Source organism: Scyliorhinus torazame, chromosome 5 (assembly GCF_047496885.1).
Source record: "Scyliorhinus torazame isolate Kashiwa2021f chromosome 5, sScyTor2.1, whole genome shotgun sequence".
Taxonomy (NCBI): Eukaryota; Metazoa; Chordata; class Chondrichthyes; order Carcharhiniformes; family Scyliorhinidae; genus Scyliorhinus; species Scyliorhinus torazame.
The window spans coordinates 174,068,868-174,183,414 of record NC_092711.1 but is presented as its reverse complement, the minus strand read 5'-3'; the positions used below and the strand labels follow the sequence as shown (position 1 = coordinate 174,183,414).

The following is a 114,547-nucleotide window of genomic DNA, read 5'->3' as shown; positions in this document are numbered from 1 at the left end:
ACAAGGGGAGGATACCGCAGCTTCAGCGCAAGGGGTGGGGGGGGATACCGCAGGTTCAGCGCCGGCAGCCACACGAGGTGGCACGGAACCGAGAAGGACCAACTCCACAGAGTTCTCAGCGCAGTCCCAAGCTGATGGACAAACTTACGGGTTTCATCACCTCCAAGCCCCATAGCCACAGGGAGGAGCTGCAGACCACTTGGCAGCCGTCGAGACAGCAGTGGAGGCGGCAACGGCCCCCATGAGGGAGGCTATGTCCAAAATGGAGCGGCGGCTTGAGGCCCAAAGATCGATGGCGAGAGCCCTCGAGAAGGCTGCCATGAAGCAAGGGAATGGGATCGTGGTAAGATTAATCAGGGCCCAGAAGGGCTTAAAAAAAAATAGACGACCGGGAGAACAGGTCTCAATGCCAAAACCTAAGAATTGTGGGGTACCAGAAGGTATGGAGGGGCGGAACCCCACGGATTATGTATCGGTGAAGCTCAGGAAACCGGTTGGTGAGGAGGGCTTCGCCAAACACCCGAAGGTGGACCACGCCCACAGGTCGCTTCGGCAGTGGCCCAGAGTCAGGAGACCTCCGCAGCCGATAATTGTAAAGTTCCACAAGTATCAGGACAAAGAATGGATCCTGAGGTGGGCGAAAGGTGCGAGAGGGTGAAGTGGGAAGGACATTTCATCTGCTTGTATCAAGACATTGGGGCAGACCCGGCCAAGTGCCAGGCCGAATTTAACAGCCCTAAAACCACCCTATACAAAAGCAAGGTGCGGTTTGGCATGTTTTATCCTGCCAAGTTATGGGTCACATGCCAGGGGAAAGAGTACTATTTCGACACCCTGGAGGAGGCCAACAAATACATCCAGAAGAATGGTCTGGACAGGCAGTGCGAGTGCACATGGGCTAGAATGCGAGAGCTGAGAGGCAGGAACGAATGTGGACAGAGATGACAGGGGCAAGGGAGCGGGGAAGAGGCAGACGGGGTTAAATAGGGAACCTGTCCAAGAGAGGAGCCACTACACCAGCGAATAAGCTGGTGCATGGAAGTACAATGAAGCAGGAGGCTGCGGCGCATCTCCTGGGAGGGAAGGCACGCCTGGCAGGCGGGAGAGGCAAGACAGAAATTCAGGGAAAACAAAGGGGCAAAGAAGGCAGTGCCAGGGTTGTGGGGGGAGGGGGGGAATGGGGGGGAGAAGCACAAGGGTAAGAGGAGACGGGGGAGGGGGTAGAGCGCTGGCTGCAACAGACAACACGTGGAGATGGCGAAAAAGAGGAAGCAGTTTGTGGCCAGTTTGAACGGCCTGAGAGCGAGGGCAGGCCCGACCGGACAGGGCCGGGCCCACATGGTGAGTACAGTTAACCCCACAGGAGGGGGCAGCACACCAGCACCTCCAACCCGGTTGTTAAATAGACCGTGAGGGTATCAATGGGCTGTTGAATAGATCCGGATGCCTCGCCCATCTCAAGAGTCTGAGGATGGGCGTAGCCTTCCAACAGGAAACAAACCTGGGAGAGAGGGACCGACAGCGGGTAAGGAAGGGCTGGACAGCACAAACGTTACACTCATGTTTCGACACTCGGACAAGGGGGCATGGCCATAGTCTCATTTACAGCAACAAGCACGGTGACGGACCCAGGAGGTGGTACATAATGGTCAGCGGGACCCTGGAAGGGGCCCCTGTTGTTTTGGTAAACAAATGCCCCGAACTGGAACGACACAGAGTTCATCAGGAAAACAATGGCCGAAATCCCGGACTTGGACACACACCGACTAATGATGGGGGCCACTTTAACAGGACCTGACATTGGACAGATGAAACCCCAGGACAGGTAACATGTCAGGCATGACATGAAAATTGAACACCTTTATGGAGCAGATGGAGAGGGAGAGGGCGGGTTGGGGGTAGACCCGTGGAGGTTCCACCAGCCGAGAAAAAAATAATTCTCCTCCCACATGCATAAGGCCTACTCACGGATAGACTTTTTGTGGTAGGGAAGCGAGTACTTCCAGGAGTAACAAAGGCGGAATACTCCGTGATTGTAATCTCCGACCACTCGATGCATTACATCGACATGTGATTGGAGAAGGAATGGGTCCAACACCCTGCCATGGAGGCTGGACACAGCCCTCCCCACCAATAAGAAATTCAGTACTAAAATATCCCAAACCCTCAACCATTATGTTTCCTGCAACCAGAACAGGGAGATCTCACCCTCCACATTCTGGGAGGCACTGAAGATGGTGATCAGGGGGAAACCATAGCTTATAGGACCCTTAGGGACAGGAAGGAAAGGGAAGTCGAGCAGCGGCTGATCGACTCCATACTGGAGGTGGATCGACAGAACTCCACAGCCCCAACAGTGGAACTGCTGGCAGAAAGGAATAAGCTGCAGATGGAATTTGACCAGCTCTCCACACGGAAGGCAGCCCACCAGCTCCACCAGGCACGGTGGGCCCAGCTCTCCACACGGAAGGCAGCCCACCAGCTCCACCAGGCACGGTGGGCCTTTTACGAACATGGAGACAAAGCCAGCCGCAAGCTGATGTACCAGTTGAGAAAACAGGCGGCCAGGAAAGAGATAGCTCAACTTAGGGACAGTAATGGTCGGACGGTAGCGAACGCAAACAAGGTTAATAAATAAATCCTTTAAAATCTTTTACCGAGGGCTATACACCTCCAAGACCCCAGAAGGGGTCTCCGGGATGGAACAATTCCTTGACAGACTGGATATGCTGGTGGTGGGGGAGGACGGGAAATGGGTGCTGGAAGCACTGCTAGTGCTGGGCAAAATCGTGGAATGTATCAACACCATGCAATCAGGGAAAGAAGCAGGACCGGATGGGTTCCCGGCAGACTTTAAAAAACATCCTCAGCAGCGCTGGCCCCACACTTGCGGGAGATGTTCAATAACTCATTGTCAAAGGGGGCCCTGCCACCCATGCTAGCCCAGCCTCGATCTCTTTAATCCCCAAGAAGGACAAAGACCTAATAGAGTGTGGACCATACAGACCCATCTCTCTCTTAAATACTGATGTGAAAATCTTTGCGAAAGCACTGGCGAGGCGACTGGAGAGCTGCCTGCGGAAGATCAGACCGGGTTTGTTCAGGGCAGACAACTTGCTACAAACATCAGACACCTGCTGAACATTATAATGACCCCATCAGTGGAGAGGACACCAGAGGTGATCGTCTCCCTAGATGCTGAGAAAGCTTTTGATCGAGTAGACTGGAGGTATCTCATGGAGGTGCTTGAACAGTTTGGGTTTGGAGCAGGGTTCACCCTGTGAGTGAAGCTGCTGTGCAGCACTCTTATGGCGAGTGTTTAGACGAATGCAACCAGCTCTGAGTACTTCCGGCTGCACAGGGGAACGAGGTGGGAGTGCCCGCTATCCCCACTCCTGTTCATGCTGCCAATTGAGCCGCTGACTCTCGCCCTTAGGTCGGCACTTCCGGCCCAATGGTCCACAGCTCAGCTGGTGGACTTTTTAACAGCTCATTTCCAAAAACAGAGGTTTGAAATCTCTGACGATCTAGTAAGGGCCATTGACCCAATTAAGGCGGAAGTGGAGAGAGTTGAGCAGTGACTAGAGGCTCAGGGTGCATCTCTACAGAAAATGGAGGAGTCTGTCGCCGACCACGAGGACTGGCTGGGTGGAAGCAGAGCTCTCCTTGGTGGCTGATAGCTTCAGAAAAGTATGTGACAGGTTGACAAGTTGGAGAATCGAGAGCTTCGGCAAAATATCGGAATAGAGGGTCTGCCAGAGGGGTTAGAGGGCTAGTTATCTTTGGAGTATGTCGCACAGATGCTGCAGAAGCTGTTAGGTGAGAAAGTTTTCAGTCACCCCTGATTGGGGCACGGAACTGGCTAAATGGCAAGTCAGATTGAACAGGGTCAAGGCAGTCCTGCATAAAGAATGTGTGAGATTTGGAATGTTGTATCCGGCTCTTTTATGGATCACCTTTCGGAACCAGAAACACTTTTGAGACACTCTAGAGGAGGCAGGCAAGTTTCTGAGGGACCAGGCGATTGGGGATCTGTAAATATGTTAAAATGTGCTTGTTCTGTGCTGTTGATGATATTGTTGATAGTTCAGTTGTTGTGCATTTCTGTACATTTGTTATGTTCTCTTTATCATTCTCCTTCCAGTTTTCTTTTTATTGAGGTGTGTTTGATGTTCTGGGTTTGGGAGATGTGGGATCGTGATTATCTTTGATTCGGTTTGGGTGATATTTGATTTGATTTGATTTATTGTCACATGTACCGAAGTTCAGTGCAAAGTATTTTTCTGTGGCCAAGAGAACATACACAGTCCGTATGTGTATATATGGGGGTTCCTGCTCTGTTGTAATGCTGTAGTGTTATATGTACTGTTACTGTATTACAGCTTGTTCAATATTGTTTTGTTTTTGTCTTTTCCTGTTTTTGTATTTTCTGGATATACATTCAATGAATTATCTTTTTTTAAAAATAATAGCAGGGTGAGTAAATGCTTTGTGATTTAAAATGATGCTGGTGAAGTAAAAAAAGACAGAGCTATCATACTTAAATGTGGTCAGATACACGGGAGTCTGGTCCCCACACTTATAGGAGAAAACACAGCAGTAGTTATTCCAGGATTTTACACTGAATTCTGGGACACAAGTTCATCACATGATTTGGTCTTAACATTATGTGAGAGGTCAAAGGGTGAACAATTACTATTCATGAACTATCCTCCTTCCTCAGAATTAAAATAATCAGTTCTGTTCTCTAAATTCAAAGAAAAACAAGCATTAAAGTATTCAGCCTTTCACGGTGCTGAGGACACAGGTTCGATCCCGGCTCTGGGTCACTGTCCGTGTGGAGTTTGCACATTCTCCCCGTGTCTGCGTGGGTCTCACCCCCACAACCCAAAGATGTGTAGGGTAGGTGGATTGGCCACACTAAATTACCTCTTAACTGGAAAACAAGAATTTGGTACTCTAAATTTTAAAAATAGATTAGTGAATGAAAATCGCTTATTGTGGCAAGTAGGCTTCAAATGAAGTTACTGTGAAAAGTCCCTCGTCGCCACATTCCGGCGCTTGTTTGGGGAGGCTGGTACGGGAATTGAACCCACGCTGCTGACCTGCCTTGGTCTGCTTTAATAGCCAGCTCTTTAACCCTGTGCTAAACCAGCCCCAGTTAGTGTCGTCTAATGTGTTATTATTTTTTTTTCCAATTACGGGACAATCTAGTGTGGTTAGTCCACCTACCCTGCACATCTTTGGGTTGTGGGGGGAGGGGGGGGGGGGGGGGGTTTGGTGAGGGAAGCAATGGCCATGCAGACACGGGGAGATTGTGCATAATTTGTAATGTTTAAAAAGAGTCACTTTATTTCCCATAATGCGAGGGATAATCCCACAAAGAATTGATACCTTAGAGGGCCGGTCAAGTGGCTCGGCCCAAAACAAGGGACTATGATAAATAATATTAATAGATGACCATCATCCTGTTTTAAACCCCAGATACCAGCCAGGTCCAGCAAAATCGAGCTGGTTGACGTACATAAGGGGGAAGAAACTGTTAATAATGTCATTGGAGGGACTTCCAGTGGTGGCCATGAGCTGAGTGCTCACATGAAAGTTGGCTCTCGCATGAAATCTTTGACTACACACTTTTAATCCCAGCAAACATTCCCACAGCCTGACCCCCGTCAACCGCACTGACAAGAAGAATGGGAAAAAGTCCGTCGCCCAGTCGAAAAGCCAACAAGGACAAGGGGAGGGAAACCTCAGCCTGGGAGCCGGCAACCACATGAGGTGGGGCTGACCCCACAGAGCTCCCAGTGCAGACCCAGGCACTGATGGACCAGCTTATGGGCTTCATCACCATTTGGTGCTCCAGAGACACAGGGAGGAGTTGAGAAGAGACCTCCAGGCAGCTGTCGAAACAGCAGCAGAAGCTGCTGCGGCCCCCATGAGGGAAGCAATGGCCAAGACGGAGCGGAGGCTCGAGGTCCGGAAGACAATGCAAGAGACCTTAAGAAAGGTGCCATGGATCAAGGGACCAGGTCGTGGCACTTGAGGCCAAGGTGGCGAGCCTGATCAGGGCCCAGGAGGAGCTAAAAGGAAATGTCGATGGCCAGGAGAACAGATCGCGTCAACAGTACTTGAGAATTCTGGGGCCGCCGGAAGGAACGGAGGGGAGGAACCCAATGCAGTGCGTAGCGGTGATGCTCGGGAAGCTGGTCAGCGAGGAGGGCGTCACCAAGCCCCGGAAGTAGACCGCGCGGACAGGTCACCTCCCCATAGCGGGGGAGCCACCGCAGGTGATAACCGTGAGGCTGCACAAGTCCCAGGACAAGGAGCGGAGGTGGGCGAGAGGCGTGAGAGGGTGCAAGTGGGAAGCACATTCCATCTGCTTGTACCAAAACATTGTGCCGACCTGGCCAAGAGTCGGGCCGAATTTAACACCGCCATATCCGCCCTGTACAAAAATGAGGTGCAGTTTGGCATGCTCTACCCTGCCAAGCTATGGGTTACATATCATGGGAAGGAACATTATTTTGATGCCCCGGAGAAAGGCAACACATTTGTACAGAAGAACGGACTGGGCAAACAGCGGTAGAATGCAATGGCCAGAATACGGGCTGCAAAGGATGAGAGGGGCAGGGGCAAACACAAGCAAAGGTGCGGAGAAAGTGGGATAAGCAGACGGGGGTTAAATAGGGGAACCTGGCTAAGGGGGTTGCCACTACACTAGTGAGTAAGCTGGTGTATGGGAGCATAGTGAAGGAAGAGGCTGCCGCATGCCTCCCAGGAGGGAGGGAGCGTCTGGCAGGAGGAAGGGAAAACAGAGAAATTCAGGGAAAAAAGAGCAGTGGTCCAGGGTTGCATTGAAGAGGGAGAGCCAAGGGGGAGGGGCACCAGGAGGGGGAGCACAAGGGCGGGGGAACAGGGAGAAACAGAAGGGGGAATGGAGGCGGGTAAAGGGCTGGTTATAACAGACAACACGTGGAGATGGTGAAAAAGAGGACGTAGTCAACGGCCATCTTGAATGGCCTGTGAGCAAGGGCAGGCTCAAACGGACAAGGCCGGGACCACAAGGTGCATATGGTTGACCCCATAGCAGCGTGCTTCGGGGGGTGGGGGGCGTTGGGAGCATCCAGAGAGCACAAAGTCTCACTCGATGTTGATGACCTGCTCCTCTACATGTCGAACCCCCTAGCCAGCATTCGAAAGCTAACTGGACTCCTCAGGGAGTTTGGCGTCTTCTCAGGTTACAAACTCAACCTGGGAAAGAGCAAAACCTTCCTGGTAAACCCCCGAGGGGGAGGAACAGAGCTGGAGGAATTGCTTCTTAATAAAGTGGCCCAAACCAAGTTCAGGTACCTGGGGATCCCAGTGACCCACAACTGAAAGAGGCTCCTCAAATGGAACCTCTCCAGCATGGAGGAGGTGAAGAGGGACCTGTAAAGATGGGGCTCACTCCCTCTTTCCCTGGTGGGAAGGGTACAGACAATTAAAATGAATGTACTGCCTAGGTTCCACTTTGTGTTCAGATCACTCCCAATCTTCATCCCAAATGCTTCTTCACCAGGTCGATAAGTTAATCATGATCTTAATTTGGGGAAGGTGGGGGGGGGGGGGGAAAGAGATCCCAGGGTACGTCAGAGTATTTTACAACGGGGGCGGCATGTGGGAGGCCTGGCCCTACCAAATCTCCTATTTTACCACTGGCCGGCAAACGAGGAGAGGTGAGGGAGCTAAGGGAACTGGAGGCTGGATCCGAATGGAGGAGGCCTACTGCATGGGGACGTCTCTCCAAGCACTGGCCACCGTACCACTCTCCATCCCACCCCCCAGCCCCGCCGACCCCACCACACCCACTTCAGGTGCCCAGCGGTAGTGGCCACCCTAAGGACATGGAACCTGTTCAGGCGGCATTTCGAACTGGGCGAGGTGTCCATAGAGGCCCCCAGCTGCAACAACCACAGGTTCACACCGGCGAAGGTAGACGCCACATTTGGGTCATGGAAGGAGGACAGAGGGACACTGACAGGAGAGAACATGGACAACAGACTGGTAACCATGGGGAACTCACAGAGAGGCTCCAACTCCCTTAAGGGAATGAGCTCAGGTGCCTGCAGCTGCCTGACTTTCTCTGTAAGGACCATAAGACATAGGAGCGGAAGTAAGGACATTCGGCCCATCGAGTCCACTCCACCATTCAATCATGGCTGATTTCAACTCCATTTACCCGCTCTCTCTCCATATCCCTTAATTCCTCGAGAAATCAAGAATTTATCAACCTCTGTCTTAAAGACACTCAACGTCCCGGCCTCCACCGCCCTCTGTTGCAATGAATTCCACAGACCCACCACTCTCTGGCTGAAGAAATTTCTCCTCTTCTCTGTTCTAAAGTGACTCGCTTTTATTCTAAGGCTGTGCCCCCGGGTCCTAGTCTCCCCTGCTAATGGAAACAACTTCCCTACATCCACCCTATCTAAGCCATTCATTATCTTGTAAGTTTCTATTAGATCTCCCCTCAACCTCCTGAACTCCAATGAATATAATCCCAGGATCCTCAGACGTTCATCGTATGTTAGGCCTACCATTCCTGGGATCATCCGTGTGAATCTCCGCTGGACCCGCTCCAGTGCCAGTATGTCCTTCCTGAGGTGTGGGGCCCAAAATTGCTCACAGTATTCTAAATGGGGCCTAACTAATGCTTTATAAAGCTTCAGAAGTACATCCCTGCTTTTATATTCCAAGCCTCTTGAGATGAATGACAACATTGCGTTTGCTTTCTTAATTACGGACTCAACCTGCAAGTTTACCTTTAGAGAATCCTGGACTAGGACTCCCAAGTCCCTTTGCACTTCAGCATTATGAATTTTGTCACCGTTTAGAAAATAGTCCACGCCTCTATTCTTTTTTCCAAAGTGCAAGACCTCGCACTTGCCCACTCTCATTTTGTTGTATCAGGTGTTTACTTTAGTCATGTTTAAACATTGGGAAGTTGAGATGGAAGGGAAGATAGAAATGGAGTTGTATGTGTGAAAACATGAACGAATGAGAGATAAAACTAAAGTGTAACATGGCCTAGACTTGAATGTCTGCTTCCGCAAGGTGGGGTATGATTAGGAAACGTTTTGTGATCCAATTTACTGAGGCTTCATGGATCACAGGGGGACTGTAGCCGGACGGCGAACTGCTAAACATCTACCAAGCATGATGGGAAAAGTAGCTAATCTTACACAAGCATAGGGACTGTGAAAACAGCTGCAGTTGTTTTAAAAACCTGTGGAACTGATGTTCCACCAGCACATTCACATTGAGGAGGAGAGGCCGTTCAGCTGCTTTCACTGTGCAAACAATTTTAAAACGTCATCTACCCTGCTGATACACCAGTGAGTTCACACCTGGGAGAGGCCGTTCACTGTGCGGGAAGGGATTCACTCAGTTAATCAAATTGCAGACACACCAGCAAGTTCACACTGGGGAGAGGCCATTTACCTGCTCTGACTGTGGGAAGAGATTCACTCTATTACACAACCTGCGGAAACACCAGCGACTTCATAAGTTTTCACAGGGATTGGATTCTGCTGTTATTGCTGCCGTTAATGACATCCACACTGAACCATGTTCATTCTGACAGTAGGTGAATTGGGAGGGATGGATGGTTTCTTTCTGCTGAACTGCCCAGTCTCACCACTTTGCTCCCAGCCTCAAAGAGCATCCGTCTCCTTTAGGCATTTGAAGAATGTCATTCAAATGCTTTTTGTGTTCAAGTGACAAAGTTTGATTTTCCTGTTTGGAGCAACTGGGATCTTGGGCATCAGAAATAGAAGGATTGAGAACAAGAGCAGGGACGTTATGCTGAAGCTTTCTATAGCTTTGGTTAGGCCACAAGTGGAGTATTGAATCCAGTTCTGGGTCTTTAGGAAGGATGTGAGGCTCCTTGAGAGAGGGGAGAGGAGATTTACCAGAATGGTTCCAGGGATAAGGGATTTTAACCACCAGTTTCGTTGAAGAAGCTGGGGTTGTTCTCCTCAAACTGGCGTTGCTTAAACCAGTGTATTTCAAACTTTTTTTCCCGCGACCCACTTTTACCAAATTACTGATCTTTGGGACACACGCCGGCTGACCTTCACGATCATTATTGCTTGCCTTTAATGTGACAGGTGAGCCTGTTTGGTCCTCATGATCTGACTTGCTTTGCTATTTAATGTTACATTTTGATAAGGACGATAGCTGACGATTTAAGTTCTCGCTGCATCTTTTGAAAAAAATCAAGAGGTTTGTCCTCGAACTCGCCATGCATTTGAAGATTTGACGGTTTAATCTTTCATTTGCCAGTACTTCCCTGCATAGGGAAACCAGGGGCTGGTTTAGCACAGGGCTAAATCGCTGGCTTTGAAAGCAGACCAAGGCAGGCCAGAAGCACAGTTCAATTCCCGTAACAGCTTCCCCGAACACGCGCCGGAATGTGGCAACTAGGGGCTTTTCACAGTAACTTCATTTGAAACCTACTTGTGATAATAAGCGATTTTATTGTATTTATTTTTTATATAACACACAAGGGCTTTGCATCCTGAAGTTCATTGACACAATTAAAGCCATATCTCAAGAAATCATCTTTATGCAGCTTTGTTCCCGATTTCAGTTTCTTCTTAATGAGGCCCTGAGGCTCTGTATTTATCTCACACCAGCACTGCTTTGTCCTGCCGTGGACTCTCCTGCGAAGCTCCCTCCAGTAGATTTAGTTGTGAGATCCTGGCCTGTTTGTGTTCTGCCCTCTCTTCCTTATTGCAAAATAATCCATCTTCAGTTCTTCACACAGTCATATTGCTTGCTTGCTGGGAGCTACAAAATGGAGGAATCTCTGCTCCACGATTTCACACCCAAAGCATCAACGTACAGGGCACATGGCGTCAGTGTACGTACCGGACGCGTGACCTTCTCACCACCCTCTGGCGGAAAGACTCCATCGTTCATACTTAAAAGCCAGTCACGGTCGACATTCTTTTATTTTTTTTAACTTTAAAACTTTATTTCCAATACCTGATTTTTCCAAGTTTATGACTTTATAATTACTGAAAATTAAAACATTTTCAGTTGAACATGCGCATCCTTACATTTACACACAAACTTTGTTTTAAATATATTCCCATTTATTCAGACATTTAAACAAGTACAGAAAAAAGTACAATCTTGTTTTTACTTTGCAAATTATGACTTTAGACAAGATGAGGTAACTTGTCAAACACACACAATGTCACAATATTTCTCACTGTTTCCACTGCATTGCACTATCTAAACATCCAAGTCATCTCCTTCTTCATTTCTCACTAAAAGCACTTACTTCCTGGTTTCCAGAGAGTGGTGACACAAAGCGATGACTGTGTAAGTTTCTGTGTAAGTGATGACTGTTAATATGTGTCGGCTGTATTGACTGTATTGATCGGTATTCCTCGCCAACAAACCTGGCCTGGCTTCGCTCCCACTGTGCAGTAGCTGCATCCACCCCAGTCACAGACTGCTGACCACTGCCCGATCAGGACTTCACATTGTGGGAGTGCAAGCAGACATTGTGCCAGCTGTTGACCAGCTTGACCACAGAGCCGCAGGTCGCGTACTATCGATCGGTGGAGGGGGACGAACTGAGCAGCGCGCAGAAGACAAGCACCAGAGCGGAGCTCCAAGCTGGGTCCACCACTGTTACCATTGTGCACCCATGTGGATGTCTGTCAGCCCTTGTCCCCATCCCCTGCGTGCGGTGACCAGCACACAGTCCAGCCTCGAACCCCATGCCCCCAACACCGCAACCAATTGGAGACTGCCCGCAGCAGCATTCCTATAAGCTGGTCACGGCTGTTGGGGTCGTCTTCCTATGATCGGGAATGCAACAACTGATCGCTCCACGACCCTCCCGACACCTTCCCGTGTCCCACTCATGGGTCGCGTTGGTCGCTGAAGGAAACCAACTGGTTCTGATAGGTTAAAAAGGTTAATTAATGATCCTTTGATTGTAGATTTTTAAAAACTTAGTTCAAAAGTCATTTTAAAATGGATTCCATCATGACAGTGCAAAACTGTACAAATTTAACATCAGTTTACAAAGCACACAGCTTGCAGAAATAAGTAAAGTGAAGGCACAGCATTTGAAACAGTTTGCAAATGAGCTAAGCAAATGCCACATTTCTACTGAAGGTCAGGTTGACATTAGAGTTCATATGAGCCTTCCATTGTTGGAAAGAAGGAATTATAGGATAAAGCACATACCAGTCCATGATAAGAACAGATTTTGCATACCAATGCCCACTAAAGAATTCACAGATGCAACATGGCTGGTAATTCTAAGTTAATGTTGCATATTGAAGATTGACAACCCAATTATCGAACCAAATATATTGAAGACTCATCCAAACCAATCAGCATGTTACAGGGGCAGGAATAGATTGACTTTGGCTGATAACAAATTCCTTAAAGGTAATAGTTTTAGGCTATTATTTCATTCTAGAATCATCTTATACTTTTGCCTAGCTATTTACTATCTTTATTTCGTATTTTCATATTTTCATTCTACTTCTAATCTGCACAGCTGTTTGCTTCGAGCAAAGAAACCATTACTGTATTTTGAATTCCAAGTCGTTTGTAAATTACTAAGTACGATCATCTCAAGTAAAGCTTTCAGCAGGGGCCAGAATTGAGAACATTTTGATTTTGTAACCACAAGAAGATTACTCTCTTTATAATCAATAGATACCAATAAAATTTAATTTTGCATCCGAGAAGTCTAGTGCAAATTTCTGCCTCGTTAATTGTATAGAAGAATACAGTAACACAAAGGCACTCTTCATCAGTCGCAACCCTGAGTTTGAAAAACCCTGCCATAACTTAATGGTACAAGAAATAAGGGGACACAGATTTCAGGTTTTGCAGAAGAGTTATATCTCTATCACAGCATTGTCTCGATGGGCTGAATGGCCTCCTTCACAGCCCCATGATTGTGATGTTAAGAGAAAAATTTCAGCTGTACCACTCTCTCTAACCCCCCCCCCCCCCCCCTCCAAATGCCTCATCTCTGGTGCCATTCTCATAAATCTCCTCTGCACTCTCTCTGAGAACTTTATATTTTCTTAAAGTGTGGGGCCCACAAATAGGGTTCCATTCTAGAGGGATAGAATTGAAAAACAGGGAGATTATGTTCAATTTGTTCAGAATCAGGGTTAGACTACACTGGGAGGACTGTCAACATTTGTGATCTCCATTTAGAAAAAGGAACTAGAGGCACTGGAGAAGGTTCAACAAAAATTCACAAGAATAATACCAGAACTGAGAGCATTTCACCCTCAGGAAAGGCTGGGGCTGCTTTTCTCTAGAAAAGAGAAGACTGAAGGGTGACGTGATGGAAGTCTTTAAGATTATGAAGGGGTTCAATAATCCAATAGGGTTTTCATGAGAATCCTCTTTACCCAGCGAGTGGTGAGAATGTGGAACTCACTACCACAGTGAGTGGTTGAGGTGAACAGCATGAATACATTGAAGGGGAAGCTAGATGCATACATGGGGAGAAAGGAATAGAAGGATATGCTGATGGGGGAGATGAAGAGGGGTGGGTGGAGGCTCTTGTGGAACATAAATACTGACAGAGACCAATTGTGCTGATGCGCTCCAAGGCTCAAAGAGCATCAGACTAATGAAGATTTTGACCAATGGATGAGCGAGTTATTGACACAGAAAGAAGCCATTTTGAACTTGCTGTCTCCAAAAGAGAATCCAAAATGTTGGAGTCTGGGAAATGAACTGAAAAATGAAGCTCCGCCTACAACTGAGCCAGAAGAAGAGAGTTTAAATGTGGGATTGACCAGGACATTCCCTTTGGATTGAAACAATGGGGAAACTACACACATGGAAGAAAACAAAGTTCAAAAGATGAATTCTGAACAGACTGTATTCGAAATTGAACTTGAAAACTCACATCTGAGCAGCAATGAGGACTCTCCTCTCGCAGAAGGAACTTTGGATGATAATTATTGTAAGAAGAAAGCTTTCAGAAAATATAGCAAGCAACAATGTTTTCCATCTTAAGTGAAATGTGATTCCTAGACATGGAATTCAGCAATGTGCTGTTAGCAAGATGGACTTATGAATGTGAAGGGGACAATGGAGGGAAATATTATGTCTTTACCAGATTATCAGATATTTAAACACAGGAAAACATAGGAACAGGAGTAGGCCATTCGGCCCCTCGAGCCTGCTCCACCATTCAATAAGATCATGGCTGTTGTTAAAATATACAGAAGGGTGTAAGTTGTAATATTCTAAATGGGGTATTACGAGGGTGATACATTTTAATTTCTTCCTGGGGAAGATGTTGTGAAGATCTAGTTTCATAATTCATGTTTAAGAAATATAACTTTTAGTTTGGGAATTGAATTTTTTCAAATTTAAGATAAATGGAAAACCTGGGTTGAGAATGTTACAGAAACACCCTCAGGGAATTCGCAATCACAAGGTGTGGCCCATGTTGACTTAAGAAGTCAAAGCTGGAAGGGTAAGATCTGTAAAAGGGCAGCTGAGCTCTTTTTGCTTGAGACCTGGAGACATCGGGTCTGACAATTACTGTCCTGTCTTTGTTACAGAGGTGAATTCTTCATGCAGACCACCGGGTCGAAAGGTATGATTTTTGAAGCTGAACGCTTTAAACATCTGTTGGACATCCCAAAGAGTCTGTGTTACCATGGGGATAAGTGATTCAGGGTGGAGCCTTGGTTTGAATTCTGGGTGTTTTTCATGGAAAGCTGGCAATCTGCAGTTCGCTTGGAAGTAGTCAGCTGTGGGACCAGGAGCTGTGAGACCAGAAGTCAAGAGAGCCGTGAGGAACCAGGGGTGTTGCTAATGTTTAAGTCTTTTCGTAAGAAGGTAGTGAAGCCCACGTTGGACTGAGAGGTCCACAGTTTTGAGGTATTAAAGGAAAGTTGGAGGGTTGTTCATCCGAAAGCTAATGGAAGGACCTCCATAAAATCTTGGCTAGCAGGGGCACGATGGGAATTCCAGATATAATTGCCATCACTGTACATATTGCAGACACATATTTATTTATCTGCGATCACATAATCTCACCTCACAGAAAGAGGCAGTTCGGCCCATCGTGCCTCTGTTGGCTCTTTGAAAGAGCTACTTAATTAGTCCCATGATCCTGTCCTTTCCCCATGAACCCTGCAAACCAATCCCCTTCCAGTATTTATCCAACTCCCTTTGCTGAATCTGCTTCCACCAGCCTTTCAGACAGTGCATTCCGGATCACAACACCTCATTGTGTAAAGATTTATCTTTCTCATTTCCCCTCTGGCTTTTATGTCAATCACCTTAAATCTGTGTCCTCTGGTTAACAATCCTTTTGTCAGTGGAAACATTTGATGTAAACCATTCATGATCTTGTCCAAATTCAGTTAAAAGAAAGGTCCTGAACAGTCCCATTGTTCTGCCCATGGAACAATTTACATAAAAGCTTACATTCAATAAAATTAACCCAGTGACAGCAATGAGCAATTGTCTGCTTAAAACAAGTCTGATTCAAGATTGGGTAATGCTCATTCACGTGTTAAAAGTGGGTTTCCAGAACGGTCTTGAGCTAAGTTGGATTCTAGTCCTGGAGATACTGAATGTCTCTGGGGCAATTTTGCAAAATGACTGTTGGCTCAGGAATCGGAGGAAGATTCACAGATCCACATTGAATGGTCGCAAATTCAGGAGATGAAAATCACTTGTGTCTTTCATCAGCATACTATCTTTAAAAAATAAATACGGATAAATATTTATTATTTCAGAGTCCTGTCTTGCCTTTCTTTCAAATTGAAGCATTTTAGAGCGTCAATTTGGAACTGAGTAATTGGCACCTGTAACCAAATTAAATTGAGCCTAAATATTAATTATATACCCCTTAAAATCTGACAGAGGAACTCTGGAAAGTGCAAGAAAGATTCACGAGGATGATACCAGAACTGAGTTACAGGATAGATTGAACAGGCTGGGAATATTTTCTCTGGGAAAGAGAAGGTTGAAGACTGACCTGATAGTGATTTTAATGGGTGTGATGGGGTTGACATCATCAAGTCAAGAGTGATTACAGGATATAAATTCCAAACTGACAGTTCCCGTTGTCACAGAAAATGCTGTCCGCCACACACTCCTTTCTCCCTTTTGATTTTAAGACTAATTAATCCCACTATTCTCCTCCTGCTTTACCCCCAGTTCTCATCTCCTGAAGGTGCTGATTATCGGGTTCAGTTTCACTCCCACCTATTATCCTCCCCAATATGTTAGCCACACTGGGCTCCGTATGAATAATGGCGGGTACAGCTCCCACAATCCCTCACGCTCGGGAAACCGCTCTATCCGCCGCGCAGGCGACTCGGAATGCGCATGTCCAAGGGAGATGGAAACTGCGCATGTGTGGAAGTTGCACCTCCCCCCCCCCCCACATACACACGACAATCCGGCTGAGATGTTGACCAATGGGAAACTTGGAGGACCGGAAGGACTCTGGTCCTCCAGCCGGAGTGCGGCCTTTCTTGAGAATGAAGATTGAGTCAAAGACTAAAACGTCCTCCTGTCTCCAACATCTGTGAGTAAAACACTTTATTTTCTCCCCCTTTCCATTTATTTTCTCATTCTGACCTTCAATTAGTCACTTGCAGCAACTGAAGGGAAAGGAAGTGAATCCAGGGAGGGTGCAGACACTGGAAAGCTTGGTCTCTCTCCCTTAAAGACATTGACATCCTTTGCTCCCTCAGCTTCACACATTTATTTGTCTGGCTAAAAGGATGGTCTCTTTCCTGATGTTCACAATTAAAGGGCTGGTTTCCCCCGGAGATGGCTGACAGTAAATTAATATCAGACAGAGAAATATCCAGTATTGTTATATTATGCAGATTAGATATATTATTTATGGTTCTGTAATAAAGTACATTTATTATTTCTAGTTGTGTAACATTGTATTGTCGCTACATTTTATATTTCCAGACACAGAGTCATTGAGTCACAGAAGCAATCCATTCTGTAACTGACAGGAGAAATGTTTGTGATTTTGTGAAACCTGTTTTTGTTGTATCAGCTATTTAAAGTCGAATTTATCACGTCTATTCAAATATTGGCCATGCCAGTGATGCCGATATCTTAAGAAGGATAAATAAATTCAGAGTGTTGTGGATGTTCAGTCACTGAGTTTGTTCAAGACAGAGAATAGAGGAATTTTGGATATTTTAGGAATGAACGGACTTGGGGTGAGCGCAGGGATGTGAAGATCAGCCGTTATCTGATGAAGTGGCATAATAGACTTGAGGGGCTGAATGGCCTCCTGCTGTTCCAGTTTCTCATGTTCTAATGTTATAAGAATTATCAGGAGTAAACAATGGTGACAGAAGGAGCGGGGGAAGTGAGGGTGCATGGGGAGGATTACAGTCAAGATGGGGAAACAACTGAATCAAATATAAAATGGTCTGTTCTGAATTTCTGTCCTGTACTGACAGTGATGACTTTTGAAAACACCTTTTACAGGATGTTCAAAGAGGACGATTTACAGACAGAAATCTCAAACCAAATGTCAAGATATGGCATTCACTCAATTCATCAGGATCTGAATCTCAAGGGTGAATTTTTGTGTGACTGGAAAAGCACTGAGACGCACACACCTGAGTGGGAGTGTTCCAGTGCACTGACTGTGGAAAGAGCTTTAACCAGTTATCCAGTCTGAAAAAATCACAACGTTCCCAGCAGGGAGAGATTGCACCTTTGTTCACTGTAAAGACGAGGCTTCAATTGATCGTTCAACGTGGAGATAAACAAGGACACCCACGCCATGGGGAAACCGTGGACATGTGGGGACTGTGGGAAGGGATTTTGTACCCCATCTGCACTGGAAACTCATCGACGTGGTCACACCGGAGAGAGGCCGTTCACTTGCTCTGTTTGTGGGAAGGGATTCACTCAGTTATCTCACCTGCAGACTCATCAGCGAGTTCACACTGGAGAGAAGCCGTTCACCTGCTCAGAGTGTGGAAAGGGATTCACTAATTCATCCAACCTATTGGTGCACCAGCGGGTTCACACCAGGGAAAGGTCATTCATCTGCTCTGAATGTGGGAAGGGATTCAGTGATTCATCCACCCTGCTAACACACCAGCGAGTTCACACTGGGGAGAGACCGTTCCCCTGTCCAGAGTGTAGGAAGAGATTCACTCAGTTATCCAATCTGCGGAAGCACCGACAGGTTCACACTGGGGAGAGGCCATTCACCTGCTCCGAGTGTGGAAAGGGATTCATTCAGTTATCCAACCTGCTAACACACAAGAGAATTCACACTGGAGAGAGGCCATTCTGTTGCTCTGGGTGTGAGAAGGGATTCAGTGATCTATCCAACCTGCTGGCACATCAGCGAGTTCACACCGGGGAGAGGCCGTTCATCTGTTCTGAGTGTGGGAAGGGATTCACTCACTTATCAAGTCTGCTAAGACACCAGCGAGTTCACAAGCGATGACAGGTTGGATTCTGCTGTTATTGGTGCTGTTAATCACATCCAGGACTGAACCATGTTCATTCTGACACTTGGTGAAGTGGGAGGGTCGGAGGGTTTCTTCCTGCTGGACTGGCCGGTCTCACAACTTTGCTTCCAGTGGGCTGATGCTCTTTGAGCCTGGGAGAGAACATTTCCACTGAAATGATCCACAAAAGCTGATGACGGACATTTATTTTATCCTGGATAATAAATAGTGTTTTTCCTAACACTACAGGTAGATCTAAAATAAATATGTTCATAAGAAATGGGACTTTAAATTCATGATTCTTTTGAGCGTATGTATAGAAGTTTTACAGAATCAGGAGGAGGAGTCAGGGGGTGGGAACCTATGTCAGGATTAAGAGCAGGGGGAATCAGAAACACAAGAAAAATACAGCAAAGAGAATAAAAAAGCAGAGAAACCAAGGGCCTGTATCAGGTAACGACATTGTAATAAATAGTAGGGACCGGTCAAGGAATGTTAAAAGGACTATCCTTTTTTTCCCCATAAATTTAGGGTACCCAATTATTTTTTTCAATTAAAGGGGAATTTAGCGTGGTTAATCCACCTAACCTGCACATCTTTGGGTTGTGGGGGTGAAACCCACGTAGACAAAGGAGAATGTGCAAACTCCACACGGACGCTGACCCAGGGCTGGGATCGAACCCGGGTCCTCAGCGCCGTGAGGCAGCAGGGCTAACCACTGTGCCACCCAAGGTTTTGTACTTGAATGCTCAGAGCATTTGAAATAAAATGGATGCATTCGTTGTGCAGACGGATGTCAAGGGGTCTCACACAGCAGATTGCTAAATCAAAGGGCATAGGATTACGGGTAGTGTCTTGAGATGGATAGAAAGCCGGTTCGCTGGCAGGAAGCAAAAAGTTGGAATGAATGTTTTTTTCCGATTGGCAGGCAGTGACTAGTGAAGTGCCACAGGTACTGTGCTGGAACCCCAACTGTTCACATTATATATTAATGATTTGGACAAGGGAAATAAGTTTGCAGATGATGCAAAGTTGGGAGAAGATGATCTGTGAGGAGGATGCAGAGATTATTCAGCAGGATTTAGACAGGCTGAGTGAGTGGGCATATGAATGGTAGTTTCAGTATAACCTGGATAAATGTTAGGTTAGCCACTTTGGTAGAAAAATAGGAAGGCAGATTATTATTTCAATGGGTGTTAATTGAAAGAGGTGGAGACTCAGTGAGACTTTGGTGTCCTCATGCATCAGTCGCTGAGAGTAAACGTGCAGGTATAGGGCGGGGGGGGGGAAAGAGGCAGCACCCAAAACACTGGGGAAATATATAATACAACAGGGTGCAGGGCCCACGAGCAGCACCCCCAAAAGAAGGGCAAGTTCTCCTGGTGAGGCCTCACCACCCTCACAGCGCTGGGACTATCCACTCCCCCACAGGTGACAACGGGTGGGGGCGGTTCTCAAGCCATGAAGTTACCATGCTGGGCACGCACGGTGACACAGTGGTTAGCACTGCTGCCTCACAGCTCCAGGGACCCGGGTCCAATTCCAGCCTCGGGTGACTGGTCTGTGTGTTTTCACTTTCTCCCCGTGTCTGCGTGGGTTTCCGTTAGGTGCTCCGGTTTCCTCCACAGTCCAAAGATGTGCAGGTTAGGTGAATTAGCCATACTAAATTGCCCCTTAGTGTCCAAAGGGTTAGGTGGGTTTACTGGGTTATGAGGATAGGGTGGAGGTGTGGGCTTAAGCAGGGTGCTCTTTCCAAGGGCCGGTGCAGACTTGATGGACCAAATGGCCTCCTTCTGCACTGTAAATTCTGTGGTCTAATGATGCACTAACATAGGCCACACCGGCAAGATGTAGAGCACAAATGTACAGCCTAACCGCACTGTGTCTAGAACGATGCAAAATGTTTGTTTCTGTTACCATGGCGAATCCTGTGTTATGTTTTTGTTATTATTAATACTCCTGTGTGGTTTTTTTCTCTCTGGGCAGATACAATTGCGCAGTCGGTGTATGTGGATGATAAGTCTGTCTGTCATAAAATTAAAATCTTTCAATAAAAATAGTTTTGTTTTAAAGTGAGTGCCCAAAAGCTTGGCAGATGGAAGATGATGTAGGAAAATGTAAAGTTATGCATTTTGGTAGGAGAACTAAAGGGGCTGAGCATTATTTAAATGGAGAAAGACGGCAGAACACTGCAGCACAGAGGGATTTGGGGGTCCTCCTGCATAAATCACAAGGTTGGCATGCAAGTTCAGCAGGTAATTGCCAAGATACATTGAATGTTGGCATTTATTTCAAAGGGAATGGAATATAAAAATAGGGATGTTCTACTAAAACTATACAAGGCAGTAGTTAGACCACACCATAAATACTGCGAGCAGTTTTGGTCCCTTTATCTAAGGAAAGATATACTATCATTGAAGGCAGTCCAGAGAATGCTCACAAGGTCGATCCAGGGTTTGAAGGGATTTTCTGATGAGGAGAGGTTGGGCCTGTACTAATTGGAGTTTAGAAGGATGAGAGGCGACCGTATTGAGACAGGATTCTCAGGGGGCTCGACACGATAGATACTGAGAGGATGTTTCCTCTTGTGGGAGAGCCTAGGACCAGAGAGCATCATCTCAGAGTAAGAGATTGTTGTGTTCTTTGTTTTTGTCCTTCAGGATGGTGAAGGTTGTAGTGTTAACAAAGAACAGCAAGCAGCGTTTAACAAACAAAGCTAATTTATTACACTACACTGAATTAGATTTGAACATATTACTAAGGAATTAGACAAGTCAAGATGACACTACACTTCTACAACACTAAATTATTCTATCAGTTAAACTATCTCACACCTACTCTGTCTGGTTCCCTTCCACTCTCTCCCAGAAGTCAAGGAGGCCAGTGATATTTATATGGTTGCTCTATGGCACCATCTAGTGAGTAGAGTAGTAACATTACATTAACCCTTTATGTGCTTTATAAAATCCACATATTGTGCTAGCCCCCTTTCTTTGAAAAATTTGATTCTTGCATTCAAAGTTACATACAGGCAGTGTAATGGCAATGTACAGTAATGAACATCAGTAAAAGTTATACGAGTTAAATCAGTGTTTTATAGTTCATAAATTGAGACGATCAGGTTTCTTCCTTCATCTCGTTGATGTTCTCAATCCAACTGTCATTGAGACAGAATTTTTCTTCTTTTGATTCATATTTGCATCAGTAAGTTGAGCATCAGATGATGAAGTACTGAGTTTTAACCAATGTCCAGGAAACCTACTGTTGGAAAACAATTGTTGAGGTTGAATTGGAGTTGGAGGTTGCTTCACCTTCAACAATGCACGACGATTTCTCCTGAATATCGAACCTTCAGATGTTTTTGCAAGATAGGAATGTGGAGCTGCCTGACTTAAAACACGATCCACCTGTTGGATCTTGTACACGTCCACAATCTCCTGGAACTAGCGGAATCAGCTGTTTGGCTGACTTGTTGTAATACAAGCTTTGAGTTTGCTGCTGCTGTCTCATCTTGTTTACAATTGATTTATCATCAAGATTTGGTACAGTTAGGTTGGCAATGTTGTATGCAGCAGTCTGTTCATAAGAGGTTGCGCTGACGAAAGACCTGTTGATAAAAGAGCAGCTCTATAACTTAATAAAGCTAGCACAAAATCTAGTCTCGCCTCGTATGCTTTCTTCAACAATTTCTTCACGATACCTACACCTTTTTCAGCATTCCCATTGGACCGGGTCCATTCCCAACTGTCGAAACAAGGTCCATTGTCCCTTTCGACGATCAATGTTATCCCGTGTCTAGAAAAAACATGTTTTAGTTGACTTGATGACTGATTTTGAACTTGAGTTTGTAAGTTTAATCACTTCTGGATAATTTGAGTAATAGTCAATAATGACGAGGTAATCTTTGCCTTGAAAGTAGAAAACATCTATTCCCACTTTAGAACATTGAATTGTACAATATTCATCATTGGGAATTTTGTTAAGCAGACTAGTTTCTTTGACAAATGTCACAATCAGAAACATAATTTTAAATGTCTGAATTTATACCAGGGCAATATACGGATTGCCTCGCGCGTCATTTACATTCCTCAATACCCTGGTGTCCTTCATGGATCTGGGTAAGAATCTGTCTTCTCACCTTTGTAGGAATGACTATTCTATCCAGTTTGAGGAAAACTCAATTTACCACAGAAAGGCCATTTTTAACATTTCTGAAGCAAGAACGGCTTGCATTTGGCCATCCATCAGTCATGTGATGAATCATTCACTGCAAAACTTCATCCTTTGCAGTTTCTTCTTTAATTAATCTTAATTTGCAATCAGAAACATGTAGTGTGTCAGCTAGCATGTCAGCTTGAGCTTCTATCACCTGCACAAGATCTGGAATCTTATCTTCATTTCAGTAGCACGTGATAATGTATCTGCAAGGATCAGAACTTTTCCTGGAGTATATACTGGACAAAAATCATATCTTCTTGGTCTCATTAGGATTCTCTGTAATCTGGGCGAATACCATTAAGACTCTTGTGAATTATTTACACACGCGGCCTATGATCAGTCTCGATCACAAATGTAGGTAGACCATAAACACAGGGAAATATTTCAACACCCTTCACCAGACCCAAGACATTCTTCCTCAATCTGTGCGCAGCATTGTTCAGTGGGCATCATGGCTCGAGAAGCATATGCTACCGGTCTCCACAGATCATTTTGAAGTCTTCTGTAGAAGAACAGCTCCCATCCTGACTTGACTCGCGTCCGTCGAGATCTTTGCCTACTTTGTCGGATCGTAAAATGTGAGAAGTGGGGCTGAGGTCAGTGCGGGTTTGAGGTCGGACTTTTCCGTTTCATGTTGTGAAGTCCAAGAAAAAGAAAAATATTTCTTGATCAATTGTCGACGCGCTATTGTCCTAGACGAATGGTTCGGAACAAATTTGCCAAGAAAGTTGACAACTCCAAGCATTCTCAAGACTGATTTTTTATCTGTCGTAACAGGCATTTTGTGTATAGCTTTAACTTTAGCACTGTCCGGTTGTACACCATCCTTAGATATGGGATCTCCCAAAAACCCAGTTTGGAAATCCCAAATTGACACTTGGATTTGAGCTTCAATCCATACAAATCAATGCTTCTTAGCATTTGTAGTAGTCTGGAATTGTGCTCTTCTGGTGTTGCAGACCAGATAATATCATCGACGTACACCCGTACCCCACCAATACCTTCTGTAATGGTTTCCGTTGCTCTATGGAAATATTCTGATGCAGAGATGATTCCAAAGGGCATGCGATTGACACAATTTCTTCTGTACAGCGTATTAAAAGTACAGAGCTTTCTGCTGGACTTATCAAGTTGTAGTTGCCAAAATCCTTTTGAGGCATCTAACTTTTAAAAAACTTTTCACGTGTAATCTCTTCGCACTTAGGAATTGGATAGTGCTCTCGCCTGATATTCCAGTTCAGATCCTTTGGGTCTATACATCTTCGTAGATCTCTATTAGGCCTTCATACGCTTACCATGGAACTAACCCAACCAGTAGGTTCGATTATATGATGTTCAGTTTCTGCATACGGTCAAGTCCCTGCTTGTGACGTTCTTTGAGAGGGGCTGGTACTCTTCTCGGAGGATGTATTACTGGTGTAGCATTTTTTTTAAGCTGTATTTTATAGGTAAACGGTAACATACCCAAACCAGTGAACACATTTGGAAACGTAGCTAGGATGTCCTGTATGTTATCTTGCTGTGAACTAACAGATCGATTGGCGCTGTGAATCCTTTTCACAAGATTTGGCATTGTTAATAATAATAATAATCGCTTATTGTCACAAGCAGGCTTCAATGAAGTTACTGTGAAAAGCCCCTAGTCGCCACATTCCGGCGCCTGTTCGGGGAGGCTGGTACGGGAATTGAACCCGCGCTGCTGGGTCTTGTTCTGGATTACAAGACAGCTGTTCAGCCCACTGTGCTAAACCAGCCCCTAGCATCAACACCTTGTAGAGTTGATTGATTGGCATCAACTATTTCAAATCGCACTGGCAGGTGGATATCATTGTTACTTACTGTTAGACAACACAACCCTCTTGTGCTGATGATGTTGCCACTGCAGTCCCTCAATTGGCATTTAGTAGCTTCAATTGGAGGAAAGAGGTGTGATACAGTGATCAAATTTGCATGAGCTCCAGTATCCAACTTGAAAAATATTTTGGACCCATTTACTTTCAATGATGTGTTCCAATCTTTCTTAATATGAACAGATGATATCTGCTTTGTCATTTTTCAGCATTATCAATCTTGTTGACTGCATCAACAAAGAATGTGTCTTCTAAATCGTATTGTTGTGCTTCAACATCGAAATGAGAACATTTTGCTTTGTTTTGCATACTTTGAATTTTCATGGCCTTGTTAAAAAAGTTTTTTGTATTAATTGGAGGCTTTTTTGTACTTGAACGGCACTGTGAAGCATAATGATAAGTTTGCCAATGGCTGGGCATTTTATTCCTTGGTGGGCGTGGCCACAGCGTGCACACATCACCAAGCTGCATATGTCATTTGTAAAATGGCTGCCAGCTGCAGCGCGTCATTTTTAAAACTGCGCCACAGCTGTAATGGCGTCAGCAACGTTGTCGTCTTTCGCGCCTTTTTCCCGGGTCTGTATATCTGCAGACTGACTCGCGGCAAGCTCACTCACTCGGCACAAACATATTGCATCTTCTAACGATACATTGTGCTGCTAAGCAAATGCTCACAACGTTTTTCAATTTTAATACCAAACACGATTTGGTTACTGAGGAGGGAATCAGTCTGCGCTCTTAAACGGAGACTCCAGAGGATCCATCACCACCTCCAAAATATCCATCAGACCCTCCTCAATATCCATCGCCACCTCCACAATATCCATCGCCACCTCCTCAGTATCCATCGCCACCTCCTCAGTATCCATCGCCACCTCCACAATATCCCTCAATGAACATCACTAAAAACATTTGCTCATTATCACATTGCTGTGTGTGGGATCTTGCTGTGTTTCCTACATTACAACAGTGACTGCACTTCAAAAGTACTTCATTGGCTGTAAAGCACTTTGGGACGTTCTGTGGGTGTGGAAGGCGCTAGAGTAATGCATGTTTTTAAATTGAAGATTTGTTATCTGATCTCATTATCTGGAAATTAATTGATTTCAGCCACCCCCAACTTACCATTTAATAAATTCACTTTGATTCAGACAAGACTTTAACCAATTAAGACAAAGGCAGAATTCTCTGGATAGTAAATTTTAAAATAAGTTTATTAAATGAAAAAGGTTTTCTGAACAACTTTAAGACATTCACTTTTATAACTTCATGTGGGTGATCAGTCTGTAGAAGCGTAACCCTCTCTGGCTCCTTCTTTGATAGTAATTCTTGTGGAATTCAGCCTCGGGAGTCTGGCTCCTTCTTTGACAGTAATTTCCTTGGAACTCGGCCTCGGGAGTCTTCAGTACTTGGCCAGCAAGAAAAACGTTCGGAACCTCTACTTTTATCCCCAAAGTGACCATTATCTTACGTCAGAGTTGGGCCTGTTGTAACAGGATAATTTGGTCACATTTGGGACACATACAGCAACCGACCTACGCCACAAACCTTGGCCCGAACGCAAACCTCCTCAGGATTTCAAACAAATACCTACACCCTACCCAGTCAAAGGCCTTCTCTTAGTCCATTGGCACAGTCACCTCTGGCACTCACCCCCTCCACTTCCTCGCCACAACAGGGTCATAATTATGTTTAACAACCTCCTACTATTGCAGGAGGGAGCTGCCTCCCCTTCACAAACCCCGTCTGATCCTCGGAGACCACCTCCGGCACACACCCCTCCAACCTTCTCACCAATACCTTTGCCAGGACTTTCACATCAGTATGCAGCAGCGAGATGGGTCTATAGGACCCGCTGTCCAATGTATTCTTCCCCCTTTTCAAGATTAGTGAAAACGACGCCTGCGCCATAGCCCGAAATCCCCCCCTCTTCTCCGTCGGGAACGACTTATAAAATTCCACCGGAAAGCCATCCAGCCCCGCCGCCTTACCTGACTGCATCGTGCCAATGCATTCCATCACCTCCTTTAGTCCTAACGGCTCATCCAGTGCCTGCCTCTTCCCCTCCTCCAACTCCGGGAAGTCCAGCCCATCTAAAACTGACTGGAACACCTCATTTATACTCTCCGGATCCAACACCATGTTCCCCCCCCACTCCAGCTTCACCTGAAGAATTTCCCTGACCGCTGTCAGTCATCACAGTTGGTGGGCCAGCGTGCGACTCACCTTTTTCCCCCCCCCCCCTACTCTGCACCCCCACTCCCTCTGCAGCTGACCCACCGCCCTTCCCATTGTCAACCGATCAAACTGCCCTTGTAACCTCCTCCTTTCCGCCAACAACTCCATCGTGGGGGCCACAGAATACCTCCTATCCACCTCGACTATCTGGTCCAACAGTCGCCGATGCTCCTCCCTCCCATCTTATCCTTATGGGCCTTGGACAAAATAATTTCCTCCCGGACCACCGCCTTCAAGGCCTCCCAAAGCGTGGCTGCCAATACCTCCCCATTCTGATTAAGCGCAACATAATTCTTAATCACCATTGCTACCTTCCCACGGAACTCCCTTGTTGGTCAAAAGCTCTGAATCCCGCCTCCACCCCAACCTCTGCGCCTATCCCGAACGAACTCTCACATCTCAATAGTCGGGGCGTGGTCCGAAATCACTATTCCTGCATATTCCTCACCTCCCACCCCCATCAGCACCGCCTGCACACTGGGAGCACTGTCAACATTTGTGATCTCCATTTAGAAAAAGGAAATAGAGGCACTGGAGAAGGTGCAACAAAGATTGACAAGAATAATACCAGAACTGAGGGCATTTCACCCTCAGAAAAGGCTGGAACTGCTTTTCTCTAGAAAAGAGAAGATTGAAGGGTGACCTGATGGAAGTCTTTAAGATGATGAAGGGGTTCAATAATCCAATAGGCATTTGATGAGAAACCTCTTTACCCAGTGAGAGTGAGAATGTGGAACTCACTCCCACAGCGAGTGGTTGAGGTGAACAGAATTTTTAAAAATTCAGTCATGGGATGTGGGTGTCGCTGGCTGGGCCAACATTTATTGCCCTGGAACTGAGGCCATTTCACAAGGCCCAAGTAGACAAGGACGGCAGATTTCCAGCCCTAAAGGTGAACCACACTGGTTTATGTGACAATCAACAATGGTCTAACCTTTAGACTTTTAATTCCAGATTTTTATTTAATTGAAATTTCACCATCTGTCTTGTGGGATTTGAACCGGGCTCCTGGAACATTACACAGGGCCTCTGGAATACTAGGGACGATGCCACTACGCCACTGCCTCTCCTGAATACATTGAAGGGGAAGCGAGATATATACATGAGGGAGAAAGGAATAGAAGGATATGCTGATGGGGGAGATGAAGAGAGCTGGATGTAGGCTCATGTGGGGCATAAATACAGAGAGACAATTGAGCCGACTGGCCTGGCCCTGTGTTGTAGACTCAATGGAACAGAGACAAATGTGTTTCTTTTCGTTCTACCCGAGGCGGTAGGACTATTTACTCTGCAGGATAAAAGTCCTGTCAGCCCACTGGAAGCAAAGTTGTGAGACCGGCCAGTCCAGCAGAAAGAAACCCTTCGACCCTCCCACTTCACCAAGTGTCAGAATGAACATGATTCAGTCCTGGATGTGATTAACAACAGCAAAAACAGCAGAATCCAACCCCTGTCATCACTCGTGTCTGGGTGTCACAGCAGGTGCAATATTTTTACAGACTGCGTAACTGGTTAAAGCTCTTTCCACAGTCACTGCTCTAGAACACTCTCACTCGGGTATGTCTCTCTCTCTCTCTCGGTGCTTTTCCAGTCACACGGATGGTTAAAATCTTCTGAAGCCAACGTGATCTTTGAGATTTCTGTCTGTAATTCCTCCTCTTCTAATATCCTGTAAAAACAATTTACAAAAGACATCACTGTCAGCACAGGATAGAAACTCAGAACAGATAATTCTAGTTTCTATAGTACACTTTTCCTCTCTCATTCCCCAAAAGCTGTAAATCTCCATCCCACACACTCTCCCTCCATTCTCACTCTGCTGTATCTACTATTCACCCTCCCAATTCTCCTGAAGGTGCTGATTCAGGCTGATTGACAGATCCCTGCTCACTGCTTCCTGTCCTGGATGTAGACATTATAACAAATAGGGAAGGGATTCACTCACTTATCCAACCTGCAGTTGGCCATTGGGCCCATCGAGCCTGCTCAACCATTCAATGAGACCATTTACCGATCTACCTCAGTACCATTCCCCCACACTACCCCCATCTCACTTGATATCTTCAATATTGAGAAACCGATCATTCACTGACTTGAAAATACTTGATGACTGAGGCCCCACAATCCTCTAGAGTAGAGAATTCTAAAGCTTCACCACATCGGGGCAGCACGGTAGCATTGTGGATAGCACAATTGCTTCACAGCTCCAGGGCCCCAGGTTCGATTCCGGCTTGGGTCACTGTCTGTGCGGAGTCTGCACATCCTCCCCGTGTGTGCGTGGGTTTCCTCCGGGTGCTCCGGTTTCCTCCCACAGTCCAAAGATGTGCAGGTTAGGTGGATTGGCCATGATAAATTGCCCTTAAGTGTCCAAAATTGCCCTTAGTGTTGAGTGGGGTTGCTGGGTTATAGGGATAGGGTAGAGGTGTTGACCTTGGGTAGGGTGCCCTTTCCAAGAGCCGGTGCGGACTCGATGGGCCGAATGGCCTCCTTCTGCACTGTAAATTCTATGATAATCGAGTGAAGAAATCCCTCCTCATCTCCGCTTTCTTTCCATTTCCCTGCAGGTTTCCCATAACCCTCGACTCCCTCGTCAATCGGAAATCTGTCCTGTGGAGGGCGACATAGTGGTGCAGTGGTTAGCACTGCTGCCTCACGGTGCCGAGGACCCGGTATCGATCCCGGTCCCGGGTCACTGACTGTGTGGAGTTTTCACATTCTCTCCGTGTCTACGTGGGTCTCACCCCCACAACACAAAGATGTGAGGCTAGGTGAATTGGCCACGCTAAATTGCCCTTTAATGGGCAAATGAAATAATTTACTTTACAATTAAAAAAATAAATCTGTCCCGGGTTTGGGGGGTGGAAACCACGTGGTGCGGGCGCCGGAGTAGCTGTTTTTCTGCAGGTTATGGTGCCACTCGCCCATAATGCGTCATTTATCTTGAATGCCCGGCACTCATCTACCGAATCCTTGAATTAATATTTGTTATCACGTCCCTGGAAGACTTCGGGATTGAGTTTGCTAAGATTATGCTGAAGAACATCAAGGAATTAGTCGATAAAAGAGCACAGGCAGATTCAGCGGGGCTGGAGTCGCCTTTTCAACATGGCGGCCTGACCCTCAGGAGGCCTCCCGACCCCGCGCTCTCCGGGGCTCTCTCGGAGGCTGTGAAAATGACTGCCGACATTCTCCGTGTTATTGACCAGAGACCGAGTGTGCTGACATTGTAGTGATGTGTCGGTGGGCGTGGAGCATTTATTCTCTTCCCTGAAGCTTCCGGAGGCCTCAGAAAGCCAGTGTGACGCTCTCAATGCTCCCCTTTCCAGGGAAGAGGTGTCAAAGGCCATGAAGGAGCTGCAGCTGGGTAAAGCCCCGGGACCAGATGGCTGTGGGTGAGGTTTATCGGGGGTTTGAGGATTTGTTGTTGGATGACCCGTTGGTAGATATGTATTGTCACTCTTTTGACTCTGATGCAGCACCGACTTTTCGTGAGGCTAATATCTCTTTGATTCTGAAGGTGGGCAAGGACCCAGAGAAGTGGGTTTCTCATCACCCAATCTCTCTTTTGAACGTTGACTTGAAACCGCTATCTAAAGTTTTGGCGATAAGGCTGCAGGACATCCTTCCGACAATTGTGCGGGAGGACCAGACTGGGTTTATCAGGGGAAGATTTTCCAGTAACGGTTCGAATGTTGCTGAAGCTTGATGAAGTAAAATGGGAGGAGCCCTGTGTACAGTATAAATGACAGGGACTGAATGTCCTGGTTCTGTGCTGTACATTCTGCGTGAAGAACTTGCATCACACAAGATTCCCCATAAAATACTTTTTCTGAAGATTTGGCATTTGTGTTTTTAAACTTAGGTCGAGACAAAATGTTGTGGCATATAAACCATACAAAAGTTCAGCGTGGCAATCTTGATGTTGAAACAGCACACACTTGGCGGCATGGTGGCGCAGTGGTTAGCAGTCCTGCCTCATGGTGTTGAGGTCCCGGGTTCGATCCTGGCTCCAGGTCACTGTCCGTGTGGAGTTTGCACATTCTCCCCGTGTCTGTGTGGGTCTCATCAAAAAGATGTGCAGGGTAACTGGGTTGGCCACAATAAATTGCCCGTTAATTGGGGAAAAAATAATTGGGTACTCTAAGTTTTTGTGAAAAATCACAGACCATCCGCAGCGGTGCTCCAGAATGGTTTACGGTCGTTGAATTTTGAGCTTCAGAGAGGGACTAGACAGGGCTGCCCTCTGTCCCCCTGGTGGTTTACATTGGTCATTGAACCCTTGCCGGGAGCTATTAGATCGGAGTCTCTGATATCAGGACTGGAGGGTGGATCACTCTGTGTGCAGATGACGGGCTGCTGTTTGTGTCGATCCCCAGTGTTTCAGTCCCGGCCATTATTGGAGTAGTGGATAGATTTAGTGACTTCTCTGGTTATATGATCAATTTTACATGGGCAGCGCTGTGGTTAGCACTGCTGCCTCATGGTGCTGAGGACCTGGGTTCGATCCCGGCTCAGGTTCACTGTCCGGAATGGAGTTTGCACATTCTCCCTGTGTCTGTGTGGGTCTCACCCGCATAACCCAAAGATTGCAGGGTCGGTGAATTGGCCACGCTAAATTGCCCCTTAATTAGTGGGGCGGGGTAAGCCCCCTCCTCTTGCTAACTTCCCCTTCAGATGGCACCCCCCTTGGGATTTAAATATCTGGGAATGTCAATGACCCCCCCCCCTCTTTCAGACAGCTATATGCAGCCAACGTTCCACAGCTGATGGTGGCTATTAGGTGGGACCTTGCCCAGTGGTCGGCTCTTCCAATTTCATGTAAAATGAAATGTGTTGCCCAGACTGTTGTACCCTCTGCAGATGCTGCCTAAACTTCTGTCAACCAGTCATTAAGGAAATTGATGGAATGATTAGTACATTTATCTGGAATTTAAAAAAGCCTTGCCTCAAGTTTGTGCAGCTCCAATTACCAGGAGCTAAAGGAGGTTTGGGTCTCCTGAATATCAGGTTATATCAATTGGCCTCTCATCTAAGTTCGTAAGGGGTTGGGTTAGGATAGACACAAGATCCATCTGGCTCGATGTAGAAGCAGACCAGTCAGTTTTCCTTTTACAGGTCTTGTTGTTTTCTGGTGACATTAAGACAGGTTCTGCTAAGTGTGATAATCCTGTTATTATTAATACTCTCAGGAGCGTGGCGGTTGGTCCGCCAATTCGAAGGGAAATCTAAGTTGACTTCCACTGTCTCTCCTGTCCAAGGCAGTCCAGACTTCTCACCCGGTCCCATTGACCATGGATTTGATACCTGGATAGAGGCATTTTGAGGCTGGAAGACATGTTCAGAGATGCTTCCTAGTCATCCTTTGGGCATACTTTTGTCAACAGTTTGACATCCCTAGACTGTCCTTTTTAAGTACTTACAGCTTAGAGACGTTATCTGTAACAAGACATCTTTGCCTCTTGATTCCTCAATTTCCCCAGTGAAAAGAACCCTGAATTCTGTGGAGCCTAAACAATTGATGAGCCAGTTCTATGATGCTCAAAATTCCATAACCTGAATTTCAATGCTGAGATCTTTGTAGTCATGGGACTTAGCAGTCAATATTGATGTGGAGATCCAGGGCAACATATAGGACTATGGCTGATGAAATTTTGAACAGCAATAATAGGAAGGAGACCCAGTTGAAGATACTACACAGCCTTCATCTGACACCCAGTCTTAGACACATGTTTGATCCTAATACGTCCCCTTTCCCTTTCTCTACTGAGTAGTACTGCACTTCTGTATGCTTCACCCAATGCCTTTGTCTATGTATTTACATTGTGTATTCATCTATGCCCTATGTTTTATTTCCATGTATGGAATGATCTGTCTGGATTGTACGCAGCATAATACTTTTCACTGTACCTCGGTACACATGACAATAAATAAATCCAATCCCTGTGAGCCTAAAGTGCCTGGTAGTTGAGGGTGACTATATACATCGTCTATGGAGCTGCATCAAGATTCAATCCTATTGGTCAAATGTAGTCAGGGAATTGGAGAGAATTTTTGATCGAGCCTGATCCTGTATTCCTGATCCTGGGTCTCCCAGATGGGGAAATCACTGATTCGAATGAAAAAAGGTGATATAATACCCTGATCTTTGCTCCTGGATTAGCCACAACTTTCCCTCCATCCAAAACTGGCATGGGCTGGTTATGGAATGCACCCCGATGGAATTTTCAAAGTCTGTACTCCATTCTAAGTCTTATGTTTTCTGGAAGGTATGGGACCCCTATCTCAAATGCATCGGCTCCAATTCGCCTGACTTGCTTCTCCTGGGCTTTCCATGAGCGAATTCAATTTAACTTATTCATTTGAATACGATCATATTGTTAGTATGTTTTGCAATGCTCTGATTGTGCAACTGGCAGTTATCCTCCTGTTTAAACATGATCTTACCCTCTTTCCTCAGTCACTAGTTGTGATCCAATGGCCATGCTGCGCTGGCAGAACATCTCACCGTGGCGCAGCATGGCTGATGAAACCCGGGAGACCCCGCTCCCAGGATCTACCTGGCACGCCATGCCTCGCGAGATTCAACGCGTTCTCGCAAGACATTGTGATGTAAAATCCCAGCCATTGTTAGCAAGATCACTTTTTGGTAAATCTGCATATTAGAGCAAGGAATTAGCCCCACTCTAATGTGCATGTTGCCGAGGTACCGGAGGCTCTGGGATTCATTCCCTTCACCTCAGAGACCTTGGGCGAGCACCGTTCAGCACTAAAACGGGGACCAGATGGAGCAGCACTTATGGGGGTCGCCCAGAGGATCCAAGGCCCCCAAATGCATGCCTTTTGGACAGGTGGTACCCTGGCACTGCTGGTGCCACCTGGGTACCAGCCTGGCACTGCCAAGGTGCCTGTATGGCACTGCCAGTGGGAATGGGCACTGCCAAGGTGCCAAACTGGCATTTTCTGCATGTGCATGATCAGGCATGAGGTGCCCGGTGTGGGTCTTGAAAGAGTTACGAGGGGAGGGGATTGTTTCGGAGATCGAGGCACTCTTTAAAAATGACGTCGCGATCTCTCACTGCAAGGGGGAGATCCAGCCAGCCGAGCTCCCCAGTTTACAAAATGTGGCTATGTGTGGCCTTGGTCGCGTGTTCCCATTCAGGTCCCTTTTACAACGCGAGTTGCGTTGAATAGCCATGTGTTTCTCGGAACTGAGTGGCAGGAAACGCACAGCTAAACACGCTTGCTAGGGGACTTTGTTCCCTCTTCGGAGAATCGAGCCCATGATATTAACAAGTTATCTGGTTGTTCAATTGATCCGGCATTTCATCTGGAGGTTTTGGTCCCTCAATGGCCTAAATGAGTCAAAGATGCCAATAAGGCATTCAAAGGTCCGGGACCCTTTGGACACTGCAAAGGGGTGAGAAAGGGGCAAGCGAAACGTGCCTCCAAGCTGAGGAAGGCTACAGCGAAAGCTAGTTGTATGAGGAGGTAGAAAATGCAAGGTTACAATAGCAATTGAGTGCTGCAAAACAGGAAACCGACACATAGCGCATTAGAGCCTTAGAAACAACCGAGGAATGAAATGCAGGTGTTACAGATGAGTCAATTTCAGACGGTGTGAGGAGGAAACTAGAGAGAGAGAAAGCTTAGAGAGAGATATGCACCTAAGAAGAGGTTTGTGGGTATAGGGCAAAAGTAGCGATTTACAGGCTGCTGTGAAGTCAAACACAGACCAGAGACAGAAATCAACCAACCACACAAAGTGTCAGAAAGAGAGAGAGACGCAGATAAAGAGGATAAAGGCATGTGTTCAGACCATCTGTATTATACTGTCCCTTTATACAGACATTTGATCTTTTACCTTGTTACCTCAAGTACGATGTAAAAGCTACTAAGCCGAATTCCCCATTGCCATTTCTTCCTCGTCTGGAGAATAAGATACATTAGGTATATAATCAATATCATTTGCGTTATGACTGGGGCATGGAGATGGTGCAAATCCATAAGTGTATTTGGACATTTGAGCACCAATTCCACAAACTCTCCCACAATGTGGAGGAGTCTATTTGTTCAATATCATTTGTAAAAGCCTTGGTTCATTGTTGGAGTGGATAGTATGACGGGTACACTTGTTGGATTTGCATCTGAATTCCGATCAGGTGCTCTGGTAGTGTGGGATTGTATAAGAGAAGTGATTCAAGTATTGTGTTTATTGATTCAAATATTGTGTTGTGATTCAAGTGTTTTATCTTTTATGTTTTCCATAATTTAAATACCAACTGTTTCTCTGTTATATATTTCAACCAGTTCCACTTTGGTATCTGGGGGTATAAACAAACAGAGCGATTGAACAGGGGGTATACCCGGTTGTTGCCACTGGGGTTCTCATTGTCCTATGGTTGTACAATAAGTCCCATCAAATGTATGCAATATGATACACAGTAGCACAAATGGCTAGCACTGTGGCTTCACAGCGCCAGGGTCCCAGGATCGATTCCCCGCTAGGTCATTGTCTGTGCAGAGTCTGCGCGTTCTCCCCGTGTCTGGGTGGGTTTCCTCCGGATACTCCAGTTTCCTCCCACAGTCCAAAGACGTGTAGGCTAGGTGGACTGGCCATGATAAATTGCCCTTAGTGACCAAAAGGGTTAGGAGGGGTTATTGGGTTATGGGGATAGGGTGAAAGTGAGGGCTTAAATGGGTCCGTTCAGACTCGATGGGCCGAATGTTCTACTTCGGCGTTGTATGTTCTATGTTCTTTGCAGCCCACAGCATTTCCATTGTTAAATTATTGTAGCACTAAATCTACATCTTGCTTCTTCACGGTCATATGTTAGATGTGCAAATACTACAGAAGTGGCTTCTATCTGTACCCCATTATATTGTACTAACCATAATATCCTCTATTAAAAGAGGAGCATACGATGGAGTGTTATGATATCTGATATAACGACTTCCTCTAAGTACCCAATATTCCCCACTCTGTATAATTAGTGTTGACATTGTTACGACACCCTGGGTGAGAACACGGTCAATTCCAGCCCCACAGACCCCGGAGTCCCAACATAAGTGAATTAACCAATAGTTTGTGTATTTTCCTGAGATCTTTGACCATTGACTGCTCCAATCAATGTGACTTACAGGCACAAGATTGTAAGTAAAATATGAAAATGTGTTTATTCATAAGAAGAGATAAACATGTAATTGTAACAATGGAACAACAGTCTGCGAATCTAATTATTCCCCTCACTGTCCCATCCTCCACCCACACACACACACACATGGCAGGCACACAGTGGGGGTAAGGAAGGGTTAAAAACAACAAGGTAATTAAACTGGGAATGTGAGATGAGTATCTTTGCTGAGGTTGTGATCTTTGTAGGTAGTGCTCTTCTCAGAACATGAAGTGTTGAAAACCACCAATTGGTTTTGGATCTTTTAGTTCCTGCCTTCAATGAGACCTCGCGGGCTGCAGAAATTCCTCTGGAGAGTCGCCTTTGCCAGATTGACTCTCAGTATCACTGAGATAACATTAGAATTCTCTACCTGAGAGTTTACAGCAGTTCTCCATCCACTCTGCCTTCCAACTGCTTGTCAGGTCTTTGTGCAGGGTTTCTAGCTGTGGTATGAAGAGAGAGAGGTGGGTCTGGTCTTCAGGACCTTTTGGGGTTCTCAGGAGAGAAATATCAGACTAGGCTTTTCCCAGCCTTTCAACAGAGGATTAAGCTTTCACAGGCTTGGCTGGAGAGACCGCTTGCAGCATTGCAATCCGAAGTCACTTTCACAGGCCTGTGTTATGGGCCAGGGTTTAGTGAACCCCAAAGTGTATCATGGAGTTCACCTTACCCACAGGTTTTAATAGATTGTGGTATGGGGAGCACACGGCCACTCTACAGGTGTGATACAGCAGAAATTGAAACGTTTTTTTTTAAGCAAAACAATGTTTATTCTATTAACTCAAGTTAACCTTCTTTTTAAAACATACAGTGAACATCTTAGCAACCATCAATTCAAATACAACCCCCAAAGAATGCAACACGAAGTAATCCTTTAAGCTATCCTTTTAACATGCATAAGACTTTAAAAAAACGTTTAATACACAAAGATCAGGTTGAAATTCACTATTGAGAGCAATTATCAGTTTTAAATCACCAAAGGATCGATTTACAGTCTTTAGATTACAGAGAGCGAGACTAATACACCTTCTGGCTGTGACAGCGGCTATCTAGCTCTGAAAATGAAACTAAAACATACCCTGCAGCAAACAGCCTAAAACGAAAGTAAAAAGCTGACAGACAGCCCAGCTCCACCCACACTCTGACATCACTGATAAACACCCATTTCTTAAAGGTACATTTCTTAAACACCCATTTTTTAAATGTACTCTCACATGACGCCTGGCTAAGAATGTTTTAATCACCAGCCTTAGCTGATAGTGAGAGCCCAGAGCTGCTCACTCCAGGGTTTTAACAGAACTAAATTAAAATGGATTCTGTGCTGCTTCTTCGCAGAAATCTCGGAAGCACTCTCCCAATCAAACTTGTAAACTGAATGTGCCCTGGAATTTCAGGAGCATTGGTTAGCTGCTAGCCAAGTCCATCAAAATGATATCACTGGACTATGCCACATAGCACACTGCACTGAGGGCAGTTCTCTTGGGCCAGTTCAAGTAGCACCAGAGGGGTTTCAGTTTAAAACCAAAGCCTGCAATTTCATAGCAGCCAACAAGACAGAAATTAAAAAGGAAAACAAGGGGCAGGTAAGGATTCATAAGAGGTTCCTTACAACATGGCTATAATGGGTATCGCTAAAACAGTACCCATTAACAAATTGTTATTCATAATACATTCAACATCAATACTATATACATGTGTTAATCCCCTGAGCTGGCATCCAGGCAACCTATGGTTGTGACGGGCTAATTAGATGTTCATTTGTAACCCACAGTGGGACCATTCCCTCGCTAATCTGCCTCAGATTTTCTCACACCTGATCAAGCACCCATGATCCATTGGTGCTACAAACATCGTTCTTATTTTCATCATCCAAAATATTTTTCCCAATTAATTGATTACTTTTTTAAAAAGAAAGAAATTTAGAGTACCCAATTCATTTTTTCCAATTAAGGGGCAATTTAGCATGGCCAATCCACCTACCCTGCACATCTTTGGGTTGTGGGGGTGAAATCCACGCAAACACAGGGAGAATGTGCAAGCTCCACACGGACAGTGACCCAGAGCCGGGATTGAACCTGGGACCTCGGCGCCGTGATGCAGCAGTGCTACTCACTGCGCCACCGTGCTGCCCCCCCCCAATTAATATATTAATGGAGATTGCATGATTTCCCAATAGAGCGGCCAAGTTTTAAATTACCCAGGTCTGTACCCAGTTGAGTTCACTGAATCCCTTTCCCCTTCCCCAGAATCCTTTTTGCTGTAAGCTGAACGTTCGGACCTTCAGGTTAACAGTTGCTAGATCAATAGAATTAATCATTGTAGTTCTGGTATTAAATGCCGTAGTGGTATTCGTCAAGCTGCATTTTAACCTGTTTTGTTCCTCGGTGCAGCTATTGGCCATGTCTCGCCGTTATAATGGGCAGCTTCGGTCATTGAGGTAGGGTTATGTCTGTAATGTTTAGGACTACGGGCACCAGCTCATGGTGACATTATCATAGAAAATCTTATTCTCATTAATTAATACAACCCCATCTCTTGTCCTGGACTCGTGGTTGGATGAAGTGGGCCAGTTGGCACGGGTGGTGACGAGGTCTTGACTGCTTCTTCTGTGGTGATGTCGAGCGAGCGGGTACACCTCCCATTCCTGTGGTCATCAGTCCCACGAGAATCGATACGGCTGTTAACATTCTATAAACTTAAACAAATGCCCGCCCCAGTCGTCACCGGTTGGCTACTGCTAATGTTCTAAAAAACAAGATCAATTAGTGAGGTGCTTTGGTTGTGACCAGTGTTTCTAGCGCCCACCTCCTTGGATGTCCAGCATGTATCCCTGGTCATAGTTACTTTGCACGGTCCCACTCACTTGGGTGGAATCCGGGTTTGTCAGCTGATAACATTTTCTTTTAAAGTAGTTTTCACATTCCAGAATTGTCACTAATTCAAACAGCAGTGTGGTTGGCTTTTAGATTTCCATTACATGTATTTCATCTCCTCTTCAAAAGAAGCCGTGTCCTTGTATCCATAGAAACCATCTCAATTCCCTTTTACTTTCATCCCGCCTTGTCCAACTATCACCCATCTTGTTCTTGCTCTCCATTCACTCCGCCGTAATCCGGCGACAAACAGGGTCACATCAACCTCCTCGAACGGATCTTTACCCTATTCACTTCCTCAGCTTCCATCTGCAAATACAGACATGATCCTTTTCCTGAATGTCCAGAGATCCCACTCAATGATACTGGGATGTTTCCCTCATCCTTAACTACTGTAATTCACCCATTGAAGGAATAGACTCTTCCCTCTAGCGTCTGACACTGTTTTCAAAAACAACAATCATTTTCACAGCTGTAAATTTCAAACAGTTCATTCTCTTGTCGCTCGAGGACCTCAAAGACAGAACACTGCAAACTCCCAATCCCTCACTGCAAATTTAGACACACACAGTTATCACTTTTCATAATTCCCTAGAAATATGGGACACATATTAAACAGGCAAGGAGTAAAACTGAGACGACACACGAGCCGACGATAGGGAGTTAACAAGTCATTAGATCGCTCACACAAACATCACTTACACACACACAAGGAATCATTCACACAGGAAAGGATTTGTGTTCATTTTCTCTCTATTCTTTGTTGTCCTTTCTTAATTATCTTAACCTCACTAGTGACTGGGTGGGATTTAGGTTGTGGGAAACAGATTGTTACATTTTGTCAAAAATAAAGAAATTACCACCTGCAAAAATGCTTGTTCCTTATTTGGGGAGATGTGATAAACATGATCTATTTCTCACACTGATTCCAAATTGCCCTGAATTACACTTAAAATTTCCACTTTTAACTGGTCTTGTTGAATTCCTACAAATCCACAATTAAACTTTATTTAAATTAAAATAGACATCTACAGAATCACAGACACACAATTTTCTAGGCGATTTAAAACAAATCTGCTGTCTCCTGAAATGGTTAATTTCCCTACAGAACCTAAAGGGACAGGAAGACTTGGCACGCAATGTGTGTCCCCTTTCGCAATTTAGAACATCTTTTGGCCTATTTGCTTCAATTTCATTTCTGTTGTCTATCCTTTTCCCCTTCAATTTCCAATATTTGCTACTTAACCAAAGTTGCAAGCGATATTTTGTGAAATGAGCTGTTAACTGACTCTCAACATTTTTATCACCCAAATGTACTGGGGAGTTAAAATTGGATTGCTGCCAAACTCGTCTTATCTTTGTTTTGGAACAGACTGACTGAAACATGGGTTACTTACTTTCAAACCTATCTCATAAATCCAAGCGGTTGGAATTTTATTTAAATCAGAGTTTCACATTAGATGAAGTTTAGTTTCCTATCCAAACTAATTATAAACATTTTTTTAGAACCTCTTACTAGCATCTCAAAGGGAACAGTAAATTCATTTGTTACATTTTTAACTATAACTGTTGTTAACTCGCCAGGACGAGGGGAGAATATATGACTGTAATGTTTAGGGCAGCCTCCCCCTTGGTAATCGCAGGAGGAGCTGTACTTGTCCTTGTCAACTTGTCAACTTTGGTTTAAAGTTTGCAAAAATGCTTTTTCACAGACGGAGTTTTTCTTTGAGACACAAGCCTGTATTTCATTTCCAGCTGTCCAGCTGAATGGTTTCATTTTATCGCTCAGTTTCCTGTGTCTTCAGGCAGGTAAAGTGACACCATTGCCTTTCCTCAGCAAATTTGTGTTCCTTCAGGATTAGTCTTACCCTGTGGGTTTACTAAATGTCTCTCCTTTTCCTTCAATTCTCAATATCTATTGGTTCTGGCCACAGGGAGATGAGGCTCAGTATCCTCGGCCCAAGGGCGATTGGTGATTGTGTTTTATCCACTGGGGCGGCCCCACCCTATCTGCCCAACTGTGTTGCTGCAAACTGCAGCCACCGGCTGGACTGGATTGTCTCATTCCTTTGTCTAATTATTCACTAAATATAGGCTGCTCAAAATTATTACCCCTTTTGTTCTCTATCCTTCTTCTGACCCATCCACCAGCTTTCCTGTTCCCCAGCCGTAAGGTGTGCGTCCCAACCATCTTTCTGCATTAACTGAGATTGATGTTCCGCTGTGAACCCTGTGATGGAGCTCACGGCTCCTCAATCAGAACCCGGAACATTCTCTTTCTTTTTGTATTCGGCAATATTTATTTATTTATTTTCTGATGCGATGGAGAAAGAAATATAACAAATAGACAAAAGTAAAGAAAATGCAGTGAACTATGCGGCTTCAACTACACTCGAGTGAGCATTGGCCCACTTGCATGGCTTCAACAACCCGAAGCATGGTACATTGGCGAGACCATGCAGACGCTGCGACAACAAATGAACGGACATCGCGCAACAATCGCCAGGCAGGAATGTTCCCTTCCAGTCGGGGAACACTTCAGCAGTCAAGGGCATTTAGTCTCTGATCTCCGGGTAAGCGTTCTCCAAGGCGGCCTTCAGGACCCGCGACAACGCAGAATCGCCGAGCAGAAACTTATAGCCAAGTTCCGCACACATGAGTGCGGCCTCAACCGGGACCTGGGATTCATGTCACATTACATTCATCCCCCACCATCTGGCCTGCGAAATCCTACCAACTGTCCTGGCTTGAGACAATTCACACCTCTTTAACCTGGGGTTACCCCATCTCTGGATCTGTAAAGATTTAATCACCTGCTAATGCTCGCATTCCTAGCATTGTTTGGCATCATTGAATTTGTCTATATATGTGTTTCTGGAACAGACCTCTTCATTCACCTGAGGAAGGAGCAGCGCTCCGAAAGCTAGTGACATCGAAACAAACCTGTTGGACTTTAACCTGGTGTTGTAAGACTTCGTACTGTGCTCACCCCAGTCCAACGCCGGCATCTCCACATCATTTCAATAACCTGTGCAGCTTCAACCAGACGCTCGAGTGAGCGTTGGCCCATCTCCGCAGCTTCGAATCCGTCAGTCACGTTAGCGTGGCTTGAACCAAAATGGTCCGCCTGCGTTCATTCCCTGGTGCGCGGTTTCAGATAGACACTTGAATGAACGTCAGTCACGCCTGTACAGCTTTGTCAATGTTGGTCACAGCTAGACACAGTGTTCGAGCTGGGAGGGCCAGGCACATCGAGGATCACTGGGCGCGGGGATGGGGGAGCACCACGCCACCAGGAGTGGGATAATGTACAGCACAATAAATACCTCTTTGCACAAACATTACACTATGATGCCTCTGTCACTTTCTTCTGCAATGTGGGCTGATCCCCGGTCCCTTTGCCCATCTCTCCAGGCATCCCCCCCCCCCCCCCCCCCCCACACACCTGATGTGGCACCCACCCACCCTCTGGCCGTGGACGTCCCTGAGGCTCTGTCCCATCCCCTGGGTGTGCAGATGCTGCGTGTATGCTCTTGTCTCCTGCAGTGTTCAGGCACAGTGTCCAGGCATCAAGGTTTGATTGCAATGCTAGGCAATGACTCCCACATGCTACAAGGCCTGCCCACCCACGGGAATCCACTTGGCATCTGTGAAGGGCTCACTTTAAGGGCGCACAATTGCCAATTCCCGATCAGCAATAGCCTTCAGCCACACAGCCAGAGGCCTCAGCAGTCGGTGGGGTTATCGGTGGTCGTTGGGGCAGATGGGCAGGGACAAGGGTTGGCTCTGGAATGGGAACACATGATCCAGGGGTTGGCATGGTGGTGCCCATGTAGTTGCCACCCCCAGAGCCTCCCCTCACCCCTTGGCGACCCACCCCTGCAGAAGGTCCCCCACCCCCCGAGTACTGGGGCAGCATGCCCAGTGCCCCCGGGCTCTTTGCCTGTGAGCAAAGATGGCTACTCACCTCGGCTCACCACAGGAGTCCTTCTGCCTGGTGTTATGGGAGAAGCGTTTTCAGAACCCCAAAATGTATCATGGAGTTCAACCAACCTCCCCCTTTAATGGATTGCTGCTTTTGAAACACGTGGCTTGTTCCCCAGGTGTGATATTACAATTATGGACATGTGGTTTTTAACACAAAACAATGTTTATTCTATGAACTCAACTTAACCTTTTAAATAAACATTGGATCCCTTAACACCCCTTACTTCAAAGACAACCCCGAAAATAATACAACACTAAATAATCCCTCAAAATGTTCCTTCAAACATCCAAAAGACTTCAAACCTTCAAAACAGTAACACACCAGGTCACAGAATATATATATTTTCTGTTGGGTGGGAGAGAGAAGCAGCTTGGTTGACTTGAGCTCCAGCACCTTGCTTTTCTTCCTGCAGCACTCTGGAAACACACAGACACATCCAAGCTGCTTTCTCAAACTGAAACCAAAAGCAGAAGTGAGCTCAGCTCCTCCTTGTGACATCACTTCAGTAATATGATCAGCTTAATCTGTTAAAGGTTCATTTCTTAAAGGTACTCTAACATGACACTGGTTTCAGCTTTTCAAAAGAAATACTATTCGGCGCCAGTGTGAGCACTTGCTGAAGAGGCCGCTGAATGACGGGAGGCCATTGGATCTGGGGTAGCTCTTGTTAATTGTATAGAAATGGGGCTGAAGTGGTGATAATTGGTTTCTCACCTCGCTACGGCGAGATCCTGATTTCACCAAGGGGAATGGGCCGGTTGCATCGCAAACTGTTTGGCGCCTGGCGCGGATCTCGTTTTCGGCATTTCCCGCTGTTCAGCAGCCTCGTTCCTCTTAATCGAGAGCGCAACGAGGCCGGAGAATCGCGCCCATAGTCTATAGTGTCAGTCGTGGCTCAGTGGGCAGCTCTCTCACCTCTGAGTCAGAAGTGTGTGGGATCAAATCCCAGTCCAGAGACCTGAGGACAAAACTCCAATCCAACATTCCTGGTCCCAGCACTGAGGGAGTGCTGCACTGTCAGAACAGCCTTCTTTCAAATAAGATGTTAAACTGAGGCCCTGTCTGCCCCTCTCAGGTGGGTGTAAAAGTTCCCACAGCCACTATTTTGAAGAAGAGCAGGGGAGTTATCCCCAGTGTCCTGGTCAATATTTATCCCTCAATCAACATCACTAAAACACATCATCGGCTCATTATCATTTGCTGTTTGTGGAAACTTTGGATACTAAGGGGCAATTTAGCGTGGCCAATCCACCTAAACTTTGCGCATCTTTGGACTATGAGAGGAAGCCAGAGCACCCGGAGGAAACTCAAGCAGACACAGGGAGAACATACAAACTCCACACATCTCTCATTACTTAGACATGAATACAACAGAACTGTTTCTTACTATCCCTTTATCTGATTCTATGTAATCCCTTATTTATGGTTTCAAATGTTGAGGCTAATCAGAGCTTGAAGGTCTCTCTTGCCAGTACATTTATCCTCATTACACATTCTTTACATATTCAAAGTGAGCATTACATTTTTACAGCAATTAAAACTGTCTTTTAACGTAACAATTGATTTATTAACTAACTCAATTAAAGCTCACTACTTATTCAATCATCTGTTTCTGACAGGCAGCTAATTAATACAGTAATCTTCAATTAATACATTTGGTTAATACAGGATACAGCAGTTCAAAAAGACAGTTTTGTAGAATACAATAGCTTACTTTCTTACTAATTTTGATCAGATGGAACAATGAATCTTATTCTTGAGCCAGATTTTGGCAGTATATGATGACCCAGTAGCTTTTCAAAATTTTGGAATGAGTAGTTTAAACAATTTCCACTACTTCAGCAGTTTCTGGAAACATTTTGATTTATACAGTATTCATTTTTTAATTAGAAGTCCACTCATGTGCTAGAATTTAACACCGCTTCCTTGACCTTGTTACTTATGGATGAAGGTTATTTTTAAATTAAATTTTGTCACGAAGCATACCCATCGTTCCCCACATGACAGCAGTGACTACACTTCAAAAGCACTTCACTGGATGTAAAATGTGTGAGGAGATCCTGTGGTCATGAAAGGTGCTATAGAAATGTAATTTCATTTTAGAAATAGTCCCCAGACTTGGACATATCATCCTCGGCCCACTCACAATGATCATTAATAAAGATTGAGTCGTAGTTTTGTGTAACAACCATGCCTTTCACTCCATTTCAAATACCTTGTGAAAAACCAAACATAGGATATTGTGAAATTATTTAATTTGAAACAGAACGAGTTATTCTGATTTGAGATTCACAGCCTGACAATTGTGCAGGAAGTAAATTCAACTATAGCTTCCAAAATGGAACTGGACACACTCTGGAAAGAAGTATAAACTTTCAGGGTACTGGGATTAATTAGATAGTTCATTCAAAGAGGCAGAATGGGGACGATGGGCAGAATGGCCTTCGCTCTCTGAAACCAATTTGCATTTAAAGAAATTGGTAAACATCTGGAGCCCATTCCCTACGATGGGGGTAGAAGCAGAGATGATGGAATGTTTCCAAAAGGAAATTGGATGGGGACCTGAGGGAAATAAAACGACAGGGATAGAACAAGGCGATGGTGAGATCTACAGAGAGCCAGCATGGACTCAATGGGCCCATTGGCCCCATTCCCAACCCTAATTCCTGTTTGATCTAAAAAGAGAAAATTCAGATGCTCCAGTCTCTCCAACTCACTGAAGTCCGTCATCCCTGGTACCATTCTTGTAAATCTCCTCTGCACCCTCTCTTTTCCTCTTCACATTCCTATAGCAGCTTTTCCAGTCAGTTTTTATGTTTCTCACCAGTTTGCTCTCATATTCTATCTTCTCTTTATCAGTTTCTTGATCCTCCTTTGCTGAATTCTAAAACAAGTTCCCAATCCTCAGGCTTACTACTATTTAACTTTCCTTGTTAGCAACTGTTGTATCACTTTTCCTGTTGGATTTCTGTTCCCAAAAAGAATCTATATTTGGTGTATATATGAGAAATGAGAGGCGCCAAAGTTCCGTCAAGGGAGAGGGAGAAAGTGAAATAGAGGGAGAGAAGGCCTCTTGCGAGGGGCAATGTTGAGAAGGTGGACCCTTCATAGATAACCTCAGCCAGTACGACAGTTGAACCCCTGCTATTGGAATCACTCCACATCGTGAACCAGCCATCCAGCTAACTGACCCCCCTCCCCCTCCCCCCCCCGGCAGATATATAATAATTCCTTAAATATTAGCTATTGCCTGTCTCTCATTATACCATTTAATGTGGTTTCCCAGTCCCCCTCAGACAACTTGCCCCTCATACCCTGATGGTGTTTCTCACAGAAGAAAACTCAGATAAATTCAACAAAAACATGTAACCACCAGGGCCCATTGTCATGGCAATGTGGTATAATTTGGGACGATCCAAACAGAAATGCAAACTAAATATCGGCTCACTTCCAAACACCCCTTCACTCTGATCCTTGTGAAATTTGAAACAAGGAATTTGCAACACGGCTCAAAGAGCGTCCACCCACCGGAGGCAAAGCCGTGAGACTGCCAAGTCCATCAGAAAGAAACCCTACGGCCATCCCCATTGACCAACTCTCAAAATGAACAAAATTCAGTCCTAGATGTAATTGAAGCAGATACAATAACAGCAGAATCCAATCCCTGTAATCACTTGTGAACTTGTTGGTGTCTCAGCAGGTGCAATGGATCAAGCGTTCCCTTCCCTCATCGAGGGGTGATCGGCTTCTCCCCAGTGTGAACCCGCTGGTGTTTCTTCAGGCTGGATAACTGAGTGAATCCCTTCCCACACTGAGAGCAGGGGAATGGCCTCTCCCCAGTGTGAATTTGTTGGTGTGACTTCAGACTGGACAACTGAGTGAATGCCTTCCTACACTGAGTGCAGGTAAAAGGCTTCTCCCCAGTGTGAACTCGCTGGTGTATCCGCAGGTGGGATGAATCTCTGAATCCCTTCCCACACTGGGAGCAGGTGAACGGTTTCTCCCTGGTGTGCACTCGCTGATGTGTCCGCAGGGTAGATGAATCACTGAATCCCTTCTCACACACCATGCATATGAATGGCCTCCCTCCAGTGTGGACTCGCTGGTGTCTCCGCAGGCTGGATAACTGAGTGAATCCCTTCCCACATTGAGAGCAGGTGAACGGCCTCTCCCCAGTGTGAACCCGCCGATGTTTCTTCAGGCTGGATAACTCAGTGAATCCCTTCCCACACTGGGAGCAGGGGAATGGCCTCTCCCTGGTGTGAACTCGCTGATGTGACTGCAGGTTAGATAACTGAGTGAATCTCTGTCCACACCGAGAGCAGGTGAACGGCCTCTCCCCAGTGTGAACTCGCTGGTGTGACGTCAGACTGGAAAATTGAGTGAATCCTTTCCCACACTGAGAGCAGGTGAACGGCCTCTCCCCAGTGTGAACCCGCTGGTGTTTCTTCAGGCTGGAGAACTGAGCGAATCCCTTCTCACACTGAGAGCAGGTGAACGGCCTCTCACCAGTGTGGCTGCGTCGATGAATCTCCAGCTGAGATGGGACACTGAATCCCTTCCCACAATCCCCACATTTCCACGGTTTCTCCATGTTTTGGCTCTCCTTGTGTCTCTCCAGGTCAGAGAGACAATCGGTTGAAGCCTTGACCACACACAAACTGGTGAAGGGCTGGTTTAGCTCAGTGGCTAGACAGCTGGTTTGTGATGCAGAACAAGGCCAGCAGCGCGGGTTCAATTCCCGTACCAGCTTACCCGAACAGGCGCCGGAATGTGGCGGCGAGGGGCTTTTCACAGTAACTTCATACTTGTGACAATAAAAGATTATCATTAAACACGAGTATGGTCTCTCCCCGCTGTGAATGGTGTGATGTCTTTTTCAGGCTGTGTAACAGGTTAAAGCTCTTTCCACAGTCAGTGTTCTGGAACACTCTCACTCGGGTGTGTGTGTCTCGGTGCTTTTCCAGTCACACTGATGGTTAAAATCTTTTGAAGCCGCCAGATTGGGCAAACATTTCTCCTTCTAGATTCAAAGGCCGATGATACTCAGATCCCAAGGTATCGAGTGACTCTGTAAGACCGAGACGTGATAATTGAGATTTCTGTCTGTAATTCCTCCTCTTGTAATATCTGTAAAAGGAGTTTGCAAAAGTCAACACTCAGTACAGGATAGAAATTCAGAACAGAGAATTCTAGTTTCTATGGAACATTGCTTCCTCTCATTCCCCAACACCTCGTCTCCAATACCTATTCCCCAGACCTAGTCTCCAGGGAGCGGACTTGGAGGGACGGAGTTTCGGAGCTGTGACTGTCAGAAGGATGAGCTGGCTGACCACTGCACCCTGGTACAGGAGGCCATTCAAGCGGGGAGAGAAAGTGGTAGCTGATGGGGATTCTGTAATTAGGGAACTGATTCCCTTTGGAAGCAGGACCGAGAGTCCCACATGGTATGTTGCCTGCCTGGTGCCAGGGTGAGGGGCATCTTTAACCGGCTTGAAAGGATATTGGAGAGGGCGGGGGAGGATCCAGTTGTTGGGGTCCACATTGGGACAAACAATATCGGCAAGACTCGGAAAGAGGACCTGTTTGGGAATATCAGGAACTCGGAACAAAATTAAAGAACAGATCCTCAAGGGTTATAATCTCTGGATTATTCCCCAAGCCATGTGTAATTTGGCATAGGGACGAGAAAATTAGGGAAGTAAACACGTGGCTAAAGGAGTGGTGCAGGAAAGAAGGGTTCCATTTCATGGGGCACTGGCATCAGTATTGGGACAGGAGGGATCTGTACAGTTGGGACGGTCTCCACCTGAACCGATCTGGGACCAGTGTCCTCACGGAATGGATAAATAAGGGGGTAACAAGGACTTTAAACTAACAAATGGTGGGGGAGGGGAAGGTCTCAGGGGAACTCAATACAGTTCCAAAAACAAGTAGCAGGATGGTCTGGACTGGACAAATATACCGGTTATAGAGTTTACAGGAGGGCCAGAGAATACAGCAGAGTGGGTGGAGTAGCCTTACTGATTAGAAATACTATCACCTCAATGGTGAGGATTGGATTTGTTAATTGTCACGTGTACCGGGATACAGTGAAAAGTATTGTTCTGTGTACAGTTCAGACAGATCATTCCATACATGAGAACAATACATAGGGCAAACATAAATATACAGGGCGCCTTCTCCTCCTCAAAAATAGCCCCGTAAACCGGCAATACTACCCCTTCCCCAGTCCCCCTGTCGTCAGCACCTCCTCCAGCAATGTGGAAGCCGGCTTTACTTCGAAGCTCTGTATCTCCTTTCTGGCAAAGTCTCGAATCTGCATGTATCTAAATATTTCCCCTTGCTCCAGCCCATACTTCGCTCCCAGTTCCTTCAATCCCGCAAAACGACCCCCAAGAAATAAATCTTTTAGTGTCCTAATTCCTTTCCAATCCCATCTCCGACAATTTCCAATCCCACTTCCCTATCTCAAATCTATGGTTATCCTCTCCTTTTTTAAGGAGAAAGTCGACATAGCTTTATTACAGGAAACTCATCTGGACGATGAGGAACACTTTAAATTGGGGTGGGATTAGGTGGGGCAGGTTTTTTCATCTCCTTTTCATCTACTTGATAGCAGGGGTATTGCAATCCTTTTTAATAAAAATATCTCTTTTAAGGTTGAAACCTGCACCAAGGACAAAGGAGGTAGATATGGGATCATTAGAGGTTCGGTGCATGGAGATATTGTTTCAATAATGAATGTTTATGGATCGCCAAATTACTCCCCGGAGGCCTTTGTGGATTTGCAGAGTTAGCTTCAACTAACTCTTTTGTGGTTGGTGACTTCAACTGTCCCTTAAATCCTCTGGGCGTTGGCCTTTACTTGTGAGGAGGTGGGTTATGTGGATGTTTAGAGCACTTTGCACCTGAGGGGAGGAGATTTTACCTTCTTTCTAGTCCTAATCAATGTCATACTAGAATCAACGACATTTATATGTCAAGGACGATCCTACACCTGGTGTCCTCTTGCACCGTAGTGAACATCGATTGTGGACCATTCCCCTGTTTCTCTGGAATTCTACTCGAGGGTTCACCCCCAGGTCGAGAATGTGGAGGGTTGCTGCCTCTCTGATAAGAGATATTTCATTTACTATGCATTTTAAGAACGGGTTTGAGTTCTTCCTTTGGATTAACTTGACCCCTGGTATTCCCCCTCCATTTTATGGGAGACATGTAAAGTTTATGCTCGGATGCTGAAGAACCAGCAATGTCTGGGGGTTTGTTTCACGAAGGCCAAGCAGAATTATGAGGAGATTTTGAAAAAGCTATTGCTGAAGGAGGTGAATGCGGCAAGAGTGGCTTTGGACTCCCTGTTGATTCAGCAGGTTGAGAAAGGTTTGCTAGACAGACGTTGTACGAGTTTGGGAATAAACCGAGCAAATACTTGACCTGTTGGACAAAGAAAAAGGCCGACATTGGAACAATTCCCTCTGTGTGACGTGGGGGAGGGAACAGGGTTGTGAAGACAGAGGAGATAAACAGGGATTTGGGGAATTCTATGCAGGATTATAAAGTCTCTGAAGTCTGGTGAAGTGTTGTTGGATATGGAGCATTTATTCTCTTCCCTGAAGCTTACGGAGGCCTCAGAGAGCCTCTTAATGCTCCCCTTTCTAGGGAAGAGGTCTCAAAGGCCATGAAGGAGCTGCAGCCGGGTAAAGCCCCGGGACCGCAATGGCTGTGGGTTTGAGTACTATCGGGCGCTTGAGGGTTTGTGGTTGGACCCATTGCTGGGTATGTATTGTCACTCTTTTGACTCAGGGATGCTGCCATCGACTCTTCGGGAGGCTACTATTTCTTTGATTCTGAAGGACCCAGAGGAGTGTGTCTCTTATTGGCCAATATCTCTTTTGAATCTTGACTTCAAATTACGATCTAAAGTTTTGGCGAGAAAGCTGGAGGACATCCTTCCACCAATCCAAATGGCGGGGGGACCAGTCTGGGTTTATAAGGGGGAAGACTTTCCAGTAACAATGTTGGAAGGTTGCTGAATGTGATTCAGGCTTTTCAGAAATACAGTGGATGGGCTGGTGATCTCCTTCGATGCAGAGAAAGCTTTTGCTCGAGCCTCCATGAATGTCTTTAAGAGAGAGATAGAGAGATCTGGACCAAGCTTTCCAGAGTCTGCACCCTCCCTGGATTCACTTCCTTTCCCTTCAGTTGCTGCAAGTCACCAATTGAAGGTGAGAATGAGAAAAGAAATGGAAAGGGGGAGAAAAGAAAGTGTTTTACTCACAGATGTTGCAGACAAGAGGAGGTTTCAGTCTGTGTGAAGGTCAATCTCCATTCACACAAAGCCCGCGCGCTGATTGCCTGGAGTACCACAGGCCTACCGGTCATCCAATCTTTCCCATTGGTCAACGCTTCAGCAGGAAGGTCAGGGGTGAGCTTTCCCTCGCACATGCGCAATCTCTCCTCTCCCTCGGACATGCGCATCCCCGGGCCGGGGGGGGGGGGGAAATCACCGTGAGACTTCTCGGTCTGGCCGGAGCTGTCAGCCGGTTGCCTGGAAACCTTGTCTCGAGCAGGGGGAACAATGAGTGGGGCGGAGGAAGGTTGTTGACCAATGGGAAGAGTTGGTGAACCGGAAGGACTTTTCCACCATCCAATCAGCTCCCCCGTTGTTCGAACGTGGAAACTGGACAATGAGGAAAACTGGGGCCTCACACAGACTGAAAACCTCCTCTTGTCTCCAACATCTGTGAGTAAAACTCTTTCTTTTCTCCCCCTTTCCATTTCTTTTCTCATTCTCACCTTCAATTGGTCACTTGCAGCAACTGAAGGGAAAGGAAGTCAATCCAGGGAGGGTGCAGACTCTGGAAAGCTTGGCCCACGTCTCTCTCTCTCTCAAAGACATTGACATCCTTTGCTCCCTCAGCTTCTCACATTTATTTGTCTGGGTAAAAGGATGGTCCCTTTCCTAATGGTCACCATTAAAGGGCTGGTTTCTCCAGGTGATGGCTGACATTTAAGGGGACAGTAAATTAATACCAGACAGAGACATTTCTCGTGCTGTTATATGGTACAGATTAGATATATTATTTATGGTTCTGTAATAAAGTACAATCCAGTCATCTCTTCCCTTGGAGGGTTATTAGTCTCTGGATTTCTCTTCCACCGGGACCAGTGGGGTGTGGGGGTCATTGAATATATTCACAGATGAGTTGGACAGATTTTTAATAAATTGTTATGTTTTAAATAATTTTTAAACACTGAATGCAACAGAATAACAAAACGAATCGTGGGAAATGGGCACAGAGTGAAACAAGAGATATTACCAACATAAATCCAAGCAACACATTGCAGAATTAATTTGGAACAGGATATTTGAGAGACAAGAGCCTCAAGATGAAATACCAGATCAATTGAAGAACCAGTTAACAGGTTAAAGTAGTGAGTGGGGAAAGAGGGTAAGATTATATAACAATTCAGTTTGTAAACCCAAAAATTTCACAAACTGACTAACCGCATAATCAAATTAAAATGAATAACACAACATAGATGACATAGAACTCCTGTAGTGCAGAAGGCTATTCGCCCCTTCACATCTGCACTGAGCCTCAGAAAGAGCATTTCACTGAGGCCCACTCCCCATCCTCTCCTCGTAAGCCGGTACATTGATCATGGTCAACCCACCTAACCTACACATCTTGGACACGAAGGGGCAAATTAGTGTGACCAGGGTTACCCCATCTCTGGATCTGTAAAGATTTAATCACCTGCTAATGTTCGCATTCCAAGCATTGTTTGGCATCTTTGAATTTGTCTATATATGTGTTTCTGGAACAGACCTCTTCATTCACCTGAGGAAGGAGCAGCGCTCCGAAAGCTAGTGACATCGAAACAAACCTGTTGGACTTCAACCTGGTGTTGTAAGACTTCGTACTGTGCTCACCCCAGTCCAACGCCGGCATCTCCACATCACCTTCAAGTTAGGGTGAGCACAATGGCGTATGCAAATTTCCCCCGCAACAGCCAATCAGCATCTCCGCTCTACTGCCCTCTGCTGGATGCTTGTCTTCACTTGAACAGCTAGGGTCTCTTTCTCAGGTACACCTTCAAGTTAGGGTGAGCACAACGGCGTATGCAAATTTCCCCCACAACAGCCAATCAGCAAATCAGCCAATCAGCCAATCAGCAGCTCCGCTCTAATGATAGTTTTCAATTCATTCACATGAAGAGATCGCTTAAAGTCCGAGCCGGATATAACACATTTTAAATACAAGTGTTGTTATTAATTTATTTTTGTGCTCTGTTATTGCATATATTATTTGGGCGGCACAGTGGTTAGCACTGCTGCCTCACAGCGCCATGGCCCCAGGTTCAATTCAGCCCTGTGTGGAGGTTGTTCTCCCCGTAGTGCATGGGTTTCCTGTGGGTGCTCCGGTTTTCTCCCACAGTCCAAAGATGTGATGGTTCGGTGGACTGGCCATGCTTAAATTGTCCCTGAATCTGAAAGGTTTAGATGGGGTTACAGGATTATGGAAATAGGCCGGGGGAGTGGGCCTGGGTGCTCTTTCAGAGGGTTGGTGCAGACTCAATGAGCCGAATGGTCTTCTTCTGTACTGTAGGGATTCTATTCTGTAAAGTATAAAGTATTTAGAGATGTTGTGTAATACGTTATTGATTTTATTTTTTCTACTTGATGTGGTGCCCATTAGTTTGGTTCATGTTATTTCTGATAACCGTTATGTTCTCCGGCATGGTCTACTAGATTATTGTACATTGTTGTATCATTCACACAGTTCAGTGATAATAAAATACATTCGCGATTTTTAGCACAGAAAAGGAGTTGGTCATGTAAGCCCAATTTTGAAAAAGGGAGGGAGGGAGAAAACGGGGAATCATAGACCGGCTAGCCTGACATCAGTGGTGGAGAGAATACTGGAGTCAATTACTATGGATGAAATAACTGAACCATTTGGAAAGTGGGACAGGATCGGTCCAAGTCAAGATGGATTCACTAAAGGGAAATCATGCTTGACAAACTTTCTGGAATTTTTGAGGATGTGACCAGTAGAATGGACAATGGTGAAGCAGTGGATGTTGTGTATCTGGACTTTCCACATACGAGATTAGTGAGCAAAATTAAAACTCATGGTATGGGGCGGGAGGTTGGGGAGTGGGGGGGGGGGGGGGGGGGGTCGGTGGCAATGTATTGACATGGATAGAGAACTGGTTGGCAGACAGGAATCAGAGAGTGGGAATAAATGGGTCATTTTCAGAGTGGCAGGAAGTGACTAGTGGGGTACTGCAGGTTTCAGTGCTGGGAACCCAACTGTTCACAAAATACACTAATGATTTGGACGAAGGAATTGCATGCAATATCTCCAAATGTGCAAATGACACTAAGCTAGGTGGCAGAGTGTGCAGTGAGAAAGAAGCAAAGAGGCTGCAGGGTGACTTCGACAGGCTGGCTGAGTGGGCATATACTTGGCAAATGCAATATAAAATGGTAAATGTGAGGTTATCCACTTTGGTGGCAAACACAGGAAGGCAGATTATTATCTGAATGGTGGCAGTTTAGGAACAGGGGAAGTGTAACGAGGCCTGGGTAACATGGTGGAACAGTCGCTGAAGGTTGGCATACAGGTACGGCAGGTGGTGAGGAAAGCTAATGGCGTGCTGGCCTTCATAGCGAGAGGATTTGAGTATAGGAGTAGGGATGTCTTGCTGCAGTTATATAGGGCCTTAGTGAGGCCACACCTTGAGTATTGTGTGCAGTTTCGGTCTCTTAGTTTGAGCAAGGATATCCTTACTATTGAGGGTGTCCAGCGAAGGTTCACCAGACTAATTCACAGGATGGCAGGACTGACATATGAAGAAAGACAGGATCGACTGGGCTTGTACTCACTGGAGTTTAGAAGAATGAGAGGGGATCTCATAGAAACATATAAAATCCTGATGGGACTGGACATGCTAAATGCGGGGGAAATGTTCCCGATGTTGGGGTGTACAGAACTAGGGAGTCACAGCCTAAGAATAAGGGGTAAGCCACTCAGGACTGAGGTGAGGAAGAACGTCTTCTCTCAGAGAGTTGTGAACTTGTGGAATTCTCTACCACAAAAAGTTGTTGGGTCCAGTTCATCGGATATATTCAAGAAGGAGCTGGACGTGGCCCTTGTGGCTAAAGGGATCAAGGGTACGAGAGAGAGTGGGATACTGAATTTATATGATCAGCCATGATCATATTGAATGGTGGTACAGGCTCGAAGGGCCGAATGGCCCTATTTTCTATGTCGGGGTTGAGCATTGACAAGAAACTACCAAGAGAAAAGGTGGAGATTTCACAAATAAGGCACTAGAATTATGATTTTTATTTGGATGTAAGTGGAATTTAGCTGCTGTCGTAATCTCACCAGCACACATTCTACGCATCCATCTGTCTCTCTTTATTTCCTAATTGTTGCAGCAAACTTGGCGGCGATCGTGATCCTGTCCCGAGGAAGATGTGGCTTCTCCCGATGTATCACCTGCTACTTGGTGTCTATGGCAGTGTCAGACCTCATGGTCACTATCAGCTCTGTGATACTAAACCGGATTGCTGGCATTTATTTCCCATTCACTTTCCTGTCCATCACACACGTATGTCGTTGCCGTGCTGTCCTAAACTGCACAGTGTTTGGAGTTTCTGTATGGCTAACAGTGGCTTTCACCTTTGACAGATACGTGGCAATTTGTTGCCAAAATCTGAAAACAAAATATTGCAGAGCGAAGCCAGCGGCAGTTGCCATCGTGGCAATTTGTATATGTTGCGGTTTTGCATCTTCTTTCCTGTATTTGATTTATAAACCGTTGTACGTAATTAATGACGTGCCCTGGTTCTGCAGTGTAAAGGTCATGTTTTACACATCACCAGTATGGATCGCATATGACTGGATAATCCGCATTTCCATTTGGCTCTCATTCATTCTGATTATATTGCTCAATGCTCTGACCATCAGAAACATCCGAGTGGCCAACAGAGCCCGCAGGAGACTCAGGAGCCAGAACAATGGAGAGAATGAGAGTGACCCGGAGATGGAGAAGCGGAGAAAGTCCATTGTTTTACTGGTCGCCATCTCGGGCAGCTTCATCCTGTCCTATGTGTTAACTGTGATTGCCTTCCTCTACGTTAGGATTGCGGGAACTACTTATTTCTCTGGCTCCAACTTCGAGGAATCAAATTATATTCTGGAGGAAAGCGGAATTATCTTGCAGGTGCTCAGTTACTGCAGCAACCCGTTTATTTATGCTGGGACACAGAGTAAATTCCGAGACGAGTTAAGGAATGGGGTGAAATATCCATTCATTCTGATCCGGAAAATATTTAAATAATGCCAACAGTCCAATGCTGTAATAATTCACCGTTATCGTCCACGTATAAATATTATCCAATCCCAGTTACATTGTCATATTTTGTGTCGTTTATCCTCTGAACGATTTTAGAAATATACAAGCCTGATCACCGCACAAATCAGATTTTAACCTCTTTTCAGTTAGTTGCCAATTCTCTTCCCCATCGAATAAATATTTTGACATTCTGCGGTGTCCGTGCAAAATGCAGGAGAGAGATTCTGACCACTCAGCTGCCATTGAACAGGAAACAATTCTGTGTAATGTGGGGGCCTCGATATCTCTCTGGGTGTGGATTGAATGCTAACGTTGAGCCCTCAATGTATTCTCACAGTAACTTCACTGTAGTGTTAATGTAAGCCGACTTGTGACAGTAGGAAAGATTATTATTATAACGAGAATGTGGACTGCCCAGTGCATTGCTCTTTCCTCAAAAAACGCCCAGGCACACTTGTAACCTTGTGTAGCCAAGCTGTGTCCATATTCATAAGAGCAGAGCAATTTAGCGAAGAAAAAGATGAATTCACGTCCAATCCATTGCACACTCTGCTAGTATTCGAGGCACACCCAGACAGGCAGTCCCAGACAGGCAGACCCAGACAGGCAGAGCCAGGCAGGCAGAACCAGACAGGCAGGCCCAGACAGGCACTCCCACACACGCACACCCAGAGAGGCACACCCAGACAGGCAGTCCCAGACAGGCAGAGCCAGGCAGGCAGAACCAGACAGGCAACCCCAGACAGGCAGTCCCAGACAGGCAGACCCAGACAGGCAGGCACAGACAGGCAGACCCAGGCAGGCAGAACCAGACAGGCAGTCCCACACAGGCAGTCCCACACAGGCAGACCCAGACAGGCAGACCCAGACAGGCAATCCCAGACAGCCAGTCCGCACTGGTGATGGTGGGGAACTGGAGGGAGCTTGATTGTGCGGGGCTACATTTGTCAATTGGCTCTTTGTTGCTTCTGAGGCTCCCGCTGCCGGATCGCCGTCATGTCTTTGGCAGCGTACCGGAACACTCACTGTGTGTGGGGGACGCGCTGGGATGTCACGGGACACTCACTGTATGTGTGGAAAACTCTGGGCTGAGGCAGCGTCCCCGGAGACTCACTGTGTGTGTGGGATGCTCTGTATTGAAGTGATCCTGAATTTACACAGTTCAACCTCTGGTATGACCTTGGAACCAACTTCCACCAAACAATGGCATTTACCAAATTCAAACAAAATCTGGCCGAATACCAGCCAGATTTTCGCCTGCGTCAGCATCTCTCTCACCTTGCAGCCAATCACTGTCCGTTTCTTCCTGCCTCTGTATTTGTTCTCCACCTGGCTCCACAGTGGGTGAGAGAGGGACAAGCAGCAGGATTTTACCCGAACTCTCCATTCACTTGCTGCCAGCAGAACGCGGGGACTGCAGCTTCAATCAGCGGGTTACTGCCCATCCCGGGGACACTCCAACCAGGAGCAAAGCTCCCAATACACCGAGCACAGGCTCAGAAACATGCAGGTAGATTATACCCCGCTCACTTAACCTCCGAGCAGCATTTACGCAATCCCTCAGTCAGTGGAACATCCTTTGAGCTTCTGTAGGTATATTCAGATCCTGTGACCTCAATGGACTGAATAATTTCAGTGAGAAGTTTTCTTGTCGTCACGTTGGAGATTTGCACCGAGATCGGGGAGATATTTCTGTCTGTGAGAGCAATAACATCTGGCCCAATACCACGCAGATTTGCGATGCGTCAACATCTCTCTCACTTGCATTGCAGCCAATCACTGACCGTTCCTTCCTGCCTCTGTATTTGTTCTCGACCTGATGCACTTGTGACTTTTTAAGCTCTGATGTGAAACGACAAATATCACTTAACTGATTCTGGCAGAGCTCTTTTCTGTGAAACTGCGATTCAGCTTCGTTGAACAATAATAATTCGGTGGACAATAATAATTCATCATTCCCTGACCGGGAATTGAACCCGGGCCGCGGCGGTGAGAGCGCCGAATCCTAACCACTAGACAACCAGGGAAACTGTCAAACAGGGTTTTAACCCGTCTGACAGTATATCATTCGCCTTTCATTCTTATTTCCCAGGTTTAATTAGAAGTATACAAAATTACATGTTTAAAATGAACACAAGTGACATCTTAAGCTAATCACAACAGCAATTGTTGTTCGCTGGACCACGAAATCGACAGTGAGGTGAAATAGCCCAGCAAGCTGCTCATGTGTAACTTCCAATTTCCAAAACCCACCAACTTGATCACTGTGGCTCCTGTGAAACTTACAACGCAACATCCGGCAGACATTCATCAGTAAATAGGAATAACTCATTTCAATTGTTAAAAACATTTTTTGTCGCAATTACGTTTTGATCAAAATTTGAAGTTTCCAGTTTATGTTGATCTTTTTCTGAAGTGAAACTATCACGTTTGCTGAACATAAACAAACTCCCCTGTTTCAGACAGGGCACGAACATTAAAACTTACTCATCTGTAATTATGAGGCAAAGCTTCCTCGTTTCGATTTGTTGTTAAACATTAACACAACACGTCATCTCACAGCCTTGTGACATTTACACTTTTGGAATGTGTTTCTCTCTTCCCCTGCTCCACAGTGGGTGAGAGAGGGACAAGCAGCAGGATTTTACACTAATTCTCCATTCACCCGCTGCCAGCAGAACGCGGGGACTGCAGCTTCAATCAGCGGCTAAGTGCCCATCACGGGGACACTGTAACCAGGAGCAAAGCTCCCAATACACCGAGCACAGGCTCAGAAACATGCAGGTAGATTATACCCCGCTCACTGAACCTCCGAGCAGCATTTACACAATCCCTCAGTGAGTATCATTTCCTTTGAGCTTCTTCTGTTGGATTCAGCTCCTGTAACCTCAATGGACTGAATAATTTGAGTTCGAAGTTTTCTTGTCATCACGCCCGAGATTCGGACCCTGATCGGGCGTGGAGGGGGGGGGGGATTATTGTGTCTGTGTGAGCATCAAAATCTGGCCCAATACCACTCAAATTTTCGCTTGCTTCATAATCTCTCTCACTTTGCAGCCAATCACTGTCCGTTTCTTCCTGCCCCTGTCTTTGTTCTCCACCTGCTGCACTTGTGACTTTTTCAGCTCTGATGTGAAACAACAAGTGTCACTGAACTGATTCTGGCAGAGCTCTTTTCTGTGAAACTGCGATTCAGTTTCATTGAACATTCTGCTGGACAACAATAATTGATCATTTCCTGACCGGGAATCGAACGCGGGCCGCGGCGGTGAAAACGCCGAATCCTAACCACTAGACCACCAGGGAAACTAACGACAAAAAATGTAACCCGGGTTGACAGTATATCACTCACCTTTTATTTTGATTTCCGAGTTTTCATTAGAAGTATACAAAATTACATGTTTAAAATGAACACAAGTGACATCTTCAGCCAATCACAACACCGATTGTTGTTCCCTGGAACATGAAATCGACAGTGAGGTGAAATAGTCCCAAAAGCTGCTCATGTGTAACTTCCAATTTCCTAAACCCACCAACCTTATCACTGTGGCCCCTGTGAAACTGACAACTCGTCATCCGGCGGACATTCATTCGTCATTTCAAATAACTCATTTTAATTTTTCCTTTTCGCAATTAAGTTTTGATCAAAATTAGAATAGTTTCCAAATTTTGTTGATCTTTTTCTGAACTGAAACTATCGCACGTTTGCGGAACAAACACAAACTCTCCTGTTTCACACTGGGCAGGAATATTAAAAAGTACTCATCTGTAACTATGAGGAAAGCTTCCTGGTTCCGATATGTTGTTAAACGTTAACACAACACGTCATCTCACAGCCCTGTGACATTTACACTTCCACAAGTTTTGAATGAGATTATTTCTTGCCTGGCTCTATAGTGGGTGAGAGAGGGACAAGCAGCAGGATTTTACCCGAACGCGGGGACTGCAGCTTCAATCAGCGGGTTACTGCCCATCCCGGGGACACTCCAACCAGGAGCAAAGCTCCCAATACACCGAGCACAGGCTCAGAAACATGCAGGTAGATTATACCCCGCTCACTTAACCTCCGAGCAGCATTTACACAATCCTTCAGTGAGTATCATTTCCTTTGAGCTTCTTCTGTTGTATTCAGCTCCTGTAACCTCAATGGACTGAATAATTTGTGTTCGAAGTTTTCTTGTCATCACGCCCGAGATTCGGCCCCTGATCGGGCGTGGGGGGAGGGGGGGGAGGATTATTGTGTCTGTGTGGGCATCAAAATCTGGCCCAATACCACTCAAATTTTCGCTTGCTTCATAATCTCTCTCACTTTGCAGCCAATCACTGTCCGTTTCTTCCTGCCCTGTCTTTGTTCTCGACCTGCTGCACTTGTGACTTTTTCAGCTCTGATGTGAAACAACAAATGTCACTGAACTGATTCTGGCAGAGCTCTTTTCTGTGAAACTGCGATTCAGTTTCATTGAACATTCTGCTGGACAACAATAATTGATCATTCCCTGACCGGGAATCGAACCCGGGCCGCGGCGGTGAAAGCGCCGAATCCTAACCACTAGACCACCAGGGAAACTAACGACAAAAAATGTAACCTGGGTTGACAGTATATCACTCACCTTTTATTTTGATTTCCGAGTTTTCATTAGAAGTATACAAAATTACATGTTTAAAATGAACACAAATGACATCTTCAGCCAATCACAACACCGATTGTTGTTCGCTGGAACATGAAATCGACAGTGAGGTGAAATAGTCCCAAAAGCTGCTCATGTGTAACTTCCAATTTCCTATACCCACATACCTTATCACTGTGGCCCCTGTGAAACTGACAACTCGTCATCCGGCGGACATTCATTCGTAATTTCAAATAACTCATTTTAATTTTTGAAAACATAGTTTTTTCTTTTCGCAATTAAGTTTTGATCAAAATTAGAATAGTTTCCAATTTTTGTTGATCTTTTTCTGAACTGAAACTATCACACGTTTGCGGAACAAACACAAACTCTCCTGTTTCATACTGGGCAGGAATATTAAAAAGTACTCATCTGTAACTATGAGGAAAGCTTCCTGGTTCCGATATGTTGTTAAACGTTAACACAACACGTCATCTCACAGCCCTGTGACATTTACACTTCCACAAGTTTTGAATGAGATTATTTCTTGCCTGGCTCTACAGTGGGTGAGAGAGGGACAAGCAGCAGGATTTTACCCGAACGCGGGGACTGCAGCTTCAATCAGCGGGTTACTGCCCATCCCGGGGACACTCCAACCAGGAGCAAAGCTCCCAATACACCGAGCACAGGCTCAGAAACATGCAGGTAGATTATACCCCGCTCACTTAACCTCCGAGCAGCATTTACACAATTCCTCAGTCAGTGGAACATCCTTTGAGCTTCTTTAGGTGTATTCAGATCCTGTGACCTCAATGGACTGAATAATTTCAGTGAGAAGTTTTCTTGTCATCACGTTGGTGATTTGCACCCAGATCGGGGAGATATTTCTGTCTGTGAGAGCAATAACATCTGACCCAATACCACGCAGATTTGCGATGCGTCAACATCTCTCTCACTTGCATTGCAGCCAATCACTGACCGTTTCTTCCTGCCTCTGTATTTGTTCTCGACCTGATGCACTTGTGACTTTTTCAGCTCTGATGTGAAACGACAAATATCACTAAACTGATCCTGGCAGAGCTCTTTCCTGTGAAACTGCGATTCAGCTTCATTGAACGGTTTGGTGGACAGCAATAATTCATCATTCCCTGACCGGGAATTGAACCCGGGCCGCGGCGGTGAAAGCGCCGAATCCTAACCACTAGACCACCAGGGAAACTAACAAGCAAGGTTTTAACCCGTCTGACAGCATTCGCCTTTCATTCTTATTTCCCAGTTTTAATTAGAAATATACAAAATTACATATTTAGAATGAACAGAAGTGACATCTTTAGCTAATCTTTAGCGGCTAACTGCCCATCCCGGGGTCACTCCAACCAGGAGCAAAGCTCCCAATACACCGAGCACAGGCTCAGAAACATGCAGGTAGATTATACCCCGCTCACTTAACCTCCGAGCAGCATTTACACAATTCCTCAGTCAGTGGAACATCCTTTGAGCTTCTTTAGGTGTATTCAGATCCTGTGACCTCAATGGACTGAATAATTTCAGTGAGAAGTTTTCTTGTCATCACGTTGGTGATTTGCACCCAGATCGGGGAGATATTTCTGTCTGTGAGAGCAATAACATCTGACCCAATACCACGCAGATTTGCGATGCGTCAACATCTCTCTCACTTGCATTGCAGCCAATCACTGACCGTTTCTTCCTGCCTCTGTATTTGTTCTCGACCTGATGCACTTGTGACTTTTTCAGCTCTGATGTGAAACGACAAATATCACTAAACTGATCCTGGCAGAGCTCTTTTCTGTGAAACTGCGATTCAGCTTCGTTGAACGGTTTGGTGGACAGCAATAATTCATCATTCCCTGACCGGGAATTGAACCCGGGCCGCGGCGGTGAAAGCGCCGAATCCTAACCACTAGACCACCAGGGAAACTAACAAGCAAGGTTTTAACCCGTCTGACAGCATTCGCCTTTCATTCTTATTTCCCAGTTTTAATTAGAAATATACAAAATTACATATTTAGAATGAACAGAAGTGACATCTTTAGCTAATCTTTAGCGGCTAACTGCCCATCCCGGGGTCACTCCAACCAGGAGCAAAGCTCCCAATACACCGAGCACAGGCTCAGAAACATGCAGGTAGATTATACCCCGCTCACTTAACCTCCGAGCAGCATTTACACAATTCCTCAGTCAGTGGAACATCCTTTGAGCTTCTTTAGGTGTATTCAGATCCTGTGACCTCAATGGACTGAATAATTTCAGTGAGAAGTTTTCTTGTCATCACGTTGGTGATTTGCACCCAGATCGGGGAGATATTTCTGTCTGTGAGAGCAATAACATCTGACCCAATACCACGCAGATTTGCGATGCGTCAACATCTCTCTCACTTGCATTGCAGCCAATCACTGACCGTTTCTTCCTGCCTCTGTATTTGTTCTCGACCTGATGCACTTGTGACTTTTTCAGCTCTGATGTGAAACGACAAATATCACTAAACTGATCCTGGCAGAGCTCTTTCCTGTGAAACTGCGATTCAGCTTCATTGAACGGTTTGGTGGACAGCAATAATTCATCATTCCCTGACCGGGAATTGAACCCGGGCCGCGGCGGTGAAAGCGCCGAATCCTAACCACTAGACCACCAGGGAAACTGACAAGCAAGGTTTTAACCCGTCTGACAGCATTCGCCTTTCATTCTTATTTCCCAGTTTTAATTAGAAATATACAAAATTACATATTTAGAATGAACAGAAGTGACATCTTTAGCTAATCTTTAGCGGCTAACTGCCCATCCCGGGGTCACTCCAACCAGGAGCAAAGCTCCCAATACACCGAGCACAGGCTCAGAAGCATGCAGGTAGATTATACCCCGCTCACTTAACCTCCGAGCAGCATTTACACAATCCCTCAGTGAGTATCATTTCCTTTGAGCTTCTTCTGTTGTATTCAGCTCCTGTGACCTCAATGGACTGAATAATTTGTGTTCGAAGTTTTCTTGTTATCACGCCCGAGATTCGGACCCTGATAAGGGGGGGGGGGGGGGGGGGGGGGATTATTGTGTCTGTGTGAGCATCAAAATCCGGCCCAATACCACTCACATTTTCGCTTGCTTCATAATCTCTCTCACTTTGCAGCCAATCACTGACCGTTTCTTCCTGCCTCTGTATTTGTTCTCGATCTGATGCACTTGTGACTTTTTCAGCTCTGATGTGAAACGACAAATGTCACTGAACTGATTCTGGCAGAGCTCCTTTCTGTGAAACTGCGATTCAGCTTCATTGAACATTTTGCTGGACAACAATAATTCATCATTCCCTGACCGGGAATCGAACCCGCGGCGGTAAAAGCGCCGAATCCTAACCACTAGACCACCAGAGAAATTGACACGGAAAATTTTAACCCGGGTTTACAGTATATCATTCACCTTTTGTTTTGGTTTCCGAGTTTTCATTAGAAGTATACAAAATTACATGTTTAAAATGAACACAAGTGACATCTTCAGCCAATCACAACACCGATTGTTGTTCGCTGTAACATGAAATCGACAGTGAGGTGAAATAGTCCCAAAAGCTGCTCATGTGTAACTTCCAATTTCCTAAACCCACCAACCTTATCACTGTGGCTGCTGTGAAACCTATCCGGCGGACATTCATTAGTAATTCCAAATAACTCATTTCAATTTTTCAAAACATTGACAGTTAATCCTTTCCGCAATTAAGTTTTGATCAATATTAGAATTTTTGTTGATCTTTTTCTGACGTGAAACTCACGTTTGCTTAACATACACAAACTCCCCTGTTTCATACTGGGCATAAGCAAGAAACTTACTCATCTGTAACTATGAGGCAAAGCTTCCACGTTCCGATTTGTTGTTAAACATTAACACACGTCATCTCACAGCCTTGTGACATTTATACTTCCACAAGTTTTGAATGAGATTCTTTCTTCCCCGGCTCCACAGTGGGTGAGAGAGGGACAAGCAGCAGGATTTTACCCAAACTCTCCATTCACCCGCTGCCAGCAGAACGCGGGGACTGCAGCTTCAATTAGCGGGTTACTGCCCATCCCATGGACACTCCAACCAGGAGCAAACCTCCCAATACACCGAGCACAGGCTCAGAAACATGCAGGTAGATTATACCCCGCTCACTTAACCTCCGCGCAGCATTTACATAATCCCTAAATGACTTATGCTTCTTTCGTTGTATTCAGCTCCTGAGACCTCAATGCACTGAATAATTTGAGTGAGAAATTTTCCTGATGCCACACCCGAGATTTGCACCCAAATCTGGGAGATACTTGTGTCTGGTGAGCAATAACATCTGGCCCATTACCACCCACATTTTGGCTGACGTCAACATCTCTCCGTCTCTTCCAGCATCTGTACTTGTTCTCGACCTGCTGCACTTGGACTTTTTAAGCTCTGATGTGAAACAACAAATCTCACTTAACTGATTCTGGCAGAGCTCTTTTCTGTGAAACTGCGATTCAGCTTCGTTGTACGGTTTGCTGGACAACAATAAAGCATCATGCCCTGCCCGGGAATCGAACCCAGCTCCGCGTCAACATCTCCCTCATTTTGCTGAATTCCAGTCGATTTGTCAAGCATGATTTTCCCTTTCATAAATCCATGCTGACTGTCGTCTTTTAAAATTTTTCCTACTTCAAGACTGTGAAAAAAACAACTTTACACCTTGGTTTCGATAAAACTAACTTCGTCTTTATTGACCAAAGTCTGCATGCAGATGGCTACAGGTTAGAGAGAGAGAGAGCTGTTAAGGTAAACCTGCTCATTCTTTCTCAAGCTCGCAAAGACATGGAGAAAACGTTCAATATTTATACAAAAGCTGTATCATTTTACAAAAACAGACCTTGTTCAAAAATGTCAATACAGTCATAACTTCTTTTTTTTTTTTTATAAATGTTTTATTGAAAATTTTTTCCCAAACAACAATTTTTCCCCTCTTACAAAGCAAACGCAACAATAACAATACAGAAATTTTAAACAATACACAAGTAACAAAACCCCTTTATCTTTGACCTAAACTAACCCCCCCCCCCCTCCCCCCCCTCCCCCCGCGTTGCTGCTGCTGGTCATCTGTCTTCCCTCTAACGTTCCCCTAGGTAGTCGAGAAATGGCTGCCACCGCCTGGTGAACCCTTGAGCCGATCCTCTCAGGGCAAACTTTATCTGCTCCAGTTTAATGAACCCCGCCATATCATTTACCCAGGCCTCCAGTCCGGGGGGTTTCGCCTCCTTCCACATGAGTAGGATCCTGCGCCGGGCTACTAGGGACGCAAAGGCCACAACGTCGGCCTCTTTCGCCTCCTGCACTCCCGGCTCTTCCGCAACTCCAAATAGAGCTAACCCCCAGCCTGGTTTGACCCGGGCCTTCACCACCCGCGAAATCACTCCCGTCACTCCCTTCCAATACCCTTCCAGTGCCGGGCATGCCCAAAACATATGTGCGTGGTTTGCCGGGCTCCCGCCACACCTCCCACATTTGTCCTCCACTCCAAAGAACCTGCTCAATCTTGCTCCCGTTATGTGTGCTCTATGTAGCACCTTAAATTGAATCAGGCTAAGCCTGGCGCATGAGGAAGAGGAATTTACCCTGCTTAGGGCATCAGCCCACATACCCTCCTCTATCTCCTCCCCTAGTTCTTCTTCCCACTTTCCTTTTAGTTCGCCCACCGACTCCTCCCCCTCTTCCCTCATCTCTCGGTAAATCTCTGACACCTTGCCCTCTCCGACCCACACCCCTGAAAGCACCCTGTCCTGTATCCCCTGTGTCGGGAGCACCGGAAATTCCCTCACCTGTTGTCTAGTAAAATACAGTCATAACTTCTGATCAACCATGTTGTCATAGAAAGACCCTGACTCGGCTTATTTGCAGTATTTTGTCTTTAGAGGATTTAAGACGTGGTCCTATTTTGTTTTTCACCTCTGCCCTCATGATGCCTTGACGCAGATGGACCTAGGTCATGAGGAGGTTGTGTTATTGGGACATTCCTGGATCGTGGCTTTGTTATCAGGTTTTACTAAGGTCAGGCACTATTTTCCCTCTTCTGGCCTTGTATGATACGATTATGTGGATTCTTCGCTTTGTCTAGTTTGTCAGGGTCTGAACTTGGCACTTAGCTGACACAGCTGTCTTACACTTCGTTATAGGCCGTAAAATTCTCAGCCATTGTCATCCAGGGTACCTGGGAATTATGCGTCCATGAGCTATTTGATGTTTTATTCCACACCCTGGACCAATCAAGAACAAACATACCCTTGTTGGAGGGTTTGGTATCGGTCCCTGCCATTCGGTTGTAAGATTACACCTACTCTGCCCCATTGATGGTCCTTCTCCTGATTTACTAAAACATCGGGATCCTTGCGCAGTGCTCGATGGGATGGTAAGGGCAGGGGGATTCGAAACATGGGGATATCCAGGTTGATACCAGGCTAAAAATCTAGTCATCCCATAGCCAGCCAATCTCCAAATTTTCATATCTCCACCGAACCCCTGTGTTCGGTTTTGACGCAGTACCCACTCAACTGTTTCTGCTAAGTGGAATGGGAGTGATTGGAGAGGTAGCCCCTCCTTGGAATGGATGGGGATACGGGTACTAACCCAACAGTTACTTACATTCAATCTGTCAGCATAAATATATGACATATATAGAAAGCTATTAGCACGCAGCTCTTGGTCAGTTTGTTCGCCTACTGTCGAATGGCCATTAAGACCAATTAGTCCAAATAGTCCAAATGTGATAATGAAGATCCTCATTCTGCATCCTCGTTGGGGCTGAAACCAATCTTCTTATAATCCGATAGGTGTACCCAACTCGAACGTCCTTCGAGTTTAACGGCAGTCGGTGTAGTCAGCAATACTTGAAAAGGGCCGCTCCAGCGTTGCCCTAACTTCTCTCTGTCCCAATTCTTTATCAGCACGTAGTCTCCTGGTTTGACTACTGGATATCGAGGGATCTTTGTTCCGGCTGCTGCTGGGAGATGGGCCTGTTTTACCTGCGAGTGGAGAAACTTTGAAGAAAATGTTAATTGCTTCAAATAACTCAGCATTTTATCTCCCATAACGTGGAGGTCTACTCCCTCTAGGGGTTCTTCATGGGCATACCAGGGAGTCCTCATTGACCGACCGTAGACTATCTCTGCAGCTGACAGTCCGGACCGCGAATGTGGAGTAACCCTCATGTGAAACAGTGCCAAAGGCAATATCTTTAACCAATTTAATCCAGTTTCTTCGGTCAATTTAGATAATTTTTCTTTTAAGGTCCCATTTGCTCTCTCTACAATTCCTGCTGCCTGTGGATGATACGCGCAGTGCAGTTGTTGTTTAATTTTGAGTGCTTCGCATAATTCATAATTGATTCGAGCCACAAAATGTGTTCCATTGTCTGAGCTCAGCATTCTGGGAATCCCAAATCGGGGAATAATTTCTGTCAATAGTAATTTTACCACCGTATGTGCAGTACAGTTGGTGGTGGGGAAGGCTTCAATCCATTTACTAAATACATCAATGATCACTAAACAATATTTATAGCATTGTACTTTCGGTAATTCAATAAAATCCAGCTGTATGCAGGCAAAAGGACCATCTGGCAAGGGGGTTGTTCCGGGAGGGCATTTAATGCCTTTACCCTTATTATTTTTCATGCAAATAAGACATCGATCCAGACGCATTTGTGCTGCTGTATTCAGATCTGGGTGCCACCAAGTTTTCAAAAGTAGCTGTACCATTCCCTCCTTGCCAAGATGGGTACAAGAATGCAAATAATCAATAAGTATCGGCAATAACGAATCTGGAACACAAACTTGACCTACTGGGGTAAGCCAGAGGTTTTGTGTCAACGAGTGCGAACACCCCATTGACTTCCATAGTGTGCGCTCAGAATAAGAGGCGTCCCTCTGTAACCTTTGAATTTCAGCTAACTCTGGCATGCCCTTTGTTGCTAGAATAGGTAGCTGATTTAAAGCCTGTGTACCACCTGCGGGAACAAGCATAGAGGCTGATGCAGGCGCTGCCTTAGCGGCTGAATCCGCACGGGCATTTCCTAATTGCACAGGAGTGTCCCCGGAAGTGTGCGCAGCACATTTAATGATAGCCAATTGACGAGGAAGTTGAATAGCAACGAGGAGATTTTTAACCCAAAGAGCATTTAGAATGGGAGAGCCTGCAGAGGTAAGGAACCCACGTTGCTGCCAGAGGCGGCCAAAATCGTGGGTGACACCAAAAGCGTACCTAGAGTCTGTGTACACATTCGCACTTTGGTCTTTGGCCAGAACACAGGCTCTAGTAAGGGCGAATAGCTCAGCTTTCTGCGCCGAGACTGGAATCTGGAAAGCAGCTGCTTCCAGAATGTCAGTGTCTGTAACAATGGCATACCCCGATTGCGGGACACCCATTTGGGAAATAGAAGAACTGCCATCAACATAAAAAGTGAGATCAGGGTTATCAAGAGGGTGGTCAGTTAAATCGGGTACGAGGTGCGGTAAGGAAATGATTCCTAAGCAAACAATCATGTGGTGGATCAACAAGTACGTCAGGGGGATGTTCGAGGAATGCTGCGGGATTTAAAGTGGAACAGTAATGGAAAGACAGATATGGGTTCTGTAATAGTGAGACCTCATATCGGCTCAAGTGGGCCTGTGTCAGATGCTGGGTCTGCTGAGATGTAAGGAGAGCCACAACAGAGTGTGAGGTATGCGCAAATTAGAGGCTGTCTGAGCTAACACATGTACAGCAGTGAGAATTTGAGTGCAGGGGGGCAAACCTCAAGCTACCGGATCCAATTTAGTAGAATAATAGGCAACCGGACGGCGTTGGTCACCATGTTCCTGTGTCAAGACACCCGTGGCACATAGGTCCAGGACATTAACATACAACTGGAAGGGCCTGTCATAAAGAGGTCTTCCTAGAACCGGGGCGGAAGCCAGCGCATTCTTGAGAGTAACAAAAGATTGCTGTGCTAAATCGGGTAGTTCAAACTTAAGGGGTGAATTCTGGGAGGAATAAGGAGTAAGCTCCTTGGTATGAGCAGTAACATTCGGAATCCATTGTTTGCAAAAGTTCACTAAAACTAAAAAGGCTCTCATCTGCTTTGGTGAGGTAGGAAGTGTGGTTTGCAAAATGGGAGTAATACGATCCTGCGTAAGGGAACGTTCAGTAGCGCTTATCAGAGCACCCAGAAATTTAACCTGCCTCTGTCCTTTGTGTACTTTATTAGGTGGTATTACATATCCCCAGGAATGGAGACGGGTGAGCAGATAAATGGAGTCGCTCTCGTTAGAAGCAAAGTCAGGGCTAGCAAGGAGTAAGTCATCGACATACTGTATAATAGTAGATCCCCCCGGGGGTGTCAAAGTAGCTAATTGGGAGTGCAGTGCCTGTGAGAAGAGTGTCGGTGAATGAATGAAACCCTGTGGTAGCCTAGTCCAAGTTTACTGGTACCCTTTGAATGTGAAGGCAAACAAATACTGGGATTCAGCCACAAGGGGTATCGCAAAAAATGCGTGTTGTAATTCCACAAGGGTAAAGACAGCTGCCTCAGGCGGGATATTACTGAGGGTTGTAGCCGGGTTAGGGACCAGGAGATGCAAGGGTTCAACGATCTGATTGATACGGCGGAGGTCCTGGACCAAACGCCATTCAGACGGCCGCCCAACCTTAGGAACCGGAAGAATAGGAGTGTTACAGGGCGATTGGCACGGAACCAAAATTCCCTGTTGAAGGAAGGACTGTATCATGCTGGAGATTCCCTCCTCAGCGTCAGGGCGAATAGGGTACTGAGAAGTGGAGGGCAGGGGCACACCGGACTTAACCTTAATGAGAACTGGAGGCACATTGGTAAGACCAACTTCGTGTTTGGACGCAGCCCATAAGTCTGCAGGAATCTCTGGGGACGGGGAACGGTTGGTCCGATGGTGGTTCAATGTACCATCAACACAAAAGGGCTGTGAAAAATACTGTAACGTGCATTCAGGGAAGGTCTATCGTCCAGTATAAAAAGGATCACATTTTCCTTGGAGGGTAGCAACCAGAAAGCCCAGTGACCTGGCACTGTAGCCTGCATTGACAGTGAGGGTAACGTGAGGTGCCACTAGTCCAGACTGATTCCAGAATACGAGGGGCACTTCAACAAGAAAGGCAGAGCCCTCTTTTCCGTCAGCATGAGCGATGAAAGTAACCGCCACCGTGGACCCGAGGGAGTCCTGGTATACGGTCTCCAAATCGGGCGAGCACCCCGTGTGGTCATAGCAAAGGGTCACGTGTGGATGAGGAACATGCAAGGGAGGCGAAAAATTGGAGGGATCAAAATCAATGGACCACCATTTGGGAGTGAAAAAAAGGGGTAAATTTCGAGGCTGGACTTGTGGAGCCGTGGAGATCGTGACGCCGTCATCAAGGCAAACAAACTCAACTTGTAAGGGACATAACAGATCACGGCCAGCAAGATTAACACCGAGGGTACGCGTGACAGTGAAGGGAATACAACATTGACGGTCATTAAATTGAACCAGAAGGGGTTTCGTGAGTTGGTATATAGACCCCTCACCCATAAAACCAGAAAGTTCCACATAATCGTCTGAGAGAGGAAAACAATATTGTTTAACTAACGTCAAATTCAACGTAGAAGCAGTTGCCCCTGTATCAATGAGGAAGGGGACGGGAATACCCTCAATGTGAATTGTAGCTGTGGGTTCCTCAGAGTGGTCGCCAGAGAGAACCGGGAAATTGGAGCGGGCCAGTCAATAGGGGTGGGAGTCTGTGAAGGGAGCATACCGCCGTGGAGGGGGTGCCCTGTCTCTGCGTGGAGCAGGGCAATCCCTAGCGTAGTGACCCGTCCGTCTGCAATTAAAGCAATTGACACTGTCTCGGGTTGGAGGACAAGGCCGGGGAGGGCCATGGTGACGTTCATATGGTGGGGGGTTCTTGCGAGGGGGTCGCTGGACAAACTCCGACTTTATTTTGGGTGTAGGAGGGTCCCTTCTGAAAGCTTCGCGGTCACGGCCATTGCTCCAGTAATAAGAGATAGCACGTCGCATGTGGGATTTGGAGCTATCGGACCAATCCATATTATTAGTTTTAATACTGGTCGCTATGCGGTCAGGCACGACCTGCATAAGCAGCGCATTGAACTGGGGAGATTTCAAGCCCGCATTAAAAGTCTCATCACCAGAATAAAGAGTGTAAATTCCACAAAAGCGGTCAAAAAATTCAGGTCCCTCCTCCTTAGGAGTGGGTGTACAATCAAGAATTTTGGAGATATCTACAGGTTTACAGAGAGCACGCTTAAGTGCTGGGAACATTAAAGTGAGTTGCGCCTCATCTGATGGATTGTTGGTCTTAAACGCATCCCATGTGGTCCCATGATCCCCTAATTCCCGTTTCCATTTCTCACCTAAATCTGGGGGAAGGGACGAAAATATAAGGGAATACTGATCCCTAGGGATAGAACCATACACGGTCGCAGTTCTCCTCAGATATTCAGTAAAGCCCTCTGGGTCCGTCTTATGTGACGGACAGTGAGCCATGATCAAACAGAGTTCCTGAGGTTTAAAAGTCTACCATGTCTCAATAAATTGGTCGTCATCATCAGTCGCTCGAGGGTTAACGAGATGTCGGATTGGAAAATTTGCAGGGGGAGGCGGTGGTGGAAAAGGCTCCTCTACCGGTGCTGTGCGGATAGCTAATTCTTGGAAAGCCTGACTAACAGAGGTGACGGGCTGATCGAGGAAGGGGGTTGGTGCTTTTGAGCGAGTGCGTGTTGCTACGGGAGAAATAGCAGCAGGGAGATTATCGGCAGCAAGGTTGTTACAAGGAGGAGGGTGAGAACGGGGCTGCCGCACCGTGGAGGTGGGAAGAGGTGGATATAGGGGCATCGTGGGGTTTAATTCCTCCTCCTCCTCCTCCTCTGTATCAACCGAATAGGGAAACAACGGCATGCCAGAGGTAGTGGGAGGATCCTCCTGCTTATCACCCGATGCAGTATTATCCACCCCTTGTTTCTTAGGATCTTTCCTGTCCCATAGTCCACATTCGAATTTCAACGTTTCCCAGTCTTTGGTTTCTCCGTTTATATAATCAGCAATCCCTCTCCTACGGGCATTGCCCCTCCAACTCATTAATAAGGACAGTTTGTGTCATCTGTCTGATTCTTTTTGCCATTTGGTGATTAATTTCTTCCATTTGGCTCCGGCATTCCGAGACCAAATGGCTGTCTCTGCAGCGGTGCAGTTTTCTAAATTCCAGGTACCACCTAGTGGCCAAACTTCAGTTCCGAATTTCTTATTTAAAGCTGAAGACAAGAGACGTAAATTGCGCTTCTGATCAGGGAACGTAGTGCACATAAAAAGCAAGGGAGAATTGTCCTCCGTTTTGTCCAGGCTCTGGCCCATGACTTTTAAGGAGTGGAAAAAAAATTAAAAGAGAAAAAAAATGGGGAAAAACTGCCTTGCAAATTTAAAAGTCAAAAATCAAAATCTGGTCCCTGACCCTAGCCAAGCCTCTGTATCCCTGTCCTGGGGGGGAAAAACAAGAGCAGGGGGTCCCTGACCTTAGGCTACGAACGACAACCGGGTCCCAGACCCTAAGAACTTTACTCACAGTCAAATTTAGATTCGAACACCGTCACCTGTCAGCGTTCTCCGTCAGGGACGAGGGGTCACAGCACCGATCCGAGAGAGAGAGAGAGACCAAGGTTAAAGCTTACCTTGTTGCGCCGTCCGTCTCCGCTCTCCGGGTCGCTGCTCGATCACTTGTTAGGTCCCCCACGGAAATCACGCAGGGTATTGGTGAGGGCTCGCAGCGCCAATGTTGAATTGGAAATCTTTCCTACTTCGAGACTGTGGAGAAATCAACTTTACAACTCTGTTTTCTTAAAAATAACTTAGTCTTTATTGACCAAAGTCTGCATGCAGTATGGCTACAGTTTGAAGTGAGAGAGCAGTTAAGGCAAAACTGCTGATTCTTCCTCAAGCTCGCAAAGACATGGAGAAAACGTTCAATATTTATACAAAAGCTGTATCATTTTACAAAAACAGACCTTGTTCAAAAATGTAATCAGTAGTAAGGAATCAATACAGTCATAACTTCTGAACAAACATGTTGTCATGGAAAGACCCTGACTTGGCTTATTCGCAGTATTTTGTCTTTAGAGGGTTTAAGACGTGGTCCTATTTTGCTTTCACCTCTGCACTCATGATGCCTTGACGCAGATGGTCCTCGGTCATGAGGAGGTTGTGTTATTAGGACATTCCTAGATCGTGACTTTGTTATCAGGTTTTACTAAGGTCAGGCACTATTTTCCCTCTTCTGGCCTTGTATGATACGATTATGTGGATTCTTAGCTTTGTCTAGTTTGTCAGGGTCTGATCTTGGTAATAGCTGACACAGCTTTCTTATACATGGTTACATAAGTTGGCTATTTTTCCCATCATGCTATTGCTGAGTTTGTACACTTTCACACTACTGCTCAGACATTAGCATGTGTGAGCTCTTGTTTCCACTGAATAAAATCTAACCGCAGTCACCAATAAGGGTTATCACTGTGAATCATTCCCGAATTTGGGAATGGTGGATAAAGGCTGTATTGACTCCCGGAAGCCCATTGTCTAACATCGCTGTGTCAAAAATATAATCTCATCTGTCCCTCAGGCTCCTTTACCAATTACCTTGGAGGGACTCACTTTCTGTTAAAAGAGTCTGTCAGGGACGGCATGGTAATGCAGTGGTTAGCACTGCTGCCTCATGGCGCTGAGGACCCGGATTCGATCTCAGCCCCAGGTCACTGTCTGTGTGGAGTTTGCACATTCTCCCCGTGTCTGCATGGGTCTCACCCCCACAACCCAAAGATGTGCAGGGTAGGTGGATTGGCTCTGCTAAATTGCCCCTTAATTGGATAAAACATAATTCGGTACTCTAAATTTATTTTAAAAAAGAGCCTGTCAACCCCTCTCACCCACTTTCCCGAAAGTGCATCAATCTAATCATGAAAAGTCTCAAAAATCAACATTTTTATAACAAATGTTAATTAATGAAACAAACAAGGTGAGAAAGACAAAATGACTTGAGGATCAAAGACAACCAGAGTAAAGGATGTTCACAATGTTCAGGATCCAAATTGTTTCTCTTTGGTTCCTCTGTACCATGACTCCCTGCTTTGGACATGAGAACTGAACCCTGTGGGTCACGATACCAAAGCCCCCCCCCCCCCCCCCCCCCCCCCCCGCCACACACACACACACATTGTCCCATACCTTGTGCCCTGATTGGTAGAGCCCTATTTCCAGTCCATCCTCCAGCACCTTCCTGTCTCTCTACTGGTGAGGTGCCCATGGTAATGTGATAGGAGGATGTATTCGATCTATAATCAATAGGGAGTGTGTGGGGAACAGTGATTTATAGTTTGAGAGGGAAAAGTATGTTCTCTGATGACTAGAATTGTCAGTTCTGGATTTCTACCCTTTACTTACAGCGATGTCCTTTGTAATCACCTTTCCCAGGCGATGAGCAGAGAGGTTTTGCAGACAGGAAACACAAACCAAACATCCCTATTCTGAGCTGTGTCATAGAGGAATCATGGAATTTACAGTACAGAAGGAGGCCATTTGGCCCATCGAGTCTACACCGGCTCTTGGAAAGAGCACCCTACTTAAGCCCTCCAACCTCCACCCTACCCCCGTAACCCCAGATAATCTTTTTTGGACACTAAGGGCAATTTATCATGACCAATCCACCTAACCTGCACATCTTTGGACTGTGGGAGGAAACCGGAGTACCCGGTGGAAACCCACGCAGACACGGGGAGAAAGTGCAGACTCCTCACAGAGAGTGACCCAAGCCGGGAATTGAACCTGGGACCCTGGAGCTGAGAAGCAACTGTGCTAACCACCGTGCTACCGTCCTTTTAGATTGGACACTATACTAGTCAGTAACAAAAATAAGTAATGAAATTGAGTTCAGACTGCGATCTGCATGAACTGACACCACTTTGTTGACAGATTAACAGAGTAATCACTATACTTGAATCAATGTTATTCACTTTTGGAATTGAATGAATTAAGGGTCAGGTTAACTATATCACCCCCAGTATCAGATAGGTCTGTTTTTTACAGAACAGGGATAACCCAGTGTCCAATATTAGAGGACTCTGTGGCTGTTGGATGCCTGGTTTCACTGTACAGCTGACAAGCCCACAGTCTTACAGGTTAAAGTCCAACAGGTTTGTTTCAAATCACTAGCTTTCGGAGCACAGCTCCTTCCTCAGGTGAATGAAGAGGTGGGTTCCAGAAACATATACATAGAGAAAGTCAATGATACAGTACTTTTGAATGCGAGTCTTTGCAGGTAATTAAGTATTTACAGGTCCAGGCGGAGTGACTGGAGAGAGGGATAATCACAGGTTAAAGAGGTGCCAATTGTCTCAAGCCAGAATTTTGCAAGCCCAGGCCAGATGGTTGGGGGGGGGGGGGGGGCGGGGAGGGGGGGGCTGAATGTAATGTGACATGAATCCAAGGTCCCGGTCAAGGCCGTACCCATGTGTGGAACTTGGCTATAAGTTTCTGCTTGGCGATTCTGCATTGTCGCGCATCCTGAAGGCTGCCTTGGAGAGGCTACTCCTACTTAATAATAATAATAATAATCTTTATTTTTGTCACAAGTAGGCTTACATTAACACCGCAATGGGGCAGCACGGTGGCGCAGTGGTTAGCACTGTCGCCTCATGGCGCCGAGGTACCAGGTTCGATCCCGGATCTGGGTCACTGTCCATGCGGAGTTTGCACATTCTCCCTGTTTTTGCGTGGGTTTCGCCCCCACAACCCAAAGATGTGCAGCCTAGGTGGATTGGTCATGCTAAATTGCCCCTGAATTGGAAAAAATGAATTGCGTACTTTAAATTAAAAAAAACACACGGCAATGAAGTGACTGTGAAACTCCCCGTGTCGCCACATTCTGGCGCCTGTTCGGGTACACAGAAGGAGAATTCAGAATGTTCAATCCACCTAACAGCACGTCTTTCAGGCATTCTAGAACGAGAGGTAATAGTCTTAGGATAAGATGGGCAGCATGGTAGCACAGTGGTGAGCACAGTTGCTTCACATCTCCAGGGTCCCAGGTTCGGTTCCGGCTTGGGTCACTGGCTGTGTTGAGTCTGTGTGTTCTCCCCGTGTCTTTATAGGTTTTGTACGGGTGCCCTGGTTTCCTCCCACAGTCCAAAGATGTGCAGGTTATATGGATTGGCCATGATAAAAGGTAGATTGGCCATGATAAATTGTCCTGAGTATCCAAAAAGGTTAGGTGGGTTTACTGGGTTACGGGGATGGGGTGGAGGCATGGGCTAGGGTGGGGTGCTCTTTCCAGGGGTTGGTGCAGACTCGATGGGCTGAATGCCCTCCGCCTGCACTGTAAATTCTATGATTCCACCAGGTGCTTCGGTTTCCTCCCACAAACCCCGAAAGACGGGCTGTTAGATAATTTGGACATTCTGAATTCTCCCTGTGTGCCCGAACAGGAGCCAAAATGTGGAGCGTTGGGGCTTTTCAGAGTAACTTCATTGCAGTGTTAATGTAAGCCTACTTGTGACAAAGAAGATTATTTAAAAAAAGAGGTAGCAAATTCTAAAGAGTTGAGGAGAAGCTGCTTCTCCCAAAGGGCTGTGAATCTGTGCAATTCACTACCCCAGAGTGCGGTGGAGCTGGGACAGTGAGTAAATTTAGGGAGGAGTTAGACAGATTTTTAATCGGGTTGAAGGGTTATACTCGATGGGCCAAATGGCCTCATTCTGCTCCTATATCTTATGAAAGGCATTGATTTGCTCCCAGATGTTGCCCAGAGGAGGAAGTTTTAGTCTGAAACTCATTGTCCAACCTCCACATTGTGACATCCCAAACGAACTCGTCCTCTAAATCAACCAATAGGAATGAGTCCGCTCTGCGGTGACGTCACTTGCCAGCGCGCAGACGCGGGAGCCCCGCCCCATCCATTGTTCCCCATCCCCCACTTATCCTCGAGACAAGGTTCCCAGGCAACCGGCTGACAGTTCCGGCCGTCGGTGGTCTCCCCATCCCCTGACCCGGGACTGCGCATGTCTGAGGGAAGGGGAATCTGCGCATGTGCAGGCGAGATCACTTCCGCTGACCTGCCTGCTGAGGTGTTGACCAATAGGAAGATTGGAGGACCGGAAGGACTCTGCTCTTCCACCAATCAGAGCTCCCCCATTGTCTCATTGCGGAAGCTGGACATGGAGGTTTCTGCCGAGCAAAACTGTTGTTCCCCCAACCCTGAATGAGCTTGAGCTGCACACAGACTCCTGTCTCCAACATCTGTGAGTAAAACACTTTATTTTCTCCCTCTTTCCATTTATTGTCTCATTCTGACCTTCAACTGGTGACTTGCAGCAACGAAAAGGAAAGAAAATTAACCCAGGGAGGGTACAGACTCTGGAAAGGTTGGCCCAGGTCTCTCTCTGTCTGAAAGACATTGACAGCCTTTGCACCCTCAGCTTGACACATTTATTTGTCTGTCTAAAATGATGGTCTCTTTCCTAATGTTCACATTTAAAGGGCTAGTTTCCCCAGGAGATGGCTGACATGAAAGGGAACAGTAAACAGAACAAATCAAACCCAACCAATTACTTCCCTGTTGGAATACTCTCCACCATCAGCAAAGTGATGAAAGGACTCATTAACAGCGCTATCAAGTGTGACTTACTCAGCAAAACTTGCTCGTGGACGCTCAGTTTGGGTCCAACCAAGGTCACTCAGCACCTGACCTCATTACAGCCTTGGTTCAAACATGGACAAAAGAGCTGAATGCCAGAGTTGAGGTGAGAGTGACTGCCCTTGGTATCAAGGCAGCGTTTGACCGAGTATGGCATCAAGGAGCCCCCGCTAAACTGCAGTCAATGGGAATCGGGGAAAACTTTCCGCTGGTTGGAGTCATACCTGGCACAAGGGAAGATGGTTGTGGTGGTTGGAGGTCAATCATCTCAGCTCCAGGAGTTCCTCAGGGTGCAGTCCTTGGCCCAACCATCTTTTGCTGCTTCATCAAGGACCTCCCTTTCATGATAAGGTGAGAAGTGGGGATGTTTGTGGATGACTGCACAATGTTCAGCACCATTCGTGACTCCTCAGATAATGAAGCAGTCCATGTCCAAATGCATCATGACCTGGACAGTATCCAGATGTGGGCTGATAAGTGGAAGTTACATTTGTGCTACACAAGTGTCAGGCAATGACCATCTCCCACAAAGGAGGATCTAACCACCGCCCCTTGACATTTAGTGGCATTAGTATCGCTGAATCCTCCACAACCAACATCCTGAGGGATACTATTGATCAGAAACTGAACTGGACTAGCCATATTAATATGGTGGCCACCAGGGCAGGCCAAAGATTACAGTGAGTAACGCACCTCCTGACCCCCAAAGCCTGTCCACCATATACAAAGCACAAGTCTGGCGTGTATTAGGATAATTACCACTTGCCTGGTTGAGTGTAGCTCCAACAACACTCAAGATGCTGCTCTACACCATCCAGAACAAAGCAGCCTGCTTGACTGCTCCCCGTTCCACGAATATTCAAACCCTCCACCACCGAAGAACAGTGGCACCCGTGTATACCATCTACAATGTGCAATGCAGTAACTCACCAAGGTTCCTCAGACAACACCTTCCAAACCCACGACCACTACTATCTAGAAGGACAAGAGCAGCAGATACCTGGGTACCTCACCACCTGGAGGTTCACCTCCAAGTCACTCACCAGACGGACGTGGAAATATATTGCCCTTCCTTCATTGTTGCTGCGACAACATCCTGGAACTCCTTCCCTGAAGCACAGGGGATGTACCTACAACTCAAGGACTGCAGCAGTTCAAGAAGGCAACTCATCACCACCTTCTGAAGGGCAACTAGGGATGGGCAATAAATGCTGGCTGAACCGCGACTCTCACGTCTCATAAATGAATTTTTAACATTTTATATCAGACAGAGATCTATCTAGTGTTATATGGAATATATTAGATCTATTATTGATGGTTCTGTGATAAAATACATGTATTATTATTTCTAGTTTTGTAAATAGTACTGTACCTACATTATATATTTCCAGTCATACAGTCATTGCAGCACTGACAGAATCCATTTGGGAACTCAAGTCAATGCTGACTCTCTGTACAGTAATCCAGTCAGTGCCATTCCCCCTCAATATCCCTGTTGAAAAATGAAATGAAATGAAAATCGCTTGTCACAAGTAGGCTTCAAATGAAGTTACTGTGAAAAGCCCCTAGTCGCCACATTCCGGCGCCTGTTCGGGGAGGCTGTTACAGGAATTGAACCGTGCTGCTGGCCTGCCTTGGTCTGCTTTCAAAGCCAGCGATTTAGCCCTGTGCTAAACAGCCCCTAAATGAAATGAAAATCGCTTATTGTCACAAGTAGGCTTCAAATGAAGTTACTGTGAAAAGTCCCTAGTCACCACATTCCGGCGCCTGTTCGGGGAGGCTGTTACGGGAATTGAACCGTGCTGCTGGACGGCTTTCAAAGCCAGCGATTTAGCCCTGTGCTAAACAGCCCCTGCTGTTCCCCTGCAAGTTTATTTTCTTCATATTTTATTTTGAATTATTGATCATCTCGACTTCCACAACCCTTGTGGGCAGTGGGTTCCTGCTCCATGACCACTCCATGACTAAATAAAATTCTTCCTCCGAATCATCCCATCTCTAATCAGTAAATATACTTAGATGGAGAGTCTCTACTCTTGTACGGGTTGTAATGAGTTTAGATTTGTTGATCAGCATCAATCAGCACCTTCAGAAGAATTGGGAGGGGAAGGAAGTGAATCCAGTCCGTACATTACACACATTTATCGTCCAGTAACATAGACATATATCTGTCTGGCAGCCTCTGTGTCCAGGACAGGAAGCAATGAGCATGGATCTGTCAATCAGCCTGATTCAGTGCCTTCAGGAGAATTGGGAGGGTGAATATTAGATACAGCAGAGTGAGAATGGAGGGAGAGTGTGGGATTGAGATTTAGAGCATTTCAGGGAAAGAGAGAGGAAAGAATGTTCGCTGGAAATTAGAATTGTCTGTTCTGAGTTTCTATCCTGTACTAACAATGATTACTATTATAAAATCTGTTTGCAGGAAGTTCGAACGAGAGGAATTTGAGGCCGATATCTCAAACTAAATATCACATCAAGAACTGACTGAGTCACTCAATTCTTGGGAACCGAATATCATCGACCTTTGAATCTAGAAGGCGAAATGTTTGTCTATTCTGTCTGCTTCAAGAGATTTTAAACATCCGTGTGTCTGGAAAAGCACTGAGACACACACACACCCGTGTGAGACTGTTACATAGCACTGACTGTGGAAAGAGCTTTAACCACTGACACAGCCTGAAAAAATACTACACCATTCACAGCAGGGAGAGACTGTATAGGTGTTCTGTGTGTGGACGAGGCTTCAACAGATCGTCCAACGCGGTGAGACGCAAGAGCACCCGGACCATGGAGAAACCATGGAAATGTGAGGATTGTGGGAAGGGGTTCAAAGGCGTGTACGGGCTGGAAAGGCATCAACGCAGTCACACTGGAGAGAGGCCGTTCACCTGCTCTATGTGTGGGAAGGGATTCATAGCCCCGCACGAGCTGGAAAGGCATCAACGCAGTCACACTGGAGAGAAGCCTTTCCCCTGCTCTCAGTGTGGAAAGGGATTCACTGACATTGGCAACTTGCGGAGACACGAACGAGTTCACACTGGGGAGAGGCCTTTCACCTGCTCTGACTGTGGGAAGGAATTCACTCAGTTATCCAGCCTGCAGAGACACCAGCAAGTTCACACTGGAGAGAGGCCTTTCACCTGCTCTCAGTGTGAAAAGGGATTCACTCGGTTAGCCCACCTGCAGAGACATCAGCGAGTTCACACCGGGGAGAGGCCATTCACCTGCACTATGTGTGATAAGGGATTCACTCAGTTATCAAACCTGCAGGCACACCAGCGAGTTCACACCGGGGAGAAGCCGTTCATCTGCTCTGTGTGTGATAAGGGATTCACTCAATCATCCAACCTGCTGAGCCACTATGTCACTCACACCAAGAGCAGGCTCTTTAAATGCTCTGACTGCAGGAGGGATTTCAAAAGCTCCCAGCTACTGATGTCCCACCAGCGCATCCACACTGCACAAAGAGCTTTAGAACCTCATCCAACCTGATGAAACACGAGCGAGCTCACACCGGGGAAAGCGCGTTCACCTCTCCGACTGGGAAAAGATTCACTCGGTCATCACTGGCTGAGCCACAATGTCACTCACACCAATGAGAGACCCTTTAAATGCTCCGACTGTGGGAGTGGGTTTAAAAGCTCTCAGGTACTGATGGAACACCAGTGCATTCACACTGAGGAGAAACTGTTCAGCTGCTCTCACTGCACAAAGAGATTTCAAACATCATCCACATTGCGGAGATACCAGCGAGTTCACACTTGATTCACCTGCTCTGATTGTGGTAGGAGATTGTGTGATTTATCTGCCCTGTTGACACACCAGCGAGTCCACACTGGAAAGAGGCCATTCACCTGCTGTAACTGTGCGCAGGGAGTCATCCAACATGCTCAGACATCAAAGGGTTCACAAGTGATGACGGTTAGATACTGCTGTTATTCCTGCTGTTAATCACATCCAGGACTGAACCTGGAGTGGGTGGAGGGATTTGTCTTCTCATCAACTCCTGGTGCTAGGACGTGGCGACCCTGACAAACTACTGCTCCCCGGCCTGGAATACCCGACTGTGAACTGCCGTCCATACTGCCTTCCATGGAGTTCACTTCTGTCATCATCACGGCGGTCTACATCCCACCCCAGGCGGAAGTGAAGAATGCGCTTGATGAATTGTAACCACTATAAATAAAAATGAAACAGAATACCCAGAGGCCTTGTTCATCGTGGCCGGGGACAACCAGGCTAACCTCAAGAGTGTATTGCCAAACTTCCACCAACACATCTCCTGTCCTGACAGGGGCCCCAACATCCTTGACCACTGCTACACAAACATCAAGGGCGCCTGATGATCCATCCCTTGACCGCACTTCGGAAAATCGGACCACAAGACGGTGCTCCTTCTCCCGGCATACAAGCAGAAACCTGAGCGGGCGAATCCGTTTAAGAAGGTCGTGCAGTGCTGGTCTGAGGTAACAGAAGAGCTCCTACTCGACCGCTTGGAGTCAGTGACTGGTCCATATTCAAGAACACAGCAGCCAACCTAAACGAGTATGCCAGCGCCACCACAGACTTCATCAGTAAGTGTGTAGAAGATTGTGTGTCAAAGAAGGTAGTACGTACGTTACCCAACCAGAAAGAGTGGTTTAATCGGGAGATTCACTCCCTACTGAAGACCGGGTGTGAGGAGTTCAAGAGAAGCGATCCTGACCTATGCAAAAAAATCTAGGTACGACCTCTGCAAAGCCAACAGGGATGCCAAGAGACAATACCAGACTTTACATCTTCCTCACAACACACATTCCCACCCAGTTTTGTGTCATCTACGAACTTGGAAATATTACATTTAGTCCTCACATCCAAATCATTGTATAAACTATGAACAGCTGGGGCCCAAGTACTGATCTTTGCAGTAACCCACTCGTCCCAACTGCTAAGGTGAGAATGACCCATTTATTCCTCCTCTCTGTTTTCTGCCTGTTGGCCAATCCTCAATCCATGCCAGTATATTACCTCCCATCCCATGTGTTTTCATTTTGCTGACTAACCTCCTGTGGGGTGTTTATCATAAACCTTCTGAAAATCCAAGTGTGCCACATCCACGGACTCCCCTTTATCAATTCTGTTAATAACATCCTCAAAAACTCCAAAAGGTTTGTCAAACATGATTACCTATTCCTAAATCCATGTTAAGAAGTCTTACAACACCAGGTTAAAGTCCAACAGGTTTGTTTTGAATCACTAGCTTTCGGAGCGCAGCTCCTTCATCTGGTGTTGTAAGACTTCTTACTGTGCCCACCCCAGTTCAACACTGGCATCTCCATATCATAAATCCAGGTTAATTATTATTATCCAGGTGTCCATTTATCACATGCTTTATAATAGATTCTGGTATTTTCCCAATACTGATGTCAGGCTAACAGGTCTGTAGTTCACCATTTTTTCTCTCCCTCCCTTCCTGAACAATAGGGTGACATTTGCTACCTTAAATCTGCAGGAACCATTCCAGAATCTATAGAATTGTGGAAGATGATCATCAATGTATCTGTGATCTCGATAGCAACCTCTTTCAACACTCTGAGATGTAGAATATCAGGTCTCCCGGACTTATCAATATTCAATCCCATTAATTTCTCCAATGCAGCCTCTTAGTAATCCTTTATTCCTCACTCTCCCTCGTTCCTTGGATCTCTAATTTTGGGAGACTTCTTTGGCTAAATTTTCCATTCCTGAGACTAAGTGTTGATGCTAGGACAGGATTCGCGAGTTCTACGATAGCAAAACTGATGCCGCACCTGGTCCAATTCAACGACTGTTGAGGGGCCAGGACCGGCACAACATGGAACTCAATCCATTCCAATGAGAAACGGTGCCGGATTTGCCGGATTCACGATTGACACTCAGGAGGCTGACAAGCTGCATAAACACACTTTACTCCCCACACACCATCCCAGCCAACAAGATGGCAGTGAGGAGAGTGGCACCCCGCTTTACGGACACCGAGCTTGAGACCCTGCTGGATGCCGTGAAGGAGAGGCGGGCAACCCTGTACCGCGGCCCGGGAAGGAGGCAGCCAGCTGCCACCGTTCATCGTGCCTGGGCACAGGCAGTAATCTCCGTGAGAAACACCGTCCGGACAGGCCAACAGTTCTGTAAAAAACTGTACAACCTCCTTGGGGTGTGTAGGCAGCACTGTGCCTCTGGCACCAAACCCGTCCCATGCTGTTCCTTAGCTCCACCCAAACAGATTTCACATTTTGTATTCCTGATCTGAGATCCTCCCTTACTAATGTACTGATGCCGTTCCTTATTATCAGTGCAACACCACCTCCTTTTCCTTTTTGCCTGCATCAACAGCAAACTCAATAATCATTACCTTCAGACCCATCATCCAAGTCATTGATATAAATTGTAAAAGATTGACTCCCCAGCACTGATCCCTGTGACACACCACTCGTTACATCTTGCCAACCAAATAATGACCTATTTATGCTAGTCTCGGTTTTCTGGTAGCTCGCCAATCTTTCACTGTGAAAGACAGTTCTGGAGTTAAAGGCTGCCAGATTGGGAAAAGAAAAGAACGGAACCCTCAGGAATCACTTTGGACTGATACTTTTATGGTGTAGGTTTCCTACAAAAATAATATTTAGTTAATGTTGCTTCTAGTTTGTTTGTTCCAGTAAAAGTTATAAAACCTCAAGTCATGTCATGTGATCCTTTAATTTGTTGACTGGGGATTTGATTTTTGTTTTGAAGTTACTGATCTTTACAGAGATTCTAATCTACAAGTTCTGTCTACCTATTTAAGCCTCTGGCACCTTTCTGTCTCGTTATTGATCGTGTCAATGACAGCGAGGCAACTGAGCTGAGGGCTGAATTTAGCTGAGAAGAACGGGGCCTGTGCCCCAGTTGGGAATCTGCCATGGGTGTCACACTAATAGACAGGAAGCTGCTGGAGGACTGACTGGGAAATCAGGTGATGGGGATGATCAGGGCTGATGGTGTCTCGAACCCAGGGTTTTGTGCTCCTGTGTTCAAAGTGGGGAGTCAGAGGAACAAGCTACAGAGGAACCGAAGAGAAACATTTGGGTCCCGAATATTGTGAACATCCTTTCATGGTTACTCTTTTACTCTGGTTGTCTTTGATCCGCAAGTAATGTTCCGATATTATTTACAACCATGTTCTATTTCATGAATAAACTTGTTTCATTGAAAATATTTGATTTTTGGTGGTATTTTTCTGCTTAAATTCATTCACTTTGGGGAAAGTGGGTGAAAGAGGTTGACAGGCTCTTTAACTGAAAGTGAGTCTCTCTTAAGCTAATTGTAAAGGAGCCAGAGGGGGAGAGGAGATTTTAGTTTTTGACACAATGTTTGAAAATATGGTTCAGAGAGTCAATTGGGATTGACTAATTTATGGAGTCTTTTTCAGGAAATAACAAGGAATGTCAATATAGGGGAACCTGTTTATCTAGGTTTCCAGAAGGTATTCCCCAGGGTGCCACATCAAAGGTTATTGCACATAATAAGAGCTCAGGATGGTGGGGTGGGCGGGAGGAGCAACATATCAGCATGGTTAGAAGGTTGGTTAGCTAACAGGAAGCAGAGAGTAGGTATAAATGGGTTACGTTTGGGTTGGTAAGATGCAACAAGTGGAATGTCACAAGGATCAGTGCTGGGCCCTCAACTATTTTACAAACTATCTGAATGAGTTGGGTGATGGGATTGAATGTATGGCAGCTAAATTTGATGATGGCACAAAGCTTGGTAGGAAAGTAATTTGTGAAGTGAACTTAAGGAGTCTGCAAATGACAAATAATAATAGACAAGAAATAGGTTAAGTGAGTGGGAACAAATTGACAGACGGACCATAACTTGGGAAAATGTGAATGTGTCCACTTTGGCAGAAAGGGTTAAATAATACAGAACATTATTTAAATGGTGAGAGATTGCTGAAGCATGAGGTACAGCGAGATCTGGGCGTTTTCAGAACCCCAAAATGTATCATGGAGTTCAACCAACCTCTCCCTTTAATGGATTTCTTGCTTTTCCGAGCACACGGCTTTTTCCTTAGATGTGGGATTACAATTATGGACACGTGGGTTTTTAAACACAAAACACTGTTTATTCCATGAACTCAACTTAACATCTAAAATAAACTTTGGATCTCTTAACACCCCTTACTTCAAAGATAACTCAGAAAATATTGCAACAGTAAATAACTCCTTAAAATGTTCCTTCAAACTTCCAAGAGACTTAACACCTTGAAACAGTATCACATCAGGTTAAAGGCTTTACTTTAAATCACCCAAATGATCCAGAGATAGTCTTTCATGGTAGAGATCCAGCTCACTGCAAAACACAGACACACACCCAGCTCTTTTCAAAACTTGCAGCTCACTGGAAACACACAGACACACACACGCTGCTTTTTAAACTGAAACTAAAAACCTGCAAAGTGGTTGACCTAAGCTCAGCCCCACCCATTCTGACATCACTGTTTTCTTAAAGGTACATTGCTTAAACATCCATGTCTTAAAGGTACCCTCACATGACAGTGTCCTGGTACAGGAACCATAGTAAATTAGTTTGCAGGTACAGCAAGTGATTAGGAAGGCAAATTGAATATTGTCATTTGTTGCAAAGGGACTGGAATATAAAAGTTGGGATGTTTTGCTGCAGTTGTACAGGGCCTTGGTGAGACCATATTTAGAGCACTGTGTATAGTTTGGGTCTCCTCATTTCAAAATGAAATGCATTAGAAGCAGTTCAGAGAAAGTTGACTCCATCGGTTCCTGGAATGGGGAGGTAACCCTCTGAGGAAGGGTTGGACAGGTTGGGACTGTATCCATTGCAGTTTAGAAAAATGAGAGATGATCTTATTGAAACATGTGAAATCTTGAGTGGAACTGACAGAGAGAATGTGGAGAGGATGTTTCCCCTTGTGGCAGAGACTAGAACTACATTTAAAAAGGATTTCCCATTGAAGACGCAGATGAGGATATTTCTTTCCCCTGAGGTCTATGAGTCTGTGAATCTCTCTTCTCCAGGGAGTGGTGGAGTCAGGGTCATTGATGGACCACCAGACGGACAACCAGCCTCACTGAAGTTCTCAACATGAGAGTTTTAAATGGATGTTCAATGGCTCCTCTCTTTATCCTGAACCCTCAGGAGGAGTCCAACAGGTGAGAGAAAACTCAGAGCTCTGGCCTCACAGTTGCTTAATCAGAACGGAAATGACAACTTGCCAACAGCTCCCAGGTTGTGCAGAAAGAGGAAGATATTTGGCCACAAGCCCTCAGCTGAGAGAGATCTACTTTCGCTTTCACAGGCTGGCTGGAAGCATTTTAAATCTCCAGGCAGAGGGGTAATAGAGAGAGTCCAGACTTGCAGTGTGCTGCCTTCCAGGTGTAAATAGAAGTGAATTAAAATGGAGATTGCTTCTTCTCCTAGCCTTCCCTTCAGAGGTTTCTGAAGGGTTACACCAATCACAATGAAGAATGGGGTAAATCTGAGCTGATTGACTGCTAGTCAAGTCCATCAAAATGACATCACGGGACCCGACCACACAGCACAGAGGGGAATCCCTTTGGCCAGTTCAACTAACAGCTTGCAGCGGGGTGTTTCCAAAGTCTGTAGTTCAAACCCAGAAACTGCAATAGTGCAGCAGTGAGCAAGACAGTAAAATAAAGGGACACATAGAACAGACAAGGATTTTAAAAAGATTCCTTGCACATGGACCAATTACAAAACCTGTCATTGAACCATCTGTACCCGCCCAAGCCACGTCAAACTCTCAAACAATTGTCTTCCCCACGCTCCGTCCCCGGCACAGGGAGTCAGCATTCCCATGCCAAGCAGTGAAAACATGGTGGCCTTGACACCCAGGTGTTGTCCAGGATTCCAGGCACTCTTGTTTTCTCTGTCCTCTGGGAGCTGTTTATCTCCCTGTTCCCACACAGCAAGTCGTCTGTTCTCAGCTCTGCTCGATTTCTGCTGGAGTTTGGTCCCTTTTACACCTTTCAGATCAATAAAACATTTGGTCAGTGAAGACCCAAACCACAATTTCCCATCCTGTCACCTGTCAACCATCCTGACCCAGAGCGTAATCACAACAGGAATAAAAACAGGAGAAGTGTAACAATCAAATAAAAATAAATCCACAGCCAGTCATAGAATTTAATTTAACGTTCATTAATTAGCAAGAAAACCTGAAGTAGGGGGTCCTCCAGGATTTTTACAGTCCACACCTTGAGGGGGAGGAAAACTCTCTCCGACCCCTCACTCAATTTCATTCAGTTATTTTCCCGTTCTGTTCTGGCTCCACCTGGGGTAACATCTACTCGATCTTTTCTTCTCCTGAAGGAGCACCGTGAGTTCTAGGTCACTGGCACATTAGGACAGATGCTTCAAGGAACAGATCAAGCATGGATGTAAAAGATTCTCTAGCTCTCTAATTACTCTTATCCAACTTGTGGATAGTTCTTACTCAGTATTATTTCTCCCAAGCCCTTCATTGTCCCATTATCACTTTAATTTCACTCCCACTTTGACCATGTCCAGTGTGTTTAATTCTATCCGGATTGTTTCAAAGTCAGTTTCACTCTGGAGTGTGTGTCAATGTCTTGATGATGTCACAATGGTGTCTCAATCCCCTGGCCACATTAACCATTTCATCTCCTGCTGTGTCTCCAGTAGCTGTGTGTGTTTGGGACCCGGTCTTCAGTCCATTTCACCATGAATTTAGGCTTGTTATTTTTCACATGTAAGAAATCACATCTGCACATCCACACCGGTATCCCCAAAATCATGTCACATATTCTTAACTCTCAGATGCTCTGATGAAAAGATCAAAGTGAGTGTCTGTTGGTCTTACCTGCCCTGTTATGGTGGTGATATTTCGTGTAGTATCTGGGCTTTCAAATGTGGATTTCTTTAAAATAAAGTTCATGGGCCAGGGTGTAAATATATCTGGGTGGCACGGTGGTCAGCATTGCTACCTCACGACGCCGAGGACCCGGGTTCGGTCCCGGCCCCAGGTCACTGTCTGTGAGGAGTTTGCACGTTCTCCCTGTGTCTGCGTCGGTCTCACCCCCACAACCCAAAAGAAGTGCTGGGCAGGTGGATTGGCCACGCTAAATTGCCCCTTTAGTGGAAAAAAATAATTGGGTCCTCTAAATTTTTTTTAAAAGCATGTCAATATTTCCAAGAGATAGTGATCAACTTTTTCATCCCGTCTGCACATTCCAGACTTTCACTAGAACGTCGGAGGATACCAGATTGATATATTCCATTCACCCACACCCAAGGTAAACATTCCAATCATTAATTGTCCAGGACAATATTCCCAGTATCTTTCAAACAGAAATTAAACATTCCCGTTCGATCTCAGGTATTAACATATCCTGTTTGTTTGTTTATGTCAGGCTGGGATTGTTCACCTTGGAGCAAAGGAGGTCGAGGGGAGATTTTAGAGAGGTGGACAAGAATATGACAGGTTTATTTGATTTGATTTATTATTGTCACATGTATTGGTATACAGTAAAAAGTATTGTTTCTTGCATGCTATACAGACAATGCATACCGTACATGGGAAAGGAAGGAGAGATTGCAGAATATAATGTTACAGTCATAGCTCGGGTGTAGAGAAAAGATCAACTTAATACGAGCTAGGTCCATTCAAAAGTCTGATGGCAGTATGGAAGAAGCTGTTCTTGAGTCGGTTGGTACGTGACCTCAAACTTTTGTATCTTTTTCCTGACGGAAGAAGGTGGAAGAGAATATGTCCGGGGTGTGTGGGGTCCTTAATTATGCTGGCTGCCTTTCGAGACAGCGGGAATTATAGGCAGAGTCAACGGATGGGAGGCTATTTTGTGTGATGGATTGGGCTACATTCACGACCTTTTGTAGTTTCCTGCGGTCTTGGGCAGAGCAGGATCCATACCAAGTTGTGATACAATCAGAAAGAATGCTTTCTATGATGCATCTGTAAAAGTTGTTGAGAGTCATAGCTGACATGCCAAATTTCCTTAGTCTTCTGAGAAAATAGAGTCGTTGGTGGACTTTCTTAACTATAGTGTCGGCATGGGGGGGACCAGGACAGGTTGTTGGTGATCTGCACACCTAAAAACTTGAAGCTCTTGACCCTTTCTACTTCGTTCCCATTGATGTAGACAGGGGCATGTTCTCCACTACGCTTCCTGAAGTCGATGACAATCTCCTTCGTTTTGTTGACATTGAGGGAGAGATTATGGTCGTCACACCAGTTCACCAGATTCTCTATCTCATTCCTGTACTCTGTCTCGTCATTGTTTGAGATCCGACCCACTATGGTGGTGTCATCAGTAAATTTGAAAATCGAGTTGGAGGGGCGGGGAATATTTTGATGCAGTGAATGGTAATGACCTGGAACTCGCTGCCTGTGAGGGGGAGGTGTTGTGTGGAAATGAAGTCAATGGAAGATTTCAAACAGAAATTGGATCGGCATTTGAGGGAACTAAACTGCAGTGCTGCAGGGATAGAATGGGGCACTGGGAACATATCAGCCATGACAGGTCAATGGATGGGAGGCAGGTTTGTGTGATGGACTGGGCTGCGTTCACGACTCTGCAGTTTCTTATGGTCTTGGGCCGAGCAGTTGCCATACCAAGCTGTGCTGCAGCCAGATAGGATGCTTTCTATGGTATCTCTGTAATAAAAGGTAAGATTCAATGTGGACATGTTGAATTTCCTTAGTTTCCTGAGGAAGTATAGGCGCTCTTGTGCTTTCTTGGTCGTAGTATCGACGTGGGTGGACCAGGACAGATTGTTGGTGATGTGCACACCGAGGAATTTGAAGCTGTCAACCATCTCCACCTCGGCCCCATTAATGCAGACAGGGGTGTGTACGATACTTTTCTTCCTGAAGTAAATGACCAGCTCCTTAGTTTTGCTGACATTATTGTCATTACACCATGCCACTAGGTTCTCTATCTCCCTCCTGTACACTGACCCATTGTTGGTTGAGATCCGACCCACTACGGTCGTGTCATCAGCAAACACGAGGTGGAGGTTGAGCCAAATTTTGCATATAGGGAGCTAAGTAAGCAGCCTTGTGGAGCCCCGGTATTGAGGACTACCGTGGAGGAGGCATTGTCGTTTATCCTTATTGATTGTCGTCTGTGGGTCAAGAAGTTGATGATCCCATTGCAGGGGGAGGAGCTAAGTCCTAGGTTTTGGAGTTTTGATATGAGCTTGCCTGGGATTATGGTGTTGAAGGCGGAGCTGTAGTTAATGAATAGGAGTGTGACATAGGAGTCCTTGTTGTCGAGATGCTCCAGGAATGAGTGTAGGGCCAGGGAGATGGCGGTGGCATCTGCGGTGGACAGGTAGGGCCATGGCGTCTGCGGTGGACCGGTTGCGGTGGTATGCGAATTACAGTGGATCAAGGCACTCTGGGAGTCTGAAGTTGATGTGTCTCATGGCCAAACTCTCGACGCACATCATAATGATCGATGTCAAGGACACCGGATGGTAGGCGTTGAGGCACATTGCCTGGTTCTCCTTTGGCACCGGTATGGATGGTGGTCTTTTTGAAGCAAGTGGGAACCTCGGAACGGAGTAGGGAGAGATTGAGGATGTCCGGAAACACATCCGCCAATTGGTCCGTGCAGGACCTGGGTGCACGCCCAGGGCTCCTGTCAGGACCCACCGCTTACCGAGGGTTCACTTTCAAGAAGGCCAATCTGACTTGGGAGGCTGTGACGCTGGGTATGGATGTGTCCAAGGCTGCTGGGTCAGTTGACAAATGTTTGTTGGTTTCCTGCTGAAGGGAACATAGAATGCATTGAATTAGTCTGGTATTGTCTTTTGATGTCCCTGTTCGCTTTGCAGAGGTCGCACCTAGATTTCTTGTATAGGTCAGCGTCACCTGTCTTGAACTCCTCAGATGTGGCCTTCCGAATCTCCCGAATAACCATAGTTTCTGGTTGGGTAACAAACGTACTACCTTCTTCACGCAATCTTCTACCCACTTGCTGATGAAGTCTGTGATGGTGCTGGCATACCTGTTTAGGTTGGCTGCTGAGTTCTTGAATATGGACCAGTCCACTGACTCCAAGCAGACACGCAGGAGCTCTTCCGTTGCCGCAGACCAGCATTGCACGACCTTCTTAATCGGATTCTCCCGTTATGTTTCTGCTTGTATGCCGGAAGAAGGAGCACCGTCTTGTGGTCCGATTTTCCGAAGTGCGGTTGGGGGATGGATCGAGAGGCGCCCTTGATGTTTGTGTGGCAGTGGTCAAGGATGTTGGGGTCCCTGTTGGGACAGGAGATGTATTGGTGGAATTTTGGCAGTACACTCTTGAAGCTGGCCTGGTTAAAGTCCATGGCCACAATGAACAAGGCCTCCAGGTATTCTGCTTCATGGTTAGGTGTGACCTCGCTTGTGTTTCATCAGGTTTGATGTGGTTCTAAACCTCTTTGTACAGTGAGAGCAGCTGAACGGTCTCTCCTCAGTGTGAATGCGCTGGTGGATCATCAGTACCTGAGAGCTTTTAAACCCACTCCCACAGTCAGAGCATTTAAAGGGTCTCTCATTGGTGTGAGTGACATTGTGGCTCAGCAGGCTGGATAATTGACTGAATCCCTTCCCACACACAGTGCAGGTGAATGGCCTCTCCCCGGTGTGAACTCGCTGGTGTGTCTGCAGATGGGCGAACCGAGTGAATCCCTTATCACACACAGTGCAGGTGAATGGCCTCTCCCCGGTGTGAACCCGATGGTGGACCAGCAGGTTGGGTAACTGAGTGAATCCCTTCCCACACACAGAGCAGGTGAATGGACTCTCCCCAGTGTGAACTCGATGGTGTCTCTGCAGGTGGGATAACCGAGTGAATTCCTTCCCACAGTCAGAGCAGGTGAATGGCCTCTCTCCAGTGTGAACTCGTTCGTGTCTCCGCAGGTTGCCAATGTCAGTGAATCCTTTTCCACACTGGGAACAGGTGAATGGCTTCTCTCCAGTGTGACTCCGTTGATGCCTTTCCAGCTCATGTGGGGCTGTGAATCCCTTCCCACATACAGAGCAGGTGAACGCCTTCTCTCCAGTGTGACTGCGTTGATGCCTTTCCAGCCCGAATGGGCCTTTGAATCCCTTCCCACAGTCCTCACATTTCCATGGTTTCTCCATGGTCCGGGTGATCTTGCGTCTCACCACGTTGGACGATCAGTTGAAGCTTCGTCCACACACAGAACACGTGTACAGTCTCTCCCTGATGTGAATGGTGTGATGTTTTATCAGGCTGTGTAACTGGTTAAAGCTCTTTTCACAGTCAGTGCTCTGGAACACTCTCACTCGGGTGTGTGTGTCTCGGTGGCTTTTCCAGACACACTGATGTTTAAAATCTTTTGAAGCAGACAGAATAGACAAACATTTCTCATTCCAGATTCAAGACCGATGATATTCGGTTCCCAAGTATTGTGTGACTTAGACAGTTCTTGACGTGATATTTAGTTTGAGATATCGGCCTCAAGCCCCTCTTATTCTAACTTCCTGCAAGAAGATTTGACAAAAGTCATCACTGTCAGTACAGGATAGAAATTCAGAACAGACAATTCTAGTTTCTATCGAACATTGTTTGCTCTCTCTCTTTCCCTCAAATGCTCTAAATCTCCATTCCACACACTCTCCCTCCATTCTCACTCTGCTGTATCTAATATTCACCCTCCCAATTCTCATGAAGGCACTGAATCAGGCTGATTGACAGATCCATGCTCACTGCTTCCTGTCCTGGACACAGAGGCTGCCAGACAGATATGTGTCTATGTTACTGGACAATAAATGTGTGTAATATACGGATTGGATTCACTTCCTTCCACTCCCAATTCTCCTGAAGGTGCTGATTGATGCTGATGAACAAATCTAAACTCACTACAACCTGCACAAGAGTAGAGACTCTCCATCTAAGTATATTTACTGATTAGAGATGGGGTGATCCTGAGGAAGAATTTTATTTAGTCATGGGGTGGGCATGAGCAGGAACCCACTGCCCACAAGGGTTGTGGAAATCGAGATGATCAATAATTCAAAATATAATATGAAGAAAATAAGCTTTCAGGTGAACAGGGATATCGAGGGGGAATGGGACTGACTGGATTGCTGTACAGAGCGTCAGCATTGACTTGAGTTCCCAAATGGATTCTGTCAGTGCTGCAATGACTGTATGACTGGAAATATATAATGTAGGTACAGTATTATATTACTATAAAACTAGAAATAATAATACATGTATTTTATGACAGAACCATCAATAATATATTTAATACATTCCATATAACACTAGATACATCTCTGTCCGATATAACATTTTTTAAAAATCATTTACAGGGTGTGGACGTCGATGAGGCCAGCATTTATTGCCCATCCCTAGTTGCCCTTCAGAAGGTGGTGATGAGTTGCCTTCTTGAACCGCTGCAGTCCTTGAGTTGTAGGTACATCTCCTGTGCTGTCAGGGAAGAAGTTCCAGGATATCGTCCCCAGCAACAATGAAGGAAGGGCGATATATTTCCACCCCCAGCAACAATGAAGGAAGGGCAATATATTTCCAAGTCCGGCTGGTGAGTGACTTGGAGGTGAACCCCCAGGTGGTGGGGTTCCCAGGTATCTGCTGCTCTTGTCCTTCTAGATAGTAGTGGTTGTGGGTTTGGAAGGTGCTGTCTGAGGAACCTTGGTGAGTTACTGCAGTGCACATTGTAAATGGTATACACGGCTGCCACTGTTTGTCGGTGTTGGAGGGTTTGAATATTTGTGGAAGGGAGAGCAGTCAAGCAGGCTGCTTTGTTCTGGATGGTGTAGAACAGCATCTTGAGTGTTGTTGGAGCTGCACTCAACCAGGCAAGTGGTGATTATTCTATTACACTCCTGACTTGTTCCTTGTATATGGTGGACAGTATTTGGGGGTCAGGAGGTGCGTTACTTGCTGTAGTCTTTGACCTGCCCTGGTGGCCACCGTATTAATATGGCTAGTGCAGTTCAATTTCTGATCAATGGTAACCCTCAGGATGTTGGTTGTGGGGGATTCAGTGATGTGAATGACACTAAATGTCAAGGGGCGGTGGTTAGATCCTCCTTTGTAGGAGATGGTCATTGCCTGGCACTTGTGTACCACAAATGTAACTTGCCACTTATCAGCCTACACCTGGATACTGTCCAGGTCATGCTGCGTTTCGACATGGACTGCTTCAATATCTGAGGAGTCGCGAATGGTGTTGAACATTGTGCAGTCATCCATAAACATCCCCACTTCTCACCTTTTGATAGAAGGGTGGTCAGTAATGAAGCAGGTGAAGTTGGTTGGGCTGAGGAAACTGCCCTGAGGAATTCCTGCAGTGATGCCCTGGAGCTGAGATGATTGACTTCCAATCACCACAACCATCTTCCTTTATGCCAGGTATGACTCCAACCAGCGGAGGTTTCCCCCTGATTCCCATTAACTCCAGTTTAGCTAAGGCTCCTTGATGCCATAGTCGGTCAAATGCTGCCTTGATGTCAAGGACAGTCACTCTCACCTCACCTCTGGCATGCAGCTCTTTCGTCCATGTTTGAACCAAGGCCGTAATTAGGTCAGGGGCTGAGTGACCCAGGCGGAACCCAAACTGAGCGTCTGCGAACAGGTTATTGCTCAGTGAAATGCTGTTTGATTACACTGTTGATGACTTCTTCCATCAGTTTGCTGATGATGGAAATAAACTTATAGGGAAGTAATTGGCTGGGTTGAATATGTCCTGTTTACTGTCCCCTTAAAGGCAGCACGGTAGCATTGTGGATAGCACAATTGCTTCACAGCTCCAGGGTCCCAGGTTCGATTCCGGCTTGGGTCACTGTCTGTGCGGAGTCTGCACATCCTCCCCGTGTGTGCGTGGGTTTCCTCTGGGTGCTCCGGTTTCCTCCCACAGTCCAAAGATATGCAGGTTAGGTGGATTGGCCATGCTAAATTGCCCTTAGTGTCCAAAATTGCCCTTAGTGTTGGGTGGGTTTACTGGGTTATGGGGATAGGGTGGAGATGTTGACCTTGGGTAAGGTGCTCTTTCCAAGAGCCGGTGCAGACTCGATGGGCCGAATGGCCTCCTTCTCCACTGTAAATTCTATGATAATCTGTAAATTCTATGAAATGTCAGCCATCTCCTGGGGAAAGCAGCCCTTTAATTGTGACCATTAGGAAAGAGACCATCCTTTTAGCCAGACAAATAAATGTGTCAAGCTGAGGGAGCAAAGGATGTCAATGTCCTTAAAAGAGAGAGACCTGGGCCAAGCTTTGCAGAGTCTGCACCCTCCCTGGATTCACTTCCTTTCCCTTCAGTTGCTGCAAGTCACCAATTGAAGGTCAGAATAAGTAAATAAATGGAAAGGGGGAGAAAAGAAAGTGTTTTACTCACAGATGTTGGAGACAGGAAGATGATTGCGTCTGTGTGAAGCTCAAGCTCATTCAGGGTTGGAGGAACAACAGCTTTGCACGGCAGAAACCTCCATGTCCAGCTTCCGCAATGAGACAATGGGGGAGCTCTGATTGGCGGAGGAGCAGAGTCCTTCCGGTCCTCCAATCATCCCATTGGTCACAACTCAGCAGTAAGGTCTGCGGATGTGAGCTCACGTGTACATGCACAGCTGCCCCTGTCGCTCAGACATGCGCAGTCCCGGGCCAGGGGAGAGGAAATCATCGATAGCTGGAGCTGTCAGTCGGTTGCCTGGAAACTGTATCGAGGAAGTGTTGGGGGAGGGAACAAAAGGTGGGGGCGGGGCTCCCGTGTCCGCGTGCTGGGCGTGTGTGCTCTAACGCAATGACGTCAGTGCGGAGCGGATTTATTCCTATTGGCTGATTTGGAGGACGAGCTCGTTTGTGATGTCACACTGTGGAGGTTGGACAATGAGTTTCAGACTAAAACTTCCTCCTCTGGGCAACATCTGGGAGCAAATCAATGTCTCCCCTTTTCATAAGATCATAAGATATAGCAGCAGAATTAGGCCATTTGGCCCATCGAGTCTGCTCTGCCATTCGATGATGGCTGATCTCATCCTGGCCTTATCTCTACCGTCCTGAGATTTCTCCATAACCCTAAACCCGATTTAAAATCTGTCTAACTCCTCCCTACATTTACTCCTGTCCCAGCTCCACCGCATTCTGGGGTCGTGAATTCCACAGATCCACAGCCCTTGGGAGAAGCAGCTTCTCCTCAACTCTGTTTTGAATTTGCTCCCTCTTCTCATTCAAGAATGCCCCACAATAGGGAGCAGCTGCTCCAAGTCTACTTTATCTTTCCATTTCTTGTCTCATTCTGGGGGGGACGTTGGTGACTTGCAGCAACTGAAGAGAAAGGAAGTGAATCCAGTCTGTGTGTTGCACACATTTTGAGTTCAGTAATATAGACATATTTCTGTCTGGCAGTCTGCATGGAGATTTTCAGGCCTCTCCAAGACTGGAAGCAGTGAGCTGTCAGCCTGAATCAGCACTTTTAGAGAATTGAGAGGATGAATATTACATACAGCAGAGTGAGAATGGAGAGTGTGTTGGATGGAGATTTACAGCTTTTGAGAAAAGAATGTTTCATAGGAACTAGAATTGTCTTCTTAATTTCCATTGTGAATACCTTTTCCAGGATATTAGTCAATTTGCAGAAAAAAAGACTTCAGGATTTGGAAGTCACTTGGTTATGGGCGGCATGGTAGCACAGTACTTAGCACTGTTGCTTTACAGCTCCAGGGTGCCAGGTTCGATTCCTGGCTTGGGTCACTGTCGGTGCGGAGTCTGCACGTTCTCCTCCTGTCTGTGTGGGTTTTCTCCAGCTGCTCCGGTTTCCTCCCAAAAGTCCCGAAAGGTGTGCTGTTAGGTAATTTGAACATTCTGAATTCTCCCTCTGTACCCGAACAGGTGCCGGAATGTGGCGACTAGGGGCTTTTCACAGTAATTTCATTGCTGTATTAATGTAAGCCTACTTGTGACAATAAAGATTATTATTATATCAGCACCTGAATATCATCAGGAGAACCATCACTGCAAAAGACACTTCTGGGGTTAAGGATTGCCAGTCATGCAAAGGAATAGAATGGAAGTAAACACAGTAACGAAGAGTCACATTGGGCTGGTTCCAGGAGAATTGAGTGACAACTTCAGCAACGTCACCATGGAGTGTGATTTTTGATTGTGTTAAAAGTAAAAGGGCAACGTTCTATTTATAGTTTATGAGATACGTTCCCTATAAAAATAGTGCTTAGGCATTGTTGTTTCTAGTTTGTATGTTGCAGGAAAAGTCATAAAACTTGAAGTTTTTGTCTTATGACTCTTTAATTTGAAATGAAATGAAATGTCACAAGGAGGCTTCAAATGAATTTACTGTGAAAAGCTCCTAGTCTGGGTTTACAATTTATTTTTTTAAACTACTGATCTTTACAGAGATCTTGCACAGTTGGTTAGAGCCACAAGTTTCAACTTCCCATTTAAGCCTTAGACAACTTGCTGTCTCTCTATTGCTCATGTTACTGACAGCCCAGCAACAGAGCTAAGGGCTGGAGATGCCGTGACCCCTGGAAAGGAGCTGGCATCAGTAGAAAGCAGAACCGTAGTTTTTTTTTTTGAAAATATTTTATTAAGACATTTATAATTGTAACAATTTTAACCATCAGGTATCAAAAGGAACAAAACAAGATAAACAACACACCCATCCAGTAACAAACCCCAGCCAACATGGCTTACAAAAACAGGACCTCCTTCCCCAGCCCCCCTTTCCACTGGTGTTCCTAACCTTACCCAAACCCCCATGCCCCCCCCCCCCCCGCCCCTGCTGACAGCTTAATTTTTCTTGAAGTCAATGAACGGTAAACCACTGTCACTATCCCATCAAGGCGAATTTGATTTTCTCGAGTCTGAGAATCCCCGTCATGTCACTAACCCATAACCCGAACTTTGGGGGTTCCGAGTCCCTCCATCCTTGTAGGATTCGTCTCTGGGCCACCAGAGAGGCAAAGGCCAGAACATTGGCCTCTCCCACAGCAAGTTGTCTGTTCTCAGCTCTGCTCGATTTCTGCTGGAGTTTGGTCCCTTTTACACATTTCAGATCAATAAAACATTTGGTCAGTGAAGACCCAAACCACAATTTCCCATCCTGTCACCTGTCACCCATCCTTACCCAGAGCGTAATCACAACAGGAATAAAAACAGGAGAAGTGTAGCAATCAAATTCAAAATAAATCCACAGCCAATCATAGAATTTAATTTAATGTTCACTAATTAGCAAAAAAACCTGAAGTAGAGAGTCCCCCAGGAATCTTACAGTCCGCACCTAGAGGGGGGGGGGGGGGTGAGGAGTCTTTCTGACCCATCACTCAATGTCTCTTCATTATTTCCCATTTCTTTTCTGGCTCCGCCTGGGGTAACATCTACTCCATCTTTTCTTCTCCTGAATTAGCGCCGTGAGTTCTCAGTTACTGGTACATTAGGACAGATGCTTCAAGGAACAGATCAAGCATGGATGTAAAAGATTCTCCAGCTCTCTCTTTGTGGACAGTTCTTACTCAGTATTATTTCTCCCAAGCACTTCATTGTCCCATTATCGCATTAATTTCACTCCCACTTTGACCATGTCCAGTGTGTTTAATTCTATCCGGATTGTTTTTAAGTCAGTTTCTCTCTGGAGTGTGTGTCAATGTCTTGATGATGTCACAATGGTGTCTCAATCCCCTGGCCACATTAACCATTTCATCTCCTGCTGTGTCTCCAGTCGCTGTGTGTGTTTGGGACCCGGTCTTTGTCCATTACACCATGCCACTAGATTCTCTATCTCCCTCCTGTACGCTGACCCATTGTTGTTTGAGATCCGACCCACTACGGTCGTGTCATCAGCAAACTCCTAGATGGGAGCAGGAGCCAAATTTTGCCACAGTCGTGTGTGTACAGGGAGTATAGAAGCTAAGTACGCAACCTTGTGGAACCCTGGTATTGAGGACTATCGTGGAGGAGTTGTTGTTTATCCTTACTGATTGTGGTCTATGTATCAGGAATTCGAGGATCCAGTTACAGAGGGAGGAGCCACGTCCTAGGTCTTGGAGTTTTGATGTGAGCTTGGCTGGGATTATAGTGTTGAAGGCACAGCTGTAGTTAATGAATAGGAGTCTGATGTAGGAGTCCTTGTTGTCGAGATGTTGCCGGGATGAGTGTAGGGCCAGGGAGAAGGCATCTGCTGTGGACCGTTGCGGCGGTATGCAAATTGCAGTGGATCAAGGCACTCTGGGAGTCTGGAGTTGGATGCGAGTCATGGCCGACCTCTCGAAGCACACCATAATGATCGCTGTCAAGGCCACCGGATTGCAGTCATTGAGGCACGTTACCTGGTTCTTCTTTGGCCCTGGTATGATGGTGGTCTTCTTGAAGCAGGTGGGAACCTCGTAACGGAGTAGGGAGAGGCTGAGGATGTCCGCAAACACGCCTGCCAGTGGGTCAGCGCAGGATCTGGGTGCGCGATCTGGGATCTCGACAGGACCCATCACTTTCTGAGGGTTTACTTTCAAGAACGCCAATCTGACTTGGGAGGCTGTGACGGTGGGTATTGGTGTGTCCAAGACTGCTGAGGCAGTTGACAACGGTTTGTTGGTTTCCTGCTCGAAACAAGCATCGAATGCATTGTGTTTGTCGGGGAGAGGTGCGCTATTGCTGAAGATTCTACTCGGCTTTACTTTGTAGCCCATTATGTTGTTTGAGCCTTGCCATAACCAATGTGAGTCCATGTCGTTAGTCTGTGACTCTAGCTTCACGTGATATTGTCTCTTGGCGTCCCTGTTGGCTTTGCAGAGGTCGTACCTAGATTTACAGGTTGAGCCACCTGTCTTGAATGCCTCAGACGTGGCCTTCAGTAGGGAGTGAATCTCCCAATTAAACCATGGTTTCTGGTTGGGTAACGTACGTACTACCTTTTTTGACACACAATCTTCTACCACTTGCTGATGAAGTCTGTGATGGTGCTGGCATTCTCGTTTAGGTTGACTGCTGAGTTCTTGAATATGGACCAGTCCACTGACTCCAAGCAGTCGCACAGGAGCTCTTCTGTTGCCTCAGACCAGCATTGCACGACCTTCTTAACCGGATTCTCTGCTTAAGTTTCTGCTTGTGTGCCGGGAGAGGGAGCGCCATCTTGTGGTCCGATTTTCCGAAGTGCGGTCAGGAGATGGATCATCAGGCGCCCTTGATGTTTGTGTAGCAGTGGTCAAGGATGTTGGGGCCGCTGTCGGGACAGGAGATGTGTTGGTGGAATTTTAGCAGTACACTCTTGAGGTTGGCCTGGTTGATGTCCCCGGCCACGATGAACAAGGCCTCCGGGTATTCTGTTTCATTGTTATTTATAGCGGTTACAATTCATCAAGCGCCTTCTTCACCTCCGCCTGGGGTGGGATGTAGACCGCCGTGATGATGGCAGAAGTGAACTCCGTGGAAGGTAGTCTGGACGGTACTTCACAGTCGGGCATTCCAGGTCCGGGGAGCAGTAGTTCGTCAGGGTCGCCACATCCGAGCACCAGGAGTTGACGAGGAGACAAACCCCTCCACCCACTCCAGGTTCAGTCCTGGATGTGATTAACAGCAGGAATAACAGCAGAATCCAACCCGACATTACTTGTGAACCCTTTGGTGTCTCAGCATGTTGGACGACTGAGTGAATCCCTCCCCACAGCGAGAGCAGTGAATGGCTTCTTTCCAGTGTGAACTCGCTGGTGTGTCAACAGGGCAGATGAATCACTAAATCTCTTCCCACAATCAGAGCAGGTGAATCAAGTGTGAACTCGCTGGTGTTCCCGCAGTGTGGATGACTTTCAAAACCTCTTTGTGCAGTGAGAGCAGCTGAATGGTCTCTCCTCAGTGTGAGTGCGTTGGTGGATCATCAAACCTACAGCACGTTTGAAGCTGCTCCCACAGTCAGAGCATTTATAGGGTCTCTCATTGGTGTGAATGACATTGTGGCTCAGCAGGCTGGATGACTGAGTGAATCCTTTCCCACACACGTTGCAGGTGAATGGCCTCTCCCTGGTGTGAACTCACTGGTGTGTCTGCAGGTTGGATAACTGGGTGAATCCCTTCTCACACACAGTGCAGATGAATGGTCTCTCCTCAGTGTGAATGCGCTGGTGGATCATCAAACCTGCAGCACGTTTGGAGCTGCTCCCACAGTCAGAGCATTTAAAGGGTCTCTCATTGGTGTGAGCGACATTGTGGCTCAGCAGGCTGGATGACTGAGTGAATCCCTTCCCACACACGGTACAGGTGAATGGCCTCTCCCCAGTGTGAACTCGCTGGTGTGTCTGCAGGCTGGATAACTTAGTGAATCCCTTCCCACAGTCCTCACATTTCCATGGTTTCTCCATAGTCCGGATGATCTTGCGTCTCACCGCGTTGGACGATCAGTTGAAGCCTCATCCACACACAGAACACGTATACATTCTCTCCATGATATGAATGGTGTAGTATTTTTTCAGACCATGTAACTGGTTGAAGCTCAGTAAGTCTCACACGGGTGTGTGTGTGTGTCTCAGTGTTTTTCCAGACACACCGATGTTTTAAATCTCTTGAAGCAGAAAGAATAGACAAACATTTCTCCTTCGAGATTCAAAGGTCGATGATATTCGATTCCCAAGAATTGAGTGACTCAGTCAGTTCTTGACGTGATATTTAGTTTGAGATATCCACCTCAAATTCCTCTTGTTCGAACTTTCTGCAAAAAAGATTTTAAAAAACCCATCACTGTCAGTACAAGATAGAAATTCAGAACAGCCGATTCTAGTTTCTATCAAACATTCTTTCCTCTCTCTCTTTCCCTCAAATGCTCTAAATCTCCATTCCACACACTCTCCCTCCATTCTCACTCTGCTGTATCTAATATTCACCCTCCCAATTCTCCTGAAGGCACTGATTCAGGCTGATTGACAGATCCATGCTCACTGCTTCCTGTCCTGGACACAGAGGCTGCCAGACAGATATATGTCTCTGTTACTGGACGATAAATGTGTAATATACAGACTGGATTCACTTCCACCTCCTCCCAATTCTCATCAAGGTGCTGATTGATGCTGATCAACAAATCTAAACTCACTACAACATGTACAAGAGTACAGACTCTCCATCTCAGTATATTTACTGATTAGAGATGGGGTGATTCTGAGGAAGAATTTTATTTAGCCATGGAGTGGTCATGAGCAGGAACCCACTGCCCACAAGGGTTGTGGAAGTCGAGATGATCAATAATTCAAAATAAAATATGAAGAAAATAAGCTTTCGGGGAACAGGGATATTGAGTGGGAATGGGACTGACTGGATTGCTGTACAGAGACTCAGCATTGACTTGAGTTCCCAAATGGATTCTGTCAGTGCTGCAATGACTGTATGACTGGAAATATATAATGTAGGTACAGTATTATATTACAAAACTAGAACTAATAATACATGTATTTTATGACAGAACCATCAATAATATATCTAATACATTCCATATAACACTAGATATATCTCTGTCCAATATAACATTTTTAAAAATTCATTTCCGGGATGTGGGAGTCTCTGGTTCAGCCAGCATTTATTGCCCATCCCTAGTTGCCCTTCAGAAGGTGGTGATGAGTTGCCTTCTTGAACCGCTGCAGTCCTTCAGTTGTAGGTACATCCCCTGTGCTGTCAGGGAAGGAGTTCCAGGATGTCATCCCAGCAACAATGAAGGAAGGGCGATATATTTCCAAGTCCGTCTGGTGAGTGACTTGGAGGTGAACCTCCAGGTGGTGGGGTTCCCAGGTATCTGCTGCTCTTGTCCTTCTAGATAGTAGTGGTTGTGGGTTTGGAAGGTGCTGTCTGAGGAACCTTGGTGAGTTACTGCAGTGCACATTGAAGATGCTGCACACGGCTGCTACTGTTCGTCGATGGCGAATATTTGTGGAATGGGGAGCAGTCAAGCAGGCTGCTTTGTTCTGGATGGTGTAGAGCAGCATCTTGAGTGTTGTTGGAGCTGCACTCAACCAGGCAAGTGGTGATTATTCTATCACACACCTGACTTGTACCTTGTATATGGTGGACAGGCTTTGGGGGTCAGGAGGTCCGTTACTCGCTGTAGTCTTTGACCTGCCCTGGGGGCCACCGTATTAATATGGCTGGTCCAGTTCAGTTTCTGATCAATGGTAACCCTCAGGATCTTGGTTGTAGGGGATTCAGCGATGGTAATGCCACTGAATGTCAAGGGGCGGTGGTTAGATTCTCCTTTGTAGAAGATGGTCATTGCCTGGCACTTGTATAGCACAAATGTAACTTGCCACTTATTAGCCCACATCTGGATACTGTCCCGGTCTTGCTGCATTTGGACATGAACTGCTTCATTATCTGAGTCATCGCGAATGGTGCTGAACATTGTGCAGTCATTCGCAAACATCCCCACTTCCCACATTATGATGGAAGGGAAGTCATTGATGAAGCAGCTAAAGCTGGTTGGGTCTGGGAATGTGCCCTGAGGAACTCCTGGAACGGAGATGATTGATCTCCAACCACCACAACCATCTTCCTTTGTGCCAGGTATGACTCCAACCAACGGAGAGTTTTCCCCAATTCCCATTGACTCCAGTTTAGCTGGGGCTCCTTGATGTCATACTCGGTCAAATGCTGCCTTGATGCCAAGGGTAGTCACTCTCATCTCACCTCTGGCATTCAGCTCTTTCGTCCATGTTTGAAAGCTGTAATGAGGTCAGGAGCTGAGTGACCCTGGCGGAACCCAAACTGAGCGTCTACAAACAGGTTATTGCTCAGTAAAGTGCTATTTGATTGCACTGTTGATGACTCCTTCCATCAGTTTGCTGATGATGGAAATAAACTTATAGGGAAGAAATTGGCTGGGTTGAATTATGTCCTATTTACTGTCCCCTTAAATGTCAGCCATTTCCTGGGGAAAGCAGCCCTTTAATTATGAACACTGGGAAAGAGTCCATCCTTTTAGCCAGACAAATAAATGTGTCTAGCTGAGGGAGCAAAGGATGTCAATGTCTTCAAGAGAGAGAGAGACCTGGGCCAAGCTTTGCAGAGTCTGCACCCTCCCTGGATTCACTTCCTTTCCCTTCAGTTGCTGCAAGTGACCAATTGAAGGTGAGAATGAGAAAAGAAATGGAAAGGGGGAGAAAGGAAAGTGTTTTACTCACAGATGTTGGAGACAGGGAGCAGTTTTAGTCTGTGTGCAGCTCAAGCTCATTCAGGGTTGGAGGAACAACAGCTTTGCTCGGCAGAAACCTCCATTTCCAGCTTCCGCATTGAGACAATAGGGGAGGTCTGATTGGCGGAGGAGCAGAGTCCTTCCGGTCCTCCAATCTTCCCATTGGTCACAACTCAGCAGAGCCAGCGGAGGTGAGCTCCCTCTGCACATGCGCAGAGTCCCCTTTCCCTGAGACATGCGCAGTCCCGGGTCGGGGGAGAGGGAATCATCGATCGCCGGAACTGTCAGCCGGTTGCCTGGAAACGTTGCCTCGAGGATGCGGAGGGGAGGGGGAAAAATGTACGGGGGCGGGGCTCCGTATCCACGCGCGGGGCGAGTGCACGCAAAGTGATGTCTCCGCGGAGCGGATTTATTCCTATTGGCTGATTTAGAGGACGAGCTTCTTTGTGATGTCACAATGTGGAGGTTGGACATAAAACTTCCTCCTCTGGGCAACATCTGGGAGCAAATCAATGTCTCCCCCTTTCATAAGTTCATAAAATATAGGAGCAGAATTAGGCCATTTGGCCCATCGAGTCAGCTCTGCCATTTGATCATTGCTGATCTCATCCTGGCCTTAACTCCACTGTCCTGAGAGTTCTCCATAACCCTTCAACCTGATTAAAAATCTGTTGAACTCCTCCCTAAATTTACTCATTGTCCCAGCTCCACCACACTCTGGGCTAGTGAATTCCACAGATTCACAGCCCTTTGAAGAAGCAGTTTCTCCTCAACTCTGTTTTGAATTTGCTATCTCTTATCCAAAGACTATTACCTCTCATTCTCGAATGCCCCACAAGAGGCAGCAGCCGCTCCAAGTCTACTTTATCTTTCCATTTCTTTTCTCATTCTGAGGGGACATTGGTGACTTGCAGCAACTGAAGAGAAAGGAAGTGAATCCAGTCTGTGTTGCACACATTTTGAGTTCAGTCATATGGACATATTTCTGTCTGGCAGCCTGCATGGAGAATTTCAGGCCTCTGTCCAGGGTGGAAAGCAGTTAGCATGGATCTGTCAGTCAGACTGAGTCAGCACCTTTAGAGAATTGGGAGGATGAATATTACATACAGCAGAGTGAGAATGGAGGGAGAGTGTGTTGGATGGCAATTTACAGCTTTTGAGAAATGAGAGAGGAAAGAATGTTTCATAGGAGCTAGAATTGTCGGTTCTTAATTTCCATTTGTTTTGCAGGATATTAGATGATGATTTACCGAAAAAAGACTTCACGATTTGGAAGAGTCACTTGGTTATGGGCGCCATGGTGGCAAGCACTGTTGCTTCACAGCTCCAGGGTGCCGGGTTCGATTCCCGGCTTGGGTCACTGTGCGGAGTCTGCACGTTCTCCTCGTGTCTGCGTGGATTTCCTCCGGGTGCTCCGGTTTCCTCCCACAAGTCCCAAAAGGTGTGCTGTTAGGTAATTTGGGCATTCTGAATTCTCCCTCAGTGTACCCAAACAGGTGCCGGAATGTGGTGACTAGGGGCTTTTCACGGTAACTTCATTGCAATGTTAATGTAAGCCTACTTGTGACAATCAAGATTATTGTTATTATTATTTACCATCACTGCAAAAGACACTTCTGGGGTTAAGGATTGCCAGTCAGGCAAAGGAACAGAATGGAAGTAAACACAGGAACGAAGAATCACATTGGGCTGGTTGCAGGAGAATTGAGTGACAACTTCAGCGACGTAACCATGGAGTGTGATTTTTGATTGTCTTAAAAGTAAAAGGGCAACATTCTATTTATAGTTTAAGGGATACATTCCCTTTAAAAATAGTGTTTAGGCATTGTTGCTTCTAGTTTGTATGTTGCAGTAAAGTCATAAACTTGAAGATTTTGTCTTATGACTCATTAATTTGTTCACTGGGTTTAGAATTTATTTTTTAAAATTCCTGATCTTTTCAGAGATCTTACACAGTTGGTTTAGAGCCACAATTTTCAACTTCCCATTTAAGCCTCAGGCAACTTGCTGTCTCTCTGTTGCTCGTGTCAATGACAGACCAGCAACAGAGCTGAAGGTGAAGATGACCCCTTGTAGGAGCTGGAATCAGGAGAAAGAAAAAACATAGTTTCTGGTTGAGCTTTGTGTGAGCTGTGCGACCATGATGATATATACAATAGCTAACCAGGTAATATGTTGTGATGAGGGTTTAGAAACCGACCCTGAGTAGACAAGTTAACTGAAGCTGTGGGCTTGTCAGCTGTACAGTGAAACCAGGCATCCAACAGCCACAGAGACCTGTAATATTGGACACAGGGTTTAACCCTGTTCTGTATTAAACGGACTTATCTGATACTGGGGACGATATAGTTAATCTGACCCTTAATTCATTCAATTCCAAAAGTGAATAACATTGATTCAAGTACAGTGATTACTCTGTTAACCTGTAAATAAAGTGGTGTCAGTTCATGCAGATCCGTGTCTGAACTCAATTTCATTACTTATTTTTGTTACTGACTAGGCTCTCTCCCACTCTCCTCTCCCCTCTCCCGCCTCTCTCAGTCTCTGGTGCTCCTCTCTCTCTCTGTCCCTCTGCTGCCTCTCTTTCTCACTCTCTCTCAGCTGCCTCTCACTCTCTGTTATCAGTGCTTAGGAAGGCAGGTGGGATAGTTTCCTTTGGTAGCCGAGGGCCTAGAATATAAGAGCAGGGAGATTGTGCTGGAACTGGATCAAACACCAGTTAGACCACAGCCGGAGCACTGTGGACAGTTCTGGTCACCACATTACAGGAAGGATGTGATCACTCGAGAGAGGCTGCAGAGGGGATTATGATGATGTTACCCGGGATGGAGAATTTTAACTATGAGGAAAGATTGGAGAGGCTGGGGTTGTTCTCATTGGAACAGAGGAGGCTGAGGGGAGATTGAATTGAGTTGTGTGTAATTCTGAGGGGCTCAGATAGAGTGAATATTCCCCTCAGCAGAGTCCAGCCCCTGCAGTCAAACATGAAGTCGCTGGTGTGTCAGGAAGTGGGATGAGTGAGTGACTCTCTATCCGCACAGAGAAAACGGAAACAGCAGCTCCCCAGTTTGAACCCGCTGGTGTGTCAACAGGCTGGAGGATTGGCTGAATTCCATCCCACTCCTGGAACATTTTTCAATGTCCTCTCCCCAGTGCCAGCAGGCTGCCTGACTGAGAGAAGCTCTGTCCACAGACAGAGCAGATGAATGGCCTGTCGTTAATAGGGAGATGCTGGACTTCCGGTTGCGGCGATACCCTGCTAGCCGCACGTTTCGGCGGCTCCAGCTCCGACGGACCTTCGGGCTCTTTTAAGAGCCCCAACGGGAAATTTTCGGGCGACGCGACCCGGTGTGGGGTGAGTGAATAGGGAGTCGTCCCCCCCAACGAAAGAGGAAAATATCGGCGGCGGCGGCTGCAGCGCGAGGAATCGTCGACGAAAGGGAGAAGACACAAGATGGCGGCGGAGAAAGCCCAGGTGACATGGGGGCCCGAGCAAGACGAATTTCTGAGACAGTGTGTGGAGCTACTAAAGAGGGAGGTGCTGACCCCGATGCTACAGGCAATTGAGGGGCTCAAGGAGGCACAAAGGACCCAGGAGACAGAGCTCCGCGTGGTGGAGCAGAAGGTGACGGATAATGAGGACGAGATCCTGGGCCTGGCGGTCAAAACATAGATGCACGAGGCACTCCATAAAAAGTGTATTGAAAGGATTGAGGCCCTAGAAAACAGAGCGCGAAGGAAGAACCTTCGGATACTGGGTCTCCCTGAGGGAGTGGAAGGAGCGGACTATGGAGCTTATGTAAGTACGATGCTAAGCTCATTGATGGGAGCTGAGGCCCCTGCGGGCCCCTTGGAGGTGGAGTGGGCACATCGGATCCCGGCGAGAAGACCAAAAGCGGGAGAACCACCCAGGGCGACAATCGTGCGATTTCACCGCCTTAAAGATAGAGAAGAGGTCCTGAGATGGGCTAAAAAGGTGCGGAGTAGCAGATGGGAGAATGCAGTGGTACGGGTGTACCAAGATTGGAGTGCGGAGGTGGCGAGAAGGAGGGCGAGTTTTAACCGAGCCAAGGAGGTGTTACACAAAAAGGTGAAGTTCGGGGTGCTGCAGCCGGCACGACTATGGGTCATGTACCAGGAGAGACATCATTATTTCGATACGGCGGAAGAAGCATGGACCTTTATTAAAGAGGAGAAATTGGATCGGAACTGAGGGACTGATACTGTAGGGAATGTTATTGTTATGGTTGATGTAAATAGAGAAGTAAATTGGGATGGGGGGAGACACTAGGAAATGTGGGCGCCGGTGAGGGGGGAAAGAAGGGACATAGGCGGAGAATGAGGAATGGGAAGGGGAGAGGAAAGGGAGCTGCGCCACAAGAGGCGGGTCAGATAAAGGGATGTTCCCGCGCCAGAAAGATTATGGCGGGAAGACAGGCGCAAGGGAGTTCCCCACACGGGGGGGGTCAAGGAGTGAGCAGGAGTAGCCGGGGTCAGTTGAAATCAGCTGACTTGCGGAAGTAATATGGGGGGAGCAATCACGCTAGAAAGGGATCTAGCGGGGGGGGGGGGGGGGGGGGGGGGGGACAACTGGGTTGCTGCTGCGGAAATCAAAAAGGAAATGGCTAAAGAGTGGGTGGACGGGGATGGAATGCGATGCCTGGGGAGCGAGTGGGAGCGCGGAGGCGGGATATGGGACTGGCCTAGAGAAGGTGATGGCTAGTCGACACGGGAGGGGGGCAGGTAGCCCCCTAGTGAGGCTGATCACGTGGAACGTGAGAGGCCTGAACGGACCGATTAAAAGGGCCCGAGTGCTCGCGCACTTAAAAGGACTAAGGGCAGATGTGGCTATGCTCCAAGAGACGCACCTGAAGGTGGCGGACCAAGTTAGGTTAAGGAAAGGATGGGTGGGACAGGTGTTCGACTCAGGACTAGATGCAAAGAATAGAGGGGTGGCCATATTGGTGGGGAAACGGGTAGCATTTGAAGCAAAGAACATCGTAGCAGATAGCGGAGGTAGATATGTAATGGTGAGTGGCAGGCTGGAGGGAATGGAGGTCGTGTTGGTTAATGTATATGCCCCGAATTGGGACGATGCGGGATTTATGAGACGGATGCTGGGTCGTATACCGGACCTAGAGGTAGGAAACTTGATATTGGGAGGGGACTTCAATACCGTGCTGGACCCAGGGCTAGATAGATCCAGATCAAAGACCGGAAGAAGGCCGGCAGCGGCCAAGGTGCTCAAGGGGTTTATGGACCAAATGGGGGGAGTGGATCCATGGCGATTTCTTAGACCGAGGGCCAGGGAGTTCTCCTTCTTCTCCCATGTCCATAAAGTGTACTCCCGGATAGATTTTTTTGTTCTGGGAAGGTCGTTGATCTCAAGGGTGGAAGAAGCTGAGTATTCAGCCATTGCGGTTTCGGACAATGCCCCACACTGGGTGGACCTGGAACTAGGACAGGAAAGGGAGCAGAGAGCACTCTGGCGATTAGATGTGGGATTGATGGCGGACAAGGGAGTGTGTGGAAGAGTGCGGGGGTGTATTGAGAGATACCTGGAGGTCAATGACGACGGGGAGGTCCGTGTGGGAGTGGTATGGGAAGCACTAAAAGCGGTGGTCAGAGGAGAGCTGATCTCCATTGGGGCCCACAAAGGGAAAACAGAGGCCAAGGAAAGGGAAAGATTACTGGGGGAGATTTTAAGGGTGGATAGGGAATTTGCAGAGACCCCGGAGGAGGGACTGTACAGGGAGAGGAGACGACTCCAGACGGAGTTTGACCTCCTGACCACCAGAAAGGCAGAGGTGCTGTGGAGGAAGGCACAGGGGAGGAGGTATGAATATGGGGAAAAGGCTAGTCGCCTGCTGGCTCATCAGTTGCGAAAGAGGACAGTGGCGAGGGAGATAGGGGGAATTAGAGACGAAAAGGGAGCCACGGTGCGAAGAGCAGGGAAGATAAACGAGGTGTTCAAGACCTTTTATGAGGGACTGTATAGGTCCCAACCCCCAGAGGGAGAGGAGGGGGGTGCGGCAGTTCCTGGATCAATTGAGGTTCCCGAGGGTGGAGGAGCAGGAGGTGGAAGGCCTGGGAGCACCGATTGGGGTGGACGATGTTATTAAGGGGCTGGGGAACATGCAAGCAGGGAAGGCTCCGGGACCAGACGGGTTCCCGGTGGAATTTTATAGAAAATACGTGGACTTGTTGGCCCCGTTGTTGGTGAGGACGTTCAATGAGGCCAGGGAAGGAGGGACTTTACCCCCGACAATGTCGGAGGCGACGATATTGCTAATTCTGAAGAGAGATAAAGATCCGTTGCAGTGCGGGTCCTATAGACCTATTTCATTATTGAATGTGGACGCCAAATTGCTGGCAAAGGTACTGGCATCGAGGATAGAGGACTGTGTCCCGGGGGTGGTGCACGAAGACCAGACAGGGTTCGTAAAGGGGAGACAACTGAATGTCAACGTGCGACGACTATTAGGGGTGATAATGATGCCCCCAGTGGAGGGGGAGGCAGAGATAGGGGCGGCAATGGATGCAGAGAAGGCATTTGATAGGGTGGAGTGGGAGTATTTATGGGAGGTGTTAAGGAGGTTTGGGTTCGGGAACGGGTTTATTAGCTGGGTCAAACTTCTTTATGGGGCCCCAACGGCAAGTGTAGTCACGGGTCGGCAAAGATCGGAGTATTTCCGATTATATAGGGGAACAAGACAGGGATGCCCGCTATCTCCACTGTTGTTCGCGTTGGCAATTGAACCTCTGGCCATGGCGTTGAGAGAATCCAGGAAATGGAGAGGGGTGATTAGAGGGGGAGAAGAACACCGAGTCTCGCTATACGCGGATGACCTACTGTTGTATGTGTCGGACCCAGCGGGGGGGATGATAGAGGTTATGCGGATGTTGAGGGTGTTCGGAGATTTCTCGGGATATAGGCTTAACATGGGGAAGAGTGAACTATTCGTGATACACCCAGGGGACCAGAGTAGAGAGATAGAAGGCCTGCCTCTAAGGAAAGTGGAAAGAAACTTCCGATACCTGGGGATTCAGATCGCTAGGAGCTGGGGAACCTCGCACAGACTTAACCTGACACGATTGGTAGAACAAATGGAGGAGGACTTCAAGAGGTGGGACATGCAGCCTCTGTCGTTGGCGGGCAGAGTGCAGGCAATTAAGATGATGGTCCTCCCGAGGTTCTTATTTGTATTTCAATGTCTCCCTATACTAATCACGAAGACCTTTTTTTAAAAAATAGACAGGAGCATCACGAGCTTCGTGTGGGCAGGGAAAGTCCCGAGGGTAAGGAGGGGGTTCCTACAACGTAGCAGGGACAGAGGAGGATTTGGCGCGACCGAATTTGGGCGATTACTATTGGGCCGCCAATGTGGCGATGATTCGTAAATGGATGATGGAGGGAGAGGGAGCGGCGTGGAAAAGACTGAAGAGAAAGTCCTGTAAAGGGACGAGCTTAGAGGCGCTGGTGACGGCGCCGCTACCGCTCTCACCAAAAAGGGTTACCACGAACCCGGTGGTGGCGGCAACATTGAATATCTGGGGACAATGGAGGCGACAGAGAGGTGTGCGGGGAGCCCTGGTGGGGTCCCCAATCAGGAACAACCATAGGTTTGCCCCAGGAAGAATGGATGGAGGATTTCAGAGCTGGCACCAGTTGGGAATTAGGAGGGTGGGAGATTTATTTATAGATGGAACATTTGCGAGCTTGGGAGCATTGGAGGAAATGTATAAGTTGCCCCGGGGAAACTTCCTTAGATATATGCAGGTGAGGGCGTTCACAAGACAACAGATGAGGGAATTTCCGCTGCTCCCGGTACAGAGGATTCAGGACAGAGTGCTTTCGGGGGTGTGGGTCGGAGAGGGCAAGGTGTCAGAGATATACCGAGAGATGAGGGAAGAGGGGGAGGAGTTGGTGGGCGAATTAAAAGGAAAGTGGGAAGAAGAGCTAGGGGAGGAGATAGAGGAGGGTATGTGGGCTGATGCCCTAAGCAGGGTAAATTCCTCTTCCTCGTGCGCCAGGCTTAGCCTGATTCAATTCAAGGTGCTACATAGAGCACACATAACGGGAGCAAGACTGAGCAGGTTCTTTGGAGTGGAGGACAAGTGTGGGAGATGCGGCGGAAGCCCGGCAAACCACACACATATGTTTTGGTCGTGCCCGGCACTGGAGGGGTATTGGAAGGGAGTGACGGGAGTGATTTCTAAGGTGGTGAAGGCCCGGGTCAAACCAGGCTGGGGGCTAGCTCTATTTGGAGTTGCGGATGAGCCGGGAGTGCAGGAGGCGAAAGAGGCCGACGTTGTGGCCTTTGCGTCCCTAGTAGCCCGGCGTAGGATTCTACTCATGTGGAAGGAGGCGAAACCCCCCGGACTGGAGGCCTGTGTAAACGATATGGCGGGGTTCATAAAACTGGAGCGGATAAAGTTTGCCCTGAGAGGATCGGTTCAAGGGTTCACCAGGCGGTGGCAGCCATTCCTCGACTACCTAGGGGAACGTTAGAGGGAAGACAGATGACCAGCAGCAGCAACCCAGGAGGGGGGGGGGGGGGGGTGGAAGTTTTAGTTTATGTTAAACGTTTAGATTACCATGTTGATTAGCTATTTGTTTATTGTTAAACTTTCTTTACTGTTATGTTTGATGTGTAAAGGGAAAGAATTTTGATCGAAAAAATTTCAATAAAACATTTTTTTTAAAAAAATGTTGATGCTGGTGTCATATTGATATTGTTCATTCCGGGACTTCCGGTGACAACATGTCGGTGGATGTCACACGTTAGGTGGCT

General features: G+C 46.4%; 1 protein-coding gene, 4 long non-coding RNA genes and 6 other non-coding genes across 11 annotated transcripts; 3 read left to right on the top strand and 8 right to left on the bottom strand.

The window, feature by feature from the left end:
* Positions 1–16,501: 16,501 nt before the first annotated feature.
* LOC140420729 (uncharacterized) lies at positions 16,502–30,649 on the top strand. The gene is made up of 2 exons (XR_011946534.1): positions 16,502–16,594; positions 17,527–30,649. It is a non-coding gene; the product is annotated as an uncharacterized lncRNA (long non-coding RNA).
* A 12,343-nt stretch (positions 30,650–42,992) lies between these two features.
* Positions 42,993–51,332, bottom strand: LOC140420722 (uncharacterized). The gene is made up of 2 exons (XM_072504713.1): positions 51,128–51,332; positions 42,993–47,979 (listed from the first exon to the last, which is right to left on the bottom strand). The coding sequence occupies exon 2, from the start codon at positions 47,678–47,680 to the stop codon at positions 46,577–46,579; it is 1,104 nt and encodes a 367-aa protein (XP_072360814.1). The 5' UTR covers positions 47,681–47,979; positions 51,128–51,332; the 3' UTR covers positions 42,993–46,576.
* Positions 51,333–51,362: 30 nt separating this feature from the next.
* Positions 51,363–56,273, top strand: LOC140420727 (uncharacterized). Its single transcript, XR_011946532.1, has 3 exons — positions 51,363–51,592; positions 52,681–52,941; positions 55,304–56,273. It is a non-coding gene; the product is annotated as an uncharacterized lncRNA (long non-coding RNA).
* Positions 56,274–58,178: 1,905 nt separating this feature from the next.
* trnae-cuc (transfer RNA glutamic acid (anticodon CUC)) lies at positions 58,179–58,250 on the bottom strand. The gene has a single exon. It is a non-coding gene; the product is annotated as a tRNA-Glu (tRNA).
* A 1,207-nt stretch (positions 58,251–59,457) lies between these two features.
* trnae-uuc (transfer RNA glutamic acid (anticodon UUC)) lies at positions 59,458–59,529 on the bottom strand. The gene has a single exon. It is a non-coding gene; the product is annotated as a tRNA-Glu (tRNA).
* Positions 59,530–60,715: 1,186 nt separating this feature from the next.
* Positions 60,716–60,787, bottom strand: trnae-uuc (transfer RNA glutamic acid (anticodon UUC)). The gene has a single exon. It is a non-coding gene; the product is annotated as a tRNA-Glu (tRNA).
* Positions 60,788–61,974: 1,187 nt separating this feature from the next.
* trnae-uuc (transfer RNA glutamic acid (anticodon UUC)) lies at positions 61,975–62,046 on the bottom strand. The gene has a single exon. It is a non-coding gene; the product is annotated as a tRNA-Glu (tRNA).
* Positions 62,047–62,694: 648 nt separating this feature from the next.
* Positions 62,695–62,766, bottom strand: trnae-uuc (transfer RNA glutamic acid (anticodon UUC)). The gene has a single exon. It is a non-coding gene; the product is annotated as a tRNA-Glu (tRNA).
* A 648-nt stretch (positions 62,767–63,414) lies between these two features.
* On the bottom strand, positions 63,415–63,486 carry trnae-uuc (transfer RNA glutamic acid (anticodon UUC)). The gene has a single exon. It is a non-coding gene; the product is annotated as a tRNA-Glu (tRNA).
* Positions 63,487–78,049: 14,563 nt separating this feature from the next.
* On the top strand, positions 78,050–85,782 carry LOC140420732 (uncharacterized). Its single transcript, XR_011946537.1, has 2 exons — positions 78,050–78,174; positions 80,995–85,782. It is a non-coding gene; the product is annotated as an uncharacterized lncRNA (long non-coding RNA).
* Positions 85,783–86,669: 887 nt separating this feature from the next.
* Positions 86,670–97,088, bottom strand: LOC140420730 (uncharacterized). The gene is made up of 2 exons (XR_011946535.1): positions 96,978–97,088; positions 86,670–94,095 (listed from the first exon to the last, which is right to left on the bottom strand). It is a non-coding gene; the product is annotated as an uncharacterized lncRNA (long non-coding RNA).
* Between the last annotated feature and the right edge of the window lie 17,459 nt (positions 97,089–114,547).

Bases quoted from the DNA above. Each gene is read 5' to 3' on its own strand.
- LOC140420722 (XM_072504713.1), bottom strand. From the start codon at position 47,680: ATGATAATCTTTTATTGTCACAAGTATGAAGTTACTGTGAAAAGCCCC.